General features: G+C 38.2%; 13 protein-coding genes across 21 annotated transcripts in view; 6 read left to right on the top strand and 7 right to left on the bottom strand.

The window, feature by feature from the left end:
• The window catches only part of LOC141610754 (histidine kinase 2-like), a 10,296-nt gene extending 6,107 nt beyond the window's left edge, over positions 1 to 4,189 (bottom strand). The window contains exons 1-5 of one of the 2 annotated variants that reach the window (XM_074429007.1): positions 3,020 to 4,189; positions 1,776 to 2,252; positions 998 to 1,273; positions 245 to 414; positions 1 to 151 (exon numbers count right to left, since the gene is read on the bottom strand). The exon at positions 1 to 151 is cut by the window's left edge and continues 62 nt beyond it. In XM_074429007.1, coding sequence (XP_074285108.1) covers positions 1 to 151; positions 245 to 414; positions 998 to 1,273; positions 1,776 to 2,252; positions 3,020 to 3,271 — 1,326 coding nt within the window. In that variant the 5' untranslated portion in view covers positions 3,272 to 4,189. The remainder of the gene's footprint in view (positions 152 to 244; positions 415 to 997; positions 1,274 to 1,775; positions 2,253 to 3,019) is intronic. The other variant, XM_074429006.1, reaches the window with a different exon arrangement.
• A 33,492-nt stretch (positions 4,190 to 37,681) lies between these two features.
• LOC141612792 (uncharacterized) lies at positions 37,682 to 39,365 on the bottom strand. The gene is made up of 3 exons (XM_074431543.1): positions 38,805 to 39,365; positions 38,472 to 38,675; positions 37,682 to 37,960 (listed from the first exon to the last, which is right to left on the bottom strand). Exons 1-3 carry the CDS (start codon positions 39,363 to 39,365, stop codon positions 37,682 to 37,684), a joined length of 1,044 nt encoding a protein of 347 aa, XP_074287644.1.
• Positions 39,366 to 40,831: 1,466 nt separating this feature from the next.
• LOC141610742 (OBERON-like protein) lies at positions 40,832 to 45,088 on the bottom strand. Of its 3 annotated transcripts, none has more exons than XM_074428992.1 (3): positions 44,902 to 45,088; positions 42,492 to 43,638; positions 40,832 to 41,691 (listed from the first exon to the last, which is right to left on the bottom strand). In XM_074428992.1, the coding sequence occupies exons 2-3, from the start codon at positions 43,486 to 43,488 to the stop codon at positions 41,135 to 41,137; spliced, it is 1,554 nt and encodes a 517-aa protein (XP_074285093.1). In that variant the 5' UTR covers positions 43,489 to 43,638; positions 44,902 to 45,088; the 3' UTR covers positions 40,832 to 41,134. The 3 variants fall into 3 exon arrangements, with proteins under 3 accessions (XP_074285093.1, XP_074285090.1, XP_074285091.1); XM_074428989.1 differs by having other exon boundaries at positions 42,492 to 43,658; positions 44,902 to 45,078; XM_074428990.1 differs by having other exon boundaries at positions 42,492 to 43,529; positions 44,902 to 45,078.
• Positions 45,089 to 46,618: 1,530 nt separating this feature from the next.
• Positions 46,619 to 54,831, top strand: LOC141610753 (DUF21 domain-containing protein At1g55930, chloroplastic-like). 4 transcript variants are annotated; one of them, XM_074429004.1, is made up of 15 exons: positions 46,619 to 47,319; positions 48,292 to 48,389; positions 48,493 to 48,586; positions 49,193 to 49,270; positions 49,425 to 49,528; positions 49,656 to 49,737; positions 50,875 to 51,014; positions 51,095 to 51,173; positions 51,279 to 51,339; positions 51,545 to 51,636; positions 52,022 to 52,087; positions 52,508 to 52,624; positions 53,227 to 53,406; positions 54,084 to 54,355; positions 54,433 to 54,831. In XM_074429004.1, the coding sequence occupies exons 1-14, from the start codon at positions 46,819 to 46,821 to the stop codon at positions 54,315 to 54,317; spliced, it is 1,926 nt and encodes a 641-aa protein (XP_074285105.1). In that variant the 5' UTR covers positions 46,619 to 46,818; the 3' UTR covers positions 54,318 to 54,355; positions 54,433 to 54,831. The 4 variants fall into 4 exon arrangements, with proteins under 4 accessions (XP_074285105.1, XP_074285106.1, XP_074285104.1 ...); XM_074429005.1 differs by having other exon boundaries at positions 46,642 to 47,319; positions 54,084 to 54,360; positions 54,436 to 54,831; XM_074429003.1 differs by having other exon boundaries at positions 46,661 to 47,319; positions 54,084 to 54,831.
• A 6,054-nt stretch (positions 54,832 to 60,885) lies between these two features.
• LOC141612791 (putative acetyltransferase At3g50280) lies at positions 60,886 to 62,307 on the top strand. Its single transcript, XM_074431542.1, has one exon. The coding sequence runs from the start codon at positions 60,886 to 60,888 to the stop codon at positions 62,305 to 62,307; it is 1,422 nt and encodes a 473-aa protein (XP_074287643.1).
• A 6,804-nt stretch (positions 62,308 to 69,111) lies between these two features.
• On the bottom strand, positions 69,112 to 73,299 carry LOC141610752 (flavanone 3-dioxygenase 2-like). Its single transcript, XM_074429001.1, has 4 exons — positions 72,998 to 73,299; positions 72,147 to 72,397; positions 71,091 to 71,415; positions 69,112 to 69,732 (listed from the first exon to the last, which is right to left on the bottom strand). The coding sequence occupies exons 1-4, from the start codon at positions 73,205 to 73,207 to the stop codon at positions 69,475 to 69,477; spliced, it is 1,044 nt and encodes a 347-aa protein (XP_074285102.1). The 5' UTR covers positions 73,208 to 73,299; the 3' UTR covers positions 69,112 to 69,474.
• Positions 73,300 to 79,671: 6,372 nt separating this feature from the next.
• LOC141612789 (uncharacterized) lies at positions 79,672 to 82,954 on the top strand. Its single transcript, XM_074431541.1, has 4 exons — positions 79,672 to 79,790; positions 79,855 to 80,972; positions 81,604 to 81,808; positions 82,039 to 82,954. Exons 1-4 carry the CDS (start codon positions 79,672 to 79,674, stop codon positions 82,952 to 82,954), a joined length of 2,358 nt encoding a protein of 785 aa, XP_074287642.1.
• Positions 82,955 to 88,846: 5,892 nt separating this feature from the next.
• Positions 88,847 to 91,785, top strand: LOC141612788 (cathecol O-methyltransferase 1-like). Its single transcript, XM_074431540.1, has 4 exons — positions 88,847 to 89,097; positions 90,063 to 90,373; positions 90,913 to 90,977; positions 91,289 to 91,785. The coding sequence occupies exons 1-4, from the start codon at positions 88,847 to 88,849 to the stop codon at positions 91,583 to 91,585; spliced, it is 924 nt and encodes a 307-aa protein (XP_074287641.1). The 3' UTR covers positions 91,586 to 91,785.
• Positions 91,786 to 94,660: 2,875 nt separating this feature from the next.
• LOC141610751 (pentatricopeptide repeat-containing protein At1g43980, mitochondrial) lies at positions 94,661 to 99,143 on the top strand. 2 transcript variants are annotated; one of them, XR_012528397.1, is made up of 3 exons: positions 94,742 to 94,856; positions 95,889 to 98,442; positions 98,727 to 99,143. XR_012528397.1 is itself a non-coding variant. In XM_074429000.1 (2 exons), the coding sequence occupies exon 2, from the start codon at positions 96,092 to 96,094 to the stop codon at positions 98,000 to 98,002; it is 1,911 nt and encodes a 636-aa protein (XP_074285101.1). In that variant the 5' UTR covers positions 94,661 to 94,856; positions 95,889 to 96,091; the 3' UTR covers positions 98,003 to 99,143. The 2 variants fall into 2 exon arrangements, 1 of the variants encoding a protein (XP_074285101.1); XM_074429000.1 differs by having other exon boundaries at positions 94,661 to 94,856; positions 95,889 to 99,143.
• Positions 99,144 to 99,325: 182 nt separating this feature from the next.
• On the bottom strand, positions 99,326 to 106,907 carry LOC141610750 (conserved oligomeric Golgi complex subunit 6). Its single transcript, XM_074428999.1, has 11 exons — positions 106,530 to 106,907; positions 106,095 to 106,147; positions 105,054 to 105,201; positions 104,841 to 104,948; positions 104,253 to 104,320; positions 103,372 to 103,495; positions 103,118 to 103,264; positions 102,747 to 103,010; positions 102,363 to 102,644; positions 101,250 to 101,396; positions 99,326 to 100,062 (listed from the first exon to the last, which is right to left on the bottom strand). The coding sequence occupies exons 1-11, from the start codon at positions 106,746 to 106,748 to the stop codon at positions 99,544 to 99,546; spliced, it is 2,079 nt and encodes a 692-aa protein (XP_074285100.1). The 5' UTR covers positions 106,749 to 106,907; the 3' UTR covers positions 99,326 to 99,543.
• Positions 106,908 to 107,667: 760 nt separating this feature from the next.
• On the bottom strand, positions 107,668 to 112,646 carry LOC141610748 (uncharacterized). Its single transcript, XM_074428998.1, has 4 exons — positions 112,530 to 112,646; positions 112,309 to 112,413; positions 109,184 to 109,376; positions 107,668 to 108,218 (listed from the first exon to the last, which is right to left on the bottom strand). The coding sequence occupies exons 2-4, from the start codon at positions 112,363 to 112,365 to the stop codon at positions 108,088 to 108,090; spliced, it is 381 nt and encodes a 126-aa protein (XP_074285099.1). The 5' UTR covers positions 112,366 to 112,413; positions 112,530 to 112,646; the 3' UTR covers positions 107,668 to 108,087.
• Positions 112,647 to 132,174: 19,528 nt separating this feature from the next.
• On the top strand, positions 132,175 to 136,495 carry LOC141610741 (scarecrow-like protein 21). 2 transcript variants are annotated; one of them, XM_074428987.1, is made up of 2 exons: positions 132,175 to 132,290; positions 134,618 to 136,495. In XM_074428987.1, the coding sequence occupies exon 2, from the start codon at positions 134,757 to 134,759 to the stop codon at positions 136,353 to 136,355; it is 1,599 nt and encodes a 532-aa protein (XP_074285088.1). In that variant the 5' UTR covers positions 132,175 to 132,290; positions 134,618 to 134,756; the 3' UTR covers positions 136,356 to 136,495. The 2 variants fall into 2 exon arrangements, with proteins under 2 accessions (XP_074285088.1, XP_074285089.1); XM_074428988.1 differs by having other exon boundaries at positions 132,223 to 132,679; positions 132,883 to 136,495.
• Positions 136,496 to 137,003: 508 nt separating this feature from the next.
• LOC141610739 (WRKY transcription factor SUSIBA2-like) lies at positions 137,004 to 142,536 on the bottom strand. The gene is made up of 5 exons (XM_074428986.1): positions 142,299 to 142,536; positions 140,157 to 140,583; positions 139,909 to 140,068; positions 139,640 to 139,795; positions 137,004 to 137,793 (listed from the first exon to the last, which is right to left on the bottom strand). Exons 2-5 carry the CDS (start codon positions 140,560 to 140,562, stop codon positions 137,322 to 137,324), a joined length of 1,194 nt encoding a protein of 397 aa, XP_074285087.1. The 5' UTR covers positions 140,563 to 140,583; positions 142,299 to 142,536; the 3' UTR covers positions 137,004 to 137,321.
• Positions 142,537 to 142,866: the final 330 nt, after the last annotated feature.

The raw sequence follows: 142,866 nt of genomic DNA, 5'->3' as shown, positions 1-142,866 counted from the left end.
GCCTGTATCGACAACATCAGTTCCATACATATTAATGGGGGCTGACATATTTGTAGTATCATAAACATTCACAACAATGGTTTCTTTGCTGGCAAGTTGTTGAAGAATCTTATCCACCAGGGACCGAAGGTCATAAGATGCGCCGAGATACCTAGAAAAGTAAAATGCCATATAAGCTCCAATCCAGTTGAATGTATAATAAGGAACACAACCCGTGAAAATAACTACAGTATAATGAAATTACCCGACAGTGCCTGCTATTCGTTGCTCTGGAGTGGCATCAGGTGGAAGTCCTATGTCATAGACAGCAAACGTAAGCACCACACCCAGATGGTTTGACTTAAGCAGCTTAAATGGAGAAGTCAACACTCCCTTTCCAGTCGCCCTGGCTCTTAAAATGTTGTCACGATCTTCCTACAAGGTCACCATCAACATCAGGTACAAAAAAACGATAATGAAATGCATGATCCCATAATCCAAGTCCATAGAGCACGCTACTAAGTTAGTAGCATAGAATAGAGCATTAGAGCTCAGAGAAACGATGTGAAAAAGCTCCACTTTCCAAGATGTAATTTTTAAACAAACTATAACCACGCAGCCAATGAACGGAATTTGCAGGGTCGTATATAGGCACTAAGCAGCATTAGACAACTCACAATTGTATATATGTTTCAATAGGTCTATTACATAGACAACAAATGAAAAAGGGGAAATTTTAAAAGAAAATTTCGATCAAGAACGCATTTTTTTTATATATAATACAAGCGCACTCATACACATACAGGGGAAAATTCTACTTTTTTGCAGTTGTGGACGGAATTTAATGCCAGGACCGCCAACAAATTGACCCCTTTTTCACAGTTTCAAAAAACATGAAAATACATTCAATGACGAGAAGATTAGTTACTGTAGTAATAGAAGCTAAATGGAAGTAAAATGCCAACTCAAAAAATAGCAGGAAAAAAAAAAAAAAATATTAAGAAAAGATATGATATACCTTTCCTGACATCATGTCTATGGAAACAATATGAGCAACTGTTCTTTGACAGAATATAACAGGTGCATATTCATCTCGTCTGGGTGCAGGGTCCATCTTTGCTGGATCAAAATCTTGCACGAGAGTCTGATCTCCGTGTTCCATATTCTTTATAGTCCACCCTATTTGCTTTTCGAATTGCTCTCTCTCAGAATGAGTAACTTTTAATGCATAGGCAACACCGCTAGTGAGTGGCCTTTCAAAGGAAGTTCTTTCTGTATAATCTCCAAATGTTTTCTGAAGAAACAAACAACAATCACGTATTAGACAAGTGTAGTAGCTTTTTTTGTAACAAGCTGCAAGAAAGTTGCAACGGTATAAAGTATGACTTGATTAAGAACTCCTCAAACTAATTGCTCGTAATGATTTGCTTCAGTAACTAAGAGTTGCCACAATGAGTACTACAAGAAGACTGAGAATACACACATCATCAAATACAAAGTTATATAGCAAGCTGACAGACTGAATGCCCTTCCGATTAGATTCGCAAAATTGACCCAACCCAAACCCGAAAATAACAATCCAAAACGGATAACATATAAGTGATATAACCAAAACCTTAATAGTAACTCAAGACTCAAATTAACCTGATTGACCAGACCTAAACTGACTGTAAACAAACTTGCCCACGCCTAACGACCCAATCAAAAGTGAATTTTCTGCTGCGTTTAACTTCAAAGAGTCTTAGACATTTAGCGCATCTTGAACCACTAAATCAACAGAGTATCGCATAAATTACCTGATCCATAGCAGAAGGGTATTTTCCATGGTGAAAAGTAGAAACCAAAATGGCCAGGGCATGAACGTGGTTCAAGCTCACATTGAACTGATCTTGCAGCATTCGAGCTCGTTCCTCACACATATTGGATAGTGTTTCCTTCCTTTTGAAAACAGTATCTTGGTAAATGGAATTAAACAACCATGCTGCAAAGAGCATGAAACCTAGAGCACATAAGTTTAGGAGCCTCTTCTGCCATGCCCTTGCATTTGCAGCAGGAGACTGAGTTGGCAATGGAAGCTTGCGCTGAATAAAAAGCTGTTGGGGCTGAGGTAACTCCTGCTTATTCCCTTTTCTAAGTCGGAAGCATGGGATCCTTGAACATATGATTATCATCCCTGCAAGAACCCACCCACAAGTCTTTGACAACCAAAAACAACTAGATATACAGGCTTCTTCTGCGTGATCACTAAATGCTCTTGACCATCCCACAGACTCCTGCGAACATGAATCAGTAAAATATTATATTCTGCCTACATATAACACGTTTTACCTTCGTCCAACACTTATTGTCCCAATTTGACTGACTTTGTGATCGGTCGATGAAAAATTAGTCATGTTTAATTTGTCACAACAACTACTTTATATTCCTCATTAAAAGGCCGTGGCTAATGTAGTTGTGAGAAATTACTACTCAAAATCGACATCTTTGGAACACCAAAGTCAAATGTGCTTATCATCAAAGAACGTTCACAGAAAAATGTGAGGTCGGAAACCATAACAACCACAAATAAGAAAAAAAATAGAGAAAAATCTCCAAGTTGGAAGTTTAATCATCGACAACTCAAAACTGAAACTCGGAAATTTATTCATTGACAGGACTGCAATTTAAGAACTCAAATCTCAAGATCAATCTCATGCACCCTCATCAAAGTTAGGACTCAGAAGATATTATACAACAATTAAACAGGACATAACCTTAACACATTTCCAAGTCCAAGGACACTAGTACAGTATTCCAAGTCACATTCATGAACAGCAACATGTCTGGCTAACACACTACATTCCCTATAAATTACCTAAAAAATAGCAAATTTAAAGGGGTAATACAACAACAACATTACCCTAATGTTTTAACAACAACCCTTATGCTAGCAACACAAAAAGGCTATTCCCGAATGACCCAAGATGAAAATTGCGTCCAGAAGTGCATCGAATGACTGATACTTCACAATAAAGCGGAGTTAATGCATTAAACAAATTACCTGACCAGACAAACCATGAAGCTGGTTCTTTTGGCTGTAATCAATTTCAGCAAAGTACAAAGACTTGTTCTCCACACCAGAAACTCCATACAAAAACCAACTTAACCCAACAACAAAAACCACTACAAACATCAGAAAAATCTTCCCTTTCCATTGCCATTCACCAACAGATCCATGCACTTTTCTGAGCTTAAATTTTCCAGGAATTTTCCCATGCCCATTACTACTAGAATGGTTGCAATTTAATGACATTTTATCCAAAACCTTTGTAACAACCAAGAAAGATTCTTGAAAGTCTAACAAACACCATCCAAATTTAGAAACTCCAACTAAAAAACCCAACAATTTTTTTCCAATTTCAAGCCAAAAGATATCAACTTTCACCAATTATATTGAAACACAAGCACACTATCTCAAAAACTTGCCAAAAAAAAAAAAAATCCCCCAAATTACAAGCCAAAACCATGAACTTTCACCAAAATATGGCAACACACTGTCCTAATCCAAAAACTTGCCAAAAAAACCCAATTTTTTTTCCCAAATTTCAAGCCAAAACCAAACAACCCAAGATCAAAAACCACAAAAAGTGATGAACTTTCACCAAGTTTATGGATTTTCACTTTCCTAATCCAAAAACTTGCCTAAAAACCCAACTTTTTCCCAAATTTTACTAAGAAAATGGAAGTACACTAGCTTAAGAGCTCCAAGATCTAAACTGTAACTTTAGTAAATGTAATGAACAGCTCTCAGAGGCATTAAATCAAACACCAAGTACACAGAACTCTTAGTAAAAAAATGATGAGAACCCAGTAACAATCATGAAAATCTGTGATAAAAACATCAATGAAAGTGTGAAAAAAACAAAGAAAGCAAGCTGTTTTCTTCTTCTAAAGGTACATTACATTACATTTTACACTACAGTTTTTCCTCTCTCTTCTTTCTATGCTCTGACAGTACAAAAGCACATGAAATTTTATTTTTATTTTAAAAAAAAAGAAAAAAAAAGTAGTAGTAGCAGTTGCAGCAGCAATTTAAAAAAAAAAAAGGTTTGCTTTATTAAACAAACTAGTATAAAAACATAAGCATAAATGCATAATATCAAATGATATGGGGGGACATGAAAAAATAGAAATTGGATAAGACCCACTTTCAGTTCTTATGACAAAGTACTCCAACTGGCAACAGGAATCAATGATCAATTTGAGGACCTAAAAAATTAAGACAGTCGATTCTTCTTAAGACGGATTTAAATTTAAAACAAATTAAATTGTGTCAATCTAGATAGATAAAACAAACTTTTTAGACGTTCTATTTTTAAGTTTAAGACGGATATAAATATGCTATCTTAAATTAGAATTTGTGAATACCAAAATATTATTTGAATACAGAATATTATTAAAAGTTGATTTTTTTTTGCTTTTTTAATGGTGTATTTGGTGGAGAATTATTAGATAAATCATTCAAAGTAGGGAGAAAAGCAACTAAAACAGCAACCAGACATTAAAATACTGTAGGGAAAAAAAAAAACCAAATTTTGAACAGTAAAAAGTTGTTAACTCTATTTCAACTAGACTAGATTAGAGGGTATTTAGTGGACTACTCCTCCTATTCACTATATTCTTCCTTATTTTCTTATTCGAATTATTCGGGTTTTCTTCCCTATTTCCTTTTTTGGGTTGATTTGTGTGGTCCAAATTAAATTGCATGTGGGGTAGTGTGTTTTGTGTGGTCCAAATTCACTTTCTTATTTCTTGTGCAAAAAGGAAAGAGGAAGAAATCGAAGAATATAGTGAATAGGAGGGAGTATTATTCAGTCCCGGTCATTTGTTTGCTTATTTCATTTTTAGGTGTCTAAATTAATTTTTTGTTTTATTTTAAAATGTCTATGGGCAATTCGATCTTCCACATTTAATTTGGTCCACTTATCATCAAATAATTGGCTCTCTCTTTTTTTTTCTTTGATTTTTGTGTCAAAATCAAAGGTAAACAAATGATTGAAACGGGAAAGGTGAGTATTAATAATTAGTAGTAATGTTTTTTTTTTTATTTATGAGGAAAATTGATTTATGTTTGTTTCTACATTGTTTTATTAAGACAGGTGAAAGAGACTGCACCATCATTCCAGTTAAGTGTGTTTGTTTCTGTGGTGCACTTGCAGATGCTTTTAATTTTAGACAGAAAAATTGCTAGGGGTGTCAGATAAAGGTAATTAGTAGAATAATTAAATTAAATGAAAAATGAAAAAAATTGCCTTTTTTTTTTTGGAGAACTAGAAAATGTTTTTGATAAGGTTTTAAGAAATTACTAGAGACGTTACACGCTTCTGTCGACTTAGGACCGATTTAACTTATGTTGAAAAAAGAAATGGAGCTGTGATTTTTGAGGCGTCACAAACTTGTTTCTGTCATAAACAAGACTTGTTATACAACTGGTTCGACACTATTTTCTATCAGGGGACAGTTTTAGGCCAAATAGCTTTTATGGGGTTACCCAAAATACCTTGGTGGGGCGTGTGGGGTAGACCGTAAAGTGTAGACCTGGCAAAACAGATCCAACTTAAACTCGACCTGCACTTGGATTGAGGATTTAAAATTGACGCGAAACACGAATTGACCCAACTCTATTAACCCAATCCAAATGTGTTATTATCACATAACAGCTGTTATCCCTAAATAATGTGATATAAAACCCACCCGAACATAACCCGAACTCGAAATGATCCGACCCAGTCTGAACTCTTGCAACCTGAACCTGAATTGACATGACCCGATTGACCTGTTTACCATGTTTAGGCTAGAGGAGCTAGTAAGAGTAGTCGCCCTAAATAACGAAAAAAAAAAAAAAAAAAATCGATGCTAAAATTTTCGGGTTTTTCTAATAAACCGTATTCCACCAGTAGTTCGATTCCTCAGAAATTTCCATTCCCTAACGAAAAATCATAGCATTGTCATTGTCTCGATTCTAAATTTCGTGAAATTTTCATATTTTAACCAACTGAGTCAACTTATATACGAAATACATTAAAAAAAAAAAGTAAAATAAATCAATAAATATTGGATGACATGAAATTAAATAATGCAAGGAAATAGGGGACCTATAAGATTTTCTTGGATTTGTTATGCTCTTTTAACAAGGAGTGATGTCATCCCCCGTGATAATACTTGTCGGTTTAATGCCTTGCTTAAAACAATTTAATATCCACTAATCATCATTAGCTAAATGTTAATCATATTTGTTAGGACCACATAAAAATATTATTCTGGTTAACTACTGATTGATTTTGCTGGTGTGAGCCTTTTAAAATTGGATTTTTTTTGGGTACATATTCTTCAAATAATTATTAAAAATAAATTTAAAATATGATTTGTTAGGTGCATGAACGAACTTTGGATATTATGGTGTAAGACGTAAACAACATTTCATTAACTTTACCTAAAAACTAATTTTAGCAAAATTAAATTAGTGTTCGGCATATTTATAATGGAAATTTTTCATGGTATTCCAGTGGTTTGTCACTTTGTCAATGGTACCCTTGTTTTTCAGAATGTGTCAATGGTAGCCTTGAGGTTCAATATTCATATTAATGGTATCCTTGTTGGATAATACACGTTAAATTAGACTAACGGAGTATGATTAAGAGATAAATAATTTTGGTGGAAAATTTTGATTTTAGAACAACTTTTTAAAATAAAAATTATACGGAGTATTGCATAACATACCCTTAAACTTTGTAAAACAAAAGGGTATTTAGGCTCTGTTCTTTACTTCTTTCTAACATAATTTCAGTTCATTTCAGTACAGTTTATCTCAATTCAGTTTAGTTCAGCTTCATTCAGTTTAATTCAGTTCATCACTTCACAAATTAACTTTTACTTTAGCTTCAATCAATTCAGTTCAACTCAGTTTCATTCAGTTCAATTCAGCTCAACTTTTCACAAATTAACTCGTATTTCAACCTCATTCAATTTAGTTCAGCACAACTTCATTTAGTTCAATTCAACTTCTATATATCAACCAAAAAGAACAGATCATTACTTATATAAAACAACATTCAACTCGTTTTACTCATAATGTTATATCTTTCTTTAGGGAGACCAATTTGCTATCGATATACTCCGTATACATCCAAATTGTTGTTGCAACAAACCTCGTGCTTCATGAATTTGAATACTTTATATTGGATTATTAGGCAATAGAATACACTTATACACTTGTATATTAATAGTGGTATTATAAGATTTATTATGTGTGCATCCAAATGATTACTACTACTAGAGTAATAAGTATAAATTGGCTATATATTTAACTTTATCCTACATTATGAGAAATGACGTGATGTTTGACAATATGTCAAGACACTCTGCACGGTCAATGAAAATAGTACTCCGCAAGTCATTATCAAGACCAAGGATTTTCATATTTGTATTAGTTTAAGTAGTAACTAGTTTTCCTTAAAACTGATATATCGATATTATCATTGACAAATGTAGATATAATGTAAGAAATATAGGTTAAGTCAAAACATTATAAAATACAACCATATAGTAGTTGGATTTTACCTAACAAGTTCAAACATAAAATAACTGGCTCTTAGAATAATCATCAATCGTTGTACGTCAAGAGTAATTATGTCGTAGATTAATACTTCCTCCATTCAAGACCAAATACGACATTTTTTTTTACATTATCCATAAACGAATAGAATCTCTACAATTCTTTACAATATGTAAGACAAAATATAGTCATGTGAGATTTTATTTAATTCACCTATAAAAGTACAATAAGAATATCAAGTTTTTAAATTTTTTATTATTTTAAATTAATGATATTTACGTTGTAATTTGTGTTTCAGCAAGTGTAGAGTGGGGATCTTCTGTCCCATTTGGTGTCCCAATGTGTGTGTCACTCCAATCACCTTCTAACACATCTACAAATTAATATAATTATTGCAATATTTTATTTTGCAACAAGTGATGTGTCAAGAGGTGAGTGGAGTGACACACACAATGAGACACAAAAATGGGACAGCGGATCCTTATTGGTAAAGTAAAGTGTTGTATTTGATCTTGAATGGAGGGAATAAGATTTTCGTAATAAGTCAAGATAAAAGTTAAGTCTTAAACAATTATTAGTGTGTGTTATTGACCAAGTAATGCAAATGCTCGAAGATTTGCCTGATACACGCATCCCATATATATATTAAAAGAATAAAAATTCTCTAAATTTTTCCCTCTAAAAGGAATCTGGTTAAAAAGGAAATAAAACTTTCTTTTTATTAAATTGTTCATTTAATTAAGATTTAATCTTTTTGAGCTAAATTATAATCATTTAATTAAAATAAAACAAAACTGGTATAAATCTAAAAATTCTTACATGAAAAAACTCTAAATTGATATTATTAGTTTCGCATAAAAAAAAAACTTAGCACATACTTAATTCGCATAAAAAAAATAAGAGTTGATATTATTAATTTCGTGGCAGAAAAAATTTAATAAAATTATCTGAGAAAACTTATAAACTGAAATCATTAGGTTTATGGTTAAAATTTCATTAAAATACAAATTTCATGACTTTCTCATTTATTATGATTGGTTTCCATTTCAGTTTTTATTCTCATATTAAAATATAAAAAAATTAATAATGCGTCAATTTAAATTCCATAAATAATTCATTATAAAGCAAAGGATCTATATATATTGTACATGTATGCGCGGGATCCATACAAGTTACTTAACAAATAACAAGTATAGTTCGTTCACGGTATAAAGGGGAAATAATTCAAATGTCAAAAAAAGTAAATGAATATAATTGAGGGTTATAGGACTTAGGGATTATTATTATTATTTACACAAATATATTTTAAGAATAAAATGGGTCAAAGAACTATTACTCCATAATACTTGGATTTTTTTTAATAATAAAATGGATATATTAGTCTATAGAAAAAAATTGTCTAAAGGAGCAACAAGTTTTGATGTATACGAGATTTAAACTTAGGTCAGGACGATAACCTTTCGTAACTTTATTTACAGCCAAGTTAATTGACATCTACGATTTAAGGTATCGTTTGATTGTCATACGGGAATAAATATCCCATGATTTTACACAACACATGAATTAGACAATTTATGTGAATTGTCCAAAACTCGTTTCGTTGGCATTCAGAGGTTGAATTGACATAGAAGTTTCCAATTACCTAGGGAGCTAGGTAATCAAACTCTTTCATTATAGAGGAGTTAACAATTCCCGGAAAAGAAAATCTCATAATTACCTAGGGAGCTAGGGTTTTTTGTGAGAAACTACCTTTTATTTAGGGTCATTTGTGAACAACTACCTTTCATTTTATTTTTGGCTTTCAACTACCTTTCATTTCTTCATTTTGCGAAAGACTACCAAAAATCCACTTCCGGCGAAAAAAAAGTCAACTTTCCGGCTTTGACTTACTATTTCATGTTGAATCTAACTCTTTACTTCATAATCCTAATAATCGATGATAAAGATTGATTAAACCCAACATTAATCATCTCAATTTGTCTATCTCTTACCCGAATCAAAGTCCTAATCACCGAAACAAAATCATCATTGATATTAATCTTAACATGGTAAATAATTTTTCAACAATAATGATCTATTATGGCCTTGTTGACAAAATTAACTCTGAGTGTTAATTATTCGAAAATAATCATGGATTCACTCTTAGATTACTTGTGTGCTACTATCTCATTAGTTTTCTTATAAACACCATCTTACCATAAAGAGAGAAAGAAGGTACTTTAATATGACTTAGATGGACATTAGATTGATGAGTCATGAATAGTCTATAATGTTGTTGAAATGTAAGGGTGAAGGTGACAATGGTAGTAAAGGTGACGATGGAGATGGAGATGGAGATGGAGATGGAGATGGAGATGGAGATGGAGATGGAGATGGAGATGGAGATTGAGATGGTTGATGCGTTGGTATTGCTTTGAACAAACTTTGATAAGGTGTTGGGCATGGATAAGAGCTTTTTCAGATTTTGTTGGGTGAACAAAAGGAGAAATATGAGTTATATGTGTGAAAATGGGAGAAAAGAGCAAGTTAACGTCGGAAAGTTGATTTTTTTTTTCGCCGGAAGTAGATTTTTGGTAGTTTTTCGCAAAGTGAAGAAATAAAAGGTAGTTGAAAGCCAAAAATAAAATGAAAGGTAGTTATTCATAAATGACCCTAAATAAAAGGTAACTTTTGACAAAAAACCCTTATATTTAATACATGTATGATTTGGTAGAACAAGTTGACAAATACTCCATGCAATTATGATGATGATGATTCTTCCACTAATATAACATCCAAGAAAAAAAAATGATTGAAGTGAAATTAAGGGAAGGCATTGTAGATCTTATGTACTTCCTCCATTCAACTCCACTCTACCTATTTCACTTTTGTACACTATTCACAATTGTGTGTTCAATTTCGATTTTCTCTCAATACATAAGTGAAAATATATTCATGTGGGATCTTGTTTGATTCGTCTTTAAGAGTATATTAAAAATATCTAACTTTTATATTTTTTGCAAATACGTAGCTAACGATATTTAACGCGTAAAACACGAGTTGACAAACGTGAAAAAAGAAAGTGGTAGAGTGGAGTTGAATGGAGGAAGTAGTTATGTGTGTCGAATGTGCATTTGCGAGGTACGTTTATCGAGGGACCGAAATGTCGGAGTGGTTCTCTAGTTTTAGCCACCAAATTAAAATGCTGCAAATTATCATTTGTGACTAATTCTTTTTCGTCAAAAATTGTGATGGATCTAAATGTAACATTTTAATGAGAAAATGTAATTATTATTTGACAGGTAACATTTATTAATGATTATTTTTTTATTTTAAACAGGCCAAATTTAGAACCGTCATAATTTATAACCGTCATAAAAGAGACCGGTTGTTAAAATGCATGGGCCATACGTCTATAAGTTGCAAAGGTATGATAAGCTCTATCATTTCATATGCCACTCATGGTGCCTACACTTATCTCCATCGTCGAGCAAGTGAAAGTGAAAGTATATCTCCTAGATTAGGTCCATTTTTTTTAGGACGGTGTCTTTCGGGATATTTACAACAAACTAATGATCGTTTGTTATTTTTACCATTGTAACCTTAGATCGATTGAGTTATCATTCTAAATAGGAGTAATAGTTAATATAAACTATTATCTAGAATAATGTGATTTTTTTTCACACATTTGTCCTTATACTCCCTTATATATTTCATTCTTAAAAATTACGAGTCACAACCTTAATCACTCTTATCCCCTATTTGTGGACATGGGCCACGGGGGCGCTTGGGAACAATCGTTTGCATTTGTGGAGTAGCCACCAATTTATTGTGGAAAATTGGAAACCGTTCGAATACCTCGTGTCGTGTCCAGACACAAAGTAGTGACATGAACACCAAGAACTCGTTACCCTTAGCATTCTATGTCTAGAATGACTCTCGTGGATGCCAATGAACACGGATGTTCACAGAGATCTGGAGTAAGGGTGAGGGTACGTATTAGAAAGCTCTTTTGATCGAACACCTAATCCCGCCCGCCTCGATAGCGGCCTCTACTAATGATTAGGGAAAATCGTCTATACTCGATGTATTGTCAATTATATGCATGCAATGCAACATCCATTAAATTAATCCTAACATGTGAGAATTAGACTAAGTCGGTTAACACGTAATTAGCACATAAATTGGGGTCGAAGTGAATGTTAGATTAATTACATGTGAATGCCAAATAAATAAATCATACATAATAAATACGAATACGAAATAAAGAAATAAATTACAATTGATAAACTTGAATTTACGTCATAAACATGCCCAAAAGAATTTTAGAAATAAAATAAAAGAATAAATGAAAATTAGAAAAAATACGGAAATTGGAAATTGATTTAAATTAGGAAAATAAGGAAATTTGAAGAAAAGAAAAATTTGGAAAATAAGGAAAACATGGAAAATATGGAAATTTGGAAAATAAGGAAATTTGGAAAATATGGAAAATAAGGAAATTTGGAAAATATGGAAATTATGGAAAATAAGGAAATTATGGAAATTTGGAAAATATGGAAATTATGGAAATTTGGAAAATATGGAAATTATGGAAAATAAGGAAATTTGAAAAATATGAAAATTATGTAAAATATGGAAATTATGGTGATAATAAGAATAATGGTTAATTAAAATCCTAATTAGAAACCCTACGTCAAAACGAGAAGAGTTCAGAGCAGAAACCACCTCAGAACAGGCGCAGCATCTGCTGCGTCCTCTGGAAGAGGCGCAACACTTCCTGCGTCTGTTCTTGAGTTGGGTTTTGACTGCGAAAGTCAGACTCGCGGTTTTTTTTAATGTTCGTTGGTTAATTTACATTGATTTATTGGTTGGTGATTCGAGTAGAAGTGATTAATTGATTTACATGCATCTGGGATCGTCATGAAGTGAAAGAAAACAATTTAAAACGAATTATTATAAGTTAGATATTATTTACGATGTTGGAATTGATTTATTTACAAACTTGAAGTTAATGGTGGAAACAAAGGATTACGAATTGATGAAGAAAACAGATTTAAAACATGTATCAAAGACGAAATCAAGGGACTTGATATGAACGAATCGAGTCTCTAAAATCCGAGTTTGAATTTGTGACGAAAACCCACAAATATTAATTATAAGGGATTTAAGTCGAAAATTATTGAAATGGATAAAAACTAATTTGAAAATTACTAGGTGAAATAAGGGAAAGAACGAAGAAAGAAAAATAAAAGACGAAAGGAACAAAAACCCGAGGAAGAAGAACAAGTGCATCAACTGAAAGCAGCCCCTGGAAGAGGCGCAGCAGATGCTGCGCCCTTTCCAGAAGGCGCATCAATTGATGCGATTCTTCCCCACGTCAGATCTGTGTTACTTCCGTTAAAAAGGGTTTTAAAAGACGGTTTCGAGCATGCTTATGACATAAATTCTTACATTAATTATAATACAAAAAACAAATACATTAAATAAAATTGAGATTTTACACCCTCAGACTTACATGTTAGCGTCGCGAGATTTAACTAAATCGGTTTTTAGTGGTAACTCGACTCGGTCTATAATGCAAATATGAAAGTGCCCTTGAAAAAGGATTTAAAAGCAAATTGAATTGATTAATTGATTATGGCGTAGTGGAGTTGGTCAAATTGGTCGGTCATGCAAAACGAGGCTGGTACTCGGAAGGATCCGAGCTTACGTGGTCGAAAATTCAAGCACGTAGGCGCCAATAAGCAAGAGCGTGGTCTTAGAATGCAAAGGGAGAAGAGAAAGGCGGACACTCGTGTGAGAAATATGTGAAACCGAAGGTCTCTATTTATATTAATCACGGAATTAGGGTTTAGGAAAGGAGAGAAAGATCCGGAAACAACCGACTTAGGTTAAACACGGAAACTTGGACAAAAAGAAAGCCTCGAGGAAGAGGCGCAGCAAGTGCTGCGTCCCTTGGAAGAGGCAAAGACTTCTTTGCGTCCTTTCCTCAGCGGGTTCCTCCTGCGCAAGAAAGCGCGTTTGACAGCCTGTCGTATTTTAGGCATAACTTTCTCTATAAGACTCGGAATAAAGTGATTTCGGTGGCGTTGTAAAGCTAAGAAAGAGATCTAGAACTTTATGTGAAATAGGAATGACCTAAAAAAGTCGTTATCACCTTGTAAAACGGGCCTAAAGGTCGGGTTGTCATTTTAACTAAATGAAATACACATTTTGTTATGTAAACTTTTAGTTTAGCCTAAAGAAGTGACATGAGACTCAAAATGAGATATAATCATGACCATTTATGACATCCTAAGCTTAGGTACACAAGCACGTTGCTTTGACTCGGGACTTGACGGTTTTTAGGAAATGAAGACGATTTTTGACCCGGACTCCAAATGTACTCTAATTACTGCCAAAACGACCGTAATGACACCTAGATGACGACCATGAGGTAGACACAAGTACTGGAACTATCACTTGATGATAAACTTATGAATTGTTATAAATCGTTCCGTGTACCAAACATGCGGCTCAATCATCACTGGGTTGTTTGCGGGAGGTGCAGAAATGAGGTATCTACAGAGCCCCCACTTTGACCGAGGCTTGGACAAGGCAAAAGTCAAAGTATAGCTATCAGTTCAATCGAAGATTACAACCCGACGATTATGGCGACGCGAGGCGCTCAAGAGGTCCGAGCCAAGGACTGTCGTCGGGAACATTTTAGAGTCTGTCGACTATAGGGAGGGTCGTTTAAAGTCCATTAGACTACGTGAGGAGGGCTTGACCATAAGAAGAAATCATACCTGAGACTTCTTTCTCGAGATGTTTCCGGAGTTGCGTAAGAGTTAAGGTTAAGCGTAGGAGCTAAGGGTAAGCGTAGAAGCTAAGGGTAAGACCTAAAAGTTATGTAAGGATTTGTGCTAGGGTGTGAGACCCTAAAGGAAAGCATCGGCGGGAAGGAGGTCAAATATAATTTCAACCTAAGGGGTAACCAAGGTTTGAGTGTAGGAACTCTAAGAAAGTGATGATCCTAAAGGAATATGATCCTAAAAGGAAAAGGTGATCCTAAAGGAATATGATCCTAAAGGGTATAAGTGTATGTGAACTCTAGGGAGTTTGGGAACTTAAAAGAAGCTAGGTGTGTGAACCTGGGTATACGAACCTAAAAGGACGGCTGGTATGGGAACTTAAAGGCTTATGAACCTAAGAGGAATTGGGATCCTAGGGTTAAGTTTAGGAATTTACTGGGTAACTAATTCTTGTTTTAAACGCGTGCGTCTAAGCTTTCTGAGGTATGAGAACTCCAAAAGGATTTATGGGTTTATGAACCTAAGGACGTTGATGCGAGAGCTTAAAGACTTATGAACCTAAAGGAAGCCATTTTGGGATCTAAGAATCTAGGGGGTAAGAATCCTAACTTTGGGTTTACGAACCTAAGAAAGGAGGCTCTAGTTTGGGAACTTCTGGAGAACGACACCTTTGCCGAACTCCGTGAGGAAACAAAAATGTCAAGGGTAGCGGGACGAGGCGGGAAGCTGGCGGGGAAGCTGCTTGGGCCGTCTTCAAACAAACTTCGATAAGTCTTGGGGTTGATGTTGATCTCCACGTATTGAGAGGGATGATTGTCTGTCCGTGTACTCTCGTTGGAGGAACATAATCGAGAACTGATCTCCATGTCTCGAGAGGAATGTCTGTCCGTGTACTCTCGCTGGGGGAACATAATCGGGAACTGATCTCCATGTCTCGAGAGGGAATGTCTGTCCGTGTACTCTCGGTGGGGGAACAGAATAGAGGTGTGTCGAAACCATTGTTGTCAGAATCCCGATTCGATTCTATGATTCTACGATTTTACGATCCAAAAATGCTTGACCGATCCCGGATCCTACGATTCTATCATGTTTGTAGAATCTTACGATCCTATTTATTTGAAATTTTCTAGAGGTAGGATCATAATACGATTCTACGATCTTACGATCCTACGATCCGATTACCTAGTAAACATGTTAAAATATATTTTTATATAATGATATCGTAAAATCCAAATTTCATGTAATTTGTAGAAACATGTTCATGAAATGATACTAGACTCATTAATTATTAATATTTTGTGTATAAATAAGTGTTTTGATCTTCAATTATATATTTTTACCAAATAAAAAACTATATTTAGTGAATTTGTAGAATCTTAGGATTCTACGATCCGATTCTATCGATTCGATCCTACCTTTCCTATCGATTCAAAGTAGAATCCCGATCCTAACAACATTGGTCGAAACACCTGTCAAAGAATATTTGCTCGTTGTGACAAGCAAGATCTTGGTAAAGTACTGCTTCTGATACTTACCTGCATGGTTAGTAGCCACACAAGAATGCAATCTAATATATGCACGTAAACGATTATCACATGGACATCGAATGAGGAAACACATAGGTTTTGCAAAAGTCGTTTCTTTTTAAAAGAGTTTAAAACTTGTTCAAAGAAGTTTGTCGTTTGTAATGCGTTATGCATATTCAATGGGCTTTAGACAAAGGACTTGACTCACTAGGATGCAAGACGATAAAGCGTATAACGCTAGCTTAGATTTGACGCGACACAAGGGATGACCTTGACAGACTTTGTTTAAGTATGCGCGACCCCTAGCTAAGTGTGGGTGACAATGCGTATCAGTTTCAAAGGTATAAGAATTGCAAGAATGATGAAGGCATATAAAGGCAAGGTGGGGTGATTCTATGATTACAAATATGAGTCATCATTGGAACTTAGGTATCAATCAAAAATCTGTTAAGTGTTTAAGTATTGCGAAAGTGAGTTATCAAAAGTTTGTATTATTAGCTCTACAGTAGTGAAATTTATTATTTGTTCTTCTCGCGTAACCAAGAAAGAGCGATAAAATGGTCAATATTAATGAAATCTCTTACTTATTATAATGATATAAGTAATTAAGTTTTCATTTTAAAATATAGAAATATTCGTATCAATAAAACACTACTCCGTATATGTAATTTATATGATGACATGATATCAAATTATAACTAAACTAATTCAATGTTAAGTATCAACAAAGAGTTTTCTACCATATTTATCCAATGTATTTATTTATCTTTCAGTTTTTTTAAAGAGATAGTTTAATCAAATTAGACATAAGATGTAAGAATTAAAGTCTTATAACCTTTTCTTTCATTATAATTATAAATAAATTAATTATCTCGTTGCAACGCATGAGCTTTCAACCTAGTAAGTTCATTAAACTTGGGTGAAATTTCCAGAAGATCGAGGTTCAAGCCTCCCAAAAAGCGATCTTGTGGAGATTTATGGCCTGAGTCCATGCTTTCTAAACTTCAAGTCTGTCACCCTAGGGTGACTTACCTGATATATACGTGGTTTGCAGGCTATCACGTATGTTCAAGGGTTTATCTAATGCGCACAAAAGGTAGCGGTTGCGAGTTCTCTCGTCACCAAAAAAAAAAAAAAAAAAAAAAAAAAAAAAAAAAAGTTCATTAAAACAATTTGTCAAAATGTTAGGGTGCATGGAATATAATGAGATACGTACAAAGTATTCACGTGAGGCGTGAGCTCTACTTTTTATCGTAAAGACAAAGCAATGCAAGACTCTAAAATACGTTAAAGTTAAAAAAAATGGATAGTTGAATGTTCAGCTAGTCTTGTTTGTGACGGGCTAATCCCGTCACAAACTTGTGACCTCTACAAAAAGGGAGAAGGGATAAGGTGGGGCACCCCCCATGTGCTTCCCACTCACCTCTCAATGGGCATTTTGTGAGAGGAAACGGTATCCGTCACAAGCTTGTGACGGATATCGCCGTCACAAATGAGAATTTGTGTTGAATGTTTTGTACGAGTTTAACTAGTTTAGTACTCCACGCGTAAATAATCATCAACAGCAATACATTATTCGTTGGGTTTAGCAACTTATGCTTATGCTTATGCTTATGCTTATGCTTATTAATTAGGTCATATACTGTTCACATGGTCTCCACTTTTCATGCAACCACCTTTTCAGATATTTTTTTATTGCAACATTTTAACAACACAAATTTTTATTTAAATAAAATTTACAAATAATCAAAATACTAATTTCTGCCTTATTTATAGTCACTTTTATGTACGGAGTATATATACTGTATATATAAATTACATACGACTGGTATATATAAATTATTATAAGACTATTGTATATCGCATTAACGGGTTTTAATTAAGAAGATAATTAATTGACTATTGTGTACTCCGTAGTAATTAGTAAGGTTGGTCAAACATGCGGGCCAACTCGGGCCACCCATAACTGAGCCATCCCTCGGGCCGAAAGTAATCCGGCTCGCTAGGCATGTGTGCAGCCCAACCCGACCCGACCCACCTTATCTTGGGCCGGTTGCGGGTCCTGAAATTAAACTCGGCATGCTCTCGACCTGAGCCCGTTCTAGGCACGCCTAACACCTGCCCCTTGACCCTACCCCGGGCCGGTTCCGGATCCACCTCAACCAGGCCCGTCCCTCATCTCGAGTTGGTTTTGGGTTTGTATAGCCAAGCCTGGCCCACCTTGGCCCGAATGTTTGATTAGCCCTAGACCCTAGTAACTAGTAATAACAATAGAGTATACAATAGGAGTACTTTTTATTGTATACTGTACGGCATCAATGGTTTTAAAAAGCATTTCGTATATTATCAACATTATTTTTCTCGGCCTCAAGACTCTTACCTTATAAACTTAAGAGTCAAAGAGACTTAAGATTGTGAAAGGTAAAAATAAATAAATAAACGAGACGACGGAGCTACTTGAACTACTTCAAGTCTCCAATGGATGAGTATTACACTATTAGTCCGTAGATAGCACGAAGAAATGGCTGATCAGAAGCGTGCATTTCCTAATCTACGTTACTTTTAGCATATGCAAATGTTGTTATAAGTTATAACCATTACTTATAATTTAAGGTACCCCAAGAAAGGCAGTCACCAAATAAATAAATGTACCCAATAAAGGTAAAATGATAATGCTCTTATATTATATATTTATATTCGAACAAATTAAAGGAATAAAATCATAAAAAGAAGGCATTTTGCTAGAATGAATCTTGGACCTTCTCCACTCCCAATATTAGTTGACTAGCTAGCTCAAAAGTGTTAATTTTACCCATATATTTTGTTCCTATTTTATTCTTAACCTCAACATTCTTTGTATATTAAAACAAAAAATTTCTGATTTAGTAAATTAATTACCTTCATTATCTAAAAAAATTAGAGAAAACTATGATATAATGTACAACCATATCAAACCATATAATATATATCATTTAATAATAATAATAATAATAATAATAATAATAATAATATATTTTTTATTATTACACAAATGGATGATATTTCGTACATATATTTCCTCTATCTTAATTAATAGCTATCAATTTTCGACATATGCGAGAAAAATTCCGGATAATATTAACTATGGAACGGACAAACTTCACTTGTTATGAACAAGGTCAAATTTAGGACAAGTGTACTCTATAGCCTCGTTGCCTTAAATAAGCCCATGTTCTACCAATCGTTGGTTGGCGCAGTGGTAGCATAGGGCTACGCTTGGTAGGGAGGTCTGCGGATCGATCCCCCACAACTGCGATTGGGAAGGGTTTAAATACCGTAATCCTTGGACACGCCCCGAAATCCGGATTAGTCGGCCCAATGTGGTTCGGATTACCGGATGATTTAAACCAAAAAAAAAGCCCATGTTCTTTTGGATGTAATTTGAGTTCTTATACGTTCAGTTCACTTTAGTTGATCGATTCAGTTCAGATTACCTCAATTCAGTTTAGTTTAGTTCGGTTCAGTTCAGTTCAATATTAATACTATTTTTTTTTTAATGTTGTTAGGAGTATTATATTTATATTTACATTTACATTTGTACTTATAATAATAATAATAATAATAATAATAATATTCAACCCTTCCTTACCTCACAATATTTTGGAGATATTGTTGTAGTACTTTCTCCATTTCAGTTAATAGTTTACATTTACTTTATTTTCTCTCACAAAATAAAACAAATGTGTAGAGAATCAAATGTAAACTATACACTAGAATATAGAAAGTATTTATTAATTATTATTATGCATGAAGAGCGACAAAATGATGGGTAGTTAGAAAAATATTCAAGAAGAACGCGACATTTAGGAAATTACAAAGCAAACAACCTACAATGATTTGACAGGTGTATATGGAATGAAGAAGGGCAACAAGATAATTTTAACAAGAATTGATCAAAGTAACCATGCACACAAGTTGAAAGGTTTTTTTAGATAAAAAAGTGAAAGAAGAAGACAAAGATCGTATCTATAAAGCATTTGAAACAAATGATCTTGTGACGTTGAGAGTTGTTGTCCAAATGTATTTCCAATTATATTTTACTTATCGTTTTGTCCTCATAGACTTCAACTCTTGGATGTTTTTTATATGTTCCTCTATGAAATTCTTGGTTATATCGGGTGTATTATGTACTTCCTCCATTCAACTCCACTCTACCACTTTCCTTTATCACGTTTGCCAACACGTGTTTTACGCGGTAAATTTCGTTAGCTACGTATTTGTAAAAATTATAAAAGTTAGATATTTTTAATATACTCGTAAAGACGAATCAAACAAGATCCCACATGAATATATTTTCACTTATATATTGAGAGAAAATCGAGATTGAATGTGTATTTGTGAATAGTGTAAAAAATAGAAATAGGTAGAGTGGAGTTGAATGGAGGAAGTAGTTATCGGGTAATCGACTAGTTGTACACAAAGTATATGAGAATATGGAATTTTGAGATCATTTTTCTTAATATCTAAACAAAATCCTACGAAGACTAAACCCTATTCTTTTTGGATGAATTGAGTTGAATTAAACTAAATGCAGTTAAAAATAAGAGTTAATTTGTAAAAAAATAGCTGAATTTGATGCAAGTAAGAACTCTACTTTATTACTATTACAATTGGTCTCCCTTGTGACGGGTTACCATTTGTGACGGATATTTTGTGAGATAAAATGGTAACAAAATGGGTTAGTGGAGAAAGGGGACCACATAAATAGTGTTGCAGAGAGAGAAAAAGTGAATACATTGTGAGGTAAAATGGTATCCGTCTTCAGCTTATGACGGATATGTCATGTCTTCAATGAGAATTTGTGTTACTATTATTATATATATTATATTACAAGATAAGAAGTCGTTCTCAAAATAGATACTCAAGCTCAAACAGTAGTGTATAGCTTCGAGAGAAACCTATATGCATGTTGACTTTAAGGGTGGTGAATGGTGATAATGTTGTGCGTAAAAGTTCACAAATTCTCATTATAGACGGACACTATCCGTTTATACATATAGACGGATACTATTTCCCCTCACAAAATACTCATTTGCCATAAAGTGAGAAACACAGGGAGGGTGCCCCACCTTGTCCCTCCTATCCATTTTGTTAGAGGTCTTTACCCGTTTATACGCCCACCCGTCTATATCAAGACCTATTGGTAAAAGTTATACTTTAGATAGTTGATGATAGACGAACCATCTCAACCAAAATCTTAAGGTGATGGTTGAGGCCCAACTATTATAAATATTCCTATTACGCTCCCTCACTCAAATGCCCATTGGGCTTGAAGAGTGGTTAGTTGTGCACCGGCTCCCTCATACCGTGTGCTGGGTTTCCACTTCGAGTTTTTGAGGAGTTTTGAGGTTGTCAGGATTTGAACCCGTGACCTTCGGTCACACTGACTCTGATACCATGATAGATGAACCATCTCAACCAAAACCTTAAGGTAATGGTTGAGGCCAAACTATTATAAATATTCCTATTAGTTATTTAGTTGAGTATGTGGAGCTTAAGATAATTGTGGCCTTTATATTTCCACATTAGAGCTTTGATTGTTTAGTTAATGAAATTGAATTTGGGTTGAATACTTGAGTTTTTACTTGTTTGTTTACTTGTTTGATTTAACTTGGGTTGACGGAGTAGAAATGAAAAAAACAAGTATATACATGTTTATTCAGATGTGTAAGCAGACCTTTTTAGGAAATAACTGAGCTAAATAGGTCGAGCTGAATTTTCAAGCTAGCTAGACTTGCTTGTTTATAGAGCTTTTTGTTCAATTAGGATTCTCTCCATTTCCTCTCACAAATCTATTTAATAATATTATTCTATTCATACTCTATTAACCATTTATTTCTATGCATAAATCGCGAACCGTTCGATGTTGATAGAATTCAATCTCGTCCGTTAATAGGAAATGAACTCTCCATTTCTTTTTAGGAAATGGAGAGGATTTTGACTCCTTTTTGTTATACCTTTGTGTTTGTTAATGATGGGGCATATTCTGCACCGCTGACCAAGTCAACATATTGAGCAAGGTCAAAGATATCCACAACAAGTCAACGACTTAGACAGTCTAGCCGATGCAACCCATCGGCCTGTCAACTGGGGTCTCGGCCTGACAACCTGTCAGGCCGGGACACATATCCGCGTACTCATATCCAAGGTCCCTCGGCCGGCCTGCCATAGGTCTATCGGCCGAGGGTAGAACGGTCTTTCCACCTGCTAACCACTTGGCCACTACGTGACAAAAGGTGAAAGTCTATAAATACTCCTCAACCCTCATTGAGGAAAGGATCCGAAAATTAACCTAAGAATCACTATTCATCTGGTAATATCTTCCTTATCTCTCTACAATATACTTAGCCAAGTAACACGCAACTTATCTCTCTAAGTTCACTGACTTGAGCGTCGGAGTGAGTACGCTTGGCACAAAGCCAAGCCCTCAGTTCGTTCATTGTTGCAGGAGAGGCCGAGAGGAACGATAGAGACGTGAGGAATCCAACTCGAGACATCATTCTACAAGCCACGGGTGGTAACAATACTTGCTCTGTAATTACACCCGGAACAATTGGCGCCGTCTGTGGGGAAAGACACTAGAAGCTAGTCACATTCATTCCCAAACAAAAATACACACAAAAAACCCACCCCAAAAGCCAAGAAGATGTCGAAAGAACAAGAGGCATTCGTGACCGACGAAACCGAATTCTACCAAGATGATACCGTCCACAAATCTGGAGTTGTGCAACCCTCCGCCGGTCAAGTGATTCAACCGGAGTACGGGATGCCAATAATACCAGACACTCCGCTGCCTGCCGACCAGGTCACCATCACGGGACATGTGGTTGACGTAGCAAAACTAAAGATGCTCCTGGACCTAATTGGGAGTACGCCGGCTCACACTGTCACGCCGACAAGAGCGGCGGAAACCGTCCAGGAGACCAGGACCCAAAATGTGACCCCAAGAAACTTAAACGGAGCATTAGGAGAAGCTGACCCTGTCAAGACACCGGGGGAGCCCAAAGTGGTCGTGGTGAACCTAAGTCCTTCTCGCACTCGTGAGAAGACTGCGTCGCCGCGGCACGAACGAGGCACACCCCGGAGGAGCGAGAGAAGCCCAACTCGTCAGAGTTGGAGAAGAAGTCCGACTCACCAGAGTCGGAGGAGAAGTCCTTCTCACTACGAGGAGAGAAGCCGGATTAGGAATGCGAGGAGCCGATCGCCGCGTGTCGTCCGACATGTGGTCAGGCAACCCCTCAGCGCCTACGTCCTAGATACTCCGGTGCCGACTAAGCTGAAGTTACCACCTATAGCATACAAAGGAGAAGGTGACCCGACTGACCACGTCGAGGCTTACGAGTCTCACATGTCAGTATGGGAGCAACCTGATGAGGTTTGGTGCCGAATCTTCCCAACGACACTGCATGGGATGACACAGAGTTGGTACAAGGGGCTGCCCGACGGGTCGGTATACTGTTACGCCGACCTAAAGGACGCATTCCTAGCCCAGTATTCCTGCAACAAGAGGAGGGCCGTGGAGACATCGGACCTCCTGACTATCGACAGGAGGAGGCGAGTCTCTCCGGAGTTATGTGAAGAGGTTCGACGCCAAGGTTCAAGCAAATTCGTGAGCCGAAGCAATGAACCGGCGACCGCGCTAATGAAAGGCCTCCCAAGAGGAGACCTAAAAGACGAGCTCATCAAACGCGGCGGCCTGACCTTTGATGCCGCCAGAAGACTGGCTGACCAAGCCATTAAAGTGGAGGACTACCACAAAATCTGGGTAGGCCCCAGCGGGGCCGACCACTCAGAGAAGAAGAGCCACCGGGAGAACAACCCGAATGAGGAGCGCCGTGACAATAATAGGTCACGGTCTCGGCGATCTGCCCGACAAAGGGGGCCGGCGGGCGCCGGGGAGTTTCGGCACCGTACACAGGAAGCGAAGACAATAATAACACCCCTCGGTCGTATCTGCCGCCGAGGTCTTCACCCTTAGCAAAACGAAGGTCGAAGTGGGAAAGGCCCCCAGGGCGAGAAGTGACGGTGACACGAGCCGATCTTGTGAGTACCACGCCACACAGGACACTTAACAAAACGATCGGCATTTGAAAAACGCCATTGAAGATCTAATCCGAACGGGAAGTCTCGGCAAATACGTAGCCGGGGCCGAAAAAAACTGATACCGACAGACGAATAAAAAATCCGTTTCTGAGCGAGTAGGAGTAGTCAATGTCGTCATCAGGGACAACGAGAACGGTGGGTCCGCTCATGGGCACAAACGGCACTTGAATGAACCATATCAGGCCATCAACTTTGTGCCCAACACAGCAACCCCCGCTTCCAACATCCCCGATATGACCATTGGGAAGAAAGACTACGAGGGAGTCATCGCCCCTCACAGTGACCCACTTGTGGTCCACCTGGACATAGCCAACCACTTGGTGAAGAGATGCCTGATTGACACGGGCGCCTACACGAACATTATGTACAGAGAATGTTTCCTCGACCTCGGTCTGAAGGTTGAAGACTTGAGCCCCTACAAACCGTTGTACGCGTTTTTTAAGGGCCGGCCTGGTACCCCCGGGATCAATGTTGCCGCCAAGTAATGTTCGGCGAGGGAAGTGCGGCCAGGAATGTTATGTCCGAGTTCGTGGTTATTGACGGCTCGTCCGCCCACAACGCCCTCATAGGCCGGGTCACTTTGAGCGAAGCCGACGCTGTGATGTCCATCCGGGCCCTAACATTAGTGTATGTCTCGGACCGGGGGGAGGCGCATAAGCTCGTCTCGAAGAACGAGGAGAATCCCGGTTTATGGGAGGTCTACGCTAACGGCCCCTCCACGACCAATAGCTCGAAGGCCGACATCGTTATTATCAGCCCAAACGGGGACGTGTTTGAGCACGCCTTGAAGCTCACCTCATTGGCCTCAAACAATGAATCCAGGTACGAGGCGGTGATAACCGGTCTTGAGCTAGCTAAAACCGCCGGGGCAGAACGTATCATGGTGAAGACAGATTCACTCTTAGTGACCAACCAGATCAGAGGAGAGTACGAAGCCCAGGACTACGGGACGATAAAGTATCTAGAGAGGGTGAGAGATGGCGCTTCAGAACTCAAATCCTTCCGATAAGAAGACACCCCGCATCCGGAAGCGGAGGACCATCGACATGGTCGAAGGAGCAGAGACCGAGGAGGTAGAGATTGATCCGGGCCGCACCGTAACCGTCGGTGTCAACCTGGAACCAAAATTCAGAGCCGACCTCCCGGACCGCCGAGGAAGAATAAAGATGTTTTCGCATACTCGGCGGCCGAGATGCCAGGCGTGAGCCGGGAGGTGATTGTTCACAAGTGAACGTACTCCCACCGCCGCCCGATCAAGCGAGAGAATAAGGAACTCCTCGGCCGAGAAGGATGAGGCCATCAAAGCCGAAGTAGATAAATTACTAGCGGCGGGTTTCATCATGCCTTGTACTTATCCTGAGTGGTTAACCAATGTTGTAATGGTGAAGAAGTCATCGGGGGCATGAAGAATGTGTGTAGACTTTACCAACCTTAATAAAGCATGCCCCAAAGATTGTTATCCCCTGCCTCGAATAGACAGTTTAATTGACGCCACGGCAGGATACACCATGCTGAGCCTGCTGGACGCCTTCTCGGGGTATCACCAAGTATTTATGGCCGAGGAAGACATGCCTAAATGCGCATTTATCACTGCTAATGGCACATACATGTACAAAATGATGCCGTTTGGTTTGAAGAACGCCGGAGCAACGTACACAAGGCTGGTAGACAAAGTGTTCCAAAATCAAAAAGGACGAAACATTGAGGCTTACGTTGACGATGCTATTGTAAAAAGCAAGTCCGACAGCGAGCATTTGGCCGATTTACACGAGACATTTTGCTCACTAAGGAAATACAAGATGAAGCTCAACCCAATGAAATGCAACTTCGGTGTCCGGGCAGGTAAATTCCTAGGTGTACTTGTCAGCGCCAGAGGCATAGATGCCAATCCGGACAAAGTCCGAGCAATCCTAGACCGCGGAACCAAGGAATCGAAAAGAGGTTATGATCTTTGACCGAGAGAGAATGGCGGCTCTCGCCCGTTTCATCTCTCGGTCAGCCGACAAAAGCACCCCATTCTTCAAAGTGTTGAAGGGGAACAAAGACTTCACTGGGGGAGGAGCAGAGCACGGCTTTCAAGCAACCGAAAGCTCATCTTCGAGACTCTCCCAACTCTGTCAGGCCAGTCTTTGGGGAAACGCTATACCTATACATAGCATTACCTCGGCCACGGTCGATCTTTGTGATCATCGGGAAGAGGATAAACAGAACGCCCAATCTACTTTGTCACCCATACGTTGTTGCCCGCCGAGAGAAATTACCCACTAATTGAAAAGGCGGCCTTTTCGCCGTCGTCGTTGCCGCGAGGAAGTTAAAACCCTACTTTGACGCACACCCCGTGACGATCCTAACCGATCGCCATTGGAGAAAGCTTTGGAAAAATTCGAACGATCCGGTAGGCTCATCAAATGGGCGGTGGAACTCTCGCCTTCGCATTCAAGACAAACCAAGGCCTTCGATAAAAGGGCAAGCACTTGCAGATTTCCTGGCCGAATGCACATATCAAGAAGAGCCAAACCCAGGGGTATGGGAGGTTTACACCGACGACTCATCCACGACGAATAGCTCAGGAGCCGGCATCCTTATCATCAACCCAAACGGAGACGAGTTTGAGTATGCCTTGAAATTCACCTTCTCGGCCTCGAACAACGAATCCGAATACGAGGCGGTGATAACCGGAGTCGAGCTAGCTAGGGTCAGCCGGAGCGAACACATTGTGTTGAAGACAGACTCATTGTTGGTTACTAACCAAATCAGAGGGGAGTTTGAGGCTCGGGACGACGGAATGGTAAGGTACCTGGAAAGGGTAAAGGCCGACATAGCAAAATTGAAGTCTTTCCAAATCCAATGCGTTCCCAGATCTGAGAACAACCGGGCCGACGCCCTCTCAAAACTTGCCAGTTCAACCATCAAGAATATCAGCCGAACCGTGCTAGTGGATATCAGGACCGCTAAAAGTATCACTGACGCACTCTGCACGGTGGGCAACATCGAGACGTGACAACGTGGATGACTCCCATAATGAAATACAAACTTGCAAATGAGTTGCCGGAGGACCGCAATCTCTCGGCCAAGATAAAAAGGATCGCCGCCAGGTACTTGTTGTTTGAAGGAGAATTATACAGAAGGTCCGTAATAAGACCACTCTTGAAATGCGTCGGCCCAGCCGACGCAGAGCTAATTTTGACAGAAATTCACGAAGGCATCTGTGGTCATCACATGGGGGCAAGAACGCTGGCCCACAAAGCTCTCCGAGCCGGTTACTTCTGGCCCACCATGCTTGCGGATTCCAAGGCTAAAACCAAGAAGTACACGAACTGTCAAATGCATGCTCCGGTGATACACGCTCCTTCCCGGGACCTACAACCGGTGCTTAATCCCCTCCCTTTCGCACAGTGGGGGATGGATATGCTAGGGCCATTCCCGACGGCCTCCGGAGGAAGGAAATTCTTGATCGTCGCCGTTGACTACTTCACCAAATGGGTGGAAGCTGTAGCAGTATCGGCAAAAACCACAGCGGCCGTCAGGAAGGTAATCTGGGAAAATGTTATAACTCGTTTCGGATTACCCCAAGTTATGGTATTTGATCATGGCCGAGAGTTTTGGAGTGACCTGATAATGAACTGGCTAGAAGAGCTTGGCATCAAGTTTGCATACTCCTCCGTCTGTCACCCACAGAGCAGGCGGCGCGCAGCGCCAACAAAACCATCCTCAACGGTTTGAAAAAGACAGTTGAAGACCTTAACGGAAGGTGGGCCGATGAACTACCCGGTGTCCTGTGGTCCCTTCGGACCACGGAGAAAGAAGCAACGGGTACACCCCTTCCACTTAGTCTACGCTCCGGGCGATCCCCCCCAATCGAAGCGACGGTGCCAACATTGTAACGGCTACCTTTAACCCGATTGAAAACGAGGAAGGCCTAAGAGCCTCCCTAGACCTGGTCGAAGAAAGCCGAGATACGGCACGCCTCAACTTGGCGGTATACCAAAACCGGATGAAAAGAGCCTACAACCGAAGAGTCCACAAAAGGGACTTAAAAACGGGAGATCTCGGTCCTAAGAAAGTCGGCCTCCACCAACAAAGGAAATATTCATGGAAAACTAACGCCAATCGGGAGGGACCCTACAAAGTAGTTGAAGAGATGAGGCGGGTACATACCGGTGGCCCGACAGACACGGGGGCGTGCCTTTGATGAGCCACTGGAACACTGACAACCTAAGAAAATACTTTGTATAAGCGGCGGAGGTGTCCAAAACCATTGTCGGCACCCCGGCGCGTGTTTATATCTAGTGAAGAAACATCCAAATTTTCCGTCAGTATTTATCTCCTCCGTGGTCGACACGCTAGAAGAAACGTATACTCAGTGCAATTGAGACGCAAATCTAGCGATCAATATGCCTACACAGTTACGAACGCTGTCGAGCCGCAACCCCAATTACCTCGGCCAAAGCCGAGAGCGACGGGGAACACGTCGGTCGATACGCTAGAAGAAACGTATACTCAGTGCAATTAAGACGCAAATCTGGCGATCAATATGCCTACACAGTTACGAACGCTGTCCAAGCCGCAACCCCGATTACCTCGGCCAAAGCCGAGAGCGACGGGGAACACGTCGGTCGATACGCTAAAAAAGAGACGTATACTCAGTGCAATTGAGACGCAAATCTAGCGATCAATATGCGTACACGATTCTGATGAACGCCGTCGCCGCGCGCAACCCCGATTACCTCGGCCAAAGCCGAGAGCGACGGGGAACACGTCGGTCGATACGCTAGAAGAAACGTATACTCAGTGCAATTGAGACGCAAATCTAGCGATCAATATGCCTACACAGTTACGAACGCTGTCAAAACCGCAACCCCGATAACCTCGGTCAAAGCCGAGAGCGACGGGGATCACGCCGGTCGACACGCTAAAGACGTTAAACACAGTTGGGACATGCATTCAAACTGCCTCGGTCATGCCGAGGGTAGAAACGAAGGCACTCAATTAATAACGCAAAAAGACAAACGAGGAATTGTGATCGAAGCCCTGGCCAAGCCAAAGGCCGATAAGACGAACTTTATTGAAAACAATTACGAGAGAAAGCATGACGACGGACGTCCCCATAGGGATAAGCCTAAACACAACCTACCAGGAGTTTTACTAACAAAACAAGAGAAAGAAAAGCAAAAGGTTACAGACATATCATTTGAAGCGCCAAAAAGTGGCAGGGAGGAAAGGCTCAATAGTTGGCCCCCGAACAGCTAAAGCTATCCGAGATGCCGGGTGAGTCTGGTGACGACCGCCCGTCTCCCTATGCCTGTTGCTGCCCTCCATCAGTAGCAGCAGCATCTTCGGTGGCCGGCTCAGAGGAGGGCTCGACATTTTCAAGTTCCTTTAGCCTCTCACCCTCCTTCACCTTTGCATCGTAGGCCACCTTGGCCTCAGCTATCTGAGCCGCCTTCGCCGCCTCCGCCTTCTCCGCAGCTGCCGCTTCCGCAGCATCAGCCATCTCATCCAGAAGCTGCTCAAATTTATCCCACGGGAAGGAGCCGTCAGGGATGAGCTTTTTGATTGCCTCCCTGGTCGCCTCCTCGGCCTGGTCCCGGTATTTGGTGCACAGTTTAGGGAGGAGATCATCTTGAAGCATTTCGATATCCTTCTCCTTTTGAGCAAGGGAAGCCCGCGCATCCCTAAGCGCCTCTGGCTGGTTATGGAACAAATCTTTCCACTCGTCCCTCTTGGCAACCACGGCGTCATAAGCGCCCTTGTACCGGTCTCGCTCCTCCATCAACTTGGCGGTGGCAACATCAGCATCCTCAACTTTGGCTCTCTCGGCCACCAGACTTCTCAACCTCCTCCACATGCCTCTTGGCAAAGAAAGAGGTCCAAACTTAGCCTTCCGGCTTCCCCTTGAAGCGGAGAGATCAAGCTTGAGCTTCGCGATCAACGGCGCAGATTGGGCCACGCTCTTTTCCTGCTCCATGATGTGGGAGCCGGCTAGACGGGTCCACTTCGCCAGCCTCTTATATATTCTCTCACCCTCCGCCACGAGCTCGTCGGAAGAAATCTTCTGGACCGAGGAGTCAACGGTGACATTTCTATCACCTGTCTTCTCAGGCTGCTTCTCGAGCCGCCGCTCAGTGAGAACGGCCTCTGCCGACGGCGGATCTACAAAAAATTTACACAGAGCATCCACGTCAACACGCATCGACACATCAGAAAGTCGGTCATCGGGAATGTCCAACGAACCGCCTAGGTCTCGAACCGCAAGTTAGGTCCGTACCAGTCTGGACCCTCTTAGTCGGAGGGCCGGTTGGGGCAGTCTTCTCCCTAGCAACGGTGGAAGCAGACGGTGGCACCTTTCTCTTCCTCAGAGGGGAAGGAACCATAGCAACGGTCACCACCCCGTCAGTGATATCGATGACCTCCAAATGATCCTTCCGGACCACGGGAGTTGAAGAGGGGTTGACACGACGCCGCCGCCATTTTGGACGCCGCCTTCTTCGTTCTCCTCGGCACGCCTTTTAGAACCCGTGCACGGGCCGCCTCCGGATCAAAGCCTTCACTGCCATCGTCCATCGGCTCGTTGGGAGCTAGTCTGCGATCAAGCTTGGTAGCCGTAGGACGCCGTTGAACAACCTTCCCATCCTTATCGAGCCCCAACCTCTTTAAGGTCTTCTCGGACAGACCTTGGCCAAACCGGTCTGCAAGAAATCAAGCAAGAGTTACATAAAGGAAGCGAAACAAAGCTCTAAAACAGAATACAACGAGGCAAAGATGGGCCTCACACCGACCCCACTCACCCCGATTGAGGGCGGTATGAGGAGGCCGACGCGCAAAGCAACGGCAGCTCATCCCGCGGGATAACCGAGTCGGGGGCAGCCATCCCTTCAAAGATCAAACAGTGCATCGCCGTTCTTCCTCCGCAGAAGAGGGACCATCGAAGCGTTCATCTTAACTTTACCCGGAGATACATTTCTCATATTCTTCCGGTTCTCACACCGTAAGTAAACAAGGCTCGGAAGGACCGAGGCAATGGGTAGTCCTCGGGCACTTGGACGTACACCCACCGCCGTTGCCCGCCCTTACAAGAAGTAAGCTTAGACACGGAGACGACGCCCGGCTCCATCTCGCACGCACGCTGTACCACCCCACTTTACCGGGATTGACGGCCGTAGATGATGAAGGCGGCGGAATAAGTTAACTGTCGGGACCTCCCCCCTAAAGAGACAAAGCCACACAAAGCCGACTATCGTCCTCATGGCCAACGGATGCGGTTGAGCCACAAAGAACGTTCATAGCTTTGATGATGGCCATGACGTGTTCATTCAAAGGAAACCGGAGCCCATACTCCGGATGCCCGATATACACGCCCGATGTGACCGGGGGTGGGCAACAGACGGCCCGACCCTCCTCGGGGATAACAATCTTGTACCCATCACCGAAGGAAAAATGGCCTTCGAAAAGAGTCCCAGGAACAGTGGCGAATTTATTAGTCCAGGCGCGATCAAGACGGTTGTGTAGGCCTCGCCATGATCCGGGGACAGACGGCCTCTCAACAACGAAAGAGTCCTCTCACCATCGGAAGGAGTCCTCTCGTTATCATCGCATCATCATCCTCATCCTCCCACTCCTCCGATTTGATGGATCAACTACGGGAGAGGGAGACCTAGGACCCCCAAACCTTATCGGGATGGCCTCTAGTATCCCCTCCCCATCAAGACGCGACGGGGAACCCCGCGCCAAGCGCTAATCCCAGCGTCAGCAGAAGACATGATAGCAATGATTATTTAACAAGAGAAGAAAGGAAATTTGTTTGTTTACCTTAAAGAAAAACACTCGCCGGAGTAGCAACCCTGAAAATTAGAAGACAAAGAAGGCCTTGGAAGTTTAGAGAGAAGAAAATTTTGGGAGAATGAAATTGGTGGCCAATTTCACGGAACAACTGCCCTATTTATAGGAAAAAGCCCATAATAAAGAACCAATCAGGGAACAGCCCATGAAGCGTCAGCCAATCAGCAAGCAGACACGTGTCGGACATGCAACCACGGAATGTCAATCGTCGCAACAGTTAAACGTCAATCAACGCAACAGTGATCAAGCGTCTTCAACACACCTTTTCATATCTCTGCCTATTCATCTTCCTCAACAAATTCTTAGGTATCTGCTCTCCGCCGGCCACCCGATCAACCATGCTAAGGAGCACGGCACTGGGGCAATCAAAAGCAACCTAAGCACTCCCAACCCCTGGTCTCGGCGGCGTCACTTTCTCTTCCACATCGGATGCCCTTTACGCATCCATGCGGAGGGGGGATATATATGGTACGGCCTAATAAGAACCAGGCCGAGATAGAAGAAGCCGATACAGAAAAATTTCAGAAATCACTTTCGCAGAATATACGCTCAAAGCATACATCTGAGCCCATACCACGGCATAGACTACGCGGGGGCAAATTGATGGGGCATATTTCGCACCGCCGACCAAGTCAACATATTGAGCAAGGTCAAAGATATCCACAACAAGTCAACGACTTAGGCAGCCTAGCCGATGCAACCCATCGGCTGTAATCGGGGTCTCGGCGACAACCCGCCAAAGGGACACATATCCGCGTACTCATATCCAAGGTCCCTCGGTAGGCTTTGCCATAGGTCTATCGGCCGAGGGTAGAACGGTCTTTCCACCTGCTAACCACTTGGCCACTTGGCCACTACGTGACAAAAGGTGAAAGTCTATAAATACTCCTCAACCCTCATTGAGGAAAAGATCCGAAAATTAACCTAAGAATCACTATTCATCTGGTAATATCTTCCTTATCTCTCTACAATATACTTAGCCAAGTAACACGCAACTTATCTCTCTAAGTTCACTGACTTGAGCGTCGGAGTGAGTACGCTTGGCACAAAGCCAAGCCCTCAGTTCGTTCATTGTTGCAGGAGAGGCCGAGAGGAACGATAGAGACGTGAGGAATCCAACTCGAGACATCATTCTACAAGCCACGGGTGGTAACAATACTTGCTCTGGAATTACACCCGGAACAGTTAATTTGAACTCAAAGACATTATAAGTCCCATTGTTAACAAACGAATTAACAAATGTTAACTTTTATTCGAGTTTGATCGAGTCTGTGTGAAACAGGATCAAATTGAGAAACTAATAACATAAATGTTTTCTGAAAAGTATTATTACGGCTTATCGTTGAAATTCGCTATCTATAGAACTAACGACGATGGAGCAAGATATCAACATAATTGATTTATTAAGGAACTTTAAAACTTTTGCATATTCAATTTTAGTAGTTATTCCAAACTTTTGTCATATCTAATTTTAGGGCAACATAAGTCCATATAAAAGGCATATAAAAGGCCATAAAAGTGTAATTTTTGTGAGCAAATCAAACTAATTATAGCAAATAATAAGGTTGGGTTACTTGGGTAGTTTTGATATAATTGTGTAAGCAAAAGTTATAACAAGTTTAAAGAAAGATAAGGTTGTATTATGTGAAAGCTGTACTACTTTTGGCAGCCATGTGATTTGAGTTTGTTTAAGGAGGTACATACTAATTGCTTCTCATAATTAGGCAAGTATAATGTGTATATATGGGATACTCTCCATGTTATCCTAATCATTAGGATTATGACTATTTTGTCAAGCACCAAAGTCCTGGAGTCCAGGCCACTATGTTGTCAAGAAGCTTAACTATTACGAGTTTTGTATACAAGACCGTCTTTTGATAACAACATAAAGAAGGAGAAGTTATTCATATCCCTCATTTTTTCCTCGAAAATGTGTTCCTAACTCTTAAGGCCTTGTTTTTTTGGATTTAATTTCATCTCATTTCAGTTCAGTTCAGCTTTATTTAGTTCAGTTTAACTCCATTAAATTCAGCTCTAATTAATTCAGTTCAGTTCAAATAGTTTCAGTCCAAAAGAACAGAGCAAACTCCTAAGCATTTAAGCTTTAATCGGGACGTATTTCTAGTTACTACAATTTTGTGACAACTTTTAAAAGTTTTATTACTCTTGAGCTTTATTTTCTCCATTTATTTGATTTTTATTACCTAAGATTTACGAGTAAAAAATTAAAATATGATCCATCTATGAAAAAAAAGTGAAACCAATAAAAATATAAGTAATATAGGTTGGTCCTACTCGAGAGGATCAACCTAGTGTTCTTTTCTAATAAAAAAAAAAAAAAAGATTGGACAAAAAAGAAGGGAATTAATGTGAGTGGGCTTCACCCTACGTTAATTGGGCTTGGTCGCTTGGGCCATAAGTTTCAGCCCACTACATGTCACCGTCTGCAATCTAAACTAATTTCAAACCTGGCTGCTAAAGGTCGTCGACAAATTACTAAATATCGTCGACAATTTTAATGAACTTCCAATTTTGCCCCTCCCTCACACTCCCCCTTATATTTTCCTTTTTATTCAATAACTACCTTTCATATTCCAAATTTTGAAAAAAAAAAAACCCGACTCAAATTTCAACCAAAAAACGTATCGACCGCATAATTTCCATCACGAATTCAAACATTAACCAAGGTATGTGATTAGTATTAAAAAAATTTTGTATTATTTTGCTTAGTTTGTAAATTTGTGACGGAATTAGGATAGATGCCAAAGTTGTGACGGAATTAGGATAGATGCTTTGATTTCAATCGGATTTAGTCGTGTTTCGCGAAAATCAAACGGAATAATTGAAAAAAAAAAAAAAAAAATGAAAAACGAACTCGGGCCTGGACGAGGAACTTCTTCAAGTCAAGTCAGCCATTGACGAAAGAATTCCTCGTCTAATATGGGCTCGGACGAAGAATTCTTTCGTGCCGGGGCTCGGAGTTGGACGAAGGAGTTCTTCGTCCCTGCCCATTTGTCTTGTTTTTTTTTTTTTTTTTTTTTTTTTTTTTTTTTTTATGTTTTAGAATTTGTCGATACTTTTTTTTTTTTTTTTTTTTTTAAATATTTTTTTTCCGTCTTGTTTTGTTATCGTTATAAATTAATTAATTATTAATAAATTAATTAATTATTAATAATTATTAATATTTTTTAATTTACATAAACTTATATTTATAAATTCTTTGTTTAATTAATTTAATTAATCAAGTTGTTGTAAATATAATTTTGTTGCGTCTCGTTTAGTTTACGTAAAATATTAATTAATTATTATTAATAAACCCCGTTCCGGGTTAATTTTTTTTTTTTTTTTTTAAATTTTAATTTACTTCAACTTATTTTTTGGAATAGATGGCCGGTGGAGGAAATGACCGTCACGTTCGAGCTCGAAAGGGGCTCCAGTTTGAGTCTGAGGTTGGAGATGTGAGTGCCGATTCGTGGACTGATGAGCGGGTGGAGGAGGAGATGGTTCGGTCTGGTGATGTGATAGGTGAGGAGGAGGCGGGTATTGAGCGAGTGCGTAGGGTGCCACGTAGACGGACTGAGGAGGGGCGTTTCCAGCGGAGGTCGGATGGTAGTTCTAGTAGTGTGGTGGCTCCGAAGAAGAAGTCGGGTAAGGATGTCTCTTGGTTGATCGATCATCGTGTTCTGGTGGTCCCGACTTTCCCACGTGATTCCTAGCTTTGGGGGCCACATTGCCCACACCTTATGGTCGACTCCTAATGAGGTCGGTCGACCGGTTTTGACGGTTACCACCGGTTTGGTAAGACGAGGTTGTTGAGTAGTTGGCCACTCCTCCGCCGTTAAGACTATTTATGTGAGTCGGGTCTTTCTCACCTATTAGATTCCATGGCCGAGAATTATAACATGCCCCTTATTTTCGCCTTTGTTGAGAGATGGCAACCCGACACCAACGATTTTCACATGCCTTTTGGGAGATGTCCATACTCCTTCACGATGTTGCGCAGATCTTAGGCGTTCGGGTTCTTTGTGCTTGTTGTAAGGTGGAGAGTAATGACGGGACGTTGGCGGATCCCCTTATGTATGTATGTGGCTTCTTTGGGATTTCATCGAGCGATTGAGGTTGCGGTTAAACTCTACTAAGAAGGTCCCTATTTACAAGAGTGGGGGTATATTGGTAGATGCAGTTTGTGAAACGGCGAGAGCTAATTGTGATGTTGTTTTTGCTCGGGGTTTTTGGTGTGGTGTTGGGGTCGACACTTTTTGTCGACAAATCGGTGATAGGTTACGTCCTCGTTGTTTCCTTTAGTGTATGATACTGATGAAGTACACCACTACGCTTGGGGAGCCGGTGTACTTGCCTTCATGTACCGACAGTTGGGGGTAGCTTCACGTGCTGGTGTGAAGACTATTGGTGGTTGCTTGACCTTGTTGCAATCGTGGATCTATGAGTATTTTCCTATGTTCAGACCCGGTCCACCTTCGGCAATTGACCCTACTCAGCCTCGGTCGTGTTCTTGGAGATCCGTTGGTCCTTTCGCTCAAAATGCGGAGAAATTGTTGGAGTATCGGAGGTTGTTGGATGGGCTTACTTGTGCTTCCATTAGGTGGGATCCGTACGTGCGGGCCGCGTCGGGAGGATTATCATCCTCGTACTTTGTATACCGGTTGTATTCGTTTCATGGACATAGCGGAGCCGTACCGGCTGATCGGTGTTTACGACGGTTTGGGTATGTGCAGATCATACCCAATCCCATTATGAGATTGACGGCGCGTCGTCGCCGGGTTTGGTACGAGGTTAGTGTTGGGGTTGGGGAGACCGATCATCTTTGGGATTCTTTGGCAGGATCACGTGGTTCGGCCTTTCTCGTAAATCGAGACCGTTAGCTTCCCAGGTGAGACGGAGCGAGTATGAGGCTTGGTTTAATGGGAATTCTCACCCGTTCATCATTGATCCCGACCACCATGATGCCCCCCCGCCACATGAGGATTTTGATATTCCTGCTGAGGTAATAATATTACTTACAGTTGTTGTAATAATCGATATAATTTTCTTACTGTTCCTCGATAATTTTCTTACTGTTCCTCGATCGTCAAATGCAGAAATACAACATATCACCCAATTGTACATCGTAGCATAACCATATAGATCGAAACCGTCCATCCAATTACCCGAGCCACACGGTGTCTGATCCATAAATGTAATTCTAGCTACCTCCGTATCAAATCTCCCTGGGCCATAGATATGATCACGGTAATCGGGACTACGAATTTCCCTAAGTAAATCTGTTCTAGCCATCGTGAAATGAGATTGGTCACCCCGAACAGCATGTGAGATAACTCGAAAACCACAATGACCGTCTCCGTAAGGATTAAACCATGCTTCTACATACTCGTGAAAAAATGAAGGCAGGAAGTCACGATAAGAAAAATACCTCAAATCACCAATGGTGTAGTCGACCTCAAGAGGTGCACAATACGTTGTGCCGAAACTCCTCGTAGTCGTGGTAGCAGTGGTAGACGGTGTACCGGGGCCCGTTTGAGTGGACCGGGGGGTTCGATACGGAGTAAAACGAACCGACGGAGTAGAACGGGGAGTACTAGACGGAGTAACAGGAATCGTCGGAGTAGAACGGGGGGTACTAGACGGAGTACGTTGGGAAGACGGAGTACCTACTCGAACACGAACCCGTGCATGCTCAACGGCGGACGGATCTCTACGAGTTCCCCTACTCGGACGTCCTCTAGGGTTCTCGTTGACCCGAGGCTCATTTACATCCTCCTGATCCGGATGTATCTGAGAGTAAAGGGCATCGAACATGGATGATCTCATACTCGGATCCGCATTCGAATTTCATCGAATAACTCCTCCAACCGATCATCATCACAAGTCGGCATTGCCTCCGAACCATCGTACTCCAACTTCCTCCAAAATGCATGTAACACATCAACAGGCACCCGAGATCCGTTTCTAGAAATGCGGTGAAGTGAACAAGCACATAACAAACCAAGTGTAGTAGCCTTTACACAACCGCAATCGATCGTCAAGGCATCTTCCGTCATCTTGGCACCTCTTTCGAATTCTTTACGCAATTCAGTGATGGCATTCTTTGATATTTTGCAAGAAAGTCTGGAAAATAATCGCTGAATCCCCGTCAACCGCCTCGATCTAGATAACTCCAACGAGTGTCGGATCTCAACATGTTGCGTTTCCATCAAAGAATGAAACCGACTCCAGATGCTATCAATCGCGTTTCGCGCTATTGACCATCTCTTCAAATTCGCATGAGCCGACTCAACCCGGGATGTAGAAGTATTGCCAAAATGAGTTATCTTGTTCGTTCTATACTTGGCCCATTTTTCCAAGTGCGGGAACCATTGCCTCTCAATATAAGCCGCCACTCCCGCCCATTCCCTTGCCAATTTGCCCCACGCAACATTAAAGTTATCTTCGGTCTCCGCCCGACAACCGCATAAACAAGGTAAAAGTTACGTGCTTAGCCCAACTATCTTGACTCGTGATATCAAGTGCTTTCGTCTCCACGTTAGAATATATATGCCAAAGACATAGCAAGTGAGACGATCCCAGGAAAAACAATGGGAATCGCGTTCAACAAACCTTTCTCGCAATCGGTAACAATAGCATTAGGTTGAACGGCATCATTGAGCGGGGCCTTGATTTCCGTAGGACCCACAGATATTTCTCCTCCGACTCATGCGTCACAAGAGCATACGCGATGACAAAGCTCTTCCCGACGGGTGTGACTCCAACCATCTCAACAAGCGGAAGACGGTATTCATTTGTCTTGTACGTGGAATCGATCTGTACCACATAATAGTATGATCGAAACATCTTAACCGCACGGATGAGCCATGAACACGTGGGTTAGCTCATCGGTCTCGATCGTGACCCAATAATGAACGTACTTATCTTTGAACCGCAAGTGCTAACATCTGTTGTCTTAGGGTTTCTCCCATCTCTTTCCTCGACCCTTACTTTCCGACGTTTGTAGATTTGTCGCCGATTAGGTCTTGACTTTTCCGGATTCCGCTGATGTAAACCCGCACTAATAATTGCCGGTCTAACGTGAGCTCTAACTTGGGCATCGATAAAAGCCAACTCATCGTCATCAAACTTTGCAAAGTATACGTCGCCGAAATCACAAGACAACGTTAAACCATGATTATGAAACCCGGATCTCATCACAAGCCGCCACTTATTCTCTTCTAATTCAACAACTTTCATTGAAAATTTGCAATTGCACCACGCGGTAGCGGTGTTACCCCTCATTAAAGAATCGGCATCCTTATTTACGGGACCTTTTCCACCCATCCGACAAACAAAATAACGTTGTCTCAAATTCGTGTTACGACCAACTTTCTTGTTGCTTGATTTTTTTATACCAAACCCGAGTCGGAGCCCGATCTCATATGCCCAATTAAACGCTTCAAGTACTAGACGCAAAAATCTGGTTGGCGTAAAATGATCTCGAGTAATCAACACCGTCTCCATCGTTAATCACCTGCGCACGCATTTCAACAAGTTAGTTAGTTATTAATTCAATTATTTGCTACGGGACTAGTCGAAGTAAATATAAAATAATATAAAATTAATACAAACACGGTAATAAGTTATTTTTTACAAAACGAGTCGGAAATGTTAAAGATAAAAATTTCATATAAAGACGGTAATTAATTAATTCAATTGTTTTATAATACAAAAACGGCATTTAATTATTTTGTACACAACGAGTCGGAAATAACGGAAATTAATTATAATTATTTGAATTGTCGGAAACTATAAAAAATAAAAAAATTTAATACAAATACGGAAATTAATTATTTTATACAAAACGAAGTGGAAACAAAAAACAAAAAAAAAAAAAAAAAAAAAAAAAAAAAAAAAGTAACGAGAATGGGCAGGACGAAGGAAAACTTCGTCCAAGACCAAGCCAGACGAAGGGATCCTTCGTCCAAGACCAAGCCAGACGAAGGATTCCTTCGTCCAAGCCCAACAAGAGACGACCCATTTCTTCGTCTGGACTGGGCCTGGGACGAAGAACCCCCTCGTCTCAGCCCAGTTCCGTGTCCTTTTTTTTTTTTTTTTTTTTTTTTCAATTGCTTTTTCATATAAATCCGTCACAAATTCTATCATAATTCCGTCTACATTCATGGCATCTATCCTAATTCGGGATTCAAACGATAATAAAACATAAATTTTTAACAAAACTAAATCGTAAACTAACCTCGTTACTATCTTCATTGTTGAAATCGTTGTTAAAATCGTTCCCGTTCATGTTGTTAATTACAAAACCCGACTTTTTTTTTTTTGGTTTGAAATATTTTAGTGAGACGGTGACTTGTGTTTTAGTGAGACGGTAATTTCATTTCTGTTTTGAGACGGAAATTGCATTTTGGTGAGACCAATATGGAGTCATGATATGGAGGGCAAACTTGGAATTTTACGTTAATTGTCGACGATATTTAGTAAAATGTCGACGACGTATAGCAGGACCCATTTCAAAGGCTTCACCTTTTATGCATTCTGCGCTGCGGAGTACTCACTTGGTCACTCCGCTCTGTCCCAATCATTTGTTTACCATATTTATTCTTTGTGAGGGATATCAAGGGTAAACGAATAATCGGGATGGAGGGAGTAGAAGGCTAGAAGGGACACAATAATGCCAGTAGCAGGTTTCATCCATCCTCGAGGTTGTATACAAAACTGTAATGATTCATTATGATGCTTACGATCCTAATTCAGTACCATGTTTACGATCCTGATTCATTGCCATTGTTACGGCATAACATCCAAGGATCAACGAGCAAGGAGCATCGCAACTCAAATCACCGTCATGAACTTGCCCACCATCCTCATTTTATCTATACCTTGATTAATCCTGCACCCTCTCCGAAACATACTACTGGGATATATGTCGTGCCTATACAGTATACACACAATGCACACGGCCACGAGTATTAAACACTTTAAACAGGATTTCAGCTATTACAAATGCAAGTCATACAGCGAATATCGTACAGGATTACATAATAAGGCTACAAAATACAGATAGGTAAATAAATCCACCCTGTTCCTCTAAAGGGTAGTAGCTATATGGGTAGTACAACAGCCAAGCCGAATAACAGTTACATGAGAAAAAAGCGCTATTATCTGCAGTTACTTATGGCAATATAAAATACCTTCTACTATTTGCTGGTGATTGAAATTCTGAAGAAATACCAGAGGTCGTTTTCTCGCAATCCAGCACCAGGTGACATGTACTATGCGTTTTTCATCGCATCTTGTAGATTTGAGTACATGGACGAAGAATTATTCCCGTCATTGTTATGTAATACACGAGAACCCTCTTGAACCTTCAATTTCTGAAATAGGTATTGCTTCTCTGCTTCTGCTTCGCTCATCTTAAGTTTTAGGTATCGACTACGATAATCTTCTTCGGATTTCTCGGATTTGGCAATAGCAATGTTTTGGAGCATCTCGGCTTCTCGTCTTGTCTCATCAGCTTTCAGCTGGAACATGTCAGCTTCTGCTTGTTTTAGTTTGACGATACTCTCAAGCTCGTCAATTTGTTGCTTCCTTCTCTGCCTCTCAAGCTTGAGCTCTGCTACTTCCCTGGCCTTATCTTCCAGCTCACGGTCACAGGTTTCGAGATTGATTCGGGCTTTCTTCAACATTCGCAGCTTCTCGTCAGCCACCATTTCCATTTTCCTTACGGCTTCCTGCACTACTTCAGCAATTTGTTTGCAGGCCTCCTGTGGGGCCAATAGTCTCCCACCTTCCCCTAGTTCTGCATTTCTCGACGAGTCTGCCTCAAGCTCTTTAATAAGGAAAAAAAAAAGATCATAAGATGAAGTCATTAAAAAACAACACATCATTAGCATTACCAGAATGCCTTCAAATAGGCTCCTGTACCAAGAAACTCAGCAAGATAATATGGGGACATATCGAATCTAATTGTCAATACTACATTTGAAGTTAATTACAGAAATGGACCAGAAAAGTAGGAAACCACATAGTAGATAGGATAGGTAGACCACTCATATCAGCGGACAAAAAGAGCCGATCTTCAAAATTATTACTGGTTAACAAGCACATCAATGTCGAATAACGGGTTGATGCAAGGTTCTTGTATCTTTTTTCAGAGGCTTTTAGTCAAAACCATTACAAGAAAAAAGGCATACAATTAACCTTTTCCATGCCGTCTCCAAACGGTCACAAGGCACTCTCGTTATACTTGCAAGCACTTTCCCAATTTCACCCAACATGGTTTCTATATCACAATCATTTTTACCAACAATGTTCAAATTTTCTATACTTGTTTTTTGCTTTTAGATGTCAAAGTCAGTCACATTACAAGTAGATCAACTCTTACTTCTTGTATAGCAGAGTCGAGGAGGCATGCATAAAAGATGGAAGCAACTGCCTTCCCCTATTATACCCTTTCAATATGCACATGACGCGATATTACGAGAATAAGAGGTCACTCAACAAAAAAAAAACAATAAAGGAATCAAGAATCGGCCTTTATCTCATGACTATATAAAAAATGTTCAACATAATCATTCATAACCAATATCTCAAATCGGCTGCGAGAATTATATAAAATAACGATTGTACCTTGGAAGAACATCAGGATCACTCGGCAAGCAGTTGAGTCTGCAAGTCCGCCCTTCATCTTCTCTATAAGCTCCTCACACTTCCAGAAAAGTTTTCTACCCTTAACATCTTCACTTCCACGAAAAATTCGGCCAACTATGTCCAGTTCATTCATCAGGGCTGCTCGATTCCATGAAGGTGCACAATGCTGGAATACATCTTTCACCCAACCCAATAGCTCGGACGTCCTATTGCAAGCCCGACATCTGAACAACATCTCAGCCTGTCCAGTTACACTCCTGCTAGAGGTGCCCATGCAAATCAACCCATCACGAATTGCACAATCGGTATGGGTCCAGTGTGAACACAAGTCGCAACCAATCCAACGGCATGTATTCACTTCGAAATCAAACTTGTTACAGATGACACACATACAAACATTACAGAAACCATTCTTGCTTGCACATATTTCACAGGTACAGTCATCTACAGGAAGCTGGTTTTGGCACGCTATGTTTCTACACCGTTTGTAGGCAAAAATCTCAAACAGGGAAGTCTGTGAAAGACTGACATTAGGGTGCAAAAACGCCTGGATTCCCATCTTCAAAGCTACAAGAATTTCCAGTTGTACACGGTGAGCTCGAAGCAGAGTCTTAGCTGTCAAGTCCGACCTACTCTGAACAAGCTTCTGAAGAATTAGGAATTCCTCCCGTTGTTGGGTCCCACCGTTTCCCTCAAGAATAACACGTAATTTATTCTTCAGTTCTTCAAGGTATTCTTCTGGAACTATTTGCATTTTCTCACAGACAATTTCAACACTTTCCTCGGCTATGTTACGAAGAGTGACCTTTTGGCCAGTAAAGATCCTGCGAACAACCGACTGTTCAAAATCATTCTCGTTCCTGTCAATATTTGATTTCTTTACCACAATTCCATCAGCAGTAGGTGAGGTATCTCGTGAACTAGCACTCTCTGTTGGCGATTCACGAACTTGATTTGCCATTAATCGAGGATCCATGACAACTGCAAGATATCAAGCTACCGCCAAACTATCGGATCCTGAAGCAATCCCCTTAAAGAGTGAATCCCTTGATTTCAATACTCGACTCCAACTCAGTTGTTTACAAAATTCAAAATTTCAACTGCGATTGTCATGCAATTCAGGTACCTGAATATGCAAAAAGAAAACTATCTAGTGCGGTTACAAAAAGGTAAAGAAAAGTCCAAATTAAAAACCAATATTCCATTGAGATTATCACTGATATACATATTTGTACTACCAATAAATGGACATCCAACATCTTAGAGCCAAGGCGAGTGTCTAAAGGGGTTGATGCGCGGTGGCGGAGCCTGAATTTCTAACGGAATACGGTAAATTTTTAACTCAAGTTCTCAAATTTTCCAGTGTTCAGATCGCCCCTGCTAGCCCGTATAGCTCCACTGGTGTTGGTGCGATTTTTCAACATTATCAAGTCCACCAACAAAAACTCACGTTATCTTGTCACTAGACCATCTCACCAAAGTTTTGCAACACTATTAAAATCTTATCCTCATTTCTTTTCCGAATTTTGAACAGTAATACCCCCTCTGTCCCAATCATTTATTTACCTTTGATTAAAATACCTCTCATAAAGAATGAAAAAGTTACACAAATGATTGAGACGGAGCGAGTATCATACTATCAACCAACACCTCACCTAAACTACTCAATACAGTCCTCAACAATATATCCCCTAAATCAAACATACATCACCATCACCAACAACAGCACTTAATACCCTATCCCAAGTTTTGTGACACCAATAAAATCTTATCCACGAATCAGTTTTCAATTTGTGGGGATATAATAGTATATCCTTTACCTCCGAAAATGAACATTAGGTGCGTATCCAATGTCTGAAACCCCCCCCCCCCCCTCCCTTTGATACTTCACTTAAGACCAAAATATGATCATTTCATGAACAAATAACCGTATCTGACACTCCGACACCATCCAGTCGAGTCGGAGTAACATAAGACCTCAACTACTGAATACAGTTCACAAATTTTTCTCTCTTAAATCAAATATACATCAACAACACTCATCATCTCCACAAAAATCTAGCTAGAGCAAAATCATAATCGACTTGAATACAAACACTAAACACAAATCAAACCAAACCGAGCCGAAAGAACAAACATGAAACATTTCCCCCAAATTCAACCAGCTAAACCCTAACTCATCAAATTAAGCAAACACGAACACTAACTAATCAATCAATCAATCAATCAATCATAATAAAACAAGCTAAATTTCACAATCAAGCACAATCACTCCAGAATACATCGCAAACAATCAAATTAAAACTCGAATTGAAATTAATCGAAGCAATAAACAGCAAGAGCGAGTGAAATCAAAATACTAGATGAAATACATGCATGTTGAAATTACCTTAACTATACGAAGCAGATGTTGGAGCTTGGAAGGGAAGGTCGTTAATGGAGGAGAGAGAAAGAGTGTTGTAAGAAGAAGAAGAAGAGCAGTCGAAGTTGAATTTAGAGCGAGAAAGAGAAGAAAGAGAGTCACTGAGTTGACCTCCACTTATTTATGGCTTTTCATTTCATTTTATTTTATTTTTAGGAATTTGATTTTAGGCCGTTGAGTAATCAAGACTTTTCTATAGAACTTGTAGTTACAAGTTCAACTTAGGTAATACGTTATCGGTTGGTCTCATTTTAGACGATTATATACTCATTCAGTCATTTTATATCAGATCAATGATAACACCGATCGTTTTGCCACTATTTATGGTCGTAGGAATTTTCGATATTATTCTTAATCTATAACACAAAATATAGTTATGTGAGATCTTGTTTGATTTATCGTCATGAATACTATACGAATATCAATTTTTTATAATTTTTAATAATGCATAACAAAAGATATTTACGTTGCAAAACGTGTCTCGACAAGTGTGAAAAAATCAATGATATCATTGTTCTGGTATGGAGGGAATATGTTTTAACGGTAAAATGAGAAAATAAATACATAGCTAGATTGGATAGGAGTTTATTAATTCTCTTTTTATTTCATCCATTTAGTTGACCTATTTTATTATTTAAGATATTATGTCTATTTTAAATGATAAATTGTGATACGTTACGAGAGGAATTTAATATTATATATTGAAATGGATGAAATGATCAAAAATATATAAATCATTTTAGGTTAAGTTCAACAATTTTAGTGCCTTGAGTCATTGACGTAGTTTGACGAACTCTTTTTGAAAAATAGATTAAAAGAGTGGTGGCGGCAACGTCAAGGGGCGGATGGCCTAAACTTGATTGTTATCGTGGTGGGGGTAGGAGGAATACTAGAAATGTCATTGAGATGGAAGTGCTCGTGCCTTGTGTTGGTCTACCGCATTTGGAAGAGAAAATGACGCGGTCTAGGCACCCGAATGTGAGCTTTGTGTCACGTCGGTAAAATGAAATGGTGGCCCACAGCCCATAACATCTCATGCTGTGCCGTGTCATGCTTGAGTGTGTTTAGGCAATTCCTCCATTAAGCCTTATTTCTCTCTATTTAGAGCTCATTCAAATGTTTCGTGTCTGGGTTATGCATAGTCTAAACTTCAGCACAGGCGTGTCGTGCCAAACTCGTCTCTTGCTGAAATAGGCCATGGGTCACGCTCTCCCAAGTCCCAACGGCCCGCGCACACACTTCCATCTCCAATTAAAAAGAATACTATATGTACACATAACGTTCGTAGGTCCCACCCACATCCGCCCTAGTTGGCAAGTCTGACTTGTTCGGGCCAGGGGGGGGGGGGATATGATATTTACACATGACCTAAACCTGAAATTTGACAAATTCGACCCGCTACGAATGACCCGACCTGAAACTTGAACTGAGGACCCGAGCATGACCTAAAAACCAGAATTAATCCGAATAAATTTGCTCCGATTCAAATGTTTATTGTTGCAAAATGACTATTACCCCTAAAACTATTAATAATAGACCCAAAATGATCCGAACCTGGAATGAGCTGTCCCGATCTAACCAAAATTCTTACAAACCCAATAGTACCCGACCCAAATTCAACCCCACCGAATCCGACCCGATTGACATACATAAGTGGAATCAACGAAACCGATTCCTGATACCGAAAATTGTACTCAATGTCAGAATGAACCAATTCCACGAGTTGTTTGCAGGGTTGCACATCACATACTTCCTGCAACTGATATGTCTTCTCTCAACTCTCCAACTTTCCACAGATCATTCGTATTTCATAACATGTTCTTCAACATTTCTTCCAAATTTTGACACAAATTAACAAACTTTTTCGTAACACACAATCAAGAAATGCTCTCAACACTAAACCCTTCATCTCTAAACCCTCTAAAATTAACAAATTTGTCTCAGTTTTCCCCAATTTTCCAACCTTTTCCAAAATCCATCAACTACCCATATAAATTCTCCATACCCCAAATAAGACCCATTTCTTGTAATTTTAAAAACAATAGTTTAAAGGGTTTTACTCAGAATTCATTAAAGTTTCAATCTTTGAAGAAATGGGGATTTATTGCTGTTGTTTGTTTGATCAAAGGTGGGATTTTTTTGGGTTTAATGCTGGGTTGTAGTATAATTAGGTGTAGTAATGTTTTTGCTATGGAAAATGGTATTTTGGGAGGTGGTAATGTGGGATTTGAGGGTGTAAATTTGATGTTTCAAAAAGCTTGGCCGGTTATTCTGAAGATTTTGGGTGCTTTTAAGGAGCATGGTGTTGTTTTGGGTATTCTTTTGGGGTTGTCTGCTTTCTTTTCTATGGCTGAGACTTCAATTACTACTCTTTGGCCTTGGAAGGTTGTATTTTTTCCCTTGTAATCGCTCCTTTCAAGTCATTTTCATACGTTTATTCAATATATGCGAGATAGTTGATGTTTTGAATTTGTTGAATTTAGTTGGTTGATGTTTGTTTAGTTTCAAAGGTTAAGTTGTCTTGTTCGACGAAATTTGAGTTCTGTAAATGCAGTGTATGATTTGGGGATTATGTATTACATCTCCTAGAACCTGATGTGGTATACTGGCAGAGGTGTTTTGGTGATTGATGTCTTGAAAGTTGCTTCATGAAGTGCTTAAGAATATCTGGAATTGTAAGCAATGGTGCAATCACATTAGGGCAATACTCACATTTTCTGTTTCTTTTTAAATGGGCTAGGCTGTTTAAAAAAACAATGCCGAGTTCAGGTATGACTTAAAGTTAGCCAGATTAGTCTGCCATTAGGATTTGCGAGTCTGTGACATTGCTTCAAAGCTTGGTATTGGGCCCTGGGAGTAGAGACTTAGACGTACGCAGCAAAATAGCTGTTCTCGAGAGACCCTTGACTGTTGTACACTTGTACTGTAGGTAAGAATACAAACAAAATCGACCAATTTGAATTATAGATTGGTTAGTGGATTTGCAAAATCCTCCAAATCCATATTTGAGGTTGCAGTTTGTAGGTGCCAAGTTTGAATTTTGAAAATCAGGAACCTGTAGTTTAGTAGCCATCTTATTCTTCGCTGCTGCTGCTTAGAGTATGGTTGATATAAAATATGGAGTAATGTGCTGCTGGATGTATATGACTGAAACGGAATATTACTACTGTTTTAGAAGTTTCATCATGTGTGTTTCATGCTATGTTTAAAGATCACAATTTAAGTTTGAAACATCTGACTGCCAGCATCCTATCGTTTGTTAAAGTCATACTTCCTCCATTCCCTTATATTGCCTCCTTTTTTTGACATTGAAAAGCTGTCGAATACCATTCTTATTGCACTACACAATATATACAGGTACGCGAGTTAGCTGAAAAAGACACTGAGAATGGTGTATTCAAGATGCTTCGCAACGATGTTACTCGGTTCCTTACAACTATTCTTATTGGAACAACGTAATAAAGATTCTCAAGTTGTTTAAATATATTCGAACATGTTTCAAAAATTAATCTAATACCTCCTAATTGATTTTTTTTTTTTTTAACATGGTGGAGTTAGTGTGGTCAATATAGCAGCCACTGCACTTGTGACGGAGGCAGCTACTACTTTGTTCGGTGAAGCTGGTGTCAGTGCTGCTACTGGTGTTATGACAGTAAGTCCTGTGTGATTATTCGCCTCATGTTGGACTTTTTGTATTTGTTTGCAAAAGAATGTGGATACTGGATACTTCATTCAACAAAAGACCAACAGACATTTTTCTAAAGTAAAGCCTTTTGTGTTTTATCAATTCCAATGTTCTCAACTGGCTGTTCTCCCTTTTTTTCTGCGCTTGCTGACGATTCTGATGTGCATGTCTTGATCACATGACAGACATTACTGGGTAAACGGGTCAATGTGTGTGGTAGTAGAAGGGAGAGCTAAAGGAACAGTCCGAGTACACCTGTTTTACACTCTTGTTTATAGATTGTCGAATATTTAAGGGTTTGTCTGATAAAATTGTCGGAGAAAGGGAGGGGAGAGGGACGGGGGGGGGGGGGGAGGGGAGGAATGGAGTTATGGTCCTTGTCGGAGGGATCTAAGTTACTAACCAAATGAAAAATGTCTCCCTTCTCTCCATCCAAACAAGGGGTTAACGACTTAAATTTACCTCCTATTAGTTAACACCGTAATACTTGTAATGCGATGAGCTGATGGATAAAGTTTTGATTTTTTTTAATCTTTGATGAAATTAATTAATTTGTGTTTATGCTGGCTTTAGGTGGCTATTTTGCTTCTGACAGAAATCACACCAAAGAGTATTGCTGTCCACCATCCTACCGAGGTTGTGAAATTTGTGGTAGGCCATTAATTTATCCGATCTTTAACTTTATAAGATTTCTTAACATTCACTAGGAAAGGAAAACCTTGTGTATAAAAGCAGATTTTTTTTTGTGAGTATTTTTCATATAATTCTTTTGAACTAGTAATTCCATCTTACACTTCATTGCTAGGTCAGGCCTGTTGCATGGCTTTCTCTTGTGTTATATCCTGTTGGAAGGGTTGTTACTTATCTGTCAGGGAGAATGCTCAAATTGCTCGGCTTGAAAGCAGAAAGGTATGTCTTTATCAGTGTGCTATATAGATTTCTTTCATTCATCATGAAAATTTCTAGTTTGCTTATATAATATGATGTTATTATATTCCAAAATCTTAATTCTATTACCTCTGGCTGCATTGACCAGTGAACCTAATGTAACTGAAGAAGAACTGAAGCTAATGTTAAGGGTTGCAGAGCTGAGTGGGGCTATTGAGGAGGAAGAACAGGTACTGTTTCTTATTGAAATTTTTCATTTTTTTGTGATTAGAATTGTCCTAAGTGATTTTGTGATAATGTGTTAAATGCATAGCCATTTTGCTTTCAACTTTTGTTTTTTGAGTTTCAACTTCTTTTTTTCGCCCTAGGTGTGACGTTGGGAGAAGTTTCACAAATATTACTATACAACTAGTTGTATAATAAGGATTGTACAACCCTATACATTAATCCGAGCTTATATGCAATTTTATTGAGTTTTGTAAGAGTTCATTTTTTTATGTTCAAGTGTGTGAGTTCAAAAACTTTAAAGGATAGCTCAGATTCTTTTTAACAAAACTCGAAAACTTTAGTAAAGAGCTCGGATTCTACACCATACAACCGTATACAACTGGTTGTATAATCTACTAATTGGAGAAGTTTTCCCTAATTTTTCTCTGCTTGGATTAGTGTTAAATAAATGAACTATACTGGAAAGACGTTAAGGGCATGTAACAATGAAGAGTCAATGATAGTCTTTCCCTTTGTCTACAATGGACCTCTTATCTGTGAAACTAAGTGACGCATGTACTTTTTGAAGTGTATCCTCCAACACTTTAAGAAATGAAACATGGGTCGTTGTAGGTAGATTACGTTTCGTAGAACTTGTGCCAAATAAGATGAAGATATGTTGTCAGCTCTTAATTGTTGCTCCCTCTAAATTTTTGGAATTGCTTCGTTTTCCACTTTTGGACTATTCTTAGAAATTCGAGCATGCTTTTGTGATTAAAATGATAACTTTGTTGGTGAGGTCCCCCATCCCAATGATATACCGTAATCTTTGTTCGAAAAGCCAAAAGCAAATAAAGCATCACGAAGGAATTAGAAGGAAAAATATTTGCTTTTAGTTCCCTTTTGGCTACTATCCTCTTCATATTATTAGCAACCACCTTACCCCTGCGCCTCGAAGGTTCCTTCCTATGGTTGGATGCGGCGGTGAGGGGTATCAAATGTATGCTACCTTACCCTTGCTGATATCTATTTTAAAAGTGTTGTAAAAAAGTAGTTATTATGTTCTAATTGTCGTGCTTTACGTTATAGGAGGTCATGATGGATAATTCTCCTTAGACCTTGATAGTACAATGTTGCATAACAATTTTCACTTTTTGCAGGATATGATTGAAAATGTATTAGAGATAAAAGATACCTTTGTCAGGGAGGTGATGACTCCTTTGGTGGATATAATTGCAATTGATGCAGATGCTACATTAATGGACTTCCACGAGTTGTGGGTTTTGCATCAGTTTTCAAGGTATTTATGTCTTATATTTTAGTTTATTTAAATTGGATTATTTTTATTTCTGGTGAATTAATTTTTTTCTTCCATAATAGAGTGCCCGTTTTTGAGCAGCGCATTGACAATATCGTTGGTATAGCCTATGCAATGGATTTGCTAGACATCCTTCAGAAGGTAATATTTTGATAATATTGTTTCCAATCTTAAAATCAAATTCCATAATTATATTTTGTCTGTTACTACTTACTAATATATTGTACTTTTACTCTTCAAATGAAGCAAGAACAACTTGATGGATCAGTGGTGCGAGACGTACTGCAGCCTGCATTTTTTGTACCTGGTAATTACTTTAGACTGTCAAGTGATTAAAATCCTTACTTTAGTTTCAAATGTTTCTGTTCAAGAGAGCTATGCCTTTTTGTGTGTGTTGCTACTTGCGCTGAATGCAGATTGTGTTGATCTATCGGAAAAAAAAGATTACTTATAATGTGCTCTGATTTGGGTTGGAAGGTTAATACTGAGAGATTTTTATGCACATTTTGCAGACTCAATGTCTGTCTGGAACCTTCTCAGAGAATTCCGCATCCGCAAGGTGCACATGGCTGTTGTTCTTAATGAATATGGAGGAACAATTGGGGTAAGTGGATGATTTAAGCCTCGTTTGAGTGACGCGATTTTCACATTTTGTTTGAACATTATAGTATACTGGTACAGTAGTTGCCATTACACAGTGACTCCGGTCTATCGATGCTATTTTGAATGCGATACGACGACATTACCCTAGTGTCTCCAGAAGTCAAGGACTCCGACAAATGGTAGGGTATGGGTGTCAATTGTATGCTGCCTTATCCATGCGTTATTTGAAAGCAGGAGGAGTGTGGTAGACAAGTAACTATTTTTCTAAGACGACTGAGCTTGTTATGAACATTGTGAAACTAGAATGGCAGAAAATTGTGCTAAAATTCAAATGCATTTTTCCTCTGGTTTAGTTAATATATTCAAAGTAATTGTCCATATCACAGATAGTTACTATGGAAGATGTCGTAGAGGAGATTGTTGGAGAAATCTTTGATGAAAATGATTCCAAGGTAATCTATTTCATCCGAGAGCTTTTGTTTAAAGATTTTAGATAAAGTACTGCTGTGTAGTTTGTTATACGAAATATGTGCTGATTATGTTTCTATATGTGAGATTAGAATTATCTACTGTCCTATACTTTAGTTGTATCCGATTACTTAGTATTCCTCTGAGTTAATTCGTTAAGATTATTTAAATTGATGAACAGCCAAATGAAGCTGGACAAAAATGTTGCAAAAATAGAATCAAAGTTTGGTGAGAACACCGACGTTCAACTAATCATTGTCAAGGATCATTGTGCAGTGATTTCTTTTAGATATTTTATGACACTGCGTAATTGATCATTTGATGAATCTACTTCGCCTTCTAGTCTATTTGCTAAACACTTTCCATAGTTTTGGCTGACTGTTAGACTGTCTAATGGGTAACAGGAGGAAATTCAGAAAAAAACCGGGTACATCATAAACCGAGGTGATGGTATTTTTGATGTTGATGCCAGCACATCTATTTATCAGCTATGTGAAGATTTGGATATAACTTTGCCTGAGGTATTATATTACTTCATGTTTTTGGTATTACGTTTTAATCGATGATGATTCATTGCTTCTTGACCTAAACTTATGTGCATCGACTCCTACTGGGAAATAATTGGTAGCATATATTACAAACATTTCTTGCTTAGATCAGAAGCCATTGCATCATCTATTTCCGATATACGGGTACTAAGAAAAGAGCTTCGTGCATAGGTTTTAATAGCATAAGAATTTGGTGCTGCGTATATAGGATCCACGATCTTTGGGGTTTGGCAGAACATGGTGTTCAAGTAGTTCATGTGACTTTCTGCTTTTGAATAAACATGAGAGTTAAAAGCCAATAACCAATTTCAAACAGCATTGATATGGAGGTTAGAAGAGCAGAAAACATTAAAAATATGGATTCCGAACGATGGAAAAAGAAAAGGGGAACATGTGTCGTCTACTGTCGGGAGATAATAAAATAGAAGGACTTGAGGAGTTGATACAAATCTTCTATGACTATCTTCTTAGTGCTGATATCTACTATGTTCTACGTTTTTGGTCGTTAGGAATTGTAGGACAATGTTCAGTGTGGCTTTTCTGATGTTCATATGCCTTTTCCATTTTGACTCCAGGATCATCAATATGAAACTGTTTCGGGTTTTCTTTGCGAAACATTTGGATGTATTCCGAGGGCTGGTGAAAGCGTGAATATAGTGCTTGATAAAGTCGAGCGAGAAGAGAGTAATAGGGACAAGACTGGGGACCCTCATCATACACAATCGAAGGAAAAATATCAAACTTACAAGCTTGAGGTATGGATTTTTCACGCTCTGGATAATATTTCATAGTATTACGTTTTTTTGTGGTATTTTTTTCACAACATCCTGATAACGAAGCCACTATCATGGAACGTCACTTTTGGCAATGGCTTTTCAGTAGTTGATGACTGTGCTTTACTTTCCATTGTTATGGCAATGGCTTTACTTTCCATTGTGATCAGTGCGACCTCGCACTATTCTGATGTCAACCTAGCCCCTCGTCGCAAAAACTCGCGACTCGTCTTTGATGTCATAATCCTTGGCTGTTAATCATTAGTTTTGCTACTATACCACAAGTATTTTGTTAGTAGGCTTGCTGTTGAGGTGGATATGTCTGTCATATGGTGGATGACTAAATGAGTCATTCGGTCCGAGTATGAATTGGGTCAGTTCTGTAGGGTCATTTCAGATGTTATATGCACTGTGAGAAGTGTGAGTTTGTTTCCAGTGTGATTATCGAGTCAGATAGGTACGAAACGAGGCGGATTATTTTTTGTTTTGAGTCACAACTCTCGGATTGTGTCTGTTAAGCATTCAGTTTTGTGTTAAGTTAGAACTTAGGTGTAATTTCAAATTAGTCATTTCTAATCATTTTGGATCTTCGACTAGAATTATTTTCGGGTCCAGTGTTATCAGGGTCTCACACTCTCACCAGTTCCAAATCTATGCAGATATTGGCAGCCACGGCCAGGAAGGTGAGTTCAGTCCGATTCAAACAAGTGAAACAAGGTGACTTGGAATCAATGCCTCCAAAGTTTACCCAAGTCGTTCCCAAAATCATGAGGACACGGCTACGAATGAATGAGGAATCGCTCAAGAGTGATGATGGGAAGTTGTTTCACGACAAAGTGACCCATGATTGCATAACTTCTGGACACGAAGTTGATTACGCAAGTGATCTGTAGTCATTGTCGGACCTCCTTGTAGAAGAAAAGCATCAATGGTAAGGTTTTGAATGCCATGGCGAAATAGGTCATTGGGTATTTGATTTCCTAGACTCGGATTATGATATTTTCGAAGGAGGGTTTTTTCAAATGTATAAATATAGAAAACGGAAAGGTATACACGAGGAAAGAAGTGATCATATCCTTGAAAGACATTTGAGAAGTAGGGCAACCGGAAAAGGGAAAAGGCGCCGGGGTTAGAAATGAAGTTAAATTATTAGGAGAAGTTGTTCGATAAGTGAACGAGGTTGTGGCCTGGAAAGGCGTTCACGGGGATGTTTTTGGTAACCAAATGGGCGAGGATTATCGGACCTTCATATCAGCGATAATGCTTATTTGTTCTTTCTTGAATTTGTTGGTTTTCCCCATTTGTTGCAGAAGATTTAGTGTATTTATTGAGAAAATAAGTTATATACTCGTATATACGAAACGAAAGTTTATGAACAAAACAAGAGCCGAAACACTTCAACTTCAAGTTGTCCGTTTATTGTTTTTCGATAAATTTATAGGTTATGCATGAGACATGAGGCGTAAGTCACGATCGTATAACAATGAGAATAGAAAAGCAAGTACGATGGAAGGATAGTGATTAGTGACCAAAATCGATCATAGACGACTTTGTCTATACGGAGCACTGTACATACAAAATGTTACTACTCCGTATTGCATAAATGTGGAGCGAGTCAATAAATATAGTTTAACAAATTAAAATACAAGATTTTTGGAGTAAGATGATACCTTTAAGAATTTAAGGCCTACATGTATTTGGTGAAAATAATGGTCATGTTAATAATTAATTAGTACTCTTTCCGTTTCAGTGACATGGTGGCTCCACGTTTGGTCCCAGGTGCCGAATTGGTGGTTCCATGTTAATAATTAATTAGTATTCGTTTCATGTTGATTCAATTAGTTTTACATCGATTCGATTAATTTAATTTAATTAGTAATCGTTTCCATTGATTTTGGCATTCATTTCCTATCATGAAGATGCTGGGAGAGTAATGGTATTGTTGTTCTTCAGTCATCATGTTGGGGGTTAATGCTCGAGTTGAGGATGGAGATGCTGAGAGAGTAACCTACTAAATTGATACTCTCTTTAACTCAATAGATTGTTTATACTTTTATTATTTTGTGAGCAATATTATAATTAAATGTAACAATTTAATAAGTTAGAGGGAGTATTAAATAATGCCGAATAGTTTGATGTGTCGTGTATTAAAAGAGGAGTATTTTTTGGATAGAAGTTTTATGGATACAACGATGAGTGTGAACCAGAGTTATACATGGCGGGGTATATTGGAGAGTGGAGAGGTGCTACAGTTGAGCGTTCGTAGGCGTATTGGTGATGGGATTAACACTAATGTGTGGTTGGACACCTGGGTCCCGAAGACTTTTTCGCCGTGGGGGGATGCTCGATTTGGATATGAAAGTGGCGGATTTGATCTTTGGAGGGTGGGGGTATGGGTGGAATAGGGATTTAATTGAGGGGCTTTTACTCCCATTTGAAACGAATCTTAAATATCCGTTTGTGTAAGGCGAATAGAAGAGATTGGTGCTTTGATGCGGAAAAGGATGGCAACTACTCGGTAAGATCAGCCTATAAATTGCTCGCAGGCGATGGGATTGAGGAAATAGGACAATCAAAGACTTTGGATGCGGAAACATGGCTAAAGAATTGCATTTGAAAGGTGGATGTTAATAATATGTTATACCTCATATTAAAATCTTATTTTGGCGACTTTGTAATGGAGCAATTGCTACGAGAGGCAACTTGGCAGCCTGTATGGAATTGGCGAATTCTTTTTTCCCACAATGCCATGCATCAAGACTTATCTACATGTAGTTAGGGATTGTGGGTGGGTTGAGGGGTTTGAAACGGGCTGGGATGTGAGGTACATATGATGACAAGAGAGATGAACTTGAGGGAATGGACTGAGGAGGTAATGCGTGATCCTGATAGACAGGAGAAAGTAGTGTTTATGACGGGATGTTGGGCAATTTGGGAGAGGATAAATAAGGTGATTAATAGGAATAATTATCATAGTTAGGCCTCAACCATCACCTTAAGGTTTTGGTTGAGATGGTTCATCTATCATGGTATCAGAGCCAGTGTGGCCAAAGGTCACGGATTCGAATCCTGACAACCTCAATAACTCCTTAAAAACTCATGAAGTGGAATCTCAGCACACGGTATGGGGGGCATGTGAACTAACCACTCTTCAAGCCCTACGGACATTTGAGTGAGGGAGCGTAATAGGAATAATTATAATAGTTGGGTCTCAGCCATCACCTTAAGGTTTTGGTTGAGATGGTTCATCTATTAGTGATATTCGAGGATGGTGAGGGGTGATCGCTTGGTGCTGGGGGAGGGTATGGATCGGTGATATTCGAGGATGGAGAGTGGGGGGCCTGATTAGGTAGTTAGAAGGGCACGAGAGATAATGATCGAGATGGAAGGGACTGGCGAAGATAGTAGCATGGTGAGGGGTGATCGCTTGGTGCCGGGGGAGGGTATTGATAGTGAAGGAGGTAGAGGAGAAAGAGGTGAGATTGAGCAAGAGGAATGACGGTCTCCTGAAGTGGGTGTGGTTAAAGTTAATGTTGATGCGGGTTTGCTAAAGGATGTAGGTGTGGACTAGGGCGGGTTTGGCGTGGTGACAATGGCATGGCAAGATGGGCGTGCTCGATTTAAGTGCAGGAGAAGTGGGATCCGAATTTCTTTGAAGTTATGGCGGTACTACATGGTCCGAAGGAGGCTAGAAGAGTTGGGGAGCGGAAGATTATTATTGAAAGCGATTGTCAAGCGGGTATCAAGGCAATAACAACCAAGAAGCGAAATAGAAGTGACATCTCTTTAGTTTATAAGGATATTTTTCATGCTTGTAATTGGTTGATCTTTGTTTCTTTGAATTTTGTTCGTAGACATTTGAATAGCGTAGCTTATAGGTTAGCGCATTTTATCCGTTGAGAACAAGGACGCCGAGTTTGAGGCGTGGATGTTCCGCTTGACATTTCTATATTAGGTGAGTTTTTATGGGTAATTTGATCATATACATCCATTATGTCTAGGATTGTCCACTTGTTATTCATTGACAACCACCATAAATGATTTCCCTCCCATTTTCTTGGTTTTGTGCCAATACGGCAACACCAAAGGAAAACAAATAACCGAGATGGAGGAAGTATCAATTTATCATGGTAATTACTACTCCGTATTGTAATTCAAAGTTAAAATATATTAGCTTAATTACACTCAAGACGTAATTTAACAAGGTTGTGCTTAGATGTTACATGAATCAATCTTATCTTTATTAATTCAGAAGACAATGCTGAATGAAGAATGCGCCACGTCATTTGTACAACTTTTTTTTTTTTTTTTTTTTGGAAATTCAGGTTATGGCGGGTCCCGTTGGTGTGCAAAGAATTTATTTATTCAAACCGTCTGTCAATACAACCATGAGACAATTTCCGTCTTAAAAAAAGTTATGAAATAATTACATAAAATCGGAATAACCGAAATTAATTGCATATAATCGGAATGAATTACAAATTGGAATAAATAAAATAAATTACATATAATCGGAATGAATTACATAATTAATAATAAAATTGCATAATTAATAATAAAATTACATAATTGCGAGAATAAATTACATTTAATTACGGGAATGAATTACATATAATGGGAATATATTAAAGAAATTAATGAAATTAATTATTACAAACAATGCGAATAAATTAAATAACTTAAATAATTTTTAAAACTAGATAGTACGATGTTGTTGAGCGCTTAGTGAGAGATCTATGTGCCGAATATGGTGAAACTCTTACTGATGTTAATCCGTCTGTAACTGGAAATGAACATTCACCCAGGTGGTTTTAACGCATCCTATTTACGTGAAGAATGTTCATTTCCAGTTAGATCACTGATCTACATTAAACATGTAGATCACTGATATATAACTATTAGATAATTACAATAGAAATGTAAAAATAAAATATTCATCAAAAAGCATTCATATCGTCCTAAATACAAACCCGTGCAATTTTGTACGGGTTTAAAACTAGTTCATGTTAAACGTAAACCATCGTCCATCGCCCTTAATTAAGCTTTCCTCTTATTTGTTTCATCTTCAATTATTGCATAATCAATTAGTTTAATCAGGCTTGATTGATCAATCAGTTTTAATATTTTATAGACAGATAACGACTTGTATCGAAAATTAGGTAGTTCTTAATCTTTGTGAAATTGACCCAAATAATTATTTTATTCATTTGCTTACGATACTATTTTATGCATGAAACATGAGGCAAAAGTCGCGATCGCATATGGCATAAGTGCATAACAATGAGAATAGAAAAGCAAGTATGATTTTAGGTCATTCTTATTTCAGACCGTCATATCTGTCTAAAATGGTCAGACGGATACCATTTTCTCTCACAAAAAACCCATTTAGGGTGTGAGTGGGAAGCACGCGTGGGGTGTCCCACCACCCACGTGTCTTCTCACTTGTGAGAGTGTCTTATCTGATGCGAAATAAGGCGGTCTTGCTAAGAAGACTTGATCGCTTGTACAATACTTCGTACTCCCTATTAGAATCAGATTTTGTTAATCATTATTACTCTCTCCGATTCAGATTAAAGGTAACAATTATCTAAAATGGACAAATCATACCAAAGGTAACATACTATAAATGACATGTTTTTGGACAATATAATCCTTATACACTTCTCATATTTACACAAATGTCATTATGTGACCCACTCACCAACCCCTTATTTAACCCACTTAAACCTATTTAATTATACCCACTATTCATGTGGCCCACTCACCAATCTTTTCATCTTTGCGACTCCCCCATTTTCTTAAATACCTATTTTCACCACGTTACCTTTGGTCTGAGTTAGAGGAAGTATAAAAATACAACACAAATAGTACTTTTTTTTTTTAGGTAAGAAAATTAGGTTGATCCTCTAGGGTAGGACCAACCTATCTCATTCTTACGAATGAGGGAGGTAAGTTGAAGCCACCAGCTATCAAACCATCTCGAAAGAGTTGGACATGAATGTCCAACAAAGCCATGAAGTCAGCAACCTTGTTGGCTTCACGAAAGCAATGTTTAATTTTCATTTAATCGAAAAAATGAAGGTCTAATTTCACATCCTTGATAATATTAGAAATTTCCTACGGAATTTGCCAAGTACCTCGAATCGAGTTAATAACACATAAGTTATCACCCTCCACAATTAACTTTGAGATTCCTAAGTATTTAGCTACTAAAATACCTTCTTTCAAAGCAAGTGCTTCCGCAACGAGGATACTATTGGATCCGCACTTTTTTTGCTCCCAACAAAACGACTTTACCATTGTGATCTCTTATAGAATATCCTAAAGCAGCTTTATTACCTTCTATTCTCGATCCGTCAAAATTTAACTTTAGGAAACTGTTTGTAGGTTTTTCCCACCAAATCTCTTCCTTACTAGAACTGTTTCTAGTCGACTCTTCTACCTCGGGATTGTTGAGATCCTTAAATCTAGTCACATTCCATGTCTTAGTGCTATTATTACATAAAGTAATAAGTTTGCTGATACTTAAATTAACATTATTAAAGATAATATCATTTCTATGGAACCATGCATTCCAAACAATAGGTAGACTTTTTATACCTCGAGCGAGGATAATTAGTATTTTATTCAATTTAAATATATGTTTTTTTTAACGGATTTTCTAACATGTGCTCTTAGGGAACACGATAAGAAAGTAATTAGAGAAATTTTTTAAAGAATATAACTGATTTTGATGTACAAATTAATGAAATAACCTTGTAAATGTTTCTTTAATTAATTTTTTAATGTCTGCCTTGAGGGCACACGATAAGCCTATTTTTGATTATAGAAAGCGGGAAAAGAGATGAAACGAAAACAAGAAATGTGATTTGGGTGGAGATTGACCAGCTCTCATTCGCTCGCTGGGGAGCTCGACTTTCTCCTTTGACAGCCACATCAATCATCATATTGACTGTTCAAATGTGAGAGGTTGTAACACCCTCTCTTATCCGGCCAAGGTAATCGAAAATGTCACCATCTCGATTTCCCGAGATAGTAAACCAGAACTACAATTAAGTAACACTTTATTAAAATATAAGTTTAGTGAATTACATAAATGAATAATACAAGTCTCAAGCTACTACAATATTTCTAATGAAATTTATGTCGATTAACATGTGATGACTCGAATAGACTCCAATGCTCGTTGACTCACTCAATAACCATTATGTGTTGACGTCTCTTTATTAGTTCTTCACAAATTCCCACTTTAAACGGATAATGTCCCTCTCACAAAATGAGAGTGAATAGTACAAGTGGGTGGAAAATGGATAGCCGCACTTGCCCTCCCACTTGCATTTTGTGAGAGGGTCACTATCCGTAAAGTCTAACCAAGAAGATGTCGAAGGTGTTCATTTCATCTATTTAATCAACAACTGCAATCAAGTCTACAAGTATAATATACCATTAATCAATACAATCATGTCAAATACAAAGCTAATCTCAGAATACTTCGTTAGACCACAAATTGAGGTAAACGAATCCAAGAGAGTTCATCACCTTAATCCAATTGACGTAAAATGGTTACCATTTCATAATCCGCAACTCGGTTACCTTTACTCGAAGCCTTCTGATTTCGAACCTTCGTCTTATTTGAAACACCTTAGCTCTTCCCTTTCTCAAGCTCTTGTATACTACTACCCTCTAGCTGGCCGACTCAAAACCGTCTCAAATCCACATGACGACGATCACTCATGCTTCGTCTACGTGGATTGCGCTAAGGGCCCTGGCGTCCGGCTGGTTTACGCTTCTAATCATGACTTGACCGCGAATCATGTTTTGAGCCGGAACTTGGATGTTCCTAAAGTGGTTCAATCTTTTTTTGATATGGGTGAGAAGAGTATTAATAATGAGGGTGATACGAGAGCATTGTTGTCTGTTCAGGTGACGGAGCTGAAAGACGGCGTGTTTCTAGGATTTTGTGCTAACCATGCTGTGGTTGATGGTACCTCTTTCTTTCATTTCCAAACAGTATTGTCCCACATTTTCATGGGAACATTCTCGGCGGAGTTGGTTGCTCTGCCTCTAGTCAAACAACCCGATTTCATTCACGGCTGGATCTTCAAACTCCCTTACTTAAACCCGAGTGAGTTCATCACCAACTCCACCGGGTCTACGGTTGAAGAACCCGAACTAAGCCAAAGATTCTTCCAATTCTCACCTCAATCTTTACAACAGCTCAAAGCCATAGCTAATTCATATGCAGATGCTGGTGCTGGTGCTGGTGCTGGTGCTGGTGCTGGTGCTGGTAGTAATAAAAAAACAATATCGACATTTCAGTCATTAATAGCATTAGTATGGAAATGCATCACCCGGGTCAGGAACCTAAACCCGGGTGAAACGACAATATGTGCAATACCCATAAACCTTAGGCAGCGGTTCAACCCACCTTTAACAAATGATTACTTTGGTAATTACGCGATTAAAGCCATGGGGTCCGCTAAGGTGGGTGACCTCTTGGGGAATAGTGTGGGTTGGGCTGCCGGGCTGCTTCAACAGGCCGTAGCAGCCCAAGATGACAAAGCAGCACGGGATTTGATTTTACGGGCCTATAAGGAAGGGCCTCAACTTCTACCTCCAGTTAATGCTCCAGGGTCCAATAATGTGACAGTGGCGGGTTCTACCCGGTTTGACGTTAGTGAGAGTCAATTTGGACTTGGTAGATTAGTGACTGTCCGAACCGGGTATGCGAATAAAGTGGATGGTAAGGTGAATGCGTATTTGGGGTCCGAAGGTGATGGTATTGTGGATTTGGATATATGTCTTGCGCCTCATACAATGGCTGCTCTTTTGTTGGATCAAGAGTTTATGTGTTTTGCCTCACAACACAATGGTCAAATGTAAACCAGGCAAACGGGTTAACGGGGTCGAGTTCGCAAAAGTTCGGGTCATGCTGGGTCATTTGGGGTTTGGGTCACTTTCGGGTCAACTATTTTCAATTTTTTTATGGATAGTAATTAGTGTGTAACAATAAACGTTCGGATTGTGTTATATTAGGCCGGCTAAATTCGGATTCGGAATCTCGAGTCTTGAGTTCGGGTTATTCAAACCTGGTCAATTTGGTCAGGTCTAGTCAGATGGACACTTAAATTTGATTTCTAGGATCTATTTTTTTTCTTACAAATATTGTGTATCGACCAACAATTCTAAGGGTCTTACCAAGTTGCGAGTCTGTTTTTCGATTACTTTCTAGTTTGGTACGTGTTGAGCATGGTTATTCGCCTATTCACAAGGGTAATAAAAGAGAACAAGGAACATACATTGGATGTATTATCTAGGGCTGAGCATCGGTCCAAGATCGGACCGGATCGGACCAAACCGGACCGGACCGAAGACCGAAAATAAAATTTTTGCGGGCCGAAGACCGGACCTAAAACTTTCGGCCTTGGACATATGTGTATTTTTTCTGAGCTTATTATCAAACTTTATTTGTTTTTGAACATATGTGTATTTTTTATTAGCTTATTAAAGTTTATAACTTAGATATTATTTTTTTCCCCGTCATATGTAAATATGTGTTAGAGTATAAAATCGATCTTGGGACTCCAACCATCATTTTAATCTTTTAGTTGAGATGATTTCTTCTTGACATGGTATCAGAGCCAGGTTACCAAAAGGTCTCGGGTTCAAATCTCACTACCCTCAATTTCTAAAGTGGAATATTAAGCACCAAGTATGCCTCGGTATGCGGAAGCCTGTTGTTGCATCCACCCTTCAAGCCCAATGGGCCATTCGTGTGAGAGGGCGTGTTACAGTATAAAATCGATCTTGGGACTCCAAGTCTCCAACCAAGCTGACCAAGATGATGGCTTAATATTCCACTTTAGAATTGACGGGGGTGAGATTCGAACCTGTGACCTTTAGGCTTTGATACCATATCAAGAAACCATTTCAACCAAAAGTATAAGCTAATGGTTGGAGTCCCATGATCGATTTTATACTCTAACAATATGTAATGTTTTTGAGTTTTATTGTAATTTTTTGAGCTTAATATTTAAGTGAATCAACTCAGAAATTTATAATAAAACTCATAATTTTTAAAACAAAACTCAAAAACTTTATTATAATGCTCAGAAACTATACAACTGATGGTAGTGCATCAGATGTATAATCTATTTACCGGTAATAAAACGTCCTCCGACCCACCTCCAATGTTGTGTTCCTATAGGCTGTCTTGAAACAATTTTTGATTTTTGGGAGCGTGTTAATTATTACTCCGCAATGCGTACTATCGACTGGTTGTACAGTCTAGTTACTAATCGAGAAGATAGCAAAGTATAAGTTTCTTATTCCAAGGGGAACTTAACACACATTCACGATACATGAAACTCAATACAAAATGCAAATGATGCAATCCATCACATATGACATACAGAGGTCAGTTACTGCCGTCTCTTGGTATATATCATCAATCTCCTGCATTTTCATCCGAAGACGACGGCCCAAAGGTCTTTTCGACATTTTTGAACAACCCGACATCCCCAAATTCAGATATGTTTGATTCAAATTCAGATCAATAAGTGTCCCTTAAGACGGTCACTTTTCGTCATAAGCTTAAAATGGGGTAAATGTGAAGAGTTAAGAACGATTAACACCTAAGGGGGTGTAAGGGTTGAATTATGTGAACTTTTAAAATTTTATACTTAGCTTGGTTATATGATAACACAAGTAAGAACTATTAAGCACAATACTTGAGAAACTCAATCGAATTTAAGTTCAAGAAAATAACAGCAGGTCTGAGCCACAGTACGATGGACTGTTGCACAGACAGAAGTACTCAATCGAAACGAGATAACTAAGGCAAAAGAAGATAAAAGTAAATAAACAAACAAGACGATGTTTTAAAAAATTAGTTCAGCTTCTACTCCGAAACCTGCGTCCAACCGTTATTTTATTGCTTGTTTAGAAATTTACAAACTACTAAACCCCTTACAATGAAAAAAACTCACCAACTAACCCCGGTTGCAACTTAAAGTTTAAGTTATTCCGCTTCAAGTGTTTATAATTTCCATCTCACAGGTTTACAAAATCAGAATCTCAGTGGTTCACTTAAGAACATGAAGATTACAATTAAGACTTAAACACGAGATCATGGGACAAACTCAGATGCCACATTGAAGCCAACTAATACATGGAGATTTTACAGCTCTTCTTGAAAAAGGATTGAAGACTTTAAAACTGAAAACTTAATTTGCAAACACTTAGAAAACAAAGCTTTAAATGAACAATGATTTGCAAAGTTATCTTAATAAATGCTTTTACAAGTCTTACTTATAAATGAGAAATGAGAGAGTTATTTATAGAATGAGAAGTGTGCAAATGAAGGATCCTATGGTACTTCATCACTCCATTATTCAAAAGTTATAAAATATACTCCCTCCAAGTTCCTATTATCTTCCCATTTCTTTTGGGCACAAAAAATAAGAAAGGGGAAGAATTAATGGAAAGAATTAATATAATAGTGTAAGTTGTAAAGTTTATAAGAAAGAGAAAATAATAAAGAATGAATAAAGAATAAAGAATGAATAAAGTAGTGGAAGTTGTTGATTTTTAATGAGAGAGAAAATAATAAAGAATGAATAAAACTTAACAAAAAAGGAAAGATGGAAGATAATCAAACTAGTGTGAACAAGGAAAGAGGGAAGATAATAGGAAATTGGAGGGAGTATTGTTTAAGAGTACAATCAGTTTGTAGGCTCAAGAAAGAAATCATTTTCCAATATAAGGAGTGTTTTCCATAAACTTTTATGGAAACTCACAATTTTACTATAAATAAACAAGTGAAAGACTAATTTTTAACAATAAAATCAATTTGCACACCTAGGATTGTCATTTCAAAAATCAACTTGTAAGCAACCTCCTTTTGTTTTTCTGGTTTGAAATAAGACATCTTTTGAAAACAAGAAAACCTTTTTTTTTTTTTTTTGATTAGGTAAGAAAACTAGGTTGATCCTCTAGGGTATGATCAACCTATCTCATCCTTTCGAATGATGGAGGTAAGTTGAAGCCACCGGCTATCAAACCACCTCGAAAGAGTTGGACATGAATGTCCATCTGAAGCCATGAAGTCAGCAACCTTGTTGGCTTCACGAAAGCAATGTTTAATTATCACTTCATCGAAAAATGAAGGTCTAATTTCACATCCTTGATAATACTAGAAATTTCCCACGGAATTTGCCAATTACCTCGAATCGAATTAATAACACATAAGTTATCACCCTCCACAATTAACTTTGAGATTCCTAAGTGTTTATTCGCTAAAATACCTTCTTTTAAAGCAAGTGCTTCCGCAACAAAGATACTATTGGATCCGCACTTTTTTGCTCCCAACAAAACGACTTTACCATTGTGATCTCTTATAGAATATCCTAAAGCAGCTTTATTACCTTCTATTCTTGATCCGTCAAAATTTAGCTTTAGGAAACCGTTTGTAGGTTTTTCCCACCAAATCTCTTCCTTACTAGAATTATTTCTAGCTGACTCTTCTACCTCGGGATTGTTGAGATCTTTAAATCTAGTCACATTCCATATCTTAGTACTATTATTACATAAAGTAATAAGTTTGTTGATACTTAAATTAACATTATTAAAGATAATATTATTTCTATGGAACCATGCATTCCACTAAATAAAAATAATCTTTATAAAGTCATCATTTGGAATTAAATCCTTGAGATAATTAAGTTTCGTTAGAAAACTTTGACTTGTAATAGTATCATAATTTGACAAAAACTCATTGAAACTAATAATGTTCGGGTCTTGGATGATGACCCAATCAAGGGACATTCGTAAAAGAAATGATCTTTGTTTTCAATTGGATTGTTGCTGAGAACACAATGAGGTGGGACATCAATATGACTCTTGAGAAGTCTACTTTTCGTTGGAAGGCCGTCAACACTGGCTTTCCAAAGAAAAAAATTTCAATTTAGGAGAAATATTCAATTTCCAAATCCACTGAAATTCACATTTGTCAAGAGCTTGATCGAACAAACCTTGCGCTAACCAAGTTCTTTGTTTTGGTAGAGAAATTTCTATCTACGGACAACCCCAAATGAGGGTATCGGAATATCATTATGTGGCACTTTGGAATGTTAGTGTCGATTAACAATATCGTTATTCACTAAAGCTGGATAATTTACAAATATCCCATTGCTTGTCCGAGGTTATGAAATCTTTAACCAAAAGATTAAGATCACGACTACTATCATCATCATCATCATCCATATTCTTTGGTAAGAGGGTGTGAGAAAACCCAATTATCGACCAAACTTAATATTGCTACCATTACCTACCTGCCATCTTAATCCTTTTCTAAATAGAGAACGAAGACTCATAAGTTTACGCCATTGCCAAGAAGAGACTGAATTTGGCTTATGATCAAAGAGTGAACAATTTCTCAAGTATTTTTTAGTTATCACTCTAACCCATATACTTTCCTTATCCATAAGAATTTTCCATAGAAGTTTCATTTGGAGAGCTTTATTGGCTGCTTCCGAAGATTTTTTTCCCAGTCTTCCAACCGATTTCGGTAAACAAACTTTATGCCAACCAATCAAATTAGGGGAACGTTGTGAATGATCCTTATTCCAAAGAAAATCTCTATTAAATTTATCTAATCTTTTATGGATTGACGAGGGAAGAAGGAAGCTTTGCATTTAAAAGTTCCTTGAGCTAAATTAGCATTGACTAGAATTAGTCTACCTGCTTGCGACAAAGAATTTGCTTTCCATTTCGATAATTGGGTGCAAGAAGACTGAATAATACTTTCAAAAGTATTTTTAGTCACTCTGCTGTCAATTATAGGACATCCTAAATACTTACCCAAGTGAGCTTCCTCGTTCATATGAAGAATACCTCTAAAGGATTCCCGAAGAGATCGCTCAATATTTCTAGTGCATTGAAAAGTGGATTTGTCAAAATTAACAAATTGTCCTGAAATCATGCAAAATTTATCTAAAATAGACTTTATGGTTCTACAACTCTGATTAGATGCTTTAGCGAAAATGATAGTATCATCCGCAAAAGTGAGAAAAGGGATTTTCTCCACCCCAGATCCAATTCTAATACCAATATCACTAGAACTAAGATCACTATTTTTTTGTAGTGATCTTGCTAAAATTTCGGCGCACATAATAAATATATACGGCGAAAGCGGGTCTCCCTGTCGAATACCTCGAGTGGGTCTAAAAAAATCGCATGGTGTTCCATTTACTAATACCGAGAAAGAAGCAGTTTTTATACATTCCATAATCCAAGAAATCCACTTTGCGTTAAAACCCATTTGCTTAAAAGTTTCCTCAATAAAGTTCCACTCTAGTCGGTCGTATGCTTTTTCCATATCAAGTTTAATCGCAATCCAACCTCCTTTGCCTTTTTTACGTTTAAACGAGTTGAAAATCTCATGTGCTAGAAGAATATTATCTTGAATAAAGCGGTTAGGTGTAAATGCACCTTGAAAAGGATGTATAATCTTATGCAAAACGCTTCGGAGACGATTAGCCAGTATTTTTGCAATAATTTTATAAATTGTTGAACACAGACTAATAGAGCGAAAATTGTTTGCTGTTTGAGGATTATCAAATTTGGGAATTAATGCTATAAAAGTATGATTTATTTCTTGGATTTTTTGTGAAACACAACCTTCAAAAAAAACTTTTTGCGAAACACTACCTTTAAAAACAAAAATTGTAAAACACAACCTTTAAAAACCAAAACGTTGTGAAACACTACTTTTTGGCCGGATTCCGTCAGCTTTATTCATTTCCGGTGTCATAATAGCTCGCATGTGCCATGTTTATTTGACTTTTTATGTTTTTTTGTTTTCCCCCCAATTAATCCTCCTCTTTCTTAATTCCCCCTGTAAAAGCCTCCTCCCCCTTTATCTCACTGTCATCCACTTCACCACTTCCCTACCTTAATTTTTCTAAATAGCCCCCTCTTTTTTTTTCCACAATGTTGAGTACAGTTCAGAATCTTCATCAACACCGCTTCTCAAATGTCGTTATGGCATCCCTGCCGCCTTAAAACTTTCATGACGGAAAAAAATCAAGGAAGAAGGTTTCTAACATGTAAAAATTTGGGATTGTTTAAGGTGATTTCAGATCTAAAATTAAGTGAAATAAAATGGAAGGAAGAGTTTGGACATCACACATTCACACGTGATAGAGTAATTGATTTTTTTGGTGCACTTGTAGCGTATTTAATGGCGAGTTATCACCGGATTTGTATTAATTTGGTCAAACTCCAGCCTAAAAGTAGTGTTTTGCAACTTTTTTGTTTTTAAAGGTTGTGTTTTACAATTTTATTTTTTAAAGCTAGTGTTTCGCAAAGAGTTTTTTTTAAAGGTTGTGTTTCACAAAAAATCACAATGTCTTGCACTGTTGCATGGCTGGTTTTGCAGTCACTTAACAATCTAAAAATGTTACACAACCTCGTTTACAACATTTTGACTTAGGCTAAGACTTCCTTCATCTTTGATCATCCTTACACCATCCTTGAAGAATAATCGAGAAATTCAAATGCTATAAATCATAACTAAGAAGCAAATTATTAAATAACAAAGAAACTTGACATCATCAACCATATCTTTACATAGAATAATTGAGAGATTCATGTAAAGTTGGATGCTATTTAAACTTAAACTTGAGATATAAAAAGGCTGTAATAAAAGGCTGTAATGCTTCTTATTGACAGCAAATATTCGATTTATTGGAAGGAAAAATAAGAAAACAAACTTAACCCAAGATGTGTGAGTCTAGTGGAATTCCAGGGTAACCTCAAAGCCTCCTAAGGAGGAATTGCGAGGTCTTGGGTTCGATTCCCTAGATGAACACTTTCCTGGGGACCTGACGCCCGGAGAGGGAATAATCCCATGGGAAAGAACTCACGTAGTGCAGCGCCAGCAGGTGGGGTCCTGTATCCGGGGAGGATCCAACCTCCTCGTCATAAAAAAAAAAAAAAAAAACTTACACAAAACAAACAGTTTTTAATTAAAATAATACATCATGATATTTAGGCTTCAATAATAAAGGTTTTGACGACATCGTTGGGATTTTCTTTTATGATACGATTTGCATTGTGAGCTTTCATGAACTCCTTGAATGTTAAACTCTTGAAGAGCGGAGGATTCTCCGGTGTGATCAAAGCTTTCACAGGTTCTATAACACAGTCTTTTGTCGGGCTCATGAAAAAAGCACTGCTTTCTCGAGCTTCATTTTTGTTCGTAACTGATTGATGTTCTGCAGTTTTGAGCTTTCCATTGCTAACAATCTGCAATTTAGAGCCCGAAAATAAATTGATAAATACCCACATATAATCGGGAGAGAGTCTAGACCTGTCAAACGGGTCGTCCCGGATCGGGTCAAATACGGGTCGAGTTATACAGGTAACGGGCCGGGTTAGGGTCAGAATACGGGTCAAGAAATAATTATTAACGCCTTTTTTTAACGATTTTGTTAATAAAAAAAAATATTTTTAAAAATGTAAAACACATTTAAAATTAATATTTTAATCATATTCAATGTTTACATTAACTATATTGACATAATTATTAAAATAAAGTTTTTTTAATAATTATTTTATTATTAAATATAATAAAAGTTATATAAAATTGACTTTTTAATTGTGTGTGTAATTTTAAGCAATAAAAAAAATATTTTTTTTAACTATTTTTTCAAATATAATACTCACTCCTATTCTAAATAACTCTCTATTTCCTTTTTTCGTCTATTCACAATACTCTCCCTATTTCCTTATTTGGCAAACTTTTATACTTATTTTAATCACCCCACCCCACAACAATACCCCACAATACTCATACTTTATCTTATTTTAATCAACAATACTTATTTTAATCACACAATACCTTCCCTCTCTCCAATCTCTTACCCCACTATAATACTTTACCATATAATACCCCTCCCTTAATTCCCGTGCCTCCCATGAAAGGGGATGGTTATTTAGAATAGGAGGGAGTATATAAATACTACTCCCTCCATTATTTTATATATGTCATTTACACATTTCGAGACACGCACTTCTCTTTTCAATATCTCTCAAAATATATAAGTTAATATGGTTTTTCTAACATGTGCCCTAAGGGCACACATTAATAATCCAAAAAAAGAAAGATTATTGAGAATATATATCATGAATGATTGATATACAAACTCACATTTACCATGATTAGTGAAATATTCTCAACAATCTATCTTTGTTTGGATTATTAACATGTGTCTTTAGGGCACACATTAGAAAAACCCAAGTTAATAATATGAAATGTATAATCTTTTGAAAGCAAATTTTATGACGAATCTAATGATATACTCGTAATTTTCATAATTTTTTCTAGAGTATATTTCTATATAATTGAAAGTCAAAGGCCTACCTCGTAAAACGAAAACGTCATATATAAAATAATGGAGGTAGTAATATTTTAATAAAATTCTTGATTTACCTTTGACCTAACGGGTCGACGACTTCGAATCGGATCTCGGCCCTAAAATAGCGATCATTTCGGGTTCTGGTCAAACGGGTCAAAAATTTTGGGTCTTGACCCTGAAAATGGGTCGGGTCGGGTTAGAATTTAACAGGTCTAGGTGAGACGGGCGGGTTGAAGAAGTACGTACCTTCATGATGTGGCCTAAGAAAACAACCAAGGCGTCCGGACTAGGATCAACGGTAGTACATTGACCATCTTGACAGTATTGAAGACCAGAAACATTTCCATGGCCTTGCATGAGAATGGTTAGAAGACTTGAATCATTATGCTTGGATGTTCCGAATGTGAGACTGGGATCGGGACACGGTGGGTAGTGATTCACAGTCACCTTCGTATCTTGGCTTAATTCCTTCCCGAAATACCCTGGTTCGATCCCTAGTCCTTCGCTTATCACCTCCAATATTCTTGATCCCAACTCTGTCATATTTACGCTATATTCTTTGATAATTTCCCTACACTTACATATATTATCGTCTTGTCACATTTACACAATGACGGACCCATTTCACAATATTTTGTTTCATTAAAAATATGATTAGAGCTGAGCTTGTTTCACAATCATAGAGTTCTTTTATTTATGTTGCGACTAGGTCGATTGACAAAAAAAACTAATGCAATAATGTAAAACCATATCATGCATATTAGGGGTGGTCAACAGTGCGGGTCAGGATTTGGGAGAACCGGAACCGGCCCGGGTGAGGGGCAGGGCGGGCCGGGTTGAGGCGGGCCGGGTTAGAAGTGAACCGTGAGGCGGGTCTAGGGCGGGTTGAGGCGGGTTTATTGGCGGGTCCGGGTTTGGACGGGCCGGGTTTGACATTTGGGGACCTGTAACCGGCCCGGATATAGGGGCGGGTCCGAGTCTGGGTCTGACGGGCTAGTTTCATCAACGGTCACAGGCGGGCCGGGTCCGGGTTAGCAAGGCCGACCCGCACTGTTGACCACCCCTAATGCATATATACAATGATCTTGCCATTAATGAAAACTTGTGGACTATTGGAGTATATTGACGGTATGGAATAGTGTATCGACAAAGACAAGGTAAGGCATACACGGAACACGACAACCGACAAGACCCCTTGGTGAACCCAATATGGACGTATAAAACCATTAATTGGTCTCAACCATCATCTTAATATTTTGGTTGACATAAAGTCACCGAGACCAAAAGGTCGAACAAACTAACCTGTATCCATCAGGTTTCTGAGGCCAATAAGGAATGCATTCATCTAAAGGATGACATTTTTGTGTAAAAACATCCCTCCAATAGTGAATCTTTTCTTCATGATAATTATAATTACTCGTGAACAAACCGAAAACTATATCTTGGTCCCAAGATATCAACTTTGATTTATCTTCAACTGGAAGTTTGAAAAACTCACTAAACATTCTTCTTGTCTCGTCCATTGTTTCCCTTGAGACACCATGATTAATAACCTGCCTCGTACAATTTGATCCGATTATAATACATCAACTTCTCAAATGAGACGTATCATATAGTAGTTTTTGAGCATTAAGATAAAATTTTTGAGTTTTAATTTTAAAATTTTGAATTTTATTATAATTTTTTTGAGTTTATTTATTTAAACATTAATTTCAAAAAGTTACATTATAACTCAAAAAAATTACATATAAGCTCGAAAAAAATTTGATTTTTGACATCATAAAAATAAAATGTAATTTATAAACTCTATAGAACTTTAAAAAAAATAAACAAAAACTCAAAAAGTCATTAAGTGTGAGGTAGTACATTTGATGGACAATCCTTTGAGACAGTATTACATGACACATGCCACGCCCTATTCTTTTGTACTTAATTTTAGCCCGGGTTACTTCTATTCAGTTCAGTTCAATTCAATTCAACATTTTTCAGCCAAAAATAACAGGACCTTAAATCACTAGCTAGTTACGTTTTTTACCATAGATGTATAATCGGATGTCAAGTAGGTTAACTGATAAAGTTATGAGATACGGTATTCATGACATGAGTTCAAAGCCAGGATTTGACGATAAAAAGAAGAGGAGGAGAGATGGTACCTGAAATACACCAAACTCTTTACAAGCCTCCATAATCTGGGTGACAATAGAAGAACGATCAGACCCATGTAACTTGCCAAGGTCAATGATTGGTACAACAATATCAGATTTAGGATATAGATTATCTCCGGGTCTTAATCCCGGTGGGAATACATAATTTTCCGGCACGGTTTCACCGTCACACCAACTTGAAACAAACAGCTTCTCCATGGATTTTGAACTGAAATGATTTCTTTAATTACTAGGGTTTGGGTGACTGACAATTTAATAGGAGGTGCATTGTGCATAGAAGTATATGATGGTTTATATAGTACTACCTAGTCTTTACCATTTGTGTATCTTTGATTAAAATATATATTATAATGAAGCGTAAATAAATGATTGGAACCGAGGATTAGTTTTTCATTGTTTGGTAGTTCTGTTTGCATTATTGTTAAAGGCAGGTAGGGAGTCGTTTGAATTATAGGAGTAAGTAACAACTTGTATGCAAGTCGAGAAATACTTGCGTTCTCACCGAGTAAATGTCCTCCCTATACCCAAAGGAGAATTTTATAATATTTAGTTTCCATTTTAGTCCTCCTTCTTCAGTTGTAGGGAGAACGTCCTCCAGGAGAATGCAAGTATTTTCCAAGTCAAACAAGGTTCACAAATTAAACGCAGAGAAGCATACCCAGTAATACGGGTGAGGACCTTCTTCATTTCTTACAAACAGCTTGGATTAAATTTCGTGATGGTCCAATTTATTTGAGGTAATGGTCAATGTGTCGTAATAAACATTTGGGTCACATCAACTCAATTCAAATACGGGTCGGGTTTAAATTGGGTTATACGGGCCGGGTCATTCTGCAAGGTTAAAAAGAACAAAAGGATCAATACAAAGATGTGACTGATCGGATGAGGACGGACTCCATGAGGCTACGCGAAATGACCCGAGCAGACCCAAGCTCTTGCAAACCTAAATTGATCTGACCAAAACTAACCCAACTCAAACCCGATTCGGTTAACCCTAGGGTATTATTATTTTTTTCGTTAAGTTGTGTGCATCATTTACATTAGTCAGGCATCTTTAAAATGGAGGTTTCTGTCTTAATATCAAAACGAGTCAAATATCATCCACATGTGTATATAACTATGTAGGCCAAATCTTTTACTTTGCTCTATACATTTTGCTTTTATAAAGGCATACTCCGTATTTGACACATCTTAATCTTAAGACGTATATACCTATTTTAAATGCGAATTCACTGCTTCTCATGCAATGATGCAAACATTATACTCCTATGTCAATGTAAGATTAACTCAACTAACAGTCTAACAGTATAGTTCACGATAGATCGAAGGGAAGTAATTTTACACTCGGTTATTTTGCGCGACACAGAGATCTACATGGGTAACAGAAGGGAGTGTGAAAGGTGTCAAAATCCCACTTGAAAGAGGTCCTTCATTGTGTTAATGAAAGTTCAGGGTGGAATTAGTCGATTTTCAACCCGGTTTTTAATAAAAGGAACACTGATATCGGATTATCGGAAGACTTGCTTGTTGCCGAAGTGAGGAGTAACAGTCCACAGTCGTATCCAGCAGAAACTTATATGAAACTGATATCGGAAAACCAGAGTGCTCCCCCAGGGGAACAACAACCTGGGAAATAAATTAGCTTCATACTCCCTCCATTTTTCTGTTTTCTTCCCATTTTATTAAAATACTCCTGACATATACTTCTTTCATTCAACTCCACTCTACCAATTTTATTTTTGTACACTATTCACATGTGAGTATTCAATTTCAATTTTCTCTCGATACGTAAGTTAAAATATATTCATGTGGGATCTTGTTTGATTCGTCTTTACGGGTATATTAAAAATATCTAACTTTTACTTTTTTTACAAATACGTAGCTAACGATATTTAGCGCGTACAAAAACACGTGTCAAACGTGAAAAAGAAAGTGGTAGGGTGGAGTTGAATGGAGGAAGTATTAGACAAATAAGAAAAAAACAGAAAAATAAGAGGAAAGCTTAATTAAGGGTGATGGTTTACGTTTAACGAGTCCATTTTTGAAATAATGTCCAAAAATAAAATATTTGTCATTTTGGGTCGGTTTTGAAAATATTTGTCAAAATGGTGTCCACGTAGGCTCGGGATTTCTAGACCTGAAACACGCCACTAACAATGACGTGTTTTGTGAAGGAAACACGCCATTAGCAATGACGTGTCTTTACAACAATTTTTTTCTTCAACTGACATAACTTTAAAAAAAAAAAAAAAAAAAAAATTATACTAAGACGCGCCATAGGGAGTGACGTGTTTCTACTCCGAAACCCGCCATTCCCAATGACGTGTTTGTTTTAGTCCATTTTTTAATGAAGTTTCTTTCCCTACTCATTATAAACACGCCATTGGTAGTGGCGTGTTTTAGGTCCAGAAATCCCGAACCTACGTGGACACCATTTCGTAAAATATTTTCAAAACCGACCCAAAACGACAAATATTTTATTTTTGAGCATTATTTCAAAAATGGACTCGTTAAACGTAAACCATCACCCTTAATTAAGCTTTCCTCTTATTTGTTTCATCTTCAATTATCGCATAATCGATTAGTTTTATCAGGGCTTGATTGATCAATCAATTTTAATATTTTATAGACATAGATAACGACTTGTATCGAAAATTAGTTAGTACTTAATCATCATTGTGAAATTGACCCAATTAATTATGTTATTCATTTGCTTACAATACTATTTAAAATATAAAAAAAAAGACGTGACACCCGCCATTTCCAATGACATGTTTGTTTTAGTCCATTTTTTAATGAAGTTTCTTTCCCTACTCATTATAAACACGCCATTGGTAGTGGCGTGTTTTAGGTCCAGAAATCCCGAATCTACGTGGATACCATTTCGACAAATATTTTCAAAACCGACCCAAAACGACAAATATTTTATTTTTGAGCATTATTTCAAAAATGGACTCGTTAAACGTAAACCATCACCCTTAATTAATCTTTCCTCTTATTTGTTTCATCTTCACTTATTGCATAATCGATTAGTTTTATCAGGGCTTGATTGATCAATCAATTTTAATATTTTATAGACATAGATAACGACTTGTATCGAAAATTAGTTAGTACTTAATCATCATTGTGAAATTGACCCAATTAATTATGTTATTCATTTGCTTACGATACTATTTAAAATATAAAAAAAAGACGTGACATCCGCCATTCTCAATGACGTGTTTGTTTTAGTCCATTTTTTAATGAAGTTTCTTTCCCTACTCATTATAAACACGTCATTGGTAGTGGCGTGTTTTAGGTCCAGAAATCCCGAACTTACGTGGACACCATTTCGACAAATATTTTCAAAACCGACCCAAAACGACAAATATTTTATTTTTGAGCATTATTTCAAAAATGGACTCGTTAAACGTAAACCATCACCCTTAATTAAGCTTTCCTCTTATTTGTTTCATCTTCAATTATTGCATAATCGATTAGTTTTATCAGGGCTTGATTGATCAATCAATTTTAATATTTTATAGACATAGATAACGACTTGTATCGAAAATTAGTTAGTACTTAATCATCATTGTGAAATTGACCCAATTAATTATGTTATTCATTTGCTTACGATACTATTTAAAATATATAAAAAAAAAAAAGACGTGACACGAAAAAAAATACTCCAATAGGTTATGCATGAAACATGAGGCAAAAGTCGCGATCGCATATGGCATAACAATTGAACTAATGAACTAATGGGATCACTAATGACACATGCATGAGTTAAATCTTGTGAGGCATTCTAGTGAAACCTCAAAGGGAAAGAGTCTAGCTTTAAAGCTAGTCCGCCTCAAGCGAACCCATCGAGGAGCAATTAGAGGATAAAATATGTTTTACCAAGCGTTTCAAAGACAAAACTCCCTAATCCTCTAAAATCGAGTCTCTTAGACGCCTTATGGCTCATCCCGATGATTCTGACTCCTTTTACGACAACGAGGTAAAACATCTAAAAGTCAAGGTTAGAACTTACTCCAAAGACAAGGTGTGTAAGCTTCTTGATAAATTGTCTGACAAGTGTCTTTCTCAAACGGAGAAATTAGATATCATGCAACCTGATGGTTGAGGCCCAACTAATATATTTATCCTATTAAATGTAAACCATCACTTAAGACGTAATTTAACAAGGTTGTGCTTAGATGTTACGTAAATAAATTCATGTTAAATGTAAACCATCACCCTTAATTAAGCTTTCCTCTTATTTGTTTCATCTTCAATTATTGCAGAATCGATTAGTTTTATCGGGCTTGATTGATCAATCAATTTTAATATTTTATAGACATAGATGACGACTTCTGTCGAAAATTAGGTAGTACTTAATCATTGTGAAATTGACCCAAATAATTATGTTATTTATTTGCTTACGATACTATTTAAAATAAAATAAAAAAGACGTGACACGAAAAAAAAAAAAAATACTCCATAGATTATGCATGAAACATGAGGCAAAAGTCGCGATCGCCTAACAATGAGATCGAATAGAAAAGCAAAGTATGACTGAAGCAAAGTATATACACCAAAGCTGAATTCCTTATATATCATATTCCATATTATTTTTATTTTTATTTCCTTATACCAAGTTATCTCGAGAATCGAGATACTCTCGATACCTCCTAACACCTATAGGTTCACAAAATCTCATTATAGACGACACATATCCGTCTATAACTAAAGACGGGCCAAATACAATATCATATTCCTAATAGGAAAAGCAACAAGTGGGGTGGGGGGGGCAAAAAATGTCACCATTTTTAAGCTATGTGACCCGTCTTTAGCTATAGACGAATATATCCGTCTATAGCAAGACTAGCTGCTATAGGTTATGCATGAGACATGAGGCAAAAGTCGCGATCGCATAACACAGAGAATAGAAAAGCAAGTATGATTGAAGGATAGTGACCAAAATCATAGACGACTTTGTATATCCGTCAGTCCTGATTTTTAGGGCTTTTTGTCTATTTGCAATAATTATCTTATATTCTTTATATAATAAGCTCTTGCCTCCTTTTTTTCCAACCATTTAGTTTATCGCGAAAGTGGTGATTAACCCTCATTACTTTGATAAATTTTGAGATTAATCCCCTTGAGTTTTAAATGTAATGATTAATCCCCATAGCTTTGAGTTAAAGTGAAATCGAATCTAATTTTTGATTTCACTTTTTGTTAAACTAATAGGGCCTAATTATTACATTTGTAACTTATGAGACGTAATCTCACAGTTCGTCAAAGCTAAGGGGGCTAATTACTATATTTGTAACTTATGAGACGTGATCTCACAATTCGTCAAAGTTAAGGGGGCTAATCACTACTTTCGCGTTATTTATACATGGTAAACAAATAATTAGGAAGGAGGCTGATGGTTGTAATAAAAAATAAATGAAAAAGATGACATTTTGCTACTCCGTACTGATGGCTGTAATAAAAAATATAAGTATAAGCAGAACCGTAATACGAGTAGCATTATGTATGTGAGGAAATAAATATGAACACAAAATCTCATTATAGACGACAACTATTCCTCTATAACTAAAGACGGGCCAAATAACATACCACATTACGTATAAGACAAACCACAACTTGCGTGGTGGGGCCTAAAAATGTCACTGTTTAAGGTATTTGACCCGTCTCTTACTATAGACGGAAATATCCGTCTATAGCAAGACTTGCTGAAATATGAAAGCCACACTGTCTCTGACGGTCTTCTTTGATCTTGAAAAACAAAATGGATCCGTGAATGAACAAGTCACTAAATTGTCCTAAGAAAATGAGTGTCTTAAGTGAATAGAGCTGAAATAAAAGTTAATTTAGATGATTTGCACAAAACTGATTGAAGCTGAACTGAATAGAGCTAAACTGAACTGAAATGAGTTGAAATTAAGCCAGAAAAAACAGGGTCTAAATCATGTAGCTAGGAGCATCTTAAAATAAATAAAATTCTATGCCTCATAAAAAAATGAGACCTAAATATAAATTTACAGTGTACTCTCCAAGGTTTGGTTAAATTCCATCAATAAATGCTTGTAAATTTGAGTAACAAAAATCGGAGGTACGATTTCCACACTCATGGCCCTTAGACGCCCCTAAAATCATGTGATAAAAACCGTTAATAGTATTATTTCCTCCATTAGATCGTCCCTAACTGTTGGAGACTAAGGAAGAAATTCGGTTAGGAAGTTAGTTACAAGTTGTTATGAACATAACTAACTCCAAGTTAGTTATGATTACCATAGTTAGTTAGAACCACCTAGTCCTATGGTTAGATCAGTAGGTCGGTTTATCTCAGCTATATAAGCAAGATCATATGTACAATTGTAAGATACAATACTGAATTCATTCAATATACAAGATTTCGTTTCTCAAGCTCATTCTCTCTGCTTCTCTCTATACTTACACAAATCATTGTATCACGTTTGTTATCATCAATCATGATGCAATTCTGTTACCAACATGGTATCAGAGCAAGGTCATTAGTTTGATCTTGTTTATGCATATCTCAGTTTTCTTTTAGCGTATACTCATATCTTCATCATCCTTCTTTTTCTTCTTTCAAATCTTTTCTTTCATCTTCAAGATCATTTCTCTTTTTCTTCAACCAAATTCATAATTCTACAAAAATAATCATGCCAGAAGCTTCTGAAGTTAGCACTACTGTTGGTCCAGAAGATCCTCACTTCATACACCATTCTGATATTCCTGGAATTAAGCTGGTAGGCACTGTCTTTGATGGGCGGCTATGGAGGTTGGAAACGAGCCATGTTAATTTCTCTCTCAGCTAAAAACAAACTTGGTTTCATTGATGGTAGCCTGCCTCAACCTGCAGCAACTGCATCTACAGCAAAATCTTGGCAACGCTGTAATGATATTGTGTTTTCCTGGATATTGAACTCGTGTTCTCCAGAAATTGGCAAATCGATTCTTTACAGCAACTCTGCAGAGATTGCTTGGTGTGAATTGGAAGATAGGTTTGGTCAAAGCAATGGTGCTCAGTTATATGGTACACAGAAAAAGTTAACTGATTTTTCTCAGGGAAACGATAGCATCTCAACCTATTTCACCAAGTTGAAATCAATTTGGGATGAACTAGATGGTATGGGTATGAACCCTCTCTGTTCCTGCAATTGTCAGTGTGGTGCCAAGATCAAGCAGAAGAAATTTCAAGAAGATCAAAGAATTGTTCAATTCTTGATGGGTCTAAATGACTCGTTTGCAGTTGTTAGGGGTACTATCTTAATGCAAAATCCTCTTCCTAAACTGTCATCCATTTACAATAATCTTCTTCAAGAAGAAGGTCAAAGAGAAATACATAATGCTGTCAATTTTCAGGCTGATTCCGCTGCTCTTTATGCTGGTAATTCCAAGGGTCCTTATAAGGGCAACTATAATGGTTACAATAATTCTGGTTTTAACAATGGAAATATTGGTTATCATAACAATGGGTATAATCAGAAGAATCAATTTTACAAGAATCAAGCTTCTGGTTCTAATCAACAAGGGCATTTTAATGGTAGACGAGGAAATTTTCAACAGCAATCTCAACCAAACTTTCAACACCAGAATGCTCAGCATCAACAACAATTCTCTAGTAAAGGAAAAGGGCAAAACATAGATGACAATGCTATTCCTGCAGTTCCCATTCCTTTCTGCAACTACTGCAAGAAGCATGGTCATAAGATTGAAGTTTGTAGGCATCTTCAGAATAGAAATAGGAGGTTTGCAGGCAACGTTTTTAATGAACAGGAAGGACCTATACCATCTGAAGGCTTTGTTCAGGCTCCTAACCCTGGTTCAAATCAAGTTCCAAACACTGCACCAGGCTCTTCTTCTGGAAGTTTTCCTTTTGCATCTGGTTCATCTGCAAATTTTGCTGGTTTTAATTCTTCTGACGATTATAATGGACCAGCTTCTTCTGCCAATTTTGCAGGTAACTCTCATTCATCTTCTTATGTTTTTCCACAATGTTTATCAAATCCTTTTCTTAATTCCTGGATCCTTGACACGGGTGCCAGTGACCACATGTGTTCTAACAAGGCATTATTTTCTGAGTTTAAGTCTTTACAACGACCTTATTCTATTTCCTTACCAAATGGTAACATAGTATGCATAGATACCATTGGTTCGGTGGTCTTATTCTTTGAGTTGTGTTTGCATGATGTTTTGTATGTACCTTGCTTCAAATATAACCTATTGTCTATTAGTAAGCTTAATAAACAATTCAACTCAGTAGTCAGCTTTACCCCATCCCTTTGCTATATGCAGGATTGTTCCAAGAGGCACTTGGTCCTTGGTAGGAATTGTAATGATCTATATCTTCTTCAACACAATAAATCATTGTTCCTTTGATTCTCTCAATAAAAGCAGTTCTAATAATGCTCTCACTACTGAAAATTGTAATATTTGGCATACTAGATTGGGTCACTTACCACTTTACAAACTTAAGACATTGTGTAATGTTTCTTCAATAAATGAAACTTCTCTTTTATCTTGTTCTATCTGTGCAAAGGCCAGACAACACAGGCTGTCTTTTTCTCATAGTAATTCTGTTTCTTTGCAAGCTTTTGACCTAATTCATATTGATTTATGGGGCCCTTATCATACTGCCACTTACAATGGATACAAATACTTTCTTACCATTGTTGATGACTTCACACGATGTACTTGGACTCATTTACTTACTTGCAAAGGGAATGCTTTTGTTTTTATCAAATCTTTCATTCAAATGGTTGATACACAATTTGGTAGGAAAGTAAAGTGCATCAGGTCTGATAATGCTTTCGAATTAGGGACAAGTCACATTACATCTCAGTTTCTCACTGATCATGGCATCTTGCATCAGACATCTTGCATTCATACTCCCCAGCAGAATGGAGTTGTTGAAAGAAAACATAAACACTTGTTAGAAACTGCTAGAGCTTTAGGTTTTCAATCTAATTTACCAACAAAAAATCTTTGGGAGAGTGCGTTTTAACTGCTACTTATATCATTAATAGGTTACCTTCTAAAGTACTAGATAGCTTGTCACCTTATCAAATTCTATTTGGCAAAGAGCCTGATCTTAGTCATATGCGTTCATTTGGTTGTCTGGTATATGCTTCTTCTCCCAAGCCTGGTAGGGATAAATTTTCCCCTAGGGCTGTTGCTTGTGTGTTCCTTGGCTACCCTTTTGGTAAGAAAGCATACAAATTATTGAATTTGGACAATCACTCCATCATGTATTCAAGAGATGTGGTTTTTCATGAGCATGTATTTCCTTATATTAAAGATGATGTGCACTCTTTTATTCCTGTTTCTTTATCTGATTGCCCTGAACCTACCATACCTGTTGCTACTAATGCACCACATACGTCACAAACATCAGAAGCTGTGCATACTTCTACTATTCATAATACTCCATCTAGCATACCTAATACCACTTCACAAGCAAGTACACATGTTAGACAGTCCACTAGACAATCCAGGCCACCCTCATATCTACAACACTATGTCTGTCAAACACAACATAAGACCCGTAGTCTTTGCAATTTCGACATTTGTGACCATACCCTTACATCTTTGTGTATTCAAGACTTTTCTATGCCAAATTCCATGTGTATGTCTGTCATTGTTGAGCCCAATTCCACTATTAGAAATATTCTTCCTATACAAGAGCCTAAGAATTATGAGGAGGCATCTGTTTATCCTGAATGGCAAGAAGCCATCACTGCTGAATTTAATGCATTAGAGGCAAACAACACATGGTCACTAGTTCCTTTACCACCTGGAAAGAAGTCTATATCTTGTAAATGGGTTTTTAAAGTCAAGCACAAATCTGATGGCACGATTGAGAGATACAAAGCAAGGCTCGTTGTGAAGGGTTTTACCCAAAAGGAAGGCATTGATTATACGAAACTTTTCGCTTTGTTGTAAAAATGACCACAATCAGGTCTTTAATTGCTGTTGCTGTCAAAAAGAAATGGAAGATGAATCAATTGGATGTGAATAACGCATTTCTTCATGGAGATTTACATGAAGAGGTGTATATGAAGGTTCCACCAGGGCTTACAGTACCAGGCAAAAACATTGTATGCAAGTTGGAGAAATCTCTGTATGGCTTGAAACAAGCCTCTAGGCAATGGAATGCCAAGCTTTGCCAGTCTTTAAAATCCAGAGGCTATACACAATCATTGAATGATTATTCCTTATTTTCCAAGCACAACAATGGCAAAGTAGTCTATATAGCTGTCTATGTAGATGATATCTTACTGGTTGGTGATGATGACAATGAAATGGCCACTCTAAAGACATTTCTAGACAACACGTTCAAGATAAAGGACTTGGGACAACTGAGTTATTTTTTGGGGTTAGAATTTCATCATTTAAAAGATGGCATAGCAATAACACAGGCCAAATTTACAAAGGAACTACTACAAGAGTTTGATTGCATCAATGTGAGAACAGTCTCATGTCCATTAGATCCAACAATCAGGCATAACAATACAACTGGCAATCTTATTAATGATCCAGCTGCTTACAGAAAATTAGTAGGCAAGCTTAATTATCTAACCAACACTCGTCCAGACATAGCCTTTGCAGTACAACTATTAAGCCAGTTTATGGCCTTTCCTAGAGAACAACACTGGTCTTCAGCAATACACGTGCTCAAATACATTGCAGGAGATGTCTCAAAAGGAATTCTCCTCAATAATAAAGAAGATTTCACCCTTCAGGGCTTCTGTGATGCAGATTGGGCATCTTGTCCTGATACAAGGAAGTCAGTAAGTGGATTCTTGGTCTTTCTAGGAGGATCTTTAATTTCCTGGAAGTCTAAGAAACAGCAGACCCTTTCCCTTTCATCTGCTGAGGTGAATACAGTCCTTACGTCGCATAACAAACAGAACTTGCCTGGTTAAGCCGTCTTCTTCTTTGAATTATCCGTTCCCAACATTACGACTATACCTATCAAGTGTGATAGTCAATCCGCAATACACATCGCGAAATCTGTTTTTCACGAAAGAACCAAGCACATAGACTTGGACTGTCATTTTATTCGAGAAAAGTTGCAACAAGGTTTAATAACTTTATCCTACATGCCTACCCATCAGCAGCCAGCTGACTTATTCACCAAAGCATTGTCTGGACCAAGACATCAGTTTCTACAGGCCAAGTTGGGGATGTTCACCACACCCTCCAACTTGAGGGGGGGGTGTTGGAGACTAAGGAAGAAATTCGGTTAGGAAGTTAGTTACAAGTTGTTATGAACATAACTAACTCCAAGTTAGTTATGATTACCATAGTTAGTTAGAACCACCTAGTCCTATGGTTAGATCAGTAGGTCGGTTTATCTCAGCTATATAAGCAAGATCATATGTACAATTGTAAGATACAATACTGAATTCATTCAATATAAAAGATTTCGTTTCTCAAGCTCATTCTCTCTGCTTCTCTCTATACTTACACAAATCATTGTATCACGTTTGTTATCATCAATCATGATGCAATTCTGTTACCAACAACATAGATATATCCGTCTTAAAAATAAAACATGTTAAATAACTTGCATAAATTGGACAAATTTTTTGTTAATACATTCTGTTTTTTGTCTTAAGTATAAATACTTATCCCGTTTTAAGGTTAAGACGGATATACCCGTCTTAAATGAGAATTTGTATATTTCCCCTACCACAAATTCTCATTTGTGACGGGTAATATCCGTCACAAGCTTGTAACTGGTCAAATAAAACTCATTTGAGTAGATAAAGACAAATCAATTGTAATTCCCTAGATACTCCTACTTTTGTCTTACCTACCTATATAAATAATACTTAACTCGTCACAAGCTTATGACAAATATACTCGCCGTGAGGGAGACTTAGTGTTCCTCAACTCTACCTTAATCATCATTGGAAAAGTAATCCATCCATAAATTATAAATATAACCCATACGATACAGAGTTAGAGACACATGAACACATACAGATATAAAGTAAAAGTTAGGGTAAATTAATAAATACACCCTCTTATATATGATATATACCACTTTTTTTAAATTACTACCTTATAAAAAAGTTTCAAAAATTACTACCTTATAAAGCATGAGTGTGTATAATTTGCTACCAAAGTCACTTTCCGGTATAAAAATATGTGAATTGACCAAAATACCTTCACTTTAGTATTTCACATTTCTCCACATTATGCCAATAAACAACTAAACACTCTTCTTTTCTTCAACTTATCTCTCCTCTCTTCATATCTCCTTTAATCAAACTTTAACCACCAATCTTATCATCTACTAATTAAGAAATCAAGATAACAAATCGACCATCAACACTTAACAAACTAAACTAAAACCCTAATTCTGTGTTTCAGTTTTATTAATAACAACCCAAATTAAAATTTATATTAATTAATTAAACAAAATCACTAATTTTGCGTCTAATCTTTAATTAATTAGAAACGTAACTTTGACTTAGAACCCTAACTTGGTGTTGTTTAATGCAGTAGCGTTGTTGTCCATATGAATTTGATTGGTGTTTGTATTGTAAGAATGATTAATGAACCAAAACCGATACATTGTAAATACTTGGTTGCTTTAATGTGGAGAATATGTATGTAAAAGTGGAGGAACTTATTATAAGAGGCGTATTTTGCATCTACAGAGTGGGATTTGAAACATTCAACTTAGTTGATGATAAATTGATAAGTGTTGTTCGTTGATGAGATTGGTTTAATGAAGAAAGAAGTAGAGGAAGAAGAAGAAGATGAATAGATGAAGAAAAGGTGTAAAGAGGTAATAGATGGAAGGGGGTATTATGGTCAGAAATTGTATCTTTTAGAAGGAAAATTCAAATTGTGTCGGAATATTCAATTTTAAGACACCGGAAAGTGACTGTGGTAGCAAATTATACACACATATGCTTTGTAAGGTAGTGATTTTTGAAACTTTTTTTATAAGGTAGTAATTTTAGAAAAATGTTATATATAAGGGTGTATTTATTAATTTACCCTAAAAGTTAATAAGTAGCAACATTAGCAAGTGGCAAGTTAGCATGAAGCCATGCGAGTAGGGATGGCAATGGGTGGGATATGAATGGGGTGGAGCCATATCCATATCCATAACAATTTAATTTATGGTCATCCATATCCCACCCTCATCCATTTAATATTTTTTCATCCATCCATATCCATATCCACCGGGTGAAGCGGGTGGAGCGGGTACCCGTTGGATATTTTCACAACTTATAAAATTTAAAGATAATATATCGTAAAAAAATTATGGCGATAAAATTAAAAGGCATAAATAATTCAAGTAACAATATGTGTTAGCAAATAGCAACTCAGTATATATCCAACAACAAAGTGTCTTTGCAAAGCAAGTGACCATACAAATACGCCACGCCAGCTACAAAGAAACCACCAACGCATTATATTATTGATTAAACTAACAAAAGTAAGTTACTTTGATTAGTGAAAATAACAATATCCACATAAACACAAGTTTTACTTTTCTTAAATAACAGTATGATATTAAAATTAAGTAAAATTTCTGATAAAAAAAATATACTTTTGAAATGAAATCATTAATGATCTAAATAATTATTAACTTAATAAAAAATTAACTATAAATATTAATTTCGGATATCCACAGGGTGGTTAAGCGGGTGAGAGACGATAATCCATATCCCACCCTAAATTCATCCATATCCATATCCTACCCTAAATTCGAAAAAAATTCGTCATCCATATCCCACCCATTTAATTTCGGGTGGATGAATATCCACAGGGTAAGGGTGGGACTGCCATCCCTACATGCGAGGAGAACGAGAAAATGACTAATGCACTTAACTTTTGGATACAACGCCCGTGAACGGTGAACCTCGAGGTAGTAATCATATATAGTAATCAACCCTTGTATAAATTCTAGCTTAAGATGGGATTATCTGTTTTAATGATTAAAATGAGTTAAACAGATTGTTGTACCTTGTCCGTGTTCGGGTTCGTGTCCGTGTTCATATCTATTTTGGTACTACATACATTAAAGTTGACTACCTTAAAAAAAAAAAAAATTAAACGTGAATAATGATTATACAAATTGTTGTATATAAATAAAGTGAAACTTAAGATTGGATTTAGTATTATACTCCGTATTGCATTGTAATCCTAATTAAAAGGGACGATTTGAGAGTAATACGGAGAACCTTCCAGGGAAGTATACGTAAATTATAACACATGAAAAGAGAAATTATTTGTTTTTTTTTTTTTTTTGGCAAATGTGTACTATCATTCCATAGATATTACAAAGTGAATTTTCGAAAATCAGTAATATACTAGGTTTGATTATAATTAAGAAAAAAAGTTAATACGACTAATACTACTAGAAATAGCTATATAAAGACTTTAGACCGGTCACTTTTGGTAAACAACTGGAAAAATAGATAGTAAAATTAAACATGGTAAATAGTAAAACTTAATAATACTCGTAATAATGGAGGATAATGGTTGAACATGGTAGATGGTAAAATTGAACTATGAATAACATAATCGACATCAATCCTTTATGTATCTTATCGATCATCATAATTACAAACCCTAACTTACTTCGGTCTAATATAGTTATAGCCATGATGATGAACACTACACTTACGTTGTTATCTATTTACATCCTAATTAATTGTTTATCTGTTTATTAAAATACCGCTCATAGAATATTAAAGATAAAAAAAATGATAGAGACTGAATAAATACTACTCCCTCCATTCAACATTTATCACTCCATTTCAATATAATACCTCTCACATGTAATGAAAAAATGGGGTGATAAATATTGAATGGATGGAGTATTTTCTATATATAAAAGTTCTTCCATTTCTTTCATTATTTATTGTGGAATCTATTAAATTTAAAAAATAGTGACAAGTATAGTGATTGTGTTATAGTGTGTCTAATTTGTACTCCTAGTAGAGTATAACATACACTTGCCATAATATCAAGGCATGAAGTGCACTTGTCACCAATTCACCATACTTGTCTACCTAGTGTAGTGAATTGTGTATACGAGTAATATATTAATGCTTAATTAGAGTTATGTTTTCATTGAAAATTATGCAAAAGCAAAGGGGTAAATTTGGAACAATAAAAATATGTAAAGAGTTGACCACTTATTAAGTGTATTTTTAATCACAAATTCTAAATTTAAACGGACACTATCTAGCTAAAATTGTAGACGGATAATATCCCTCTCACAAAATGAGAGTGGATATAGTGCAAGTTGATGGGAAATGGATACCCCTACACTTGCCCTTTCACTTGTATTTTGTGAGAGGGTCACTATCCGTCTACAGCTTTACACGGATAATGCCGTCTACAATGACACAGATTATTTTTTAATAGCCCAACTTTTCATATATAAGGATAAGGAAGATAATGGTCTCTCATCATCATCATATTATTATTTCCGTCTTCTAATCACACCAAAAAAAAAAAACTTTACTGCACATAATCAAGAATAAAGAGTAATATGGGTACCATTGCTCCGGTGGAGTCGTACCGAAACGGTGTTAATGCAAACGATCATGTACTCAAGACAAATTGCATTCCACACTTTCAAAACGAATGTGCGGCATTAAGTCCAAATAGTACATTAGTTTCACTTGAAACAAACTATGTTAGTACTAATGAAAGTGTCCAAGAGGTCTTAGAAGAAGAACAACACTTAATTTACGCCGATTATTTAATAACGTCGAGTATATTTCCTACCGTGTTAAATGTTGCCTTGGAGCTTAATCTCCTAGGCATTATGGCTAGATTTGCTCCGGTCGCAGGATGTCTGCAATGAGATTGCGGCTCGGTTTGTCTTGTAAGAAGCCAGAGGAGAGTGCGTTCATGCTGGACAGGATCCTCCGGCTTCTTGCATCTAATAGACTTCTTACTTGTTCGGTTGATAAGGTTGATGGGCGGTCCGTGAGACGATATGGACTTTCGCCTGTAGGGAAATACTTGGTGCCTGATGAAGAAGGGGTGTGTCTTAACCCCTTGCTCTCTATGGCCGCGCATAGGGCCTTCCGTCTTAGCAGGTATGTTTATATATTTCATTCTCACATTTTAAAACATGCACTTAATATATGATGTTGACGGGATTTAAATTCAAGTCACTGGTACCAGTGTACCACCATTCATGACTTTGCTAACACAATTAATTAGTTGATAGATGTTTATTCAAAACTGCTAACCTAGAAAAACAGAAAATTCATATAAACAGTAAATTCATATAAACAGTAGGTCTCATGAGAGAACGTCTCCCACTAATTTAGTGGGAGACATAATAGGGAAAAAAAGAAATTTAGTGGGTCATCACCCTCTCATGTGAGAGGTCTCTCAATAACCCTATTAAGAGATCGTCTCTCAGAAATTTTTGTGAAAAACAAATTCATATTAACTTATGGAAAATAGGGACCTAGTGTTATTCAATGTAATAAAATGTGTTCTAATAACTTATTAATAAGTGCTAAAACCTATGAGTATGTGGCATTGAAGCAAATTCAATTGCAGTAATTATAGGGTAAGAGGTTAAGACGATTTTATAGTGTGAGACTGTCCCATTATATAAGAAGACGATTCGTTTACTACTAATAAAATGAATGTTTTTAGACATAATAGACCGTCTCACATTGTATTGTATAGATTTTATTAAGTATAAAATGAATGTTTTTCGACAGAATAGACCGTCTCACATTGTATAGATTTAATAAATAATGTAGATGTTTCTTTGTTGAGAAAGGACAAGAAAAAAAAAATCCAAGCCACAATTTCATTATATAAGATGACGTTATTATGTATTACTAAATCTTCGTACCACCTTCTCAATTACAACATGTAAAATTCATTAAATTAGTAAACCCTACACAAGTAGATCATGTAAAATGGTAATATTGAGTTTAATCGAGTACTATTTAATTGCGTTACTCTTAATAAGAATTACTCGTAATATTACTACAGTTTACAGATAATTGACGGTTTTATACAAGAATTTGTTTTTCAGGAGCAAACTCAAGGATGCCATACTAGAGGGAGGGAACCCATTTCACATGGCACATGGAAAGAGTGCATTTGAATATGCATCAATAGACGAAAGTTTTAATCAAATATTTAATACGGCAATGCGTAATTATTCGACAATTATGATGAAATATTTGGTGGAAAAATATAATGGTTTTAAGGGTGTTAAACAATTGGTTGAAGTTGCGGGTGGTTTTGGCCATATTATTCGTATTATTGTTTTTAAGTATCCTTCAATTAAAGGCATCAATTTTGATCTACCACATGTCATACAAAAAGCCCTCCCGATACCTGGTATGTATACATGATCCACTTCATATATCATTTATGATTGAGACTCAACTATTAGAGTGGTTAGTGCACCCAAACCATGTGCTGAGGCTGACAGGATTTAAACCCGTGATTTTTGGTCACACTGACTCTGATACCATGATAGATGAGTCATCTCAACCAAAACATTAAGTTGATGGTTAATACTCAACTATTATATTTATTCCTATTAATCATACATATAAACCGCCTTATATAAATCTAATTCTATAGAGTCTGCTATAGCAAAATACTCGCAAATATACTTTTAACTCAATTTGATATGTGAGTTAATAAGAGAAACATATACTCCGCGTGTAATAAGTCATTTTATACGTTAAACTATGAAATACCTTGCTTCTTATTTTATTTAGATTTTATTTTATAACTACTCCTATTATTTATGATAATTGATATTAATTCTAGTTAATTTTATTGATTTAAATGTACGATATCATAATGCACATGGTAAACCTAGGAATTTCTAGCAATTTTAACTATTTTGGTTATTAATAAAATCACAGGTGTGGAGCATATTAGTGGAGACATGTTTGAGAGTGTTCCACAAGGAGATGCTATTCTAATGAAGGTATTTACCTAACTTTTCAAATAAATCATTTATTTTTACAAAAAAATATTCTAATTTAAGATGAGTCGATAGAGCATGTGTTTTAAATTTATAATGAGTCATATTATAGATATGACAAAAACATAATGCCTGGAGACTATAAAATAATTGTCCTATATAAGTAGAGTATTATTTAACCTGCTTTACTCTTAAGTTGGAACGATTATATATATATCTATATCCGTTTTAAGAGGGGGCAAAGTGTAGTTTTATGTTATAATAATTGTTTGCTTGAAAAGTTGACAGTGGAATTTATACATTTTTTTCCCCAGTGGATCATACATGATTGGGATGATGACAAGTGCATACATTTGCTAAAGAACTGTTATGCATCACTACCAGAAAAAGGGAAAGTTATAATAATAGAAGGAATACTTCCAGAAATACCCCTACCAACAATTGAAGCAAAGGCAATTAGTCAAATGGATATAGCAATGTTAACACAAATGGAAGAAGGAAAAGAAAGGACAAAAGAGGAATTTACTGCATTATCTCATGCAGCTGGGTTTTTAGATATTAGGTTTGTTTGTTGTGTTTGCAATTATTGGATTATTGAGTTGCACAAGTAGTAAATCACCTAAATACTTAGCTCCTTCTAGCCCATAATAATCGAGGTGAAATAACCGAAGCACTCTTAATCAGTTTGAAATCGATTTATTTTAGTTGTACCGATAAAGTTGTAGTCACGTTTTTTTATGTGGTGATAATATTTTTTTTACGTGTTTTGTTATTGTTATTGTCGACGATAAAATATAAGCTAAATTACTAAAATGAATCTGATGTAATATATATCAGATGCGAGTTCCTTTTTTCCTATCAATTATCACCATCGAAGTGTTTTGCACAAGAACTGCTCTTGTTTCCCATTGAGCCTTGGGCCTTGGCCCATGTATATATAGGGAAACTGGTTAATACAATCTTGTTTATTGAAATAAAATTCATCAATGGTGAGAAATTACAAAAGCCCATTTTAACAAAAGTCATTCTTCTGCCCAAACTAATCATCAATGGTGAATTGGTGATAACTATTTTTTGAAAGAAAAACGTTATACTCGAATTAAATTAAGATCCGCAATGGTCACAATTGTCTACAGAAAATCCGATACAAAGCAGTTTCACTATCGGAACTAGAGCAAAGTCCAGCTACAAAGTGTGTCATACAATTCTCCTTACTTGTGACAGTCACAAGTTATGATAAAACTCACAATTGATTTAAATAATGTTAAAAAAGAAATGGATTTGTGAGATTAATTAGATGCCACAAGCTTGTGACCTTCACAGCTCACAAGCAAGACTTGCTGTGGGAGAATTATCGTCGTTGTGACATTTGGATGGTTACTTAAGTACGGAGTAATCTCCAACTTGTGGACGATACGTTTAATAGCTATTTTTATTTATGAGATTTTTTATCTATATATTACTTTTGTGAGATCACAAAAATTTAGCTTCATAATTTTAATTAATATAGATATAGATGTAGATTATGATCGTGTTAGTTTTAGTCAAATTATATTAAGTTATGGTAGATTTTGGATCACTAGATTAAGATCAAGTACTTTTAGAGTGAATTCCTATTTAAATTGAACTGTACTTATCATATTTGAACAAATTGAAATTAGCAAAAGTATGTTGAAATGAAAACAAAAATGCTCAAACCAAAATACGAAGTATAATATTAGAGTCTTCGAAATAGCTTCTAAGTTTTAATTACAATTTTTCTAATTTATTTTGCTTAGTACATAAAATAGAGTAAAAGTTTATCGTGCAAAGTCAAATGAGAAAATAATTTTAAAAATAAATAGAATCTAATTTTTGTATAGAGTACTAAAGCCTAAATAACTTGCCCGTTACTTCAGAACGCAGATTAACCGAATAATAATCTTAACTATAAAATAGAGTCAAAGTTTATCGTGCAAAGTCAAATGAGAAAATAATTTTAAAAATAAACAGAATCTAATTTTCGTATAGAGTACTAAAGCCTAAATTAGGGTTGTTCACTCAGTGGTCCGGACCAAAGACAAGACCGGACCGGACCATTTGGTTCGAACCAGACCGGACCGAATTTTGTTTGGTCCGGTCCACGGTCCACCTATTTACTCTACTTTGGTCTTCGGTCCGGTCCTGGACCAACCCGAATAGACCGCGGACCGAACCATGGATCGAAGTTATGTAATAAAAGAATTTTTAAATTTGTAATATTATTGATTTTATTTTCTACTTTGTTTACACGTATTATAAGATGTGTAATTATGTAGTTAAATCTAGAGTTAAAAGTATCTGTTGCCATCGTAAAATCTTATTTTTTCTAAAATTGCCATTGTAAGTTATTATTTTCTATCGTTGCCACTCAATAAGGTACCTAAGTTATTTCATTGCCTTCCTAAAAAAAAAAAGTTATTTCATTGCCACTTTATAACCCATTAACCTGTTTATCAGGTAAACTTAATTAATTTTACATATTTTAATATTAGTAAAAAAAATATATTTGACATTAAAACAACTTGAATATTCTACTTTACTGGTTATTTCTTGTTTTATCATTTACAGGCAAGTTGTATGGTGTGCAAATGATTAATTGGCCAACTATATTTTTTGTCGATTAATCAAAATTTTTGTTCGGGCAAATTTCTAAACCAAAATCAAACCGGTGTCAGTAGTGTTAACTGCTTTTCCTGTTAACTTTATGAATAAACAAAATTCATTATTTTGTAATTTAAATGGTTTTTTTCATGAAAAAATGCCAGCTAAATTTTATTAATAGACACCAAAATTTTTGTCCTTACTAGAACTTATTTATATATGTCAAAATTTCTTATTATATATGTTTGTTATTTTATTCTTAGAAAGATTAAGTTAAAAAATAATACTACAATAAAAAAAAATGATTTTGGTAGTGATTAACTTTTAGAGAAAATATTTATCCTTAAATGAACCTTTAAGTTTTTTAGAAATTCAGGATAAAACTTCATTTTGGTGATTTCAATTTTTCAAACGTAATTTGACGGATTCAATTATTTTGTGATTATTAGTAGGCTTTCTGAGAGACCGTCTCCATTTAGTGTGAGACAGAACATAGAAAATAGATTTATAGTCGAATTCTTAATTTACAAGAATTTTGGAAAAATTAAGTAATTTCTATTTCGAAATATAATTGCAAGGGACGACCTTAAAAAAAATATAATGGTTCAATAATAACCTGTTATAGAAGGTTAGTTAAACAAGTAGCATGATGGCAATTAACTTAGGTGACCTAATTCTATAATGGTAGTTATAGAAAAAATATTTTTACAATGGCAAAACTAGAAATAAATAATTTCTATAGTGGCAATAAGACCATTTATCTCGTTAAATCTACTAAGAAAATAATGTTGTTTATTTTGATCCTTACGAACTTCTCGAGTTCTAGTTTTATATGCTAAAACATGTCAATGACAATAATATTTGGTCCACTTTGGTCCGGTCATGTCCGGTCAACGTGTTTTTATGGTCTAGACCGGACCGAACCAATATTAATATGGTCCGGTCCTCGGTCCACCTCTTAACCCTTATTTGGTCTTCGGTCCAGAGAGTTTGGTCCGGTCCCGGACCAATGAACACCCTTAGCCTAAATAACTTGCCCGTTACTCCAGAACGCATATTAACCGAACAAAAATCTTATTACGAGACCGTCTCGAAATAATGGTTAAACTTAAACCTAATATAGTTTCCCCAGTCCTCCAGTCTTCGACTCCTCACTGCTCTTCGTCTCCCTTTATCTTTTTTCGCAAGTCACTCAAATATTCGTACATTCAAAACTTCATCCGCCATTGTTGAACACACACCTCTCTCTATCTCTCTCCTGTATGTATTTTCCTGCAATTTCTCTCTTATTTTCGCTCTCTTTTCTTTCTTTATTGAATCTTTTTATTGCTATTTATTTCAGTTTCCTTCGTTTTCGTTAATTATACGTATTTTTCAGTAATTATAACTTGATTATACTTGATTTAATGTTGAATTATTTGGAACTAGAAAAAATTGAAAAAAAATTAATCACACCTGGAACTTAATTGAGCAGAAATTAATTTTGATTTTGAGGAGTTTAGGTCACTGGAGAGGTATTATGTAAAAATCAGAAGGTTTTGTTTTATTTATTTCGCTGCGATTTAATGTCGATGTTCTTCATTTTGATGAGTTTAGGTCACTGGAGAGGTATTACGTAGAAATCAATAGGTTTTGTTTTTATTTCGCTGCGATTTAATGTCGATGTTCTTCATTTTGATGAGTTTAGGTCACTGGAGAGGTATTATGTAGAAATCAATAGGTTTTGTTTTATTTATTTCGCTGCAATTTAATGTCGATTGTTCTTCATTTTGATGAGTTTAGGTCACTGGCGAGGTATTATGTAGAAATCAATAGGTTTTGTTTTATTTATTTGGCTGCGGTTTGATGTCGATGTTCATGTCTGATATCTTCATATTGAGTAGTATGAGGTTGATTTGTTTGTTGATAATTACTCTAGCTCCGTTGCAAAATGATTGCCCCCTCCTAAATGTGGCAGGTTTTTATGTTACATTTAGCCGGTGTAATGTAAGAGTAATTATATTTGTTGACAATTACTCTAGCTCGACCGCAAATGATTGGCCTCTTTCTAAATGTGTCGGGTTTTTATGTTAGACATTTTACTTCTAGACGAGTGTTGATGCTAGCTGACCTAAATCATTTTAGGACTAAGGCTTTGTTGATGTTGTGGACAATTTAGGTGTTAACTCTAGGGTAAGCCCTAGTCGAATGTGGTCAGTAATTTTGGATTGGAGGGAATATCAGTTTTAGTTATTCTTTGCATTTGGTTTGATATTGATAAATGCTTACGTTATCATGTCTTTGTGGAGACAGAACTGAAGCAGAGTGACCGTGGAGGTGTGGATTGCAGACTGTTTTTTTTAAGGAGGAAGTTCTTGAACGGGCAAGGTTTGAGTTATCTGGTCAAATCTTATGTAATGTTGTTGTTATGGGACCTCGTAACGAGTCTGGGGATCCTGTAGCCAAGGATGTCCAAGGGAGAAACGTGTGTTTGCCAATAGGTAATTGGGATATGTATGTACCCTTTGGTAAGGCAGAGTCATGTCATCCCGAGAACTCTAGCATTTTACTCTCGACAAATTGACCTTTGCCTTTCATCGAAATCAGTAAAACCTACGAAAATCGTTCATGCTCAATTAATTAAAGTTGGGTTAAATAGTCACACATTTCTGGGTAATCGCTGTCTTGAACTTTATACCCGGTATTCGTGCCTTGACAATATTCTGAAAGCATTTGGTGACATAACTAGGAAGAACATTATATCTTGGAATATTTGCTTAAAGGGTGTGCTTAAGAATGGACATGATGAGCTGGCTCATTCTCTGTTTGAGGAAATGCCTGAACGTGATGTTGTGAGTTGGAACTCCATATTTTCATGGTATACATCATGTGATCACAGTGATATTGCGTGGGTAAGATTCCGGCAAATGCTACACACGGGAGTGAAGCCAAGTGCGTACACTTTCTCAATTCTCATATCTATGGTGTCTTATTCTCTTCATGGAAAGGAACTTCATGGCGGGATGATTAAAAGTGGTTTGATTAGGTCAAATGTGGTGCTGGGAAATTCCTTAATTGACATGTATAGTAAGCTTGGCATAATCAACTATGCGTATGGCGTATTTCTGACAATGGATAACTTGGATATGATTTCTTGGAATTCTATGATCATAGGATATTCTAAATGTGGGTGTGGAGAACTAGCATTAAGTCAGTTCTCACTGATGAGATCCTCAGGGTATCCATCTGATGAGTTCACATGTTCTGCAGTAATCACGTGCTGCACGACTTTGCGGAACTTGGAAAAGGGTAAGCAGATTTTTGCTCTGTGCATCAAAGTTGGCTTTCTTTGCAATTCCATCATATCAAGTGCCATTATTGACCTGTTCTCCAAATGCAACAGATTGGAGCTCTCTGTTCAGCTCTTCAATGATCTCAATAGGTGGGATTCCGTAGTTTGCAATTCCATGATCTCAAGCTATACGTCACATGGCATTGGAGAGAACGCTCTCAAGCTACTTGTGCGCATGTTGAGAGCAAATATTAGGCCAACAGAGTTCACTCTCTGTAGTGTCCTTTCCTCTATTTCTGGTATTCCAGTGGAGCAAGGAACTCAAATTCATTCTATGGTTATTAAATCCGGTTTTGAGAAGGATTACATCGTTGGTAGCTCAATTGTCGATATGTATAGTAAGGTTGGGTTAATTGACTGTGCCATAATTTTTTTCGCAAGTATGTCTCTGCGGGATATTATTTCCTGGAATACCATGATTATGGGATTGGTCCACAATGGAAGATCGGCTGAGGCCCTAAAAACCTTCATGAATCTATGTAAAAGTGGTCTGCCGCCAGATCGAATATCATTTGCAGGGGTCCTACTAGCTTGTAGCTGTGGAGGTTTCATAGATGAAGGAACTGCTATATTTTCGAAAATGGAGTGTTCTTATGGGGTAAAGCCCTGCTACGAGCATTATGCTACCCTAGTGGATATGTTGTGTCAAGCGGGTCGGTTCAATGAAGCACTAGAGGTTACTAAAAGGATACCCCAGTTACGTGAATCTACGATTTGGGGAACATTACTCCATGCATGCTTGGGTCATGGAGACGTAAGGCTTGCTGAAAAAGTAGCAGAGAGGTTATTGGAGTTGGAGCCGCAGTTATCACTACCTTACATTGTGTTGGCTCATATATATGAAATGAGAGGTCAATGGGAGGATATAGTTCGTGTTAGAGAAACCATGAAGAGAAATATTGCAACCAAAGTTGGTGGACGCAGTTGGATCGTATTAAAAGGTCAGCTGTATACTTTTATGGCAGAACAGCTTCATCACCATGCTAGCAAAGAGATATACTCTGTTCTTGAGCTACTGGCCTTGGACAAAAATGAGATTACTGCCACGGAATTTTCTGAAACTGATGTTGATTAAACTAAGGTTATGTTTGGATACAACAGGAGGGACACGAAGCGGAAGTAGAATGGAGCATCGGACATGGTATTTTCCTTCCAAATATTTTTATATTTAAAGGGTTCAACGTGGCTTGTAGGAGAGGTAAACAGACAACTCACTATCGAAACAAGGGCACCCGCTCCTCTTCAAATGCCTCTATCCAAACTTTGAGTAATACTCGAGTAAATATAAATACAAAGTTCAGGTTGATCTGTTGACCAAACAAAGAGTAATAGCCAACGTAGATAAAAGGTTCAGGGTTGATGTGGAAACTCTTAGTGAAGCTGTTACCGACTTGCCGGGTTGGGACCGGATAGTCACACTCAGCTGAAGAGTTGCCTATGTTTTGGGGAATTGCATGCTTCACCCTCTTAGCTTCATGTGTGACGTTTAACACTTGCGCACACATTTGTTTCAAGGTGAGTTTTGTCTATGGTTAACGTTGATTAGGTTAATGCACACGTCATCTAGCTTAATTGGTAAAGTTAATTCAACATAACTCGTCATCAACTGCCGTTGTGGCTTCCTTTTCACCAAAAAAAGACGAATGTGGTTAATTATTTTTAACTATGGTTAATAGATATACAAATCTTAATGTAGGCCAACTAGATTCACATGATTTGTCAATTTATGGCTGTAAAATTGTAGGATCTTATGCAATTTTCCAGTTTATGTACATCTCTGCCAAGAATTTTTGTTGCAGGTTATGTTGCTCAGTCAGCGTGAATCAAAGGAAGAACTTCTCTTAATTATTATACTATACAAGAGTATGTTTGACATCAGAATTGGCTAAATACCGACTGGTGGCCATATGTTCACGGTTCTTAAGCGTCACTGGCAGTTGATTTCGCACTTTTACTTTTGATGATCGAGTGACATCCTTCAGTCCTTCACAAGGGTGACTGAATTACTTTTTGTGGTGATATTACTACTTTGCTTAGGTATGATTTATATTTACTTTGCTTGGTTCGAAACTTTTTGTTACCTTTCGTCCAATATTTGGACAGATGGAACTGATATTGTTAATTGTCACATGAATGGTGCCAATTTGAGCTCTTTTTCATACACTAGTTTTAGTTATCATTAATAATGAATGAATTTTGAGATACTTTTAAGATGATGAACTCGGTAATCATGGTTTTCCTTGTGTGCTTTACAATTTACAAACCATTGAAACTATTTTGCTCATTTTTGTTTAGCTTCCCGGCCTTTTTATTGTGAGGAAGGACTTTTCTAGCCCGCTTGTTCATGGTTGATCATATACAGACTAGATACGGTGGTAGTTGTATATGGACAACATGGTTTTGGTGGCATTAATGTCGTGATGATAACAATTTACACGGTCCAAACTAAACTATGACGAAATAAATTATTATACTTAACACTTCTCACAGAGCTCAAACCAATCTCATTTTATGGACTAAAGGTATAGATTTTATACGAAGTAAATGGCAAAAACGGAGGAAAATGGCATGAATCCACCTTGCATAGCTCATTAATATCACAAGTTCCAAGCAGTATCATATACCCAAAATGGTCCGAATCTGATCTGGTGGGTGTCTAGCAAGCGACTTCGGATCCGGGTAAGAATTTGTAGGATCCATTATTGCGTCATAAATGAGCTCATATGCTTCCGCAAGAGATTTGGCCAAATTGATGCAAGCTTCTGAACGAAGCTTAGGGACCTGCATTTGCTCAAATTCTGGAAGGGAATTTTCGGTACCCAAGATGAGCCCAAAGAAAACCTTCAGACTATCCGACAATGAAGCGGGAGACGTTTCTTCCATTTCTGCCAATGGACGGGGCGTAGTTCCATCACTTGCCTCTTTGAATGCTTTCCTGAAGAAGGGCATTTTGTTCCACAAGTTGCATTTTGTTAGAATGGTCTCAACTTCTTTGTTCACTAGAACACTCATGTGGCTTCCGATCATATCACCAAGTCTCTTTGCGTACTTAGATGCGGCTTCATATTCGATCAAAGGTTGTTGGATGGCACACAAACAATTGATGAGGAAGATCTTAGAAGGTGTCTCGATGCTCTGCATACATAAAACAGTAAAGTAGAATTAGTTCTCCTGTAAGGATTACTTTGCATTGATCAATCATCATTCAGAAAGTAACCCAATAAGCAATTACTTTGCATTGATCCGTCATCATTTGGAAAGTGAAACAAAAGACAACTAATTTAGTGTGTTTGGCCTGGCTTTTAAAATTGTTTTTGGCCTTAAAAACAGTTTTTGGCCAAACACATCATTATTTAAAAGTTAAAGCAAAATTTCTCAAAAGCTAAAAAATCATCTTCTTGCCCACAAAAATAGAAGCAGCAATTTTCTACTTCTGCTTTTGAAAAACACTTTTAAAAAATTAAGCTTAAAAAACAGAGAATCATTTTTAACAAGTTAGGCCAAACATGCTCTTAATTGGAAGAGAACTACTTCGTATATTTACCATGCACAAGCAACATATAAACTACACTACGTTCGACAAGCAGCGGACAAATGCCACAAACTCTCCTAAGTACAACTTATGCATCAGACTTTTCTTCTCACTAAGCTGGTTGCGCTTCTTGATATTCTGAAATCTAAATTAGAAGCACTCGCTTGGAAACAGGATCTCCCATTGACAAGTTGACAACACAGAGTGTGTAACTTTACGGAGAGTTATTGTCAATCCATCAAAGATTCATGATGGAGAGACTGAAACATGTTATTAGCTTCTGTTCTTTCTAGCAAAAAGAAAAAGCTTTTTGTCCTTGGAACAAGGATTTACATAGAAGTTTCAACTTCATAGTAGTACTAGTTTTAGTTATACGGTTTGATTTTAGTTGTGTATAATAATGGATGTAACATTGGCTCTGAGAGCCAAAACATTACCATCTTTTTACCCGCTAGCAAAAAAAAAAAGTTATGACTCAGTTTGATATAGAAATTCTCTCTTCATAGGCAAAAAGAGCCAGCCCGGGTTGGAGAACAAGCATGTTACCATATCTATCCTAACAAGAAATCACTAATCAGCAACATATAATACGGAGTAATACAGTTATATGAAGCTCCCTATTCACTACTCCAAAATGATTTAAACGCTGAAAGGCATATATTAGTTATCTGTATTTTCTGGGCACTCGTGAAGCGTGATATACTTCACAACTAAAATCTCAATCTCCTGGAAATAGTCACTGCTAGAACAAGACGCCACAGAAAGACTAAGGCAGAAATTTATAATATACCTGAGAAACCGAAACAGAGGTGCTATTAGTCAAAATAGCATCAACTGATGATTTGTTTAGTTGATTGACGTCCGAGCTCATTCTACCCCTCCTTGATGAGTGACCCATTCCTTTGGATTTATGTGCCTCAGCTGCTTGCTCACACATCTACATTATAAATTAGAAAACGACCATCAATTTTATTCTCGAAGTATTTCAGATATCTTATTTACAAAAATAATCAAGGTTTGTAAGGACCAGCAATCAGACATTCTGATGAATCATTTTTTTGCTCAATTATTAGCATGAAAATGAGAAATATTGATTGCAGACTAGCAGTAACTTCAATCGCAATGCCTTATTTCTCAGGGATCAAAAGAATTATCAAGATCAAAAGAATGCGCGCAAATAATACCCCAGAGCCAAATATCCCAGCAGGCCATGACAGCGAATAAACAAAGCCAGATTTGCAGACAATTTACTCCCCTCTGCATGCGAGGACAATCAATTTTACATTCTTAAGTTGGAATCTATGATCAGACATAGAAAATGAGCACTTAAATCACATTCTTGCACTAGAGGCCTAGAGCCATGATCTTAAAAATTGGTTTTAGTCTGGAATTATGTGGCGTTGCCTCAAATCGTGGTAACCTTCCAGACTTTTATATCTTGGCTTGCTGTGCGAAACCCAGCTTTGATGCCATGGCTTGAGCATCTGAGCAGTTTTGCCAATTGGGTGCAAATAAAACAAGAGTATACTTTAAGATCAGACTCCTTCATGACCTCATTCTGCATATTTTTTTCGGGCTAGGGTTTATGATAGGATCTTTTATCCAACACCATGGTAAATCAAGTAGACATGTGGCTCATAGAATCTTGATGTAATTTTCATCTTGGGTCATTGGAAATAGCCTCTTTGTGTTAGTACTACAAGGGTAAGGCTACGTAAATTCTGCTGAATGGCATTATACCATGATTGTTGTATAGGACATAGACATACTATACGATGTCATGTTTATTAAAATAAAGCGGCGAAGAGCCAACGACACAGATGCTATGTTAGATGTATGGTCATAGAATTGCCTAGGACTCCTAAAAATTGAAACAAACCATAAAATTTCAACAATGGCACACCTGAATAATAGGATCCAAAAGAGCAGATATCACAGGATCAAATTCAGGTTTCTTCGAAGGCGGGAGCATGATGCTGTCATATGTTTCAACTATTTCAAGCATGACAGAAACTCCTTCTCTTACAGCTGTGGGCGGTGAAAGATCAACAGCGACAAGAGGAGGATACCGCAGTAGCTTTTCCCCACGGCTTTTCAAAATGCCAAAAAAGGTTTTTTGAGCAGCATCTTTAAGAGTGTAAATTGTTTGGCAAAGAGCTGTTTCTCTACCTAGTAAATCAGATATCTGCAAGAAAATCAAAAGTAATCAATGAATACCCTTATTTTTTGACAAAATGAACAAATACTTGGAAAACTGATGACATCAAAAAATATTTGACTAACTCACAGTATAGCTATAGAACTCCAGCTGATTACTAAGTTTATACGAAACTATAAGACTTGGTTGCGACTGTAAAACTTGCTCCAATCTAGCTTTAAATGGTCTGCAAACTCCTTCGAAAATACGATCAAGAACAAAAGTCAAATCTGATTCTATTTTTCCAAGCTCATTCTCAGAGTTCTTGACAAATTGTCGTGCAGTTGCCCCAGTATCTACCACAGTATCAGGATCAAGCAAGGCATGGACAAGTTCTCTCTCAGATGCCAACGCCTGAAAAGCAAGCCATATGCAGAAACACAAGGGTCAAACCATGTATATTATTGGTAATAAACAATTAAGAAACTGAAAAAGGGATCTGCCACTAACAAGGACCTTACCTGATGAAGCCACGCCAGCATATCACCCACATAACGTAAAGGGTCATGTGCGTGCACTTCAATAGGTCTGGGCAAACCGCCAGGTCCTCCACGAGTAAGAGCACTAATAAATCTTCTAAATAGGGCATTGTGTCTCATATTTGCAACCTGAACGATGGCATATTAACAATAAGTCACCAAAACACTGAAGAACTGCATTGTTAATACTCTCAGAGACATCAAAATCAAGAGCTTGAATGTGAGTCTAAAATCACCTCCTCAGCACAGTACTTGAATAAAACAGGTCTTTCTTTGAGACAACGAACTGCTGTCTTCAAAAGTTCGTTAACTTCAGGATTATCAGTGTCACCCAGTCTCCTACACTCAGCTTGAACCCACCTGGAATGGTTGTAAAAAAATATGATTAAGCAAACAGGCACAAGTTTTCATTTGTTTTTCTTTTTTTTTTTACGAGAGAAACATGTAGCAAGTCATGCTGGCATATGTAAGAATATCTATATCCAAACAAAAACCAATAAAGGACTGAAATTTAACAGATAAGAAAATAAGAATATAGTCACATGGGATCTAGTTTAATTCGTCTTTATGAGTACATTAAGAATATCAAACCTTTATAAATTTTTACAAATACATAATAAAAGATATTAATGATATAAAATATGCATTGGCATAAGTGAAAAAGTGAAATGGGGAGGTTGGAGTTGAATGGAGGTAGTAATTTATATATAAAAAAAAGAACGTTACACAAATAGGTACAACATAACAAAACATAAAAGATAAAGACTAGAAGTAGCCCAATACAATCTTATGACTCTCAAACAGGGATTGACTTTAAGGACGTGAAATCGAAGTTTGGAATAGGGCTTTTTTTTACCCAGAGACTTGGAAATCCATTCAGCACCTCTGCCGGGTAAGGGCCTGATGTGACGCTTTATTGAGTCTTACTCAAACAGGTTCCATTTCTACACAGATATGGAGTACTCATTATTCAATAACAGAGATCATTTATGTGGGATTCCTGTATGTTTCTTTTAGAGAGGTGTCCAATCTAATAACAGACATGTCCACCCTAACAATGCAACCAAACTAGAACTCTAGATCCTCACGCAAATCAGATAATGTGAAGAGGGTTCACCTGCAAAGACGCTCATACGCTCCCTCCTGGTACATAGCCATCATATCCATCAACTCCAATCCCGCACGCTGCAATGGGCCTCTTAAGTGAGATTTGGAGATAAAGAATATACTGTATGATTTTACACTTTAGTCCTTCTTGTTAACAGGACATATGAAGATTTCATATCACCTTGTCAAGTTGTCATAATAATTTCTATCAGCTTTGGAATATAGTGGGAAAAATCCATGCAGCTCACTAAACTCTATGTACTTGTATCGTGAACTACTCGTGAAGTAGCCGAGTGTCGAAACATTTTATGAAACAATTTTCAACTATGAGTTATCTAAAATAAACCTATCTATGTTTTTTCTAATACAGCTGTAGGGTTGCATATGTCTGATCGCCTTTACCCTGCCAAAAGGTAGGGGAGACTGAGGCGCACTGAGGTAAAATTCTTGCTGAAGCCATAATTTAAGCTACAATCTACATGAAGTTCTGAACAACTAGAATGAGTACCAGAAAACCAGAGAAGCGAAGTGAAATTTAAGAAATTTACTCTGGCAAGAAAAAAAATAACAGAATAGGACCCAGACATCTGAAAGTTACCTGGTGATGTGTCCTGAGCAATACTTTACAGTTTGCATGGATTTCTTGCACGTGAGAAAGTGCCTTGAAGAAATTTTCGCTCAACTCCTCTTCCTTGAGAGCATTAATCTGAAACGCAAGCACTAGTCAGAAATGCAGGTAATAACGAAGTTAGCTTCGCCCTTTATTTCTTTCAGGGCCTAAGGCAGTGACAAGCAGGACATATAGTCACACCTCCTCATTTGATAGCTGGTAGTCACGAAGAAAACATGAGACGATCTCTTGCCTCTGGGTAGTGACGTCAAGTTCCTGTTTTAACCTTTCTGTGGTGCTAATAATATCCCCAGTGGTAGAACTACAACTGTTTAATGCCTTTGCTATCCTGCCAATGCACAATAAAACTTATAAAAGCTGCAGATAATGGAACTTTTATTGATCGGAAAACAAGATGGTAAGACTCCGTAATAAAAATGAGGTAGAGTAAAGCAGAACAACGGCGAATCTTCTTTGGTTATTACCTTTAACGAAGAAGTTTTTATCAAATGTTCTCAAAAGACCATTACGAATGGGGTAAATATAGACATTATTTAGTACTCCGTATGAATCATATTGGACTTCTTTCTCCTATAATAGCACACTGGTCACTAAACATAAATAACTGAGAAAACTGTCATAACTTCTAGAGAAAACTTGCATAACTGATATTTTGCACAGTTTCTAGAGAAAACTTGCATAACTTCTAGAGAAAACTAAACATATTTTGCACACTGGTCACAGTTCCTAGCCATTTGATCAAGGGAAAAAGAACCCTGTGTTTTCCTGTATGGGTGAGCTCGAGCTGGCCATTTACTCCTACGAGGCATTAGAGGGCTATAATTCTCAGCAAATAACTTGAAAAGCTGCAAGACTTTTCACCACTTAACTCATAAAGCACATTCCCCCTACCCAAGTTCTCGAGCTAAAAGACATTTACAAGTAACAGAGCACGTCATAAATTAAAAAGACAGTCAACGAGACATTACTAAGTAGTTTAGCTATGATCGACTTAATCCAATGTCACACTCAAATCAACCTAGCTAACCACTATAACTCTAAAGTCCATAGGCCTATCCCAATCAAGGATCTAAGCACCAAAGTTGCATAATTCGTCCAACAATCCGGAGGTACGATCTACGGACTGATAACATGTGATTCAGTAAATCACAAATAATTAAACATAGAATCACTGATAAAACACAAAAATGACAATATAATTCGCTAAACGAAACAAATTACCTGTCACAACAATCAGCAAGCGCATTGACCTCAGCCTCAACTTGATCCAATGCCTAAAACAATCAAATTAACAAAATCAATCAAACACAATAACGAACGCAACTCTGAATTCTCAAAAAACTTGATCCGATACCTAAAACAATCAAAATCAAATAAATCAAAAACACAAATCAATCTCAAATCACACAACTACATAATCTCAACTAAAAAAATCAATCAAACACAAAAAAACGAACACAGTTCTAAATCCTAAATTAACTTGATCCAATGCCTAAAACAATCAAAATCAAACAAAGAGAAGAACACAATTCTTTTCAAAATAATTTGATCCAATGCCTAAAACAATCAAAATCAAACAAAACAACACACAAATCGATCTCAAATCACACATCATCGCAAATTCAATCAAATGCATATTCATCGAGAACCTCGAACCTGTTCGGCGGCGTCAGAAGCGGCGACGAACTCATGATTAATCTGAAGAGAACGCTTTTCAATGGTGGAACGAAGATTCCGGCGAGAATGCGGCGAATTATCGGAGTAAAACGACGATAAAGTGTTGAGAGAAGAGAGAATCTCCGGCGAATCTAGACGAGATTCTAGAACCTTCTTCAACTTTCTAGAAAGTCCTGGTGCTAGTGTTGTTGTTCCCATTGTATTGCTACAGTGACTGTTGGTGATCGATTCCGGAAGACGGTGGTGATGTGGTCTGTGACGGAAGCGGGAAATGGAGAAAGAGAGGAGTAGTGGATGTGTGTGGCATTTTCTCAAGTGGATATTTGTTTCTTAAAATATTGAGAAACCGTCTTACACGAGAATTAATAATTAATAATTTATATTAAAATAAAATGTTACTTCCGGTAATTTACGGTAATTTGTATGTAAAGACAATTTTCCAAATCGCGTAAATAAGTTCCGTATTCGTGAATCGTGATGATTACTCACAAGACGTGATCGTCATTTTAAAAAGACGATTATTATACGTTGGGCCGTTGGCTATGCGTTCTACAGTTCACGGCTGTACGGCTGTACGCCTGTACAATTAAATCGGCTGTACGCCTGTACACCTGTACAATTAAATTACTTCACAATCGGTTCTAGTTAAATGAGATTTGTAAGATCAAGAAACTCAGGATACCTAATGAGAGTAAATTTTCGTCCAAGGTTATCTTTCTTGTAAGAGTCATTCTTACTTGAATCGCTGAACCACTTACCCGTTACCACCACTCACTTAGAGTATCTACCATGCGCAACGCCGGTGGCCACCATAGTATACCTTTCTAGCTCTGCTGCAACTCCCTTTCACACCTATTCTTCTGTATACCGGCGTCATAACCTCAATCACCATTTGCGGCATCATAACAGAACTTTCGTTCATGTGCTCTGGCTCAAATTGGCGTACCATCGGCCATCAGTCTCCGCCTTCAGCAGCACCCCTTGTCAGACAGCCAGTTTCGTCAGTAGACGGAGATTGAAGATCTCCATGGTAAAGGTGATTGGTTTATACCCAACGTGCTGACAGGTGAGATTTACCGTAAAATAAAGTAGCAGAGAAGACTAATCTGCAAAATTATTTTGCATGATCGACAGCTGATTATAAGATAGCGTACAAAATTTCATACAACGATAATTTGTACTATAAATTGCTTTATGTTGTGCAAAGATCTTCATAACCACGACGGGTTTCTAAATTCAACAAATACAAAAGTTATATGACGGGAAATAAGAACACTGGACTTCACACGGGAGAGTTTACAAGGCTAAAACGCTTCATACTGAAGCCGTACACCACATCAACACCATTCTTCTTCAGAGATAGATACAAATTGTACAGCAACATTTAACTGATATATGTACAACTTGCTCAAGTGCTTCTAAGAGAAGAATTGATGACGATATTACACCATACTAGCCGTAGAGTTACTGGTGATGCTTTCTTTAATTTTTGTTCACCGAAAGCGTGGTAACATATACTTACCAACACCAGCTAGTTTCATGGTTCAAGCTTCAAGGAGACAACTCGGGACTGTCGGTTGCGCTTGGCTGCCTTCACGAAGACTACTGACAGGCAAGACGGAGCCCACCACGGTCTCCGTACTTTTTGCTCTCCTTTCAAACAAGCCACTGTTGCAATATGTAAGATATCATTGAGTTAGTGAATAAAATAACTCAGACCTATATCAAATCTCGGTTTGAGACTTGATTTCAGAAGTCGTCACAACCCTCGCGTTATAGATGAGACCAATAACGCCTCAAATGAGATCATGGTCAACTTCAAAACTTGGAATCACGGCCCACATTTAATACCATGATATACTGTCTGCAATCATCTTTTAGCTTCCGTTAAAAAGAAAATAAAAAGAGCAAAAAAGAGATGCTGACATAAATAGAACTACGCCAGTGAGTCAGTGACAATATAGCTTCAGCATCTAAATTTTGATCTAATATTTAAACCATCATTTCAGCATGTTTCCTTAGCAAAACTGAAGAAAGTTAACCAAGAAGCATTCACATCAGTACCAGCACATGCGAGTGATAGGTAAGACAACACTTGATATTGGACTGGAATCACCGGTCAACTACAGTTTTGATATCTCGATGGAATAAACTATCATGAATCAGAGAAAAATAAAAATTATTTTAAGTTCCTAACATATATTGTTAGCTATGGAATATGACAAGGGAGGAAGGGGATACAAATTCATACAATTGATATAGAGAGCAGATTAGAAGTTGCCGAAACATGAACTAATAACAAGAAAGCATCCTTCAAATAAGTTGCCACCATTTCAAACACGTTCCTGCAAGTCATCTTGGCAAAGATTATATAAAGCACCAGCGTGTGTTCTTTCATTTACTGAAATTAAAGAATACTGTTTACCCTTCTTTTTCACACTTACGAAACCAAGCTCCCAATCATGTTTTAGGCAACTTGGAATTTTTTTTTCTCATTTTAACCTCATTACTTTCTAAACAGCAGGGATAAAGTCTAATTAGTTATGACGACTCAAGATAGCATAATATTTTTCAGCTCTCCACACAAGTCTGACCCATATTTTTGGGGGAGAGGCAGAAGGATTACTGGAGACCTTTTATTCGCCGCAATTCCTTGCAAAGGGTGATGAAATCACCCCATTTCATGTGGCAGCGTCTGATAAACCTAAGTATCTGCTCAGTTGTGAACATCGACATTCCCTCTAAGTACTCGCCATTGACACCATTTTCCTTAAAAATCTGGCGGTAGGTACCGAGATTTATTTCTTCCAACCACATACCAACATCCTGCAAAACAATGCAACAGGAATAAAACAAGATAAGTAACATGTCAACCCACCATAACTAATAACAACAACAACAACAACAGAGCCTTAATCCCAAAATGATTTGGGGCCGGCTGACATGAATCATCCTTTCGAACCGTCCATGGGTCAAAGTGTCGGTTTCACCAATCCTCTATCCAAAAAGTGTCGGTTTGAACAACTTTTTTCTCACTGTTAATTTTCCCATCTCTCTATCCAAAAAGTGTCGGTTTCACCAATCCTCCACAATAATAAGACAAAAACAAAAACAATTGGTAATCTCAATGATAATACCCAAGAGCCCAAAACCAGGATTCAAAATAACCATGCACAACTCTATCCTCTGTTGGTCCTTGTGTACAACAAAAATTATCTCCAATAATTGCTTTATCTCAAATAGCCACAATGGAATCACCAAAAGCGTCGATGTATACAAGGGACATATCCATAAGTTTTGGACTAGTTCACCTAACGCGATACATTTACTCTCAATTTGCACCTCAGTGCTAACATTGTCCAATCCCCTAAGAAGAGAGCATTAAACAAGTAAAGTATTGGTTTCGGACATTAGAAAAAGAACTACAAGTTTGAAACTTTCACATACACGTGTACAAACTCGTCAGAGAGTCCTTGAGAAGGGTATATTACACATAAAGATAGATTGACAAGCACTCAATCGCAATAAACCAAAAAAACCAAACATGGAGGTTTCTTAGGGGGTGTATGGTTGGAGCTTTTGGAATGGATTGGAATGGATTCGGGCCATTCCAATGTTTGGTTGGAGCATTTTGGAATGGCGTTAGATACCTGATGGATTCTAACTCCATTCCAACCCCTTGGAATCCCATACCCATCTCTCTCCCCAAGTTTCCAACTCCATTCCACCCAACACATTATTATTCCCATACCCGGATTGAACCAAACAAGTTTAAACGTGTATGGGGTTCTAACTCCATACCTCCTTGGAGTTAGAATCCATTCAATTCCATACCGAATGTTTGAACCAAACGCCCCCTTAATACTCTTGAAAGGTTTGGGTATGAGGGTACGCCAATATAAAGTCTCATTGTACTCAAAAATGATATTATTTGACATCCTTGTACTCCCTAAGTCTCATCCATCTTTTTACATATTTCATTTTCCTCGCTTCATCTCATTTTGCCTTATGTTACTGTCGCACATCCGACTCAACTCACATAGGGACAGGAGGCATAACATCATGTGTCTCGGTCTACGGCTGTAAATGATATGAGCCGGCTCGGTCGAAGCTCGGTCTCGAGCCGAGCTTGGCTAAATACGAGCCGAGTCCAAGCTCGCTCGTTTGAGCTCGTTTATAATTTTTTTGTATTTTATAATCTTATTTATTTTTTAAAAATATTTATATTTAGTTAGATTGAAAATGTGAGAAAGTGAAAAGCCGAACTCGAGCTTCAATTTTTTAGGCTCGACGAGCTTCGAGCCAAGCCCGAGCTAAAAATTTCAAGCCGAGCCCGAGCCCACCCGAGCTCGAGCTCAGATCGCTTACAACCCTATGTCTCAGTCTCACACATCAAAATCAGACACATCATACTATCATAGACACTTCCCTCTTATTTTTGAATTTAGTTTCAATAATGTCAAATAAGCACAAGAAGAGCAAGGTAAACACAATAATAAGATGTAGTACTAAATAACACTTCTAAATCTAGCATAAAATAAAGAGAGACGTAGAAGAGACGGGCCCAATAAAACTAAAAAAGATAATTAATTCTTCTTTTTTAGGTATATGGCATAATAGGAGCTCCTAACCAGTTTTCCCTATAATGGCATAACCACTTGTTTGGATGTATCTGCATAACTTTTTTAGATAAATCGCAGCATACACTTGTTTGAAAACATCTCACATGACACGAGTTGGCGAGTCTAAGTTACAAAGTTCAACCCAAAACCATCCCCACAAACCAAACCAGCCATCTAACCAACCAGGCTCCACCACGGCACCACCAAATCCTCTACACACCCACAAAAACTCGGGCCCAGTCTCAAAATCCCCTCCCCCCACTCCAAAACTACTTCCCTCACCTTTAAGAACCCTAGTAGATTTTCAGGGTGAGGGAGGAGTTTCAGAAGTGGTGGTCGGTTTTTGAGGGCGGGGAAGGCAGTTTCACAGGTCAGGACTTGATTTTCAGGGATGGGGGAAGAATGTTGGGTAGTTAGGGCTGCGAGAAGGTTGGTCAGAGTGGATAACTGGAAAATGGGGGTGTCAGCACATGGCTGGAAGGAGATGGATAGAGGGAAGAGAGTTGGTGTAATCAAGGGAGTTGTAGGGCTTTAAGTTTGGAAACAGATAAACTAAGCCTAAATAGCATTTGTGCACCTGAGAAACCGATTAAATAGCAAACGTAAACAAATGAATGTGATGCTGCGTGTAATAAACAAGCCGCAAGCACAAACCATAAGCTATTAAGCTCAGAATAAATTTTTACGGTGGCCAATCATACTCAAAATCTCATAAGAGTGCAGTTAGTAGTAGCTCCTTCCTAAGTTAGCTATATCTCAATCAAATATCAGAGTCACAATGCAACCAAAAGCTCGGTAAAACTGGCTTAAGTCACAGAGAAATTTAAGCCACCGTTACGGATAATGCTCGAAAATGACTTTAAAAGGCTAATCAAAAGGGACAACATCATTAATCATCACAACTCAAACTTCAATTACACAAACTTCATCAATGCATGTCACCTTTTATTACATGATCACACTAATTACATACTCAAGCAAACTAATTACAACTCCAAAGATCATAATATCAACAACGAATCATCAGGTAATTGAAAAATCAAATCAAAACAGTGAAGATCCAAATATCCAATTACTCAAACCTAATCAAAACAGTAAAACGCAATTAATCAATCAATTAAGAAGTAATTAACAACCTCAACAGTCCAGATGAAGAAATCCAAAGGCTCAGGCGGTAACTCTTTGTTCATCATCACAATCAAAACTCAAATTTCTCGATAATCGGAATTCGAAATTAAACCCTAATTTAATCCAAACAACAATACAATCAGTATAATTAACAATATAATTGCTTCAGATCAAATTAAAGTAAGATAATTAACAGAAAGAGATGAATTAAGTAGATTGATAAGATTACCTAGAAAAAATTGGGGGAAATTTTGATCATTATTTTGATTTTTTAGGTTTTGGAGAGAGAAAACGAGTGCGATGGCGCGAGTGGGGAATCGCAGTGTCTAACAGAAGTGATTGCTTCAAGTAATGCGGTGTATTATGAGATTTATGACTAGACCCGACAAAATTGATCCATCCGAATAATCCGGTCAAATAACTCGATTTAAACACAAACTGAGAATCCGAATATGACTCAAAATTCGAATTGATTTGACTTAGTTCAACTCGATCCGAATGTTAATTATCGCAAACTAGTCATTATTCTCAAATAACTTGATAACAATTCACTCGAAAGTAACCCGACCATACCCGACTCGACTCAAATTCTTACAAACCCGAACAAATTGAATTCGAATTGACCTGACTCAATTGACACGCATGTCAGATCTAATTATGAGTGTATGATTATCAGTTGTCTAATTCCGACCCCTGACCCGAGACTAAAGAAAACGTTTTTTTTTTACGAAGTACAAGATCATATTTGTTCAAAAATAAAATTGAAAGGCGGGTCAGATGGGTCAGATTTAATGTCGTGTCGGTCATTACACGGGTCAGATATATGGGTCACATATTAGGTCATAATCAAAATAATGGTACTTGAAAGTGGCAAAGTGAGAGTTTACTATTCTAATTTCTAACCATTTTTTAATATCTGGTTGTGTTTGAGATTAATTGTAATTAAATTAGAGCCATTGTAAAAAAAAACTCTATGCTTGAAGAATTTTAACACATTTCAACTTAAACTAAACTCATTTGGATCGAAGATAGTCATCTTTTGAAAACATATTCATAAATCAATCAACAACAATCATGTTGGTCTCACGAAATTCATTAGTACAAAACCAGTTTAAATGCGATTTAAATAAACTTAAATTAAAATCGAACTAAAGGTGATCCAAACCACAATTACTCGGACTATGCCTTGTTTTAATCTACTTTTATATCTCTAATTCAAATTTAGTTCAAATTTTATCTATTTTGATTAGTTCACAAAAGAACGGGACCTTAATCCAATCCAAAGATGGTAAGTAAGAGCTTTTAGAAGACAGAATACCTAGAGGCGGATTATTGCCGCTCTTTACCATATGAATTATGAGCCCACAAAATGATCCAATAAGTGTTGGCCCTTGCTAAAAAGAAAGAAGCACGTGTTTACTATACGTTTTGTACTTAAAAGCAAAAGCCCAACATTAACAAATTAGTGGCAACCGAAATTATAGGGCCCAAAACCCACTAACCCTACCTTTGCTCCTTTTATAGATTGCCAAATCATCCCTTACTAATAATTTGTTTTCCACAATTATAATCAGTAAGAGGATTATACATCTGATGTATTACCTCAAATTCTATAGTTTTTGAGTATTTTAATCAAGTTTTTGAGTATTCTAATCAAGTTTTTGAGTTTCACTATAAAGTTTATGAGTTAAAATTAAGCTCTAAAAAATTACAATAAAATTCAAAAACATTACATATTAGTTTAGTTAAATTTGAGTTTTGACGGAAAAAATATTAAAATCTAACTTATAAACTTTAATATGCTCAAAGAAATATACATATGCTTAAAAACAAATAAAGTTTGAGGCAATAAGCTCAAAAAAAATACATATATGCTCAAAAAATAAAAAAGTTGGATGTAGTACATCCGATGTATGTTCCTTTTTCTCCAATTATAATGCATCATAAACGAAAAAAAAAAGGAAACATACATCGGGTATACTTCATCTTATTCACTCACTAGTTCCCTTTTTTATTTTTTACAAGAAATAAGAAATTGATTTTAAACCATACAAAACACAATACCCCACATGCAATTGAATTTGAAGCAGACAAAACTTTCCAAAGAAGAAAGAAAATTCGACTATCACAAATAAGGAAGAGGAAATAAATGAGTGAATAGAAGAGAGTACTATTCATACTTTATTTGTTTTCGAGTTTATGTGTATTTTTTGTTGAGCTTACTAAAGTTTATAAATTTGATTTTAATATTTTTCTGTCAAAACCCAAATTTACTGAGCTTATATGTAATGTTTTTGAGATTTATTGTAATTTTTTGAGCTTATGTTTAAATGAATGAACTCGAAAACTTTAGAGTAAAACTCATAATTTTTAAAACAAAATTCAAAAACTATACAACTAGTGGTAGTACATCGGATATATAATTTACTTACTGTCATAAACGTATTACCTCGAAAATTTTAACAATTTTTTTAAAGGATTTACAAGCGCGAATTTGATATTGTCGAGATTTGAATTTAGGTTATAAATATCAATGTACATGAGTTTATCAATTAAAATAGTCACCAAATTTAACTTTTGTAGAGCTATAAATTAAATTTGTTTATATTATTGTTGTTGACGACATTTTGAAGTAATGAATCTTCGTCTATAGTTTAATATCTTTGTTGAGATTTCATGTTCAGAATTTTACAGGTAGCAAAAATCAACTCCATAATTTCAATACTTGTTAGATTTGAAGTAGCTAGTGCTACTCTAAGGCTCTGTTTGGCAAAACTACCTGAAACAATAACTGAAAACTGAAAAGCTAACTAAAACCTGAAAAAGTAATTGCTAAGGTAGTTAAAAATTAGAAGCTAATAAAGGTAATTGATTATATAAAAATGTGTTTGACAAACTAGCTGAAAAAGTATCTGATTTTGGTAAAATGACGTAAAAGGATATGAAAATTATTATCTGAGGTAACATTTCATTTCAGGTACCTTATTTGACCAAATAAGCTACTTGCCAAACACTTGCAAAAACCAGGTAGCTGAAATTTTGGTCAAATAAGCTACTTTGGTCAAATAAGCTACCTGAAGTGTCGTGTCAAACGGAGTCTAAGCCTATTTATGTAGTTCTCGTAATGATTAGTTAGACCTTATTCTTCCTGGGTTGAATAAAACTGATGGAGCATATTCTGCGTCCGCTGACCGAGTCAACATATTGAACAAGGTCAAAGCCAAAAGACAGCAAGTCAACGTCTTAGACAGCCTAACCGACGCAGCCTGTCGGCCTGTCACTTGGGTCTCGGCTAGGCAACTAGCCAGCCGGGAGGCATGTCCGCGTACTCACATCCAGTCCCCTCGGCATGGAGTCAACCAGTTACGGCCGCCATCATGAGTCCTCGGCCGAGGGTAGAACATCTTTCCACCGCTAGCCACTTGGCCATTACGTGACAAAAGGTGAAAGTCTATAAATACTCCTCAATCCTCATTGAGAAAACGATCCACAATTCATCCTAAAAACTCACTATTAATCTGGTATAAACTCCCTTATCTCTCTACAATATACTTTGCCAAGTAACACACAACTTAATCTCTTTAAGTTTACTGACTTGAGCGTCGGAGTGAGTACGCTCGGTACCAAGCCGAGCCCTCAGTTTGTTCATCTTAAACAGGAAAGAGCGAATAGAAGAGTCAAGCAAAGACATCATTCAACAAGTTCAAGTGGTCATAATCCTGCTCCGGAATTACACCCGAAACAATAACTAAACTGAATTGAAATTTGTAGAGATGAACAAAGTTGAAATAAGTTGAGTTGGACTGAAATGGGCTGAATCGAGCTGAAATGAATTGAAAAATATAGCCTATCTCCTAATATACACACCACCGATAAAAAGATTTTTGTTACTGTTCCGGGTGTAATTCCAGAGCAAGTATTGTTACCACCCGTGGCTTGTAGAATGATGTCTTGAGTTGGATTCCTCACGTCTCTATCGTTCCTCTCGGCCTCTCCTGCAACAATGAACGAACTGAGGGCTTGGCTTTGTGCCAAGCGTACTCACTCCGACGCTCAAGTCAGTGAACTTAGTGGGATAAGTTGTTATTACTTGGCTAAGGATATATTGTAGAGAGATAAGGAAGATATTACCAGATGAATAGTGATTCTTGGGTTAATTTATGGATCCTTTCCTCAATGAAGGTTGAGGAGTATTTATAGGCTTTCACCTTTTGTCACGTAGTGGCCAAGTGGCCAAGTGGCTAGCAGGTGGGAAGACCGTTCTACCCTAGGCCGATGGACCTATGGCAGGCCGGCCGAGGGGTCTTGGATATGAGTACGCGGATATGTGCCCCTACCGGGTCGGGTTGTCGAGGCCGAGACCCAGTGTGACAGCCGATGGGTTGCATCGGCTAGACTGTCTAAGTCGTTGACTTATTGTGGATATCTTTGACCTTGCTCAATATGTTGACTTGGTCAGCGGTGCAGAATATGCCCCACCAATTTGCCCCCAGCGTAGTCTATGTCGTGGTATGGGCTCCGATGTATGCTGAGCGTATATTCTGCGAAACTAATTTCTGAAAATTTTCTGTATCGGCTTCTTCTATCTCGGCCTGGTTCTTATTAGGCCGTACCATATATATCCCCCCTCCGCATGGATGTGTAAAGGGCATCCGATGTGGAAGAGAAAGTGACGTTGGCCGAGACCAGGGTTGAGAGTGCCGGTTGTTTTTGATTGCCCCCAGGCCGGTGCTCCCTAGCATGGTTGATCATGTAGCCGGCGGAGAACAGATACCTAGGAATTTGTTGAGGAAAATGAATAGGCAGAGATCTTGGCCACTGTTGCGTTGATTGACGTTTAACTGTTGCGACGATTGACATTCCGTGGTTGCATGTCCGACACGTGTCTGCTCGCTGATTGGCTGACGCTTCATGGGCTGTTCCCTGATTGGTCCTTCTTTATGGGCTTTTTCCTATAAATAGGGCATTTGTTCCGTGAAATTGGTCACTAATTTCATTCTCCAAAATTTTCTTCTCTCTAAACTTCCAAGACCTTCTTTGTCTTCTATTTTTCAAGGTTGCTACTCCGGCGAGTGTTTTTCTTCAAGGTAAACAAACAAAATTCCTTTTATCTTGTTAGTAATTGTTGTGAACATGTCTTCTCTCGATTTGGACCCAAGAAACTGCGTCGGGGGCCCTAGGTCTCCTTCTCCTGAAGTTGATCCTCGATTTTTGGAGGAATGGGAGGATGACGATGACGTCGATGATGACGCAGACGATTTTGGTGATGCTGCTGAAAAGGCTCGTCCTAAGGGGAGGGAGTACGTTATGGATCACGGCGACGCCTGTAAGGTCCGCCTTGACCGTGCTTGGACCCATAAGCTCGCTAGCTGTTCCGGCGAGAGATTTTTCGAGGGTCATTTTTTCTTTGGCAAGGGATACAAAATTGTTATCCCTGAGGAGGGCCAGGCCGTCTGTTGCCCTCCACCGGGCCACACCGGCGTATACATGCGGCACTTGGAGTACGGGCTCGGTTTCGCCGAATGAGTACGTTATGGCCATTATTAGGGCTATGAACGTTCTTCGTTGCCCAACCGCACCCGTTGGTCGTGAGGACCATAGTCGGCTTTGTCTCGGCTTTGTCTCTTTAAGGGAGAGGCCCCAACGGTGAATTTATTCCGCTGGCTTCACTCACTCCGCCATCAATTTCGGCCGCGTCGGATGGTACGGTGTGCAAACGGAGCGGGGTTATGTCTCGTTGACAAGCTTTCTTCCTGCAAAGGCTGGCAAGGTCGGTGGGTGTATGTTAAGGTGCCGGATGACTACCCGCTGCCCCGTTCCTTTCAGCACCAAGTTAATTTGCGGTGTGAAACTAAGGCGGAGCACGACAGATGGGTCACCCGGAAGAAGCTCAAGATGGATGCCGGCAAGGTCCTTCTTAAGGAGGATGAGAAGCTGGCGATGAGGCTCTTCGAGGCGGACAAGAGTGGGGTGCCGAAAAGATGGATTCCCCCAACGCAGATCATCCTCCAGGATGAGCCGCTCTGTCATGTCGGCCTCATACTGGCCCTAGCACAGGGTGAGTGGGGTCGGTGCGAGGCCTATCACCGTTCTCAATGTTCCTGTTTCTCGAGTTTCGATTTATTTCTTCTTTTTAATTCTTGCTTTGTTTCCTTCGCAGACCACTTTGGACCGGACCTGTCCGAGAATATTCTTCGGAGAATGGGGCTGCACAAAGATAAAACCGTTGCCAACTTGCACCCCAAGGCCCTTGCCCATGATCGCAGGACGTCGCCGAATGATCTCATGGATCAGCGGCGGCTGAGGAGCTTGAATGTGGTGGAGGCCCAGGCGAAGGTTGTTAGTAACATGCCGCGCCATACGCGAAAAACAAAGTCTTCGGCGGCGATGGCGTCGACATCAGTTCCACCTCCTACTCCCCCTGTTCAGAAGGCGACGGTGGAGATCGTTGATATCACCAATGGGGAGGACTCTGACGAGGAGGGGCCTCCCCTTGTCCGTAAGAGGAAGGGGACAGCCTCTACCGCTGTCGTTGCTTCTGCCACTGGCGAGGAAATGCGTCCTTCGGCCAAGAAGGCCAAGCATGGTACTGATCTACTCTGTGGCTCAGATTCGGCCGGCTCATTAGGCGCTGCTGATGTTGATACTGATGCTTTCGTTAAATTTTGCAGATCAGCCGCTGTCGGCCATCGCTCTTAATGAGCAGCAAGTGGAGGAGAGACCCGCGCAGGCTGGTGATCATAACGTCACCGTTGACTCTTCATCCCAGAAGGCTTCCCCCTCCCGACTGCAGGCTGGTGATCGAGACGTCATCACCGACTCTTCATCCCAGAAGGTTTCCCCTTCCCGACTGTAGGCTGGTGATCGAAACGTCACCACTGACCCTTCATCCGAAGGTTTCCTCCACCCGCTTGTGGCGGAAGGCGCGAGGTTGGTCGAGGAGTCGGCGAGATGGAACGAGCCGACCGGTGCTCGTATTATAGAGCGGGGAGAAGGCCGTGGCTCGGTCCTCTTTTGAGCTTGATGCCACTAGGAAGGTGGCCACGAAGGCGAAGCTGGATCTCCTCAATGAGCAGAGGCTCAGGGTAGATACTGAGAAAGCGCTCTTGGCTGAGAGGAAGCTCAGGGAGGACGCTGAAAAGGAGGTCCTTGCTAAGAGAGCCAAGGCCGAGGATGCTGCGGCCGAAGTTGCAAAGTTTCTTGGATAAGTGCGACCTTGTTCGAGGCATGCCGACCTTTATCTCCAGCAGAGGAATGAATTGGGGCGATTTCACTCCAGGGGAAGGTGATTCTGAGCAAGGAGGCCATTATTAGACAAAAGGAGGACGACATCGAGATGCTCCAAACCGAAATGCTCCCTAACATGTGCACCGAGTTCCGGATCCGCCGAAGAAGCCGCCAGGGGAAGTGATTGAGGAGCTCTTCCTCTTCCCGGTTCCTTTCCGTGGGGCAAATTTGACGAGCCGTTTGACGATAAGCTCGAAGCCAAGGAGAAGGCCGTGGAGGAGAAGGCCAAGGAGGCGGTGAGGGTGAAGATAGAAAAAGAGGCGGCCGCGGAGAGTGCAGCCCTTGCTGAGAAGACTAGGGCAGCCAAAGAGGAAGCCGTGAGGGCAAGGGCAGCTGATGCTGCCGAGGCTCGGCGCAGGCCGCCAAGCCGAGGTCGCTAAGAACGCCGCCTGGCCGCCCATCGAAGAAGATGCTGCATCGGGCGATGACGAGAGCGTAAACAGCATAGGGAGACGGGCGGTCGTCACCAGGCTCGCCCGACGTCTCGGATAGCTTCAGCTGTTCGGGAGCCAATTATTAAGCCTTCCTTCCCTGCCACTTGTGGCGCTTCATATGATACCTGTAATCTTTTGTTTTTCTTTTCCTTGTATTTTGTACAACTTTGGTAGGTTGTGTTTTGGCTTATCCTTATGGGGACGGCCGTCGTCTGTATTCTCCTCACTTGTAACTTATCATTTTTAATAAGAGTTCGTTTCTTTTGTCTTCGGCTTGGCCGAGGTCTTTACCTCACATTGAGTCTCCTCGCGCTAATAGTTGAGCGTATCAACTGTACTTAGCGTCTTCACTTTGCCTCTGGCTTGGCCGAGGCAGTCTAGAGTGCGCATCCCAACTGTGTTTAAACGCTTTTAAGGCGTTTTGATCGTTCCTGCGAGTACCAATCGCATTGGTCGTAATTCTTCTTGCGCGGCGCTACTTCTTGATAGCGTGTTACGTGGCGTCTACCACTTGGGGTGACTGCGACAGCGCTATATTTCTTGATGGAGACTGCCGCTTTTGTCGGTATGACAGTATGAGCCGGCGTCTGCTTCTTCATAACGACTGCCGCTCTTGTCGGTGTGACAGTGTGAGCTGGCGTCGGTTTCTTAATAGCGTATTACGTGGCGTCTACCACTTGGAGTGATCGCCAAGCTTCTACTACTTGGGGGGTGACTGCGGCGCTATATTTCTAGATGGAGATCGCCGCTCTTGTCGGTATGACGGTATGAGCCGGCGTCGCTTCTTCATAACGTTGCCGCTCTTGTCGGTATGACGGCGTGGCGGCGTCGATTTCTTGATAGCGTATTACGTGGCGTCTACCACTTGGAGTGATCGCAAGCGTCTACTACTTGGGGTGACTGCGACGGCGCTATATTTCTAGATGGAGACTGCCGCTCTTGTCGGTATGACGGTATGAGCGTACGCTTCTTCATAACGACTGCCGCTCTTGTCGGTGTGAGAGTGTGTTGGCGTCGGTTTCTTAATAGCGTATTACGTGGCGTCTACCACTTGGAGTGATCAGAAGCTTCTACTACAGGGGGTGATGCGACGGCGCTATATTTCTAGATGGAGATCACGCTCTTGTCGGTATGACGGTATGAGCCGGCGTACGCTTTTTTCATAACGACGCCGCTCTTGTCGGTATGACGAGCGTGAGCGGCGTCGGTTTCTTGATAGCGTATTACGTGGCGTCTACCACTTGGAGGATCGCCAGAAGCGTCTACTACTTGGGGTGCTGACGGCGCTATATTTCTAGATGGAGGCGCCGCTCTTGTCGGTATGACGGTATGAGCGGCGTCGCTTCTTCATAACGATCGCCGCTCTTGTCGGTATGACAGCGTGAGCCGACGTCGGTTTCTTGATAGCGTATTACGTGGCGTCTACCACTTGGAGTGACTGCCGAAGCGTCTACTACTTGGGGTGACTGCGACGGCGCTATATTTCTAGATGGAGACTGCCGCTCTTGTCGGTATGACAAGATGAGCCGACGTCGCTTCTTCATAACGATCGCCGCTCTTGTCGGTATGACAGCGTGAGAGCGTCGGTTTCTTGATAGCGTATTACGTGGCGTCTACCACTTGGAGGATCGCCAAGCGTCTACTACTTGGGGTGATCTGCGACGGCGCTATATTTCTAGATGGAGACTGCCGCTCTTGTCGGTATGACAGTATGAGCCGGCGTCTGCTTCTTCATAACGACTACCGCTCTTGTCGGTGTGACAGTGTGAGCTGGCGTCTTATCTCTCTTAACAACTGATGGGAAAAACTGGACGCTTTTATGGAAGGCTTGGACGATTTTCATTAGGTATAAACATGCGTTGGGGTGCCCACAGTTATTTTGGACACCTCCGCCGCTACATAAATTTTTCCGAGATTACCAACGTCCTAATGGCTCATCACACAGCACACCTTCCCGATCAACCGCTAGTTGCATCCATGAGGTCGCCTTCCGTTGTAAGGACGGACTTTTTCCTTTCTTCCGACTTCTTTGCCACTTTGAGGGATTGCATGTTGCATCCTCCGGCGCCTATCCGGACGTTGACCACCTCGTCCTTCTCGTCCTTGGAGACGAGCTTATGCACTTCCCCCCGGTCCGAGACATACATCAGTGTCAAGGCCCGGATTGACATTACCGCATCAGCCTCGCTCAGAGTGACGCGGCCTATGAGAACGTTGTAGGCGGACGAGCCGTCAATGACCACGAACTCGGCTATGACATTCTTGGCCGCATTCCCTTCGCCGAACATCATAGGCAGTCTGACTGACCCCAGTGGTACCAGGCCGGCCCCGGAAAAGTCGTATAGTGGATTGGTGCAGGGGCTTAAATCCTTGACTTTCGCACCGAGGCCGAGGAAGCATTCCCGAACATGATGTTCGTGTAGGCGCCGTGTCAATCGACACCTCTTGACTGTGTGGTTGGATATGTCCAAATTGACTACGAGTGGGTCGTTGTGAGGAGCGATGACTCCTTCGTAGTCCTTCCTTCCAATAGTCATATCGGGGATGTTGGAAGCGGGGATCGCTGTGTTGGGCACAAAGTTGATGGCCTGATATAGCTCGTTCAGGTGCCGTTTGTGCCCGTGAGCGGACCCTCCGTTCTCGTTGCCCCCGATGACAACGTGAATCACTCCTATCCATTCGAAGACGGATTTCTTATCTCGAATCGCCGCCTCAGCCTTTTGGCTTTTGGCAACGTACTTGCCGAGGCTCCCTTCCGGATCGCCTCTTCAATGGCATTCTTCGATGCCAGTTGTCGATAAGGTGATTTGGTGTGGCCGTGGTACTCACAAAGATCGCTCGTGTCACCGTCTCCCTTCGGCTTGGGGGCCTTTCCCACTTCCTCGGCCCTCGCTTTTGCTCAGGGTGAAGACCTCGGCGGCCGATACGACGAGGGGGGGTCTTATCACTATACCGCCTCTGGCGGTGCGATCCCGAACTCCACCCGGCGCCCGTCGAGTCCTGTTTCCTGGCGGATTTATCAGACCGTGACCTATTATTGTCACGGCGTCTTTCACCAGACCGTGACCGATCATTGTCACGGCGTCCTTCATCCGGGTTGTCCTCCCGACGGCTCCTCTTTTCTGAGGGTTTGGCCTCGCTAGGGCCTACCCAGGTTTTGTGATAGTCCTCCACTTTAATGGCTTGATCTGCCAACTGTCTGGCGGCGTCGAAGGTCAGACCGCCGCATTTGATCAGCTCGTTTTTTAGGTCCCCCCTTGGGAGGCCTTTCATTAGCGCGAAGGCTGCCAGTTCGCTGTTCAGCTCACGAATTTGCTGAACCTTGGCGTCGAACCTCTTCACATAACTTCGGAGGGACTCGCCTCCCTCATGTCTGATAGTCAGGAGGTCTGATGTCTCCACGGCCCTCCTCTTGTTGCAGGAATACTGGGCTAGGAGTGCGTCCTTTAGGTCGGCGTAACAGTATACCGACCCGTCGGGCAGTCCTTGTACCAACTCTGTGCCATCCCATGCAGTGTCGTTGGGAAGATTCGGCACCAAACCTCATCAGGTTGTTCCCATACTGACATGTGAGACTCGTAAGCCTCGACGTGGTCAGTCGGGTCACCTTCCCCTTTGTATGCTATAGGTGGTAACTTCAGCTTAGTCGGCACCGGAGTATCAAGGACGTAGGCGCTGAGGGGTTGCCTGATCACATGTCGGACGACACGCGGCGATCGGCTCCTCGCATTCCTAGTCCGGCTTCTCTCCTCGTAGCGAGAAGGACTTCTTCTCCGACTCTGGCGAGTCGGGCTTCTTCTCCAACTCTGACGAGTTGGGCTTCTTCTCCAACTCTGACGAGTTGGGCTTCTCTCGCTCCTCCGGGGTGTGCCTCGTTCGTGCCGCGGCGACGCAGTCTTCTTACGAGTGCAAGAAGGACTTAGGTTCACCACGACCACTTTGGGCTCCCCCGGTGTCTTGATAGGGTCAGCTTCTCCTAATGCTCCGTTTAAGTTTCTGGGGGTCACATTTTGGGCCCTGGTCTCCTGGACGGTTTCCGTCGCTCTTGTCGGCGTGACAGTGTGAGCGGCGTACTCCCACCAGGTCCGGGAGCATCTTCGGTTTTGCTACGTCAACCACATGTCCCATGATGGTGACCTGGTCGACGCACGTGAGTGTACGGTATTATTGGCATCCCGTACTCCGGTTGAATCACTTGACCGGCGGAGGGTTGCACAACTCCAGATTTGTGGACGGTATCATCTTGGTAGAATTCGGTTTCGTCGGTCACGAATGCCTCTTGTTCTTTCGACATCTTCTTGGCTCTTTGGGTGGGTTTTCGTGTGTATTTTTGTTTGAGAATGAATGTGACTAGCTTCTAGTGTCTTTCCCCACAGACGGCGCCAATTGTTCCGGGTGTAATTCCAGAGCAAGTATTGTTACCACCCGTGGCTTGTAGAATGATGTCTTGAGTTGGATTCCTCACGCCTCTATCGTTCCTCTCGCCTCTCCCGCAACAATGAACGAGGCGAGGGCTTGTTTTGTGCAAGCGTCTTTCATTCCGACGCTCAAGTCGTGAACTTAGTGGGATAAGTTGTTATTACTTGGCTAAGGATATATTGTAGAGAGATAAGGAAGATATTACGAGATGAATAGTGATTCTTGGGTTAATTTATGGATCCTTTCCTCAATGAAGGTTGAGGAGTATTTATAGGCTTTCACCTTTTGTCACGTAGTGGCCAAGTGGCCAAGTGGCTAGCGGTGGGAAGGCAGTTTCTACCTCTAGATGGACTGTGGCGGGTGCCCGAGGGGTCTTGGATATGAGTACGCGGATATGCCCCTACCGGGCATTGGGGTTGTCGCCGAGACCCCAGTGACAGCCGATGGGTTGCACGGCTAGACCTATCTAAGTCGTTGACTTTCTTTGTGGATATCTTTCGACTTTTTCAATATGTTGAGCAGTGGTGGATGCGAGAATACGTAATACGCCCCATCGATTAAATTATGGAATTCTCAATACATTAGTAATTTAGTACATATACCATTTATATATCAAACTATAAAACTCGACACTCCTCATCATAACGGTGACACTCCTCATCATGAACTACAAAAACATGATGAAAACTACTCCTCGTTACGTTCACGATTCATAATTATTAGTCTAACTTGCATGCATAAAGTGTTAAGCAAAACTACAAATTAAACATTATTGTCAAAAGCCATGACCATGAACAAACTATGTGGGCCCAATTTGTACAACTAGCCCACGTGTGACCCCAAAAGCCAAGAATTGGGTCCCAAATTACCCAACAAAGTAAGGAGTTGTAGGACTTCATTTTTATTGTTTACTTAAATTAAAGTTACATTGGACTATGGAATATTGTGAACTAGAAGACAAATTTGTTTTGAAAATATTTTCATTTTTGTAATGTGTTTTGGTGACATAAATTCAACAATTTGAGTCAAATATTTATCTCTAAGGAAAAATAAAGGTTTATTGCATAAAAAGGTCTTTGTATGAATAGGGAAACTTTGGAGTTGTTAATTTTGGTAGTGCATTTCTGAGCTTATACTCGTTACAAGAATTTTGACCATATATAGCGGTTAAAATTCCATTTTTCATTCAAAAGCGTCTTGCTTGTGACCGGCTAATCCCGTCACAAGCTGAAGACCTCTCACAAAACTCTCCCAAAAAGGAGAGGGGACAAGGTGGGATACCCCCCATGTGCTTTCCCACTCATCTCCCATGGATATTTTGTGAGAAAAAACGGTATCCGTCACAAGCTTGTGACGGATATCGCCGTCTTCAATGAGATTTTGTGTTTTTCATTTGTACAAGTTAAATGGTTAGACGACTTCAAGTCGGGTATAGTTAAAGCTAATGAAAATTGAACGAAGTACAAGTTTGCAAATTACAACGGATAATAAATTTACATTATATACTGAAACCCTGATATCAACATATTTTCATGAGAAAAAGGTTTTCACTAATCATTATCTGCTACTAAAACTCAAGAACTCATAATTTTACATATGAGAAAAAGGAACATACTTCGGATGTAATACCTCTAACTTTTTTGTTTTTTGAGCATATATGTATTTTTCTTGAGCTTATTATCTCAAACTTTATTTGTTTTTGAACATATGTGTATTTTTTTGAGCATATTAAAGTTTATAAGTAAAATTTTAATATTTTTTCCGTCAAAACTCAAATTTAACTAATATTTTTGAGTTTTATTGTAATTTTTTAGAGTTTAATGTTTAAGTTAATAAACTCATAAACTTCATTTCAAAACTCATAAACTTTAAAATAAAACTCAAAAACTTTATTAGAATGCTCATAAACTGTAAAATTGGAGGTTATAAATCAGATGTATAATCCTTTTACTGTTTTACATATACAAAGGTTCTTTTTAATTTAACTTTGTTGAATTTTCTAAACTAAACTTATAAAATTTGAAATAAATCTGAATTTTTATGAACTGAACTTATACAATCTGAAATAACGTTAAAGGGGGTGAATTTAAATCTAAAAGAAGAGGGCTTTAACCCTCAATTAACCATAATTAAACTTAAACTGAACTGAACTAAGAGCATCCGCAAAGGAGAGAAATCACCTTCCCATTTGCCTTCTCTTTCCTCAAATGAGCAACCCCATTGTTGCACCAACCTCTCCATAAAATGGGGCTCCACTGTTTTTAGGGGAGGTTCCCAAAAAAAAAGTTGAGTAATTTGTGTAACTTTTGGGGAGGTTCCCAAAATTTTGTGTGTGAATTGGGGAACCCCATTGTTGCATAAATGTAATTATGAAATGGGGAGGGTAAATGAAAAAGTTAGTGGAGAATGAGGTGGACGAATAAGAAAAGGAAAGAGAAGAAATGGGGAGCCTCTCCTTTGCGGATGCTCTAAACTTAAATGAAACTGAACTGAACTTAAAGAAACTAAATTGAACTAAACTAAACTGAAGAATATAAGAATTAATTTGTTAAGAGGTGAGCCGGATTGAATTAAATTGAACTGAACTAAATAAAGCTGAATTATACTAAAATAAGCTGAAATTAAGTTTAAAAAAAAAGTCTTAAAACCGTCTTAGATATATTTCAGTTCTGTTATAACAGAAGCAAGAAAGAACAAATAAAGAACAATAAAAGACAAACGCACAGATTTACGTGGTTCAGTAACGGTGTGTTAAGCTATATTCACAGGGCAGAAGGGAGAGAGTTTTATTGATATGTAAGAAGTTTTCAAATTACATTCAGACCAGGGGCGGATCTAGGGCTAGGCTACTCGGGCTATAGCCCGAGTGGTTTTTATGGAAAAAAATATATATTATATCTAGTACTAGAGAATCAATATTCTCCTTGTGGTCTGGTGGTCTGCTAGTTACTTTTCATACTAACATCCTGTGTTCGAAACCCTTATTGAACTGGTGATGGGTTTCTTTACTTCTATATTTTGCCTTTTAAATTTTGTTTCTTCGTACCTCCACGTTACAGCAAATATTTTTTAAAATTATTATTCTTTCTTATATTTGTTATAGGTGTTTGTCTTCTTATCTTCATAATCTTCTTTTTTTTTATAATTGTTATATATGAAAAAATATGTACTTCGTTACAATAATGTGTGTATATTTTTCATAGTTTTCCTTTTATGAAAAAAAAAAATTTAAATGAGTTTTGCTAAAAATTTTAGGGGTTCAATTTAAATAATTTGTCGTTAAAATAGTTAGAACAATTATAAATTAGCTTCCTTCAATATAAATAGTAAAATATCACTACAAAATAACAGCATGTGAACATACAGTATTTTTTTTTCGCTCAAAGGTTACGAAAGCAAAAAAGTTAAATTTTAATACCCATTGAAACTTTTAGAAACTTTGGCTTATCATATCTTACATTTACTTTATATTAATCTCGAAAAAAAAATTATTATCAATTTATAAAATTTTAAAATTTAGCCCTAGATGGATTCGATTCCTGGATCCGCCCCTGATTCAGACGGTATGATAAGCATGACTATAGGTAGAGGGTTAGAGAGTTTATATAATATTCTCTAAGACCTTAATACATAATGACTTAATAAAGGCTCAAGACAAACCTAGCCTAATAACAAACACGAATATCGTTTGAGTACCCTCGTATAGTCGTTCAAAGCGACGATTAACAGAATCAAGTCACAAAGAAGTTCTTTGCGGTACCTTATCATCATTATTTATTCAGATTTAGTGCACTCAACTCGTTAACCATGCGGTTGGAATGGGGTGCAGGAATCGAACTATGTCAGCGTAAAAATGTATGTAAATCCTGCGTGTGTTGGGTCTGGGATTACCAATAAGATGTGTTTACCATATAAAGTCCACGACATTATGTTGGGTTGGACTTCCACTCTTTTTCACATTTGTTGGGCATAAACTTGTGTGGAAACACTATCCAAACTACCCAAGAAAAAAAAAAAAAAAAAAAAACAATACAGAATCTCCATGGTAACTTTATCTCTACAAAAGGCTCATGTAAGTAAAAGTACTCTTTTACCATCGGTTCTTTTCGGCTCACATTCAGCTCAATTTCATTTATTTCAACCACAAAATCTCATTTATGACGGCACGTATTCGTCACTTTGGAGTGACGAATACCATTTTCCCTCACAAATGACCCAAATAGAGGAGAGGGGAAGCATATGGGGGTGCCCCCACCTTGTTCCCCCTATCCGTTTTGTGAGTGACATTATCCGTCACTTGTTCCGACCCGTCTTCAGCAAGACTAATTGTATTTCAACTCACATAAATTCAGCTTGGTTTCATTCAGTTCAGTTTAGCTAAACTCTACTCGATGAGTTGTCTGTATATATAGTGTAGCTGTGTTCATTTGGTTCAATTTAGTTCAAATTTAATTTAGTTTAGTTCAATGCAATTAAGTTAAATAGTTCAGTTAGGTCAAAGATTGCTAAGTGTTCTTACCACTAAAAGGTTAACTAAATATGTAATGATGCCCTATCATTTGTAAGATTTTTATACTTTTGAGCTAGTCTTCCTTAAGATGGAAGTATATGTCTAAATATTAAAACAGGTCATATATCATTCCATATGGGACATTTTAATCCGTCTTAAGCTTAAAATAGACATCTCGTCGTAATTGAGAATTTGCCATTGGTTAGAGCATCAAAAGAAGAAAAAAAAAACATCTCCTAATGAAGCATTTGGTAACTATCTTTTCATATGATTAAATATAAATCCATTGTTTATTGCCTTTAATTTGTTCAATTTATTATTGTTGTTTAACGTGGGTATCTTAAAAGGCCCACCATGGCCCAAATTCATGTCCTAGAACGCAAGAAGCAACTTATGAAGACATTTTACGTCTGATTTACTTGCATTTTAAACTCATCATGTTGTTCCAATGTTTGCTCAATGACTCAAATATGCTTACTCCACTTAAACCAATTTTCCCTACAAATCTACTGTATTCATTTTCAAGTTTTATAATGGCATTGTCCTATCAATATTATTCCTCACCTTTATTTTGATGTTATTAGAATCGATATTTCACTTTAAACTGATTGGTGAATTCAATCACAGAACAATAAAATAACCTAACAATTTTTATTTATTTAAAGCATAAATGTGATTTGTGAACTTACATATAGTTGAGAGTTGAGCTATTACCTTGTCCTTCTGCAGTTCTACGATATTCATGCATGATTTAACATCACAAATTCATATTCCGCATAAATATATCTCTTTTATTTAAGCAAAAACTAGTCAAATAGATATTACTTCTGCAAGGTTACCTGCCTAAGGACTAGTAAAAGTTTATCCTTACTATTATCAAGTGGTCGTATTATAAATCCATTTAAATGATAAAATGGATATGTCTACACTAAGTAAGACATTACTTGATAAAACATAGTTGTCTTATTTGATTACAAATTGTTGGTATTAACAAGTGGCTAAATAATGTTTTATCTTTGGTGTAAAATATACTCATCCGTCTCGGTCAATTATTATCCTTTAATTTTGGCACAAAGACCAATGAAAGAGGAGGGAGCCAATTAATAAATGACAAGTTTGGAATAAATTGATTTGTGAATCATAAAATTAATCATCAAGTTCATTCTTAAAATAGAAAGGACAACAATTGACCGAGACACCTCAAAATGAAAAAGGACAACAAATGATCGGGATAGAGGGAGTATTCATTATTCTCGATATTTCAGACTTTGAGTTAATACATTTAACATTTACTTTATTTTGTGAGGAGCAATACAAATAAATCAATGTAAATCATTGATTGAGATGGAAGAAGTACATTGAAATGGAATTTGGCTAATCTTTCTCTCAAAAGGCATTGCACTACGACGAATTTAGGGGGGCTAGCAGGGCGCTCGCTCCCACTTGACATTAAAAACTCGAATTTCTTAATAAATTTTTTGACCTTTTTTGAGGTTTACTTTACAACATTATCAATTCACCTCCGTTAAAACTTTTTACCCTCTTAATGTACTGGAAATCCTGACTCAGTCACTGCATTACTACCAAAATTTGAAGTAATTAATTAGCAAATAACACCAACTAAGCACTACCATATCAAATACAAACTCCCATGTGAGCATGCATGTGTACATCCTAATTGTTGTATTTGTTCATTTCTAGTTGTAAACAATGAGAACCGTTGGAGCTTGTAACGTAGAAGACATGCATCGACATAAAATGTTTCTTAATTATTTTTAATTGACGTGGAGAATAAGATTACTTTTAATTTTTAACTATAGATAAGTATTCTTTCATATATAGTAGGGTCATTATACTTTATGAGTAGATAAAGCAATATGATTTAATATTTTAATTACCCTTTCTTCTTGTAGAAAGATGAATTAATTTACTTAATTGTCTCTTTTACATCAGCAAATCTCATTACGTACCACATCATGATTCGCAAATTGTAACTTGCTATATTATGTCGAATCACAAAAACTATGTTATAAGTTTACCTTATAATATTACTTTACGATCAAAACTTCAAGTAATTATACTTCAAAATATATTTTATAAAAGTACTTAATTTATATTCATTTAGTCACTTTAATAATAAAATTGTTAGAGTTTCGCAATTTTAAAATAAAAATTGGTAACTTTATAAACAATAGATAAATGGCACATTCTTTTGTATTTAATTATTATCTTGAGGTGTTCTCTAATCCGAAATTTTCTATCTTCATACTTATCAACTAACAACCAAAGTTAGTTGGTGTGAGTGGTAATGACTCTCATCTTTTAAGCAAGTGGTCAGGGTTCGATTTCTGACTCTTGTGAATGAAAAAACCAAATTTGAGAGGTCTACCCATTAAATTGGGTTCAGTATCCCGAAAGAAATTGCCCCAACCGTCGGTAGGGGATATTTCTGGTCAACACCAAAAAAAAAAATACTTATCAACTAACAAGGATGAGATAGATTAGTTCTATCATCAAGTTAATCTTCTTTCACTACGCTAAAAAAGTCAGTTAAGTGTCTAATTTTAAATATTAATGATCCAGTTTAGAAGTACCCTTCAGATCAGATATGTTAGTCCGATTGTTGAAAAATTATTAAAGTGTCCGTAAAAATTTAGTTTCCATCTTAGAAACAAATTCAAAAAGTAAAAAAAAACATTAAGCTAAATTGAGCTAATGAATTGTCGATCATATTACTAAAGTAGGACGGTTTTTCAGGAGACTTATTTAGTATCAGCACACACAAATAGGATTATACATCCAGTTGTACCATAAGCATGATACAACCAAGTATAAGAATTCGAGCTTATGTGTATTCTTTCTGAGCTAATTTAAAGTTCATGTTTTTAATGTCTAAATGAATTAACTCAATACTTTCTAATCAAGCTCATATTCTTTAATATAAAGCTCGGATACTTTGACACAAAACTCAGATTCTATATGGTACAACATATACAACTGGTTGTATAGTCCATGAATTGATCAGCACAGCAGTCTCCCTTAGACAGTCATCTCCAATTTAAGTGTAAACTAATTAAAAACTATCCTAAATATTCTGTTTTTTTATCTCATCTATCTATTTATTTAACTATATCGATCTTAAACAAGAATTCCGATTCCAAATAAATTGAGCATGCAAAACTGAAAGGGCAAAACTGTAGTTACATATCAAAACCAAGGGTAATCCAAAAACCAAAATCTTTTATAATCAACAGATGCTATTCCTTTTCTGAACACTCTGCACTAACTGTCTACTTCTTCCTTCACTCTCTCTCTACATTAGATTCCTCAATTTACTAAGGTTTGTCATATCATCCCAGATGTTACACTTACATTTTTATATACACTGTATTTAATTTTGCATCAATTTTTCAGTTTTTCTTCAATATTTTACTGTACTTGTGCATAATTTATGCTCATGTGTTTGTATTTGAGGTTTGTGTTCTGTTAGATTAAATGGGTTTTCCATATACTTGCAAATTATGGGTTTGTATTAGATCTTAAGCCGTGGCGGAGTTAAGGGGGCTAGTAGGGGCGCTCGTCCATGAACACTGAAAGTTTTAGTTAAAATTTCCGATAGTTTATCTTATTGTATTAATTGTTCATCCCTTCAGTACAAATCCTGGTTCCGCGACTGATTTTGAGGTTTACTTCCTTCGTCTCAATCATTTGTTTCAATTGGTCTCCCTTGTGACGGGTTACCATTTGTGACAGATATTTTGTGAGATAAAATGGTAACAAAATGGGTTAGTGGAGAAAGGGGACCACATGAATAGTGTTGCAGAGAGAGAAAAAGTGGGTACTTTGTGAGGTAAAATGGTAAGAGTGACGGATATGTGTCGTCACAAACAAGAATTTGTGCATTTGTTTACCTTTTGTATTGTTTATGAGAGTTATTTTAATCAATGGGAAGCAAATAACTAGGACGGATGGTGGGATTGTGATTATATGTACTGCACTATTTTTTGTGTTTTTGCAAAATTTTAGAAGTACTCCCTCTGTCTCGGTCATTTGTTGTCCTATTTTATTTTGGGTGTCTCAGTTAATTGTTGCCCTTTCTATTTTAAGAATAAACTTATGAACAATTTGATCATTCACACACAATTTGGTCAACTTGTCATTTAATGATTGACCCCTCTTTCCTTGGTCTTTGTACCAAAACCAAAAGACAACAATTGACGGGACGGAGGGAGTATTTTTTTTAAAAGCATGGTGGCTTTAAATACTAGGGCTAGTGAAAAAAGTTCAAAATTAAAGGGAAAGAAACTAACTTTCCAAATGTTTTGCACCCAACCAATCCAAATTCTGAGGGAGTTGCCCATGACCTGAGTTTGAATCTCGTCAACATCATTTTGCGTAACCAGGTTCCCGTTTCACTAAAGAAAAGTATATGGATTCAGTAAGTCATAAGTTGTTTTAATATGAAATAAAGTATTGAATTATTTGATTGCATTGTATCTTGGACTAATTCTCACAACCCACCAAAAAAAACCATTTTAAAAATGGAAAGACATGAATTTCTTGATTATAGTAATGTACAAACTTCATGGATAGTTGAATCCCTTTATAAAAATGGTATCTTTCAAGAAGATATTGTCTAGCATCTCGCATGCTTGGTAGTTGTTGAGACCTCAATTATGCTGCATTTTCGTCGTTTTTAAGAATTTTTGTTGCTAGTGTGCCCTCCTCCGTCCTAATCATCTGTTTACCTTTTATATTTTTTGTGAGGTAGTCAAAGTTAAACAAATGATATTCATGGGTAACAAGGCAAGTTGGGAAACTTTGGGGTTTCAAAATGGTGAGTATAATATGGAGTAGGTGTTGGGTCCGTTGTCCGATGGACGGGTTTTAATTAAATTGTCTTTAGATGAGAATGCTTGACCAAGAATATGAAGCATAAATGAGAGTTGAGTCAAATTAGTGAGGTTGTTGAATGAATTATGTCAACATAGATGATGTGGTGGCTTTTATATCACTTGGTGTTTTGTGACAAGTTCTTTGCTTCTTATCTTTGTTAAAAGGATAACTGCATCTTGTTGAGAGATTTTGCTTGTAAGTTACTTCTGTTTTTTTCTGAATCGTATCACATTCGTCTCTTTATCCTGGAAAAAAGCAAAGTAAAGGAAGAGTTTGCCTCTGATAGCTACCCTGAATGATTTCGGTTTAAGGCTTCATTCTAGTTTTTGTTGTTGCGGTTGTTGTTGCTATGGTTGTTCTGTATTTGGACTACCATATCTTTCCAAATTTTTACCTGCTTGCTCTTTCAGCCTCGGTTCAAAGAGATCTACTCCATGTCGTAGCCTGATATGTGCGTGGTTGTTTGCTAATTGCTACCTATGTATAGTTGCCTTTCTTGTGAAGTTTAATGTGACCTATATTCACTGTCATTTCTGTAAGCAAGTTCTTTTTCCCCTTTTGATATTTGATACTTTCCTGGTTTTGGAATCCATCAGTATTGTAAAATAGCCGTCATTCAATGCAATATGTGATGCAATTTTCATCATGGGTCTTACGGAAATAGCCTCTCTATATTGGTAAAGCTGCGGACATCCGACCCCCGTTATCCCACCATTTGTTGTTGTTGATTAATCATTGTTTGATAACAAAATTGACTTCTGGTTTTTGCAGGTGTTGCTTTCATCCTGTAGATGGTACCCCGGATTCTTCAGGAGCTTAAAAGAGATCATCCAAAGTCTAATGCAGCCATTTCTTTAACATAACCCGTCAAAGAAATCCGTATCTGCCAGTCCAAATAGTGAGTCCAACGATGTCGAATAGTCTGTATTGCCGGTCCAAGAGAGACTTAGACACACATTTTAGGCCTCAATGTCAATCTTTGAATCCCCAACCTTGTTATTCCAATCTCAGTCATGAAAGTCACACATCGCCAAATATCTCACCCGGAGGACAGTATAGCACCCTGGAATCATCCACAGGAGTAGGGATCTACCCTACGTACAGATCCGCATCAGCACTTAACTTCTCGGGTAGTGGAAGCCATGGATCAATCCTTAGTTCTAATTCTTACCCTGATAACCCTGATAACTCTCCATTGAGCAACTCCTGTGTGACCGAGGATTTCGGGGACTTGAAGTACAAGCTGAGAGAGTTGGAATCTGTGATGTTGGGACCTGATACCGATACAATAGACAGCTACTGCCATACGTTTGTGGGCGGGACCCATGTGACCCCGCTAGAGATGGACAGCTGGGGAAGGGTTGTGGACATGATTGCCCGAAAGGACTTGAAACAAGTCCTTGTTGCGTGTGCTAGAGCCGTTGCTGAGAATGATCAATTGGTGGCTCAATGGTTAATGGATGAACTGAGACAAATGGTGTCGGTCTCTGGTGAACCGATCCAAAGATTGGGTGCATACATGTTGGAAGGGCTTGTTGCTAGGCAAGCTGACTCGGGTAGCTCGATTTACAAGGCCTTGAGGTGCAAAGAGCCAGCTAGTGCAGATCTTTTATCCTACATGCATTTGCTTTTCGAGGTTTGTCCGTACATTAAGTTTGGTTACATGTCTGCAAATGGCGCCATTGCCGAAGCTATGAAAGATGAGAGGAGGGTTCACATCATTGACTTCCAAATAGGCCAGGGAAGTCAATGGGTGACCCTCCTCCAAGCATTCGCAGCTAGGCCCGGTGGGCCACCCCACATCCGCATAACCGGGATTGACGATTCTCACTCCGCCTATGCTCGTGGAGGTGGGCTGAACATTGTGGGCCAGAGACTTTCACGGCTGGCCCAAACTTGCAAGGTGCCATTCGAGTTTCATGCTGTAGACATCTCAGGTTGTCGGGTTCAATTCAATGATCTCGGTATCAAACATGGTGATGCCCTAGCTGTGAATTTTGCCTTCATGCTTCATCACATGCCCGATGAAAGTGTAACCACCGAGAACCATCGAGACCGTTTAATTAGGCTAGCCAAGGGCTTAAATCCTAAAGTGGTAACCCTGGTCGAGCAAGAGTCTAACACAAACACAGCTTCTTTCTTACCACGCTTTCAAGAGACATTGGACTATTACACCGCGATGTTTGAATCTATGGACGTGACCCTACCTCGGGCTCACAAGGATCGGATCAATGTCGAGCAACATTGTCTAGCAAGGGATGTGGTTAATTTGATAGCATGCGAGGGAGTGGAGAGAGTGGAACGACATGAACTCTTAGGAAAGTGGAGGTCGCGTTTCACAATGGCCGGGTTTAGGCCATACCCTTTGAGTACTTTGGTAAATAGTACGATAAAGACGTTGCTAAAGAACTACAGTGATAGATATAGGCTCAACGAGAGGGATGGAGCTCTGTATCTTGGTTGGATGAACCGAGATTTGGTCGCCTCTTGTGCGTGGCAATGTAGCTAGTTTTACTGTTTTACTGACATGTTTCTCAGTTTCTCAAGCTGAAACTCAAGCTGTAAACTTTTTGCTCTTTGCATTTCCTGTTTTTAATAAGGCTTGCAGAGCATGTTAAACTTTTGGAGATGGAGATCCTTTCTTTTTAATCGTTTCTTATGTGCATGCTTGACCGAACCACCAGTGACCAGACTCCAGAACCATAGGTCCGGCTCTGGCTACCATTTGGGATGTCGGGACACCGGAAGGCTGAATGCCAAGTAATATACCAGGTCGAGTACATATGATAAGACTGTACGAGTATCTTATGATCAGACCACCTTATTTTCGAACCAAAAAGGGGAATTTCTAATCTTCTTTTCAGTTTATTATCAGTATGGTTTATACCGTCCTATCTCGTCATCTGTCTATTTTAACCCGTCTGGTACGAGAATTCATGGAATAGTTAAATACTAAAATCATACAGGTTCGAGGGACTCGTATGCAACATTACCCTTGTGCTAGCAACATAAAAGAGGTGGTTTCTGAATGACTCAAAATGAAAATTACGTTAAAAACTACCTCGACTGGGATGACTGATACTTCACAGTAAAAGGACGCAACCGGTTCAATGATACAAATGACTGGTGAAAATTATGTCCCTCCCAAAGCAGGGGATTTCCGAAACCATAACATTCATCATCATAACTCAAATCTACAGGAGAATTACAAATTCAGCAACTCATTAGCAGCAGCATGACAGCATCCACAGAAAAATACACTAAAATAGAGTCAGCTCAGCTAGCCCTCAACTAGAGACAAATAGAGGAAATCTATAATAATCTTATTATTATGAGCAATTAAATTAGACACCTCTGGCTATGGCAGCCTCATCTAATTAGAATTATTTACAATCCCATTTGTAGCATCTCTACTGCCTACAACAATCTTCTATCAACTCTGAACGACTGAACTTAATATGGCAACAATATATATTCAGCAGTTGGTAGGTTGATCATCTGTCTTTTCTACACCGTTCGAATCAGTCTCAGTCTTGACATCTTTTTCCTCGGTTTCAGAAACTTCAGAGGTGGTTTCAACTTGGATCTGACCAGTTTCCTCAGTCATTGGGTCGCTGTTATCGCCGTTGAGGGCTTTATGGGCCTCGTTATTATTATCAGGCGATAGTTTTTCGTTCTCGCTCTTGACAGCAATTGGTGGGGTGTCGTTATCCTCGGTTGGGGGATCCCGAGCATCATTGCTTTCTTCGGACTTTGATTTTTCCACTCCGTTAGACTCCGTTCCACCAGAAGAAGGTGCCGGACCCTGAGGAACAATTGTCCTCACAGGAGGAATGTTGTGGTCATGTTGACCCTCATAAGTGGCGATTACGACTTTAGGATCATAGGATGCCCTCTCCACATGTTTCTTTACCGGGCAGCCTGCTGTGGAGCACCTATAGTAACTCCTGCACGACAATAACAAATCTTTGTTTACCATGTACTTAGAAACTATGCAGTACATGCATATGTCAACTAGCTTAGCTAGTACACTCGTGAAGTGTATGATCAAAGTTCGAATCCCGTTAGCATCGTGTCTCCATTATCACCCAAAAAATGAAATTTTGCACCATGCAGTACTTCTGAATGGCCAAAATATGTGAAGCAAGTAAGCAACTCAATAACATCAACCCGTTAACTAGAAGGCTCTGTATATGGATGAGTATGTGTGGTTGAATGTATATAGTCTTTACCGTCTTGTTAGAGAACATAAAGAGGCGATGGATGGGTCACCATAATGAACAGTGTGTGATGATATGCATCAATCAAGGTTACTTCACAAAATAAGAAGCACAAACAACTTAAAGGGTCATTTTACTTTATTTCATAATATATCAGGCCCAAGTCGTTGGCCCTGTAAACCTCAACAGAAAAATACTCCCTCCGTCCCGGTCCCGGTCAATTGTTGTCCTTTGGTCTTGGCACAAAGACCAATGAAAGAGGAGGGAGCCAATTATTAGATAACAAGTGGACCAAATTGAGTGTGAATGATTAAATTGCTCATCAAATGCATTCCTAAAATAGAAAGGACAACAATTGACTGAGACACCCCAAAATGGAATAGGACAACAAATGACCGGGATGGAGGGAGTATAAAATTCCGTTAAAAGGGCTGTCATTTACAACCGAAACCAGTGTGTTTGTAGGGCTGCCACTCCCAAAGAAGATATATGCCAAATAAGCAGTGTGGCAGAGAATTGCACCCTCCCAGGCTCCTAGCTCATACATAAACTGATATATCAAGCTGTCACGACTCACGAGTGAAAGTGCAAATGAATTGTGTACCATGATACGGAGTAGATCATATCTAATTATCGTAAATCCAAAGTGAAAAAAGTGTCCGCGTCCAGAAGGAACTAGATAAGTGCCGGTAGAGTATAAGAAACAAGATGACTGTCACTGAAATATTTTCGAAGGAACACGAGTATCACTGAACAGGGTACAAAAAAGACACATCATCGTAAAAGGAACGGGATGATAGGGTACAAAAAAGACACAGGGCAAATAGTAGTGGAACATGATTTCTTAGTATGGGGTCATTTTTATTAGAATGCCATTTATTTCTTTTTATTTATGGGTTACCCCGCAATTTGCGTGAGCCATTGAGGCACTGGGGTAATGTTGTTGTATTTATGGGAGCATAAGAAATTTTCAATTCAAGGAACTTAACAACGTAAGACATCAATTGCCGGCAAAACTGAGAGGAAAACTGAGAGGAGACCCCGGAGACCCCAGTAATTTAGATAGTAACTACACTACTGACTACAGATAAGTAGCTGCACTCGGGAAATCTTTGCATTGACAGTGTCTAATAGATTAGGCACACTGTCTTCCCTACTCCCCTTTATTTGCGGCTATTGACACAGAAGCTGAACGCACACATGCAAATGCGATAAACTGACTAGATGGGATCTACTCCATTGACTAAATACCCTTACAGAATTACGTATACTCTTCTTTACTTCTCTCTTTGGTCTCTTCCCCACTACTCTTCATATTTCTATCTGAACAAAATCATTTTAAATGGCGTTATAAACAATATCTGTCCAAGCCAATTAAATCACAAGGAGTGAAGGACAAGGACCTATGTAAACTCAAAATTTAGATGCAAGGTCATGTAACAGTGGAGAGTTCAGACAAGTAGCAGTCAAATTACACAGCTAAACAAGCCACTGTAATTAGTTAAACCCGCAGAACTATATGTTCGTTCTTTTTTCACATTACACATAGCTGTAAGGATGATAACCTTCATACCTGGGATTCGGATTGCCCTTGACCATTTTCTGTCCATACTTGCGCCACCTGTACCCATCACTCACGATATCAACCTCACTAACTGTTTGAATGACAAGTCGGGATTCCTGGCCGGGTTTCTCCGGCGTGATATCAGCACTGTCAGCAGCTTTCTTCCTGTTTTTCACATAAGTTTTGAGAGGAAGCATTGCAGACAAGAAATAATTTAAGAAACACATTTAGAAAGCCACCATATAAATCTATTCATGGCGTAACAGAAAAACGCATACCGTCTTTTCGGGGTCAAGCTCTCACTATGTTCATCCCTTCGCTGATTTAATGGCGTAACAGAAATACTCATTGGACGATCAGGTACTGCAACAATCGCTGTCTCCACATTCATTGGCCGTACATCATTAGTTCCAGGGGAATGCTTATCTGATGGTTTATCTTCAGGTTGGAGAACATACAGCGGTGAATAACAGAAATATTTACCAGGTCAAAAACTTAAGAAACTAAAGTAAAATCTAATTTCTACCTTCATCAACAGCTGATGGAGGACACTCCGGTAATTGAAATGGAACAGCCAGTTGAGAAGGAACAGCTCCTTTTGGTTCAGCATGAGGTTTAGCATGTTCATGATTTCCCAGATATGTAACATCCGTAATTCGGCCATCATGAGATCTCTCAACTTGTTTTTTCACACAGCAGTTTGGATAAGAGCATTTGTAATAGCTTCTTATATACTCATTTCCTTTGACGTTTTTCTGCCCATATTTTCTCCAATTAAAACCATCTTCTGATGGTTTCTCTAAAGCAATAGAGGCGTTCACCTCTCGATCAGTATGTGACACAGGTACTGCAGAGTCAGGGCTCAATGTCTGAGGCAAATCAACCTTAGTAGTTACAGTCACCGGACTTTCCTCTTTTGTAACCATTGCCATCTTTTGTTGGATGCTCCTGATCTGCACAACGTCAAACATTAAAGGTTCAGCTGACACAAGTTATATCATCACACAGTCGAATGAACAAGTAAATCCTTAGATGACACGCCTTTCCAACTTTAACTAACCATCATACAAGTCACACAACAGCAAAAGTATCAAAGTTAAATACTCTCCTCATCCCGAATATATTGTAGGATCATCCCCATTTAACATGAATGATCAAACAATGTGAACTTGACCAAAATTGGTCAAAGTTTCTCACAAAATTGAAAATACATTAGGTATGACTTATTTCATATGATCATATGATAGCAGTGATTTTGAATAAATCAAATTAAACACATTTTACATTCTCTGTCTAAATAGTTTGGATATTTATGGTCAACTTTGAAACCCATTGATCACAAAAGTCAAGTGACGACAATGAAAATCGGATGGAGCTAGTAATTGATTACCTCCTCACCCATTGTTGGATTAGAGTAACCACTCAGATACAAATTCAAATTAAATAAAGCAAACAACCGAAGTTTGGTAAAACTAGAAGAGCTCAATTGACTAAAAGCCAAGCATCCAACTCCAAGCAAACCCGTTAAAACTTTTTGCGAGACTAAGTCAATATCCACTCTTGAAATGCTGAGCTAACACAACATTTCCATGAAAGGGTACTGATTATCAGAAATTCAGAATACCAAACTACTATTCTCAGAAGTTTCTAGGTCCATAACCTCCTATTATGATGACATGATGCTCTTTGGATACCCACTGGGGACATCACCTACGTTACTTCGACACACCATCACTCACAATTACCAACTCCGTATAAAACCTTGTTAGAATGCTTACTTTCAGATCTAGAACAAAAGATTAAAACACCAAAAGTATGAGCAGAAACGATCCTCTACACTAGCTTCTCCCACCCTTTGTATTCACAATATGAACCCAAGAAATCCAATCATGAAGATTACAATTCATACATTCATATGGAACATTGATTCGAGACCGACATACAAAGCTCAAAATTGGAGATACTCTCAGAAATGCAATATCTACATTTCTTGCATCCTAACACTGAAATGTAATTAAACCCCAATTGTACTCATATCCCCTCGATTTCGAGAAATTTTGTTTACATAAGTTACAATTTCCAAACAAAATTAAAAATCACCCCTTTAGCTGACAAAACAAAACCAATTTAATTATTCAAACCAGGAAAAGATGAATTTTAACATAACACATAGATGTTCTTAAAATAATTCAGTTGACAAAAAACCTTCCCTTTTTTCAACCAGAAGATATACTAGTACTACACCATACCAACATGATTTGGGGTCGGCTAACATGAATCATCATTCAAACCTGTTTAGGCTTGAATCGAGCAATACGGTCAAAGCTAGGTAAACAAAAGTAAAATAGTACAACATCACATCATAACAATTAAAATTTGACATAGAATTCCCAATTACAAACCAAAAAAAATTGGTAATTTTATTTTTTCAACAATCATCATATACCCACTTTCCCAAATTAAACAATTTCTATGAAATCAAACAAATTCATACTAAAAAGGGAAAAAATTAAATAAAAGGGGAACAAATTCAGAGAAGCACAAACTCCAACACCCAAATCTTAATTAATCAATTAAATTAATCAAAATTAATTTAATTAAACTAGTACACACCTAAATAAAATAATAATTAATCAATCAAAAACAAAGATAGAATCTTGTAACTCACCCAGGTGCCAAAAACTGATAAACAACCTAAAATTTATTGAATTTTTCCCCAAAGTTGTAAACTTTGGGGGAAATCATGGAAATTAAAACAAGGGTTTTTCTGGGTTTGTGATGAAATTAGCAAAAAAGGTCAAAATTTGACCCAAAAACCTCAACGAAAGTGTGATTTTGATCAAAAACAAGAAGAAAGAAATGTGTTTTTGGTGACAAAAACAACAAACAAATTGTAAAAAAATCAGGTGAATTTCATGGAGTTTAAGGGTTTTGTTCAGTGTTAAGGACACGTGGCGAATTGTGGATCGTTGGATGATGAAGTGTCAAGTCAAAGGATTGATTATAACCGTTTGATTGAATGATGACTGCCCACCATTTTAGCATTTCTTTGCTTTTGAGTGTGACACCAACAACTTACGACTATCATAATTTTATTGGTTTTGTTTACTTTAGTGCACGACTATTTTATTTTGTACTTAATACGATAATATCCGTATTAAATTTAGCAAAATAATCGTCATACACATGTAAATGAGAGTATTTAACTTGTTTTGATGTTAAGACGGATATTTGAA

This window comes from Silene latifolia, chromosome 11 (genome assembly GCF_048544455.1).
Source record: "Silene latifolia isolate original U9 population chromosome 11, ASM4854445v1, whole genome shotgun sequence".
Taxonomy (NCBI): domain Eukaryota; kingdom Viridiplantae; phylum Streptophyta; class Magnoliopsida; order Caryophyllales; family Caryophyllaceae; genus Silene; species Silene latifolia.
This window is presented reverse-complemented; position numbering and strand designations above follow the sequence as displayed.

Excerpts from the sequence above, each read along its gene's own strand:
- LOC141612792 (XM_074431543.1), bottom strand. The coding sequence starts at position 39,365 with ATGGAGACGGTGTTGATTACTCGAGATCATTTTACGCCAACCAGATTT. Across the intron at positions 38,676-38,804 it reads GAAACCCTAAGACAACAGAT|ATCGATTCCACGTACAAGAC; the intron begins GTTAGCACTTGC and ends TATGTGGTACAG. Across the intron at positions 37,961-38,471 it reads TGTTACCGATTGCGAGAAAG|AATGCCATCACTGAATTGCG; the intron begins GTTTGTTGAACG and ends AAAATATCAAAG.
- LOC141610742 (XM_074428992.1), bottom strand. The coding sequence starts at position 43,488 with ATGGATCCTCGATTAATGGCAAATCAAGTTCGTGAATCGCCAACAGAG. Across the intron at positions 41,692-42,491 it reads GATCCTGATGTTCTTCCAAG|AGCTTGAGGCAGACTCGTCG; the intron begins GTACAATCGTTA and ends TCCTTATTAAAG.
- LOC141610753 (XM_074429004.1), top strand. The coding sequence starts at position 46,819 with ATGCTCTCAACACTAAACCCTTCATCTCTAAACCCTCTAAAATTAACA. Across the intron at positions 48,390-48,492 it reads ACTATTCTTATTGGAACAAC|TGTGGTCAATATAGCAGCCA; the intron begins GTAATAAAGATT and ends TGGTGGAGTTAG. Across the intron at positions 51,015-51,094 it reads GTTTTGCATCAGTTTTCAAG|AGTGCCCGTTTTTGAGCAGC; the intron begins GTATTTATGTCT and ends CTTCCATAATAG.
- LOC141612791 (XM_074431542.1), top strand. The coding sequence starts at position 60,886 with ATGTCAAATACAAAGCTAATCTCAGAATACTTCGTTAGACCACAAATT.
- LOC141610752 (XM_074429001.1), bottom strand. The coding sequence starts at position 73,207 with ATGGAGAAGCTGTTTGTTTCAAGTTGGTGTGACGGTGAAACCGTGCCG. Across the intron at positions 71,416-72,146 it reads CAGAAACCTGATGGATACAG|GGAAATTATCAAAGAATATA; the intron begins GTTAGTTTGTTC and ends ATGTAAGTGTAG. Across the intron at positions 69,733-71,090 it reads TCTTAGGCCACATCATGAAG|ATTGTTAGCAATGGAAAGCT; the intron begins GTACGTACTTCT and ends TCTAAATTGCAG.
- LOC141612789 (XM_074431541.1), top strand. The coding sequence starts at position 79,672 with ATGCCAGAAGCTTCTGAAGTTAGCACTACTGTTGGTCCAGAAGATCCT. Across the intron at positions 79,791-79,854 it reads TTTGATGGGCGGCTATGGAG|CCTGCCTCAACCTGCAGCAA; the intron begins GTTGGAAACGAG and ends CATTGATGGTAG. Across the intron at positions 80,973-81,603 it reads TTCTTCTGCCAATTTTGCAG|CTTTTGACCTAATTCATATT; the intron begins GTAACTCTCATT and ends TTTCTTTGCAAG.
- LOC141612788 (XM_074431540.1), top strand. The coding sequence starts at position 88,847 with ATGTCTGCAATGAGATTGCGGCTCGGTTTGTCTTGTAAGAAGCCAGAG. Across the intron at positions 89,098-90,062 it reads AGGGCCTTCCGTCTTAGCAG|GAGCAAACTCAAGGATGCCA; the intron begins GTATGTTTATAT and ends TTTGTTTTTCAG. Across the intron at positions 90,978-91,288 it reads GAGATGCTATTCTAATGAAG|TGGATCATACATGATTGGGA; the intron begins GTATTTACCTAA and ends TTTTTTCCCCAG.
- LOC141610751 (XM_074429000.1), top strand. The coding sequence starts at position 96,092 with ATGTACCCTTTGGTAAGGCAGAGTCATGTCATCCCGAGAACTCTAGCA.
- LOC141610750 (XM_074428999.1), bottom strand. The coding sequence starts at position 106,748 with ATGGGAACAACAACACTAGCACCAGGACTTTCTAGAAAGTTGAAGAAG. Across the intron at positions 103,496-104,252 it reads GCGTATGAGCGTCTTTGCAG|GTGGGTTCAAGCTGAGTGTA; the intron begins GTGAACCCTCTT and ends CAACCATTCCAG. Across the intron at positions 103,265-103,371 it reads TCAAGTACTGTGCTGAGGAG|GTTGCAAATATGAGACACAA; the intron begins GTGATTTTAGAC and ends GCCATCGTTCAG.
- LOC141610748 (XM_074428998.1), bottom strand. The coding sequence starts at position 112,365 with ATGATGAACAAAGAGTTACCGCCTGAGCCTTTGGATTTCTTCATCTGG. Across the intron at positions 109,377-112,308 it reads TCTTCATCTGGACTGTTGAG|GATGTTGGTATGTGGTTGGA; the intron begins GTTGTTAATTAC and ends ATTGTTTTGCAG. Across the intron at positions 108,219-109,183 it reads GGAATTGCGGCGAATAAAAG|TGGCTTGTTTGAAAGGAGAG; the intron begins GTCTCCAGTAAT and ends ATATTGCAACAG.
- LOC141610741 (XM_074428987.1), top strand. The coding sequence starts at position 134,757 with ATGTCGAATAGTCTGTATTGCCGGTCCAAGAGAGACTTAGACACACAT.
- LOC141610739 (XM_074428986.1), bottom strand. The coding sequence starts at position 140,562 with ATGGCAATGGTTACAAAAGAGGAAAGTCCGGTGACTGTAACTACTAAG. Across the intron at positions 139,796-139,908 it reads AGCTTGACCCCGAAAAGACG|GAAGAAAGCTGCTGACAGTG; the intron begins GTATGCGTTTTT and ends TGTGAAAAACAG. Across the intron at positions 137,794-139,639 it reads AAGGGCAATCCGAATCCCAG|GAGTTACTATAGGTGCTCCA; the intron begins GTATGAAGGTTA and ends ATTGTCGTGCAG.